Genomic DNA, 144179 nt, shown 5'->3' with positions numbered 1-144179 from the left:
CCTTCACAAATGCTTTCTATGGACATCTCCAAGAATGCATGGATCATGCAATCCCAAACAAATCCAAGTCCCTCTCCACCAAATGTAAGCATCCTGTCTGGTGGACCTCAGCCATAAATAAATCGTATAACAAAAGAAGGAAGCTACTGCACGTCAGAGCAAAATCCCATGAAGGGAAGACATCTCTGATCAACATTAGCAGAAAACTACGTTCTCTCATAAAAACATCCAAGGCAAACTTTGAGAGAAAAATCGCTAAGGACACTAAAGATAACCACAAAGCCTTCTTCAGCTATGTTAGAAACCTGGGCAGAAACCCTCAGATATGCTCAGAGTTGGTTCACAACAACAGAAAATACACTGAACCCACAGATATTGTTAACATTCGGGCTGACAGGTTCAGTGCAAATTTCTCGCCTCCTTCACCCCCAAAAGAAGAAATACTTATCCCAGCTGAATGTAATCTCTCTGTCATCTCAGATGTCCAAGTGAGAACCGCCCTAAACAAAACAAAAAACACAGCATCAATGGGACCTGACGGTATCCCGGGTGCGTGTTACGTGAACTCCAAGAGGAGCTAAACCCACACATAAAAATGCTATTTAACCTTAGCCTTACTTCGGGATATGTACCTGAACACTGGCGCAGCAACAGTGGTCCCACTCCACAAGGGTGCCTCTACAGACCCTGAAACTACTGCCCCATAAGCTTAACTAGCCTGGTCTGCAAAGCTATGGAAAGAATCATTATGGAACTCATAAACAGAGACATAGGGGACCTACAGACACTTGACCCCACCCAGTTCAGCTTTGTAAAGGGCAGATCCTGCCTTTTAAACCTGGTTGACTTTTTCAAAACAGTCACTAGAGCCATTGATGAGGGCAAAGCAGTCCATACAGCATACCTGAACTTGGCTAAGGCCTTCAACACAATACCCCACTCAGGCATCATAGATAAGCTAAACAGCTTAAAAGTAAACCCTTATGTCACTAGATGGGTTGCAAACTGGCTAAAGGACAGAACCCATAAAGTTAAAATCGCTGGAGCAATGTCAGACTCAAAGCCAGTCACAAGTGGTGTCCCACAGGGATCTGTCCTGGGACCCCTCTTGTTCGGCATTTATTTCTCAGATGTTAAAGCAAACATGGGAGGGCTGTGGCTGACAAAGTTCACAGATGACTGCAAACTAGGCGCCATAGTCGATACACCAGCAGACACACACATCCTACAAAAAGGCTTCACTGAAACGGACAACTGGTGCCGTAGTCACGGCCTTAAACTAAATGCCAAAAAATGTATAGTCATCCCTTTTGGAAAAAACAAAGTACCCACAAATTATCACATAGACAGCAACCCACTGAGTACAGAAAAAGTAATCAGAGACCTAGGGACCCAAGTAGACAGCAACCTCTCATTTGACACCCATGTTGCCAAAGTGGTTAGAAAAACATTCTACCTTGCACACCTCATCATGAAGGGATTCACATCCAGATCCAAGGATGTCATTGTACCCCTATATTCCTCCCACATCAGACCCATGATTGAGTACAATGCCCCATTTGGTATGTACCTCACCCGGCAATTGCAACAGCTGGAGAGACCACAAAAGTACCTCACCAAAAGGATCAAGAGTCTCCAACATATGTCTTATTCTGCCAGACTAAAGGAACTTCAGCTGTATTCAGTAGCATACCGCCTGCTTAGAGGTGATCTCTGCCTGACATACAAGGCCATGTCCAATCAGGATCTGATGGACATGCTCCACCTCAAAAAATCCAAATCCATCAGGACCACGAGAGCTAAAGACTTAAACCTCAGCACAAGTATGAATAGGACATGCTGGAGGGATAGATTCATAACCCAGAGGCTTCCCATGCTTTGGAACAGGATCCCAGTTCGTATTAGGCAGAGCCCCTCACTGACTCTCTTCAAGAGAAATCTTGAGTGGATGGGAGATTGTAAGTTTACCCCAGGGGTCACATCTGTGTCACTGCTAGACAGGGGCACAGTAAACTAATTCAATTATATAAGGGGACCTTCATTGTGTCACTACTAGACAGAGGCACAGTATTCTAGATTTATTCTGTACATTTTTGTACCATTTCATGGGGTGGCAAAAGCCACATCACTATGGCTAGGCTTACAAATGCCCCAGGGCAGATAGCCTAGTACTATACTATGAAACTATGAAACTATGCAGTGTCACCGATACAGTGTCCAGTCCCCCATACTTGTATGTGAGCTCTACCACTGACAGAAAGCACAAATACCAGCGTACACATAAGGTACATGATAGAATAATTAGTGTGGATAAGCACCCGTTGGCCTGTGGGAGGAATATAACCTTGTGGGTGGGTGTGTCCTGCAATAGGAATGTAATGGCAACTGGCCTGTGATGGCATCATGTATTGTGTGTATTGGAGTAAGAAAATTAATCTCCAGTATCAGAAACATTCCTCGCAAGTGTACAAATGTGCAGATGTATGCCTCATATGTGTGGTGTGTTCCTCTTACAATCTGTACCTGTCTGCCAAATACCTGAGAACTGACGTCATTAAATAATGATAAACATATGAGTTTAAGACCCCAAATCCCTCAGAAAGGTCATATTAATGCAAAACCTATAATACTGTCAACTATCTACGTTTGTAAGAGCAATATGTAGAATCTTCCCCTATTTGTCCCCCCATCATGTTAGGCTTTTTACAGATGTTTTGCACAAGGAGGTTGATAGGTATGATCAGAAACAGATACATGTCTGAGGAAACAGCATTATCGACCACAAGATAACTCAGAAGGTATGAAAAGCACTGCAGTAGTAAGTTCAGTATTGGCAGCAGGTATGTGCTGACATGTCAAATGACACAGCAGTCTACATGAAGTACCTATAGGGCGTCACTTTTACCAATGATGACAGTGGGACATACCCACAGCCATGCATACACCACAAATAGACATAGCACACAGCAAAGCCTAGGCCATGATACACAAAGCCTCCAGCATGTATGGATTGAGTGAGAGTATAGCAAGGAAAGATGACTGCCAGGCTATTCAGCAAACACCCGTAGGAGCGTGCAAGACCGCCCGTAACACAAACATTGCATGGACAATGTTGGGATTTGCAACATACCCCATTTGTATGTGTAAGCTATGCAAATGATGTAATTATGCGATACATGAAACAGTAAGCTGTCTGTGCATGAGCAGAGTTATGTGTAGAAATGTACCCGGATGTTATGCGACTAACATTTTGCACGTTGCTAAACGGAGGAATGACAGCTGCAAATACAGTATGAATACAATCGAAGAAGCATGCCAATGTCCAAGTCCAAGGCCAGTGGCGGCTTTGTCCATTGGATATCAATAAACCAGTAGTTGTCCTCCCCGATCCCTGGTGTGGAAGCATAGCGCAGCACCACAAGAACACGCTGCGCTTCAAAACAAGACATATGGATAATATACATACAAAATGTAGGTTTAGTTAGATGTTAGTACGCCATGCAGATGAATGGCAAGCTGGAGACAACATGGCTACTGCGTATTGGTTCTTATGTGTGCAAGCGCTCTGTCAGAGATGTAATGAAGCATTTGTAGGCAATGTGAGGCAAGTGAGGCTGAGGATAGTGAATCACAACATGTCATGCCATATGGGCCAAGCCTCTACAGTGTAGTGTAGGTTAAGGGGACTATTAGAGTAGAAGATAGGTGACAACATGAGTGTGTATGTATAAAACACTGTAACCTTACCAGAGCAGTGTCACATGTGTGCTGTCAGTACTCAGTGGAAGAGGCATGTCATGAGCTATCCTAGGGAACGTCAGGAGACTGACGGCGTATGCCATGGATACCATCGATGTGACCTGCAAACCTGCCCACAGTGTGTCTGCGCCCATGCACGCCAGTAAGCCCGAGTAAGCATGTGTGTGCGTGTGTTAGCCCGTGTGCGCATGTGGAGTGTGGAAGAATGAGTAGCTAGTGTACGAATGGTGAAGCCCGTGTAATATCGTGTATGCATTTGTAAGCATGTATACATGTGTACTACACACATCACACACGTACTGCACACACAGACACACATGCTGCCAATACTACACACATCAGTGAAATGGCACATGGATGGGGAATACATCATCAGAAGTAACAGTGCTGTAAACTATGCTACAGTGATGGTTATAGCTGCAATGCATCATGCCTGCTGATATACACCTGGAAGTAACACACTGTGTGTTAACAGCATGCTAACATCAATACAGTGGAATAAAGCCACCATGTGCAGCAACACCAGGTTAGTCAGATCCTGCATCAATGTTACACATCACAGGTGGTGGCACAGGTGACATCATATGCACAGGGTGTGGTGTTAACATTTCCAGAGCTGTCATTGAGCCATCCAATGTACACGTAGGTGTGTGTTGTGTGTGTGTGTGTGTGTGTGTGTGTGTGTGTGTGTGTGTGTGTGTGTGTGTGTGACAACGGTTATTGCATGGCCCAATGGTGGTGCAATGGGTGTGTATGTGATAGCTGTAGCTGTTTGTGGTAAGTGTGTGTGTCTGCATATACACAGGTACAGCATGTGTCAGCCATATACAGGAGGCTGTGGGACAGTCACAGACCGTACCTGCCAGGCTGTAGAGATCCCCATTACTGGCCATGGACACCACTCCATGCATCCAACCCAACCCAGTCCTGCACCTGTCAATGTCTACACATACAGTCCTGGGATCTGTACCACAACCTGTGGATAAACGTGAGTCTGTAATGTTAACCTGAGGTGCATAGAATTGTCTGTTACTACAGACGGATATGAGCCATACTCACACTCCAATGTAATAACCACTGCTGACTGTTGCCGAGATCTGCATACGACCAGTCAAAGGTGCTGTACTAACATTGTTTCCAATGCCCGTGTAATACCCAGCAACACAATAACCAGTCACTACACATGTATAACCCACGATCACTACAGCACACAGTATGTGCACTATCACAGAGCCATAGCAGATGTACATACATCCAAGGTGCTCACATACAGATAATGCAGCACATTCAAGAGTGATAATCCCAACATACATATCTATATACATTATATATATATATATATATATATATATATATATATATATGTAGATAGATACATACACACACACACACACACACACACACACACACACACACACACACACACACACACACACACACACACACATGTGGCAGGGTTGGGTGCAGAACACAAACGATAAGCAGTGTACCACACGACAGCATTGCACAGTTACAAAACGCGCTACTGTGATCAGTGGATCACATGATTCACACAGGCACAAGTCTAGCCTGCAAACAGCAGCATCAAAGGCAAAGACGCCGCACGGATGTTATGGAGAGTGAATACTGTAAAAGCAATGTACTGTTGTCATGCAGCTGGAATCACACACACACACACACACACACACACACACACACACACACACACACACACACACTTGGCAGGGCTGGGAGTCGAACATACACCTAACTACCCTAACACACTACAGCAGGACCCATTTACAGAATGCGCTACCATGATTACTAAGCACAGCAGTCCCAGAGGCAGACATCTAGGTGTGTGTCATCATCCGCAAAGGCAAAGACGTTGGTAGGAAAACTGCTGTGGTGTGTGGCGTCTAAAAGCAAGACTGAGTCCCCAGGTGGAAGGGAGCATGCACGCAAACACACACACACACACACACACACACACACACACACACACACACACACACGCACACTTCATAGGGCTGGGATTCGAACATACACCTAACTACCCTAACACACTACAGCATGAGGCATTTACAGAACGCGCTACCAAGGTTACTAAGCACAGCAGTCCCAGAGGCAGACATCTAGGTGCGTGTCATCATCCGCAAAGGCAAAGATGTCAGTAGGAAACTGCTGTGGTGTGAGGCATCTAAAAGCAAGACTGAATCCCCAGGCAGACGGAAGCATGCGCACAAACACACACACACACACACACACACACACACACACACACACACACACACTTGGCAGGGCTGGGAGTCGAACATACACCTAACTACCCTAACACACTACAGCATGATGCATTTACAGAACGCGCTACTGAGATTACTAAACACACCCATCCCAGAGACTTACTTCTAGGTGTGTGTCATCATCCGCACTCACAAGGATGCCGACAGCGATTGTATAGAGAGTGATCAGTCTGAAAGCATACAGACATATTATTGTCCCACGGTACACGTAGACAAACACACGGCAGTGGTGTGATCATGGCAACGTAAGATGTATGGTGCACCACGACAACATGACATAGTCACGGGACGCCCCACAGACAGTACACCCTTCAAGATAGTCGACCAGTGTGTACTCAGTAGGCATCCATCGTGACATTGAAAATGGACATCTGTTGCCTGGATGACCACCATGGCTATACAGGATGTCAACGGCCATGCACAGAGAGACATCACCGACACAAGGTGTCACTGGGCATGGCCACAAGCTTAGTAATACATGTCCATTCGGACTGTACTGTGTGTTGATCTACACAATGGCGTACTGGGCATGCTCACACATTTAGCAGTTGCAAAGGGCCATCTTGCATGCAGACGGAGTCTCAATTCGCAAGAGCTCAGTTGGGACTGTCATGTGTGTCCATCTACACAACAGTGTACTGGGCATGCTCACACACTTAGCAGTTGCAAAGGGCCGTCTTGCATGCAGACGGAGTCTCAACTCACAAGGGCTCAGTTGGGACTGTCATGTGTGTCCATCTACACAACAGCGTACTGGGCATGCTCACACACTTAGCAGTTGCAAAGGGCCGTCTTGCATGCAGACGGTGTCTCAACTCGCAAGGGCTCAGTTGGGACTGTCATGTGTGTCCAGCTACACAACAGCGTACTGGGCATCCTCACACACTTAGCAGTTGCAAAGGGCCATCTTGCATGCAGACGGAGTCTAGACATGGAAGGGCACAGTAAGGCATAACTGTCCCCACGCACAGAGCGGTCACACACATGCAGTGACCAGTACACACAGGTGCAGATCCCAGACATACACACCGCAGTTCACACTGTAGCCCCCGAGATATCACCATGTCATTGCTGCAGCAGTACACAGCCATACATTACCACAACACCGTCTGACACATGACCAGTGGACTGTACAGAGGTCTACAGCAAGTGTGCAGGGTACACATGTACTGACAAGGTTCCAACAGGTGTTATGCATTGCAAGTATACCACTATACATGGCCAGGTCAACTCAAGACATACCAGGGGCCCCGGGTCTTACACAGCTGTGACACATGAGTGTTGCTGTACACCAACAAACACACATGTTTGGATATGTCAAACATGTGATTGTAGTGGATGTGTGCATGGACCACACACAACACATATGTACATAGCTAAGCCTTTGCTGTCCCCCATGCAGAACAGTGGCCTAAGCAATCATACGCATGCAAATGAAAGGTGGGTCCATGTCTGTTGAATGCTCACAGTACAGGAGGTAGCAATGTTGACGGAGGACACATTCCCCTGTAGTAGTCACCCATGACACCCGTGATATACCACAGTCCATGTGTCATGTATGTCAACACACATGTCCACCAATAGCATTGCATACAAACATGGCTACAGGAGACACATGTAAGACCAACGCACATGTACAATCTGTACTGTGCATGCAGCAACCATGCATGTCCAGTGGCTGATGTCCGTAACACAGCTGTGCCCAACTACAACATGCAGTCGCAATGCAGCCCCATCATTGACACCTGTATATGGTGACATACAGACAGTACAGTTGGTTGTACATCACGTATGGAGGGATCTGTGTATATAAAGTGGCGATCCACCTGTGTAGATGCATGTGTGCCAGGGATGGCTCACAGGTGTGTCACATGCCACCCTACCATGCCATGTGCAAACAGTATGCTATGTCACTGTTACTTGATGGTGATGACTTAACGCATACACAGTGGTTAGGTATAGCCAACTGTATGTCACGTGACACCGGCATCACTGACATCCTCCCATGTGCACATAGTCACACAATTGCCAGACATAGCATTGGTACACATACTGCGGACAGTACCGCTGCATGTTTATCAAACGGATCATCATATGGCAGGTGTATCATTCCTGCCATGTGTGTCCGCTTGTGTGACCACACATGCCACATATGGTGGGGACTACATCTCAGATGTAACACATCCCTGTACATCATTGTAGAGATCTGTACATACTGCAGTGTGTAAAGCATGAGGTCGGCAGGTGTGGTGCATCACACACATCGGCTATCCATGCACACCTATCTGGTGACCACAGTGTCTGTGTGTATGTATGTATGTATGGATGTCTGGTGCTTGGTGTGAGGGTGTATGCTACCATACTGTGGAAACAGGATCACTAACCCCTCATGGTGATGCAGTCTACTACCCTGTTGATGCCATCGGTCCCAGCCATACTGGCTACCTGTGCATGTCCCTTCTCTGTGCCACATTGAGTGGGTGCAAAGTACTGCAAGGGTGATGACCACATAGACAAGGGTCCACACATGAACACTATGGGGTGTGTTATAGTGCTGTAGACCCCATGAATGTGGCCATGTACCTGTACTGTGACAGGGTATTACTGCTACAGAGTGTGGCCTCTTGCAATCAGGTGGCCTCTAACATCATCATTGGCCTGACCGCTGTGTACACCCCCTGCACCATGTCAACATACCTGTAATGTTTCCCTGTATGTATGTCACATCTCTGTCTGCTGTAGCCTGTTCAACTGACCACATGCTTCAGGTGCAGTATATGTGGGGACATCTGTGTCATGTTCGGACATCTGTGTCATGTTCGACTGTCGAACAGTCAGGTTGAGGGTATGTTTAGCATGCTGATATTGCCATATGTGTCTGTGAGTACTCCACAGTTACACATGGGGGACTGCAAACACTGCTACCTGTAGGCACATGCCAGTACACCATAGGAGGGAACCAGGGCATTACCAACATGTTGTTACTGTTGTAACCGAGACACATACTGTGAACATATCACAATGCATGCTGCACCTGGACTACATGGTATGACTGGTGCATGTTGGCAGTACACCACTGATGTCACATACACATCTCTCAGTATTCACACATGTCCAATGCAACATACACATCCCTCAATATGCATACACAAGTAATGTTAGATACACCTCTCACATCTCAGTATTCACACATGACCAATACAACATACACATCCTGCAATATGCATACACAAGTAATGTTAGATACACCTCTCACTATTCTGTTCACCCTGTGCATCAGACCATATGAGCATATCCCTGCACCGATGGTGTGGATGACAGGGATGCGGCACAGGCTTCATCATATGCACAGGGTGATACTGTTTGCCAGAGGCATAGGCTCCACCAATGGATGACATCATGTGTGCGGGTAAGGGCCAGTGATTTGAATGGACATGTCTGTTCCGTATGCATGTGGGTGTTGTGGAGCCCTACAGTTGTGTTTGCTGTGTGCGTGTATGTGTGCACACAGTTCTGTAATTTGTGAGGCCTACACAAGGGTATTATGGACAGCTCCAGATTGTACAGACCAGGTTGTACAGCTCACTGAGACCGGACAAGGTCACGTGTCCTGTGCCTACCAGGGATTGCACGGGCACTACCAGGCAGAGGTACAGAATGGCTACTGTCCAATGACACATGGCCACTGGAACCGTGTCCCTGCCGGGAACGTCCAGGGCCATGTCCACGTGGCCTGCTGTGACCTGGTGTGGACATCGCAGCATCAGCTGCACTGCTACTGCTACCGGCACTATGGGAGCGGCCATGTGAGGTGGCATGCTCACGTTTACCTGCACTAGGTGGTGTAGCTGGCCTACGTCCATGTGTCCTATGCCTCACCCCTACCAGATGTTCTAGCACAGACAGCTCACGCTCACAGATTGCCATGCCGTGGTCGAGGTTTCTGACCATGTCACCCAATCGCCTGTCCAGAACATCAGCAAGCTGCTGTTGAGCACCTGCCAATGCCTGGATGTTGTTGTTTAGGGTACTGATAGCAGCCCTCTGCAACCTCTGCCCTTCTCTGTTCTGCCATTCGGCACGTGCCTGTGCCGCCATTACAGTCTGGAACATGCGTCTGGTGATCCCAGCTGCTGCGCTATGTCCTGCAGGTGCATGTCTGCCAGAGGTCCTCCTACAAGCAGCACCAGCCACATGCCTGTGTGGCACATCTGCAGTCAGTATACTGCCACCATGGTGTGGAGACACACCTTCTGTAGCCACCACATGTTCCTGTTCAGAGCTAACAAATGCTGACTGTCCTTCCTCTATGGCCACTGTAGATGCGGTATGTGTTGGCAGCTGAACTGTGTGCGGGGAAGAGGGGGACATAGCTGGGATGGCAACCGTTGGCACAGATTACACCCCTGACATCCCTGCCTGTACCTCGTGCATATGTTCATCACTGCTAGCATCTGTGGGGACACTATCAGATGGACTGCAGGAGGGTAACACACATACATCACCTGTGAATGCAAAGAAATACTCTACATTACAATAGACACACTGACACACACTGACACACACTGAGACACACTGACACACTGACTCACACTGAGACACACTGACACACATTGACACAAACTGACTGCCACACACTGACACACTGACACACACTGACACACAATGACACACCGACACACACACACACACACACACACTGACACACCATGCATGTGAGATGACAGATGGCATGCAGCATGCTTGTGATGCAGCTGGCAGCATGCAGCTCAGACATCAATAGTGTTTGTAAGCATACTCCCTGGAATGCACACTACAGCAGGCAGGTGTCATATCATTATCCATGCAATTCACATGATCATGGTAGTATGCATGCATCCCCATGATACACCATGTGGACCAGAACAGGATAACAGTACACATGGCTGACGTGACATTGACATGTAATCTGCTGACATGTTCATTAACATGCATGCATGCCTGACACAATGGTGTTGTGACACATGTACAGCATCGCACTGGGTATCACATTGTGGTGTTGTCCATATGCCCTACAGATAGAATGCATGTTGAGCAAATGTGCATGGGCATGGTAGGGGACTGGGCCATCTAGATTGCTGTACAGTGTGATGTACAGACACTGTGCCATTGCATGGCATCATGAGGCATCTATATTGCTAAACAGTGCATGTTATGTACACATTGCATATCCAGAACTGCATGCATACCCATGACATACCTGTGGATTGTGACCTATGATGCTGAGGTGTATACACACTCAACCATGCTGTGTCATGTGACAGGTCACTGGAGGACATACAGATGACACCCCTGCACGATGACTACAGAGTGTTAGCTGCCTGGCAACCATGTCCAGACATAGAGGACCTGTCACGTCACCATTTCACACATGACATTGATGTACCACGCACACATGGTGCACAGCTAACAGTGATGTCCTACGGCAGGAGGGAAAAGTACAGTTTCTTGGGCCTGGTGTCACTGTCAGTGGAATTTGTGAAGGTGACTACCATCATGCTATGACACAGACATCATGTTCAACACATCTTATGAGGTGCATGTCACTGACACCTCCACTAGCTGTGCACAAGCATTTATGATGTGCAGCGTACCACATCACCTGTACAATCGGTCTAGTACAGCTGTACTTGGACCATGTGTGGACAAAGTGGGACAGGGTGTATCCACATCCCATCTTCTGTGTGGCTACATGTCTCTGGCCATCTCCCATGGCCATGTGTGCACATGTGTTGGTCATGTATGTGATGGCCATCTATCACACATGTCTGTGTTGTCCCATATGACATACACCCATAGATGTTGGTGATGCCTCCATCCACAGGGCTATACAGACAACAGGTGTATGTGTGGTATGTGGGGTATGGGTTATGGGGAATTGTGACAATATTGCAACCAAAACGCTACGTGTCTCGGACATGTCGGATGGAACATCACAATGTGTGAAACCATTGCAGGGGCATATAACACAATGGTGATGCCTGTGGTCTGCCCATATCACTGCTCACTGTGCGGTATTGGTTTGTGTACCACACATTTTGTTCCACTGTATAGTACATATGCCTCCATTGTAGAACACCTCCACCATTGTATGCACAGCTGGACACACATGTAGCAATGACAAATACTGTAGTTGCATGTCTGTGTATCATTTCAGTTGTATATATTGCACATGGGTGGCCTGTGTGGATGATGGGTGATGCAACCTGTATATCCATGTATTAACTGGCCACAGGGCAAATAGATCTATGCTTTGACATGCCTGATACCGATGACAGACTCACCTGCAATGGACTCTTGTCTGTGCGGCACGCCAGAGGTACCTGTATAGGGTGACACAGCAGTATGAACATTATCCATGACTGTATGACAGCCACAGGGTGCACAGTGCAGGTTAACACATTTGCCTGTACAATAGCATATAGTCAGCACATGTGTGCATACCATACCTCTCAACCTCTTAGAACAATAAATGTGGACAAAGCCTACTATGATGGGGGACATATAGGGACAACTCTGACATTTGCTCTTACTAACCTGGATATTTGATAGACCAATAGGTTTGCATGCACATGGGTTTGCAACGGAATGTGCAGTTGTAAACACAACTGTATGTCATCATTTAATGACTCCATTCCTCAGCTATTTGCCAGAAAGGGACAGATATTAAGGGGAACACACCGACAATATGAGGCAGACATCTGGACATCCTGCAAATACCCGTACAGTTCAGAGGTATGGTGCATATACAGGGTAGCATAAAGCATGTGTGTCCACATACCTTGCATATGTTGTTACATTACATGATGTACACTGACAAATGCACGTACGTGGGATATACTGGCCATATGTTCAGTACTGACTTACCAGGCAACTCCAGGCTCATTGGTTGGGAGACACCCACCTCCACGATGGCAGATACTGTTTGTGGGGGCTGTTCCGAGGGTGTTCCCAGACTGGCCAGTAGCTCCTCTGTGTGTGTGAGTGGAGGCTGGGTTGGTGGCCCACCACCCGTACCACCTTGTTCTCTGGCGATTGCAGTGGCACGCTGTTTTGCATGATATATGAGGTCCGTGCAGTGTCTGCGCACCTGCTGGTAGGTGTGGTTGTGGCCGATCACTTCATTGACCCTCCTGCAAAGATCCTGCCACAGGTCATCTCGCTGCTGTGCATGCTGTGGCACATGGCTAAATAACACCTCGTAGTTCTCATGGAGGTACGGTATTACGGCATCATCTTCCTGTCTGCTATATGCTGGTTGGCGTGTACGTGGTATTATCTGTAAGACATGATGAAGATGACAGGTCACATTTACAGACATGTACAGTGATACTGCTGCACATACATTCTAGTACATTCGCACAGTTATCTTTGCAAATCAACATGACACTAACACGACTGGCATGTATGTGTCCCACACATGTAACACCCAGTATGCATTGGATATCATCCCCATATATGTGTGTCACCTCATTAGTGTTCCTACTGCATGTGACATCAGTCTCCATGTGGACATGTCTGTTTGCATGCACTGGTGTTCTTACCTATCTACCCATGCCTGATGTATCCACGGTAATGCTGTTGACCTAGATGCTGTAGATATGTCACATATCAACACAGACACAGCCTTACTGGACTTGGGCAGTGACAATGCACCAAGTACACATGGAAACCTGTACATGCATCTGTTTTTCCATAGACATCTACACTGCACAGCTGTTCAACCTCCTGCCATGGATCACCTGTGTTGCACATGTGATAGACATGGGACAATGGCTAGTCGGACGTCATTCACAGGTAAGGTTATCGGCTATAGCATGTACGGGCTGGGTTTCCTAGCTGTATCTGACACCCATTATGCCACCACAAGGGGCATCAGTGATACATTACTGATCCAGATAGATGATACTACATCTGCTATACGGCCATCGCACCATGTATGGCAGGGATGATATGTGCAGCTATGTGGACAGGGCTGCATGGTATGGCGGGAGTATGTCACAGGTATGGCACAGGGATCTGTCCAGCATGTGGCCATCTTAGTCGTAGGACGGTGGTTGTCCATGACGTATGTCTTTCAGATCAGGCTATGGGCATGTAGCATGTCTAACAGCATAGTGTGGCATATGTCTGTATGCAAGGTGGATAGCATGCTGAATACTGGAGGTGAGTATTGTGGAGGCTGGTATCAGCCATCCACACATGGGCCCTACCCCTGGAGGGTGATGTGTATTCCAATATTGGTCACACGGGTGCTGTGCATGCCTGTCCAATGATCTCCATGCTCATGGATACCACCCTGTCATGTCATGGGTACCTCGGATGACTACCTACAGGGCCAGGGAGATGTCTCCAGCTCAGGGAGGTGTACTACACTACACCATCCCTAACACAGTGTCCGTACTGTTGACCACAGCCTAGGTGTTTCCTAATGGGTACGGGGGTATTCCCCTACTGGTGTCATTGCTGATATCATCCACCAGAATGTGCACATATGTCACACACATCACACACACAGCCCATTCTGTATGTTGTTCACAACACTGTGACAGCAATTGCCCATAGGTCATGGCCATTCACATCATCACATACACAGATGGCTGACATTTGTCTGTGTGGTATGGGCAACAATGCGGGTGGGGTACAACACATTAACCCTGGTTTATTGTAGCTGACACCGTGTGATATGCACATGTCACTGTAGCACCTTTGGTAGTTGTGCGTCTGTCAACAGGCCACTAGTAGAACACTCTGTGACATACACAGGCATCTGTAGCCAAACATCCCTACTGTCTTGTACATCTGTACTGCTAACATCTACATTGATAATGGTTAATGGACCTGCGGACCATACCCGGCAGTGTTCTGATGTGGTGCCACCAATCATGACTGTTGTCAACACTTGTGGGTTGATAGTATACAGCACCCTATCTGTAATGTGTGGGCATGCTCAGCACTTATTCAGAGCTTCTTGGCACGTTATGAGCTACTGCTTAGTTTAGCACCCATTTCACACCAGTCCGCACAGGTACACTGTCTGTCCATACATTTCCAGCTTGATAACTGTACAACAGCTGTCGTACACACATCACTCACATACCTCGTGAGTTGGTTTCTACAGCCTGTCCACATGCCATGTACAACTTATGTACAGGCATGTCCAACTGGCATGTACCAGTGCTATTGCCTGTCACTATGATGACTATGTTGTACATGTGGCAATAGAGCTATTCTCATGTCCACAGTCAATGCACACCTCCCAACATACAACAGTACAGCCTGTGGGGGATGCACTTATGCAGCCCTGCTGGAGGTTATACTGTCACCAACCCTTACTGCACCTGACAGTCATGTGGGGTTGTGCAACATTGGCAATGCACCCCACACATCACATGGTCCCACATGATTCCCCACCACAGGCCACACATACGGAGACATCGTGTACAGTACCCCTCCATACTCTGTGTGGGCACCGACGACAGCCCACATCGCCAAACACAACCACACCAACCTATAGCCCACAGACATGTGTGCCATCACATACAGCCAATAGGGTGTCATAACATACACAACACACCTGTCTTAGGTGACTGTCAGCAGTCACACTGCTGTTCCACTCAGCAAGCTACACAAGGCGATAGTCACTTACATCCTGCTGTCCAGTAACTGGTTCTGCAACATAACCTATGCACATATGCCACAAGTCAGCAGGTACGATGTGACTCCCCTTCCATGTTTGTGTGACAGATGTTGTCACTCAGGGCACAGACTATGTGTGCAGGGACATGCAATAGCCCACCAGTGTTGTCGCCCTGATGGTGTGGTCCATGCCCTGGGAAGCATTTTGCAGTCATCTGGACCTGTTACCACTGTACTATGAATGACTGTGTCACTCCCAACAGTTGTCCATGCTTCTGCTGTCATGCCACAGGCATCTAGTATACATCCACTTTGACAGACCCAGCCAAACAACATGATGCTGTGGCACAGTTGACCTGCATCTGTCAGCCCTGGGAGTGCGGATCACATGTTGGGCTCTTGCTGCTTTTATACTGCCTGTCTTGCACAGTGCCCAATAACAGTCACCACCAGAACGGGAACTGGCTAGCGAAGCATGTGGTCATGTCACACAATGCTTGACATCATCCTCTGTGACGCACGCAGGCAAGGCACACCTGATACTGCACTACTGCAATATCTCTGCAGTGACTGGGACCTGCCTCTTGGCTCTGCAGAACACACCTGCAATGACTGGGTATAGACAGACCGTACCTCTCAGGCATGTACCTGGACTGGCACTCCCACAGCTGAGGTGTCCCCATATTCCACTATGTTTTACACACATCCCGGCTGGTTACTTCGCACAATGCATCACAGGTGCTCCACGTGCATATAACTGTGTCTGGAACTACTGCTGCTACTAATGTGAGACTGACAGTAACCCACACCTAACTGTGATAGCCGCACATGTACTGACACATTAGGCGTACACTGTGCGTGAGTCATAACCTCTGCTCAGCTGGTTCGACCCATACACCACCTCCAAGACCAACAGTATCCTTGACACGGACACTACCAACATGTGACTGCTGTTCCACACCTGCGGTTATCCCCTCATTGGTGGAATCCGAACATCTGCTACCCAACCTTGTTAGCCACATACCAGCACCACACACTTCACGGCATACACAGTAGATGAGTACTACAACACCAACAACAGATGTCATATGACAGCGGTAGCTGTTGTCATGACACATATGCAGGTGGACAATGCACATGCAAACACTGAGACATACCCCAGTGCACTTCAATAGCATGTACACGACAATGTGGTTCATGCTATTCCACACAGAGCCATGCTGGTACATACCAGAATACAGACGACACTCTGGGGGTGCAGTCCCATGGACATACTTTACATCAACAGGTGGGGGCTGTTACACAGTGGTATATATTCCCATGGGCGGGATGACTCACTGGTCAGCCTCGGTAGGGTCACAGGATCCCACATCACATACATCATAACTAGCTACGTACCCATTACTGCGACACATTCCGAGATGTACCACAGGGCATTATGGTGGTATGTCAGTAGTCATATGCAATACCCATATCTGCTCACACATACAACTGTCACTCTGGAACATGACAGTAACAGGCGATGTTGGCAACATGCTGTCTGATGGCTTCATTGCTAACATTACACCCTCTCTCTCCCTGCAGGGCCACATTCCTTGCAGGTACATTGCGGTGTACCTGCAGTCACATCTACACAGTACTGACCTGCATTCTATATGTCCTAGGACACAGGCCCCTTGTCACCCTGCAATATCCCAGGCTGTGATGTCCACAGAACTCTGAACAGCATGTCTCCCCACTGGGACACCATATTCAGTAATAGCCTTGTACCAGACATTGTGGCCCCTGACTAGCACACAGCAACAGTAACACTCCTCACAGGTGGCGCCACACTGCACGACTGGGACTATTGCTCTACACACCTCACTGGTCTGTTATGCACGGCTATAGGGCACATCATCATGGACATCATTTGTCGAGTTTTTGTTGTGCTCCAGCCCTTTGATGCCAGCTGGGTTGGTCTTGTTGGGGCCACAGCATGCCTCCTACACCTGTTAAACACCTTTCCTACAGTCGCCAGAGTTGTTGATGATGACACGGGTGCCCACACAGCCTGCATTGTCCTCTCGCTGCCATTCAGCACCGTTCTCCATTCTGGTATTGACTACATACACATCCACCTGCACATCACAACATATGTCTCCGGATGTTATGCAATGTGGCTAATGGATGGGACACACACACTGAGGGTGGCATACCATATCACATACTGCAGTCCAGATACACTTAGCTTACCACAGTCCTCAGTCATGGGGCCCTCATGTTCGGTATATGCTTCCCTGAGGTACAGGCTACCACTGAGGGGACTTCCCTGCCTAGCTTTACAGACCACTGCATACCCAGCACTGTTGTTGCTCCACCAGCTGATACAGATCCCATCCATATGGGTGTCACTGTGACAGATACCGATATGAACATCATGGCCTCTACCTGCATGACACTTGGTGTGAACATCACCTTTACAGTACACCATCCTCCCACTGGTTATCACATAGGTATTAGTCCCTTACATGCATGTTGCATTGTACATGTATGTAAGACACATGTATGTCGCACACACTCCTGTGATTACCACATTGCCACTGTGGCAAGGATATCCTTCTACGTGTTCACACATGTCTGCCTGGGTGTGTAGCTGGTACATAGGCACCCATTGTACCTCTGAACACCGGACGTATACACACATCCATGGGTGCAACACCCTGCGTAGGGTGTACCTTGCACAACAGCTTTACATACCCCAACATTAAAATACCATGATGTTTATTGAGCTACAACTGTTAATTTATGCGGCTTATGAACAGACACCATGTCTGTACACATTTGCAGACTACATACACAGGGGTGACGTCTGCTGCAAAGACAGGGCCCATGTCTGCAAATATGTTTATGGATATACTCTGCATACACGACATACACAATAGCCACTATGACCATGATGCTCATGGATATGTGCACACACGCGACTGTGTGTGGCATGTGCTTGGGATTGCATTCCCAGACTGGACACTCACCATGCTTTGGGACATGTTTCCTATGTACATCACGCATGGACAGTCAGTAGCAGTGTTCATGTGATACCTCGCTTGCTGGATGGTGGACACATGTACGCCAGGGATCACTGCAGTGGCTGTACTGTGCAATGATGCAGGTTACACATGGCTCTTCTGTTCACAGGACACTACCCTGGAGAGGTGCCACTGGTGTGCACACTGTAGTTGTTGTTACACATTGACTTGCCAGACTGCATGGTACCCCACTATGAACCTGTGCAGCTATTACATGTCCTTTGTGCATGGTTACTGGTATAGCCCTTCCAGTTAGATTGGCTGTCATGCTATTACAATGTCCCATGACTACGGGCCATATGTATACTGTTATTGTACACGCCAATCATGTTCATGTTTGTCTGTCACATCTCTTCTGCTAGTCTAGTATGGGAGTAATGTTTGGGTCCTTTGTAAATGCACAGAGTGGAGTACATAGTTATTTTATCATAACTGTTTATACATATCTTAATTACATACTACTCACATCACTATATGATACCTTTGTTATGCATCATATGCCTGTTCTCCTGTGTAACATATCTGACGTAGCAATCTACTGTACTATACATTACACATGTTTTACATGGTATCCCATAATTCAACCATTACTTACACAGAGGGTCCAGCTTAGACATGTCATTGACGTTATATGCCCATACACATGTGTACTGTTACAGTATATCTACATATACTATCCCCTGCTATGGCACGTACTTATTGGACATACCCTGCCACTGGCGGCAGGTCGTATGACATTGTTCTGTTTAATGTCGTCATGTTGCATCCCTTGTGGTGTCTGTGCTGTTTACCATCTGGCCCACTGCTGGATGCACATCTTCTACAAGCATTAGTATGATCAGCGAGACATCACTAAATAAATACCATTCCCCACTTTATGCATGGCGGACACTAATTACTGCAAACCAGGCTATGCATACACTGACATTACATAATTCAGAACATACTATACATATAGTTAGTGTTATACATACCTTGATATTGTTCTGGTGTTTCGTCTCTATCTCGCTCTTCTGTATCACTCTTTCAACTGTTATACGGTATGAGCATACAGTTTGCATATCTGGAAAGTCATCCTTATATACGTCTATACCTGCAACATGTGGTTTACTGCCGCCAATTGGTGGTCCGGTGTGACTAATTACGTGCACTTCAGCTGTGCAGCTACTCCATTCGCCAATTACATGGCAGCAGTGGGGTATAACTGAATTCTCCACCTGGGCATTGGCCATTTGCCCTGCCTTCAGGGAGACAGCCTGTATTGTGTTTTGTTGTGTGCAATTGCAACTGCTTTGTGTAGAGCCAAGTCTATTTTGGGGTCATGTCCCCCGTGGATTGTTTGTGATTCTACCTGTGACTGTACCTGTTATCCCACCCGTCTGATAAAGGACTATTGCAAACACCTATAACATCTCCGTTTGTTCCGTTATATGACGGATACAATTTTGCATGGTGCCTTTAAATGTCTCTCACAAGGTATGTCAATGGTTCAGCAGATGTAATTGACTAACTAGATGTTTGGGCTGTGGTTACAGTCTGTATTGCTATTGTTTACAGTGTGGGGGATGTAGGCAGGTGTACTTAGCATATACGGTTTTGTGGGGCTTGCATTTCTACATAGTCCATATATATGTGTGTAGGCCCCTTCCCTAATTACAGTGCTATCGCTTAATAGACTTCTATTACAGGAATTTACTTTGGGCCATTGTTAATTGGTTTCTATATGGTATGCAGGTGTGGTTGATACTTCCATACCTCCGGATGTATGGCAATATGTGCAGGGATATTTGTAAATGAACGCTATCCCGTGTATGTCTGTCCCAGATATTTGCAGTCATTGCAGTGGTGTTGGTGTCAGACCCTCTGTCACATGGCTTGCCACCTTTTCATATGGCCATAGTTGGACACTTGCGGGTCACACAGTGGTGTTTACAGGCTGACATATGGCCACGGTCAGTACACAGGATAGCACATACTTTTATCCTCATTACATACCTATTGTTCTTGGTCCTTCACTACTTATCGGTTTGCATGTAACATTTCCGTTTCTTACATACAGGCATGAGTATTTCCTGCAACTATTGCATATTATGTGGGACATACTAATGTCCTACACTCATGGACAGTTGCCCTTTCTAATGTTTCATGTCAGGACACACCTGCCCAGGGGAGGCTGTCCCTCCCAATGTGGGACAGGTGTTTACCGCATGCCTACGGATAGCTATACCTGCACCTACCTTAATCATCTACCTCCGAGTTGCCACCTACAGACACACTATGCGGACACACACACACACACACTTGTATAAACACGCAGATGTATAAACAAGTGAGATATCAGGGCACAAGAAAATGTGGGAAGTGTACTATTTGTAGGTACATAGTTCCACAGTTTAAAATTATTAATGGAATTTTGTTTGAAACTAAGGGAACTTTTAATTGTAAGTCACTACAGGTTATTTATGGTATGGAATGTCCTTGTGGTAAGTTTTATATTGGAGAAACAAAGAGAACTTTGGCTTGTAGGATAAAAGAACATGTCAGAGATATAAAAAATCAGAAAGAAAGCAGCCCCTTAGCTATACATTTTTATAAATATCATAATGGTAAACCTGATAATTTAAAAGTTACAGTATTAGATAATGTTTATAATGAATCATATTTTAGTGAACAACATATAAAACACATATTAAGGAGAAAGGAATTATGCCTTATATTAAAATTTAATACATTAATTCCAAATGGTCTTAACCATGACTGTTCATGGAAAAGTTTGTTATAAATTTAATAAGTTTATTTTTAAACAAATGTATAGTATGTTTTTAAATATATATGCATTTTGTAAGTGCAAGGTGATGAATTAATTGTTTAATTGATAGAATGGGAGTGTCTTGTTAAGTGTATTTAAGGCTAGGTGTTAGATAGTGTTGAAGTTTTACTCTGTAAAGGCAAGTTTTGCCGAGGCGCTAGAGAACTGATAATTCATTTGTATTTTGTTCGTTATCTGAAGTGGATTAAATAATTATCCAGACATGCATTGGAGTTATTCTTCTGTGGTTTTGTTACACACACACACTTTAGTCACACGGGAACACACATGGCACCCTCATCACACACATACACAGGCTACATCACTCACAACCACAGTTGTACATAGTACCTACGTGGACCGCACCGCTGACAGCGGTGACTACATGTCCTTACTATCGTCCTATTGCTCACAGTTCTACTGTTCCAGTACTGTGTTCTTTCTGTCTTTCATCCTCCTGGTTACGCGTGTCGGTGTGTGACACGTTCCATAGTTGGTGGTATCCTGTTTATTTGTACCTCAAAGGTGTTTAGAATGTCGTTGACCTATCTATATATTTGCAGATGCCAGTGACCCCTTGTATGACATATATCACACTATCGCCCTTTCTATCTGTATTATATATGTGTAGATATATATATATATATATATATATATATATATATATATATATATATATATATATACATATCTCGGACAGGGATGGTGACAGGCATGCTACGCCTTTCATTGTGTGTTTGTCAGTGTATACTGTGTTTCCTAGACTCCGCACGTTTGTGTCTGTACCTGTCACATTACACGCCTGTCATAGGTAAAGATTACCTCCCATCCCACTTTGCGAGAGACAATCCCTCTTTGTGCAGTTGTGTCCGGCGAAATATTTGTGAACATAGCAAATGTCCTGTGACTTTGGGACAAACATATTCCCTATAGTTTATGTCATAGTTGCATGACACATTTATTCTGTATCTGACCCACCTACATGTTACAGGACACGGAACACGTACCTGCGACCATTACTAGACTATAAGCATTTTATCTATGCAAAACACTGTCATTCTGGTTTTCGTCCTGGCTGGGTGTGTGTCATCCTGCTGACATCTGGCGTATGTCCCACATTGGTCATTTGAACTGTGGCAACCCTACCGTATGTACATCTTGCCTAGCAATAGTGTTGGGTGATTGTGTACATGACTGCCTGTTCCACTCCTGGCAGTGGTCATTTTACCCTTCAAAACAGGCGCTATTTGTTCAGGGGTGACTAATTCTGGTGTCACCTGTTCTGTACATCATTGACCGTGATCTGCACAGTGGTCAGTGACACTTAGCCCTGTTTCGCGCATATCCGTATAGTCGTATTTAAACATCACTTACCAGCTGGGGGCAACACTTATTCCCGCTAACGTGTGCTACACATATTCTGATGACCCATGCCATCGGGATTATGTTACATCCCTTGCGGGATGTGGGACCAGGAACATGCATGACAGTCACTGCATGTACCACTTGGACATCTGGGGGTTGTACACGAATTATGTCAATTTGTATGTGCAGTACACTACAGCAGTTACTCCACACTACACTCACATGGATGACTCCGTTAGTTTACAACTTGATGGGTCCAGTTAATGGCATGTCCATGTGATGTTTACTGGCTGTACTCCAGCACTGGGTATGTATATCACAATTAGGTACACCCGATAATTTGCTACACCTTCATATGACCATGGATGCAGCATGCCGGGGTGACTACTGCCTGTCATGGATACATCCCCTGCCTTGACACTACATCCATGATTACATTTTGTGGAGCCCCTCAGTAACGCGGCGGGTAATCCGTGATGACTGTGTGTAGGACAGTGCTTACACACATGTGCTCCCGCAATTGCCTCTGCTCCAGTATGCGACAGTTGCTTACTCGATGTTGTGGTGATGAATGTCACTGTTTGCCCCGTTTGGTGTTTTGCCTCTGACAATCGGGTGTGTACCTACCGATGTACCTGGGAACCTGTACACACAGCACCGACAGATGCTGATGGGCCCATCTATTGTTCAGGTGTTGACAGTTCCATGTTCCCATGGCTGTTGCATGTACAATGTTTGAGGGATGCCTATGTAGGATTCCACAGTGGGCCACCTATACATCACAATTTACAGGTAGTCATGTTTATGTGCCATCCATGTTACAGTGTGCAGGTGGGGAGGGGTATCAGTCTGTGGGAGCCTACACTGTCAAGGTATGTGCTATATGTTCCCTCTTTGCCAAGGTGTAGGCATATTGGGCATGCCTCCGTCTGCCTACTGGGGCTGGCACAGTGTGTCCATGGTCTGGATCCCTCTGTGCCTGTGTTGGCCTTGGCACTTGCAGTGGGCTGTGAGGCCCTCCCCCATTGTGACCCTGCTGCAGCTGTTTCCGCAGGATCATATTATGTAGCATGGCACATACTATGAAGATGTGGGCACACGTGCCTGGAGAGTACTGCAAGGCTCCACCAGATGTGTCCAAGCACTGGAATCGTGATTTCAGCATCCCAAACACACGCTCTATGATGATTCTGGTTTGTGCGTGTGCCTCATTATGGCATTCTTGCATTGGTGTGTGTGCATTTCTGATGGGGGTCATCATCCATGGCTCCAGTGCATAGCCAGCATCCCCCACAAGGTGACCTTGTGGGATGCCCCCCCTGACAAATACCTGATACAGCTGTGAGGCATGCCAGATATGGGAGTCGTGTTAGCTTCCAGGGCTGCCAGCACACACATCCATGATAATGCCCTGGGCATTGCACACAACCTGGCAGTTGATGGAGTGGAATCCCTTGCGGTTTATGTAGCGCCTACCATACTCACCGGGTGGTGACTTAATTTGTATGTGTATGCAGTCTATCGCACCCAGTACCTCCAGGTAGTTTGCCACACGGTGGAAGTGACGCATGTTGCTGGCCAACTCCTCCTGAGTTCGGGGGAAGTGTATATGCTCATTGGCATGTGGCATGTGGTAACATGGCATCCAGGAACTGGTGTAATACCCTGGATGCCGATGCCTGTGAGATCCCCATTATATCTCCAGTTGGCCTTTGAAAGGTACCTGTGGCTAGTATTCACAAGCTTACACATACCTTCGTGTCCACTGGGATGGGTTCCCCTCTGTTGTTTCTGGTTCTCAGGCATGGCCGGCACAGCTCTACTATTTGCTGTAAGATGTCCCTGTCCACCCTGTAACGCTCTACTATCTCCAGATCATGTAGCCCCTGGTAGGTTACCCTTGGTCTGAACACTCTTCTCCTCCTCCGAGGCCTACTGTGGACATGATATTAAATGTTGTTTTTTAGGTGTTGTGCATCTTTTCTTGTGCCATTGGCTGTGTATTTCTCCATTGGCATATGTTAACTTTGTAATACATGCGTGTGGTCCGCTTCCATAACTCCGATGTTCTGTTTGGGAAAATGTAAACCGTGTTTTTTGGTTTACATTTCCATGGGCTTGCTCTATGCCTGTACCACTGCGTGAATCACTGTATGCCTTCATTAGCATGGTGCGACACTGCGCATGGGGTGATTTGCATACCTATGCTGAGGGCTGCGTAGCTCTGGCGTACGCCGGTAGTGCACGTGGGATTGGTTCGTACCTGAATCGCTCGGTGGACATATTTGGTGTTATGCCGCCTACGCTACATCTGCACCTGGTGCAAGCTTCATGAATCCGGGGGTATGTCTTCTTTATATACTATTCCCTTGGTATCTCCTTCCCCAGTTAAGTCTGATCATAATCTAATGATCTTCACCATCAAAATCTCTAAACCTGCTGAAAGCAATATCTCGGAATTCAAGGATTTCAAACATAAGGTTCCTTGTAGTAACCTTCAGGGGATGAGGTATAACCTCCCAGCAGGGTAACAGAGCTTTTGAAATGTAGTGCACCTGAGAGTATGCTTATTAGATGCAGATTACTGTTTCCAAACAGCAAACTCAGAACCAAACCCACACTACTCAGCTGTAGAACGAACTCGCAGAAGTGCCCACGCCAACCCTTGGTTGGAAAACATGGATTCTGCCTAAAAAAGAAATTGAACACACAAAGACAAAGACAAGAAAGATGCAGTCAGAATCTCATAGGAAGTCCATCACATTTATTCGAGCCATCAAAGCGCAGTTTCAGATATACAAATTACTGTCTTCAGAGATATCTTCAGTACAGCTTAGGAGGAATGTCTGACTATTGTGAATACATGATTGTCTACCTAACTGATAACTATAAGCAATAGGGTAACTATAGAAAATCCAAATTGACAAGCTAAAACAGTGAGTGCAAAGTACACACAGAATAACAACTTGGAAAAAAAGCTAACAAACATAAAAATGTTTGTAAAGCTAGAAAGTAGCACGTAAAAACAGTTGTGACTGATGCACTATGAGGGAGGTTAGGCTATGCTTTTCATCTAAAACTTCATCAAGATGGCTATGGAATCCTAAAGGAAAACTAACAGAAATGACTAGAAGAAACAACCAATAAAATAAAATAACAGAATACAAAAACAAGAATACAGAAACAAAAATGTGCAGATAATAAATGGGAAAATATATTAAAATATATTAAAACATAACATGCTGGCCCGCTAAGCACACCTAAGGCAAAAGATCGTTCCTGTTAGTTTTCCTTTAGGATTCCATAGCCATCCTGATGAAGTTTTGGATGAAAAGCATAGCCTAACCTCCCTCTTTATTATTAGTTGATAACTGTAACACGTATTATCCTTGTGGGGTAATTTTCCATATTTCCCATAGTGCATCAGTCACAACTGTTTTTATGTGCTACTTTCTAGCTTTACAAACATTTTTTATGTTTGTTAGTGTTTTTTCTGTGTGTACTTTGCACTCTCTGTTTTAGCTTGTCAATTGTGATTTTCTATAGTCAACCTTTTGCTTATAGTTATCAGTTAGGTAGACAACCATGTATTCACAACAGTCAGATATTCCTCCTAAGCTATACTGAACATATCTTTGAAAGCAGACTTCCTAGGAGATTCTGACTGCATCTTTCTTGCCTTTGTCTTTGTGTGTTCAATTCGTTTTTTGGGCAGAATCCATGTTTTCTGACCAAGGGTTGGCATGGGCACTTCTGAGAGTTCATTCTACAGCTGAGTAGTGTGGGTTTGGTTCTGAGTTTGCTGTTTGGAAACAGTAATCTGTGTCTAATAAGAACACTCTCGGGTCCACCACATTTCAAAAGTTCTGTTACACTGCAGTACCATGGCAGCACTGCTTCCAAAGGGGTATTACCAGTGGCAGGATTTCAAACATAGAAATCTCTAAAAATTCTATGACAATTTTAAAATGCTCTTATAGCAGCATCTCAGATGTTGTTACAACAAGTAGTTATACAAAGGAGTTGTATGCCCACTTAGATAAATATATAGAACTGGCAGTCCCAACCAATCTAAATTTAATGGGAAATTCAAAAACAAACCAGCCTGGTGGTCCATATAAATAAACTCTAAAATAAAAGAAAAAAAGTATACAGCAGACCAAAGACCATCATATTATGCATTATACCAAAAATGTGAAAATTAATATTAAATCAACTAAAGTAGTGTGTGAACTAATACAGCATCTGAAGCTAAAGACAATTACAATTCCTTCTTTACCTGCATTAGAAAATTAAGACATAAAACACAAAATTGCTCTGCACTTATTCATAATGGTATCACCTACTCTGACTCAGTGGATAATGCCAATGTACTAGCAAAGGCTTTCAGTTTGAATTTTATTCCAGAAACTACTATCCAAAGCTCACGTATGCCTGAATCTCTCAGAACCCCCTTATCATCACCACTAACATATATTTAAGGAGATCTCCAAGACGGAAATACTTCTTCCATGAGACCTGTTAATATAACTATCTGTTTAATAAGTAGTACTAAACAAGCCTTGTCAGAGCCACACCTTTAAGTATTTCATGTGAATTGTACCACGGTTTTGCCTGTGAGATTTGGTGCACAATAATAATAATGCCACCCAGCATGGAGCCCAAGAATTGTAGGCTCTTTAGCCTGTTAAGTCTTTTTGCAAAGCCATGGAACATATTATAAATGACCTGCTAAACTATGATATTAAAAAGCTCATCAGACTAGACCCTCAGCCGTTTGGATTTGTCAAGGGGAAGTCTTGCCTAATGAATTTGGTTAACTTCTTAAAAAGAGTAATACAAGCTATTGACTGTGGTCATGCTGTCTACAGGGAATACTTTGTCCTGGGCAAGGCATTTGGTACCATCCCCCATGCTACTATAGTTAGTAAGGTACCCCTGCCTGGTAAGATGAATTATCAATTAGCTAAAGAGGAGTGCCCATGTGGTGCAAACAGCAGTTGCCTCATCAGAGAATATGAAGATGAGTAGTGGTGTCCCACAAGACTCGAGGCTTTAATCTCCTCTACTCATCTTGTTTTTTTTTTTTTCTGATCTTCAGACTAAGCACTAAGACCTCTGACTAACCAGGGATGCATATGATTGTAAATTGACAGTCACAGTCAAGTCCCCCCGTTCTTCTCCAAGAACTTATAAATACATGATGTACTAAAAAATGGTCTTGAATTAAATGCTAAAAAGTGCAATATTGTCACATTTGGTAGAATCCCTGCACCCCACCAGCACTGATGACACTCTACTCCAAAACTACAATGTTGTTAGAAGCATTAAAACTTTGCTCATCATATAGCAGCAGTAATTAGAAAGTCCTTCAATTTAGTTCAGCTAATTGCCAAAGGAATATCATCCAGATCCAAAGAGGTGATTGTTCCCTTATATTTAGCACTGACTAGGTCAATTATTGAATATAGTGCCCCAAACTCTCGAATTTCCAGATTTTTGCAGAATGTCCAGATTTTTGCCTCATGCTTTTGATCTGCTCCTCATAAAAGTTGTGGAATTCTGACAAATCACTGAGGATGGAAATCAGAAAATAATAATATACATTTGAATTTCAAACTTCTTATCCTTCAGGAAATGTGTGCTAACACAAATCCTGTTATTCTAGCAACTTTCTACATTTAAAAGAGCAATATTTAAAATCTGTCCCTATTTTTGGGCCTTTGTTCCTCCATTATATTAGGCTTTGTCTGGATTTTGTTTGCCCTAAGAGGTTAATATGTATGTAGTGCCCCCTTTGGAGTGCACCTCATTAGACATATCAAACAACTAGAAAGACCCCAGACCTTTTTAACTAGTTCATCATTGGCTTAAAAACCTTATGTTACCATAAAGGACTGAAAACAATATCCCTTTATTCAGTACCTTTTAAACTCCTGTGGGGAGATCTATGCCTTGTCTTCAGTGCTATTAGGGACCCAGTCATCCTGGACCTCTTGTATCTCCACAAATCAGATAGTCCCACAAATACCAGAACCAGGAGTCTAAATCTTCACCAGGAAGTAAATAAAAACTTATTGAGAGATAGGCTTATTACATAGCACCGTTTCCACCTCTGGAATAGACTCCAAGTGTAAGCAGTGTGAAGCATTATCTTCCCTCAAATGGGAATTGGATAATTGGACAGGTATTAAAAAATTCACCCTTGGCTTGACTGGCCTCGCCCTCCACAAAAAAGGAGGCACTCTCCAAAGATGAGTGCTGGAAAGGTGGCAATGGTTCGAGGACTCTTGTCATTTTGTGTTTCCTACAATCCTATGACCCTTAGGATTTATTTAATATAAAGATGTACAATACCCTTGTTGTATGGTATGCATCTACAAATAGCTAGTACATGTTGAAATGTGTAACTGCATAAATGACTTGTTTTGTGATTGAAAATGGTATAAAGACCACCACCATCCCAGTCAACAAAGCTAATAAATAAATAAATAACTATCTGTATTTTTGCAGGGAGTAGAACAGACCAATGTGCTTTTCTGATTGTATCTAACCATGTTTGTTGACAAATATTTCAGCACTTTATTTTAGATGCCTGCATACTAGAATGAGGCAAGAATGAAAGACACAAATGTATTTGTTTTACTGGTACTTTTCAACATAGGCACATAAGTTCATTGTTACTAAAGTTTTCTATTAAGTGATAAGAGAGAGCAGAATCAGTGTGACCACCTTACAAAAAGACTTGGGGAGGGGGAGGGGGTGAAAATGTCAATTTCAGGTAAGTAACCAGAAGGCATTGTAAAACCAAACCCAGAAAGGAAATGCAGCATATCCAGTTTTGTCACTTTCACACCTTAAGTTGCTCATGTAGGGATTTAAATACATCTTTATATGATACTATACAGAAATGCATGTCAGATTGTTGCAGTCAAGTGTTTATTCTCAGAAAACTCAGGCATTTAACTACATGGATTCTTATGTCAAAAAAGGTCAGCCTGCACATGTATTTGAATAATTTCTAATTATAGTTTTAATCTAAATGCGACACATACTTGAAACATTCCACTTTTGTGATTAACAATATATATATATATATATATATATATATTTTTTTTTTTTTTACTTTTAGCTGCAATGCAATGGCTCTGATTGGTATGTGTTTAAAGAAATACTAACTACGTACTCAGATATTTTTTTAAATGACATCTATATAAAAACCATTATGTAAATTGTATACTTACCATTTTTTTTGTTATATGACATCTGAGTGAAAACCATATTTTCTGACCTCTCATCCCCAAAAATCCATTAAATCACCTGTTTCATAAATAGTTATAGGATGCCATACAGATTGTAAAATCTGTGAATTGCTCCTAATGTGTATTTCTTATCAGAAAGAACTCTAGCTTATAATAAAAGTTCTGTTAAAAACTATGTTACTGAATTATTGTTCTTAAACCCATGAACTTATGTTGCTCAACTAATGAAAGGAAATACAACTTTGTGCTAAAAGCATACATCCTGACTCACGGTGGCATTAACAATCATAACTCTGGCCTTTCAAAATCATAGCAGAGAGTGAGAAATTTGTACTCTGTCTTGTAAAGTCTTCAGGCTCTGGACCCTATGTAGTTAGCGATAAGTATGTACAGGTTAGATAAGCTTCTTATTATGCAAGTCTCCTTAAAGAAGTTTAACTTTATAAAGAAAATAAGTAAATGTGCAAGGTTAAATCTGAGGGAAATAATCACAACGCTTTCCTAAAATATATCAGATGAGACATACAGCTGAAACATTACTATGGAGGATCTTTGGAAAAAGTTGGAGTATGGGCTGGACTACATTTATGCTCACATCTATCCAAAGGCCATCCTCATTTACCCACAGATGAGATCACAAAATCAGGCTAAGACAGTTATCATCAGAGTAAGCATTTCTACTATCCCATGTGGTCTGTGCAATGTTTAATCATGCAATTATTTTGGCAAGATTATCAGTCATGGATCACTTCACATTTTAACTTGATGGCATAAACAAAGCATTAAATAATTTAAGACAAATTTCTGTTTTGTACATATGCAGGGTCTATAGTACATTGCCAAAAAACCTTTACAGTAAACACCACATCGTCGACACATATTCAGCAAAATCCACTTCCGTGATTCACTGAATACTTACAGGGCAAAGACGTAGATGGCCAACTACACACTTTTGCCCTTTTCTCCACTGTAGTGTGATCTCAGAGTTGATATATTTAGTTAAGGGGATGGGGGTGTAGCTCCTCACATTGGGGGGGGGGGGTGGTTTAGCTAGATTTAGTTCCACTGGGTTCCGGGGCAATTATTTGTTTGCCCTTTAAGTATTCAGTGAATCGTGGAAGTGAATTTCGCTGAATACGTGTCGACGAAGTGGTGTTCGCTGTAAAGCTTTTTCGGTGATGTAATATAAACCCCATATCAGTCCCATCTGAATTTTAAACTACAGATATTTTGCCTAAGCAGGTTAAAAGTATATTTTTCACTGACAGTGAATATGAATTTACAGAGATAATTGGTCTTTCTGTAATATAATGTGTTAGCCATGGATGTTTTCAGCTAGCCCAGTATGTGATTTCCCACCCCACCTTTTGCAAGCAGGTTGGCCCACTGGACACACTGTCCCTTTTCAAGGAGCAATGTTTGGTTAACTGAATTCCTCAAGTTCATATAGGAAGTAAATGAGGGATGAGGACATCAAACCCTGTACCAGAGGAATTATAGCTCACAACCTTAACCTCTGTACCAATTGCCAGACACCCATATGAATTAGAGAGGAGTAGCTAGGCCATTTTGAGCCCAGGGAAACATGCTCATTTGTAAACTGCATTACATTTACCTATCCTATTACCTATCCTATTTTATGACACTCTTCAGCTGTTTAAACACCAAAGGAAGAAGAAAGGTTTCCAAAGCCATACACAAATCTCTTGCTCAGACATACAGTATCATTGGGAAGCACAATTTGTTATTGTGCAAATCTGCAGTAATCCTGAGTATTCCAAGATACTTTAGTGGACACCTCAAGAAGCCTATTAAGGATACAGAGTACAATGAGGCCTCATTTGTGATTGATTTTTCTCTATAGTTCACCTAGGCAACAAACAGACTTTCAGATTATTAAGTTACATGAGTAAATACTTAACTCTGTTCGCTGACTGTACCTCTCAACTGTCCAGATTTCTGTAGAATGTCCATTTTTTTTTTCTGGCAAATCAGTGAGGACTGATCTCATTAAATAATGATTTACATTTGTGTTTCAGACTTCTTTTCCTTCAGAAAATGCATACTAATACAAATTTCTAAGTTTAAACTTTATAAGAGAAATATTTAAAATCTGTCCTTGTTTGTAGGCCTTTGACACCATTATTTTAGGCTCTGTCCAGATTTCTTGTAATAAGAAGTTGAAAGGTATGCCACCCCTGATACTGCTTTCATGAGAGACAGAGACATATGTTACTTTTTTCAATGACCAAGAAAAGACTAGTAATATAAATATGGATGGTGCAGGTGGCTCGCCCCTTCAATGGGAAAGCAGGGGAGTCTGCCCCCCCCAAAAAAAAAAATTACATTTCAGTCAGCCTGATCATCAGGGATTTAATCTTCGTTGAGCCATACTGGAAGCATTTACTACATCCTTGCTTTCAAATCTAGAAAAATGTACATTAAAATTATGCTTGGCTTTACTGCATTGCTGTCTATCAAGCAGTGTAGCTACACTGTTTGCTTTCTTTCTGTAAATGTCATGGTGATCCCTTCAGTAGTTAGTCCATGTATGCACAAACATTTCACTGACAACAAAAGGAATAACTTTTCCAAATGATCACTTCTGTAGTTTGTCCATGTGAGGACAAGCACTCAAATGGTACCAAAATGAATCATTTCCCCCAGTGACCCTTTCAGTAGTCTGTCTGTATATGCACAAGTGCCAAAATTAAACATTTCCCCCAGTGACCCGTTCAGTATGATTTCCAAGTATGCACAATCACCAAAATGAACCAGTAAGTAACCCTACTTATTTCAGAGACTTGTTTTCCTTTTCTGCTTTAGTCTATTTCCCCACACACACCAAATGCACCCACAGTGAGCAGTTTCAGTTGGGAAAACACTACATCCCTCAGCTTGCTATGAGTGCCAGTGGTACAACCCAATACACTGTCTTTCTTGCACCACAGCACTGCCACTTGTACCTGCATAGCCCACCTCAGGTCTTTTTTGGGGCAGTGCCATTGTGAGATAACTCAAGAAATTGCAGAAGGCACATAGGAACATTTGAACATCTGTTTAGGACATACGTGTTGCCATTTCCCTTAACTTAATCCCTCCAGTACAGCTCTTTTGAGTGTGCACTTTTAAATCCCAGTGGGTGTGGCTTGAGTCTTTAAAAATTAAGTTATCTATCACCTTACAGTTGAAACAAATATTTATATTTCTGGAATCATAAGTATTACTTAAACACTGTAAATAGTAAACTATTCAGGATAAATTAATCTTTACATTAGTGGCATTCATTAAGTTTGGTATTTTAAACTGGATTTTATAAGCCAAAATAAAGGCAGTGAATATTAATTTTGTAATGTTGTATAAACAGCTTGTGATATCTCAGTAACTTTTCAAGCAAGACATACACTGCCAGCAGAATTTTCTCCATACATCTGTGAGCTTTCATATGAGGCTATACAATTCTGTCTGTGTTACTTGAATGTTGAGATATTTAAAGAAATATGAAACTATTACAGTGCAAATCAACAGTATACAAATAATATTCAGTATTTGTTTATCTGCATTAAACAGAGGTCAAATATCAATACAAATGTGTTTGCCTTCATGTATGCTTTAAGATTAAGTCTTCTGATACCTTGTATGTATAATGGTTTTGGAATTATTAATGCAAATATGAACAACCAATATTTGACGCCTAGAGGCATCAGTATTAGATAACTGCAGAAATGCCTAGAGCCGCACTTGCTGTAATGAGTTAAAGGGAAATAAAAAAATTAAAAAAAAGGAATTTAGCTAAAATATATATTTTTTTTATTTTCCATTGGTGAGTTGCACCCTAGACAAGACTGCACCTGGGTGATTGCTCCATTCACCCCACTGTAGCTACACTACAAATAAAGTATATTGCTTATCCTTTATATACACTTTCCAAAATATCTTTATTGAAACAGCAGTCATCAGCATTTTTGACTCTAGTCCTTTTGCTCCAGTTTCAGTTCACCTACTACACAAGTTCAATTTTGTTCATAATATTTGGCACAGTGACACACAATAGTTAGCATTGCTGACTGATAGCTTTTTTCTCTCCATTTTGATTCTCAACAGGGGTATCATCTAAGGGACTCTGCGTGCACTCCCTGAGTCACCACTGGCCACTCTGGTTTGCACTTGCATTCTAAAAATGTGGTCTAAGTAAACTGGTAATCCCACAAACTGCATGTAGGTGTGTGAGCCACAGGTAACTGTATCTCTGTGTATATATACATGTACACATGTCCCACAGTGGACTGGCACCCAATTCAGGATTAGTTTCTCCACCTTGTATCCACTGATTGCCAGGACAGGCTCCTGATTCCTTGCAGCTCTGAAGCAGATTAAGTGGATAGTTGAAGTGTTAATTATCTGCTGAGTTATTACTCATTTCAAATGAGTGCAATTCACTTAATTATCAATACAGTAAAATGTTGATTATCGCAACTAATTGGGAGCATTATCTTCTTTTTCTTCCTCTTTTTCTTTTGGCTGTTCACATTAGGGGTTGCTACAGTGGATCACCTGGTTCCATTTCTTCCTGTCCTCTGCATCTTGCTCTGTCACACCAACCACCTGCATCTCCTCTCTCACCACATCCATAAATCCTATCCTAGGCCTTCCTTTTTTCCTCTTACCTGGCAGCTCCATCCTTAGCATCCATTTCCCAATATACCCAGCATCCCTCCGCAGCACATGTCCAAACCAATGCAATCTTGCCTCTCTGGCTTTGTCTCTAAACTGTCCAACCTGGGCTGACCCTCTAATATACGTATTCCTAATCCTGTCTACTCTCGTCTCACCCAATGCAAATCTTAACATCTGTAACTTTAACTCTGCCATGTCCAACTCTGACTCCTGCCTTTTTGTCAATGCAATTGTCTCCAAACCATATAACATAGCTGGTCTCACTACCCTCTTGTAGACTTTCCCTTTCACTCTAACTGGTACTCGTCTGTCACAAATCACTTCTAACATTCTTCTCCATCCATTCCACCCTGCCTGTACTCTCTTCTTCAGCTCTCTTCCACACTCACCATTACTCTGAACTGTTGATCCCAAGTATTTAAACTCATCCACCTTCACCGACTCTACTCCCTGCATCCTCATCATTCCTCTATCCTCCCTCTTATTCACACACATATATTCTGTCTTAGTCTTGCTGACCTTCATTCCTCTCCTCTCTAGAGCATATCTCCACCTCTCCAGGGTCTCCTCAACCTGTTCCCTAATCTCACTACAGATTACAATGTCATCAATAGCCTAGTACCTACCTATGAACCTATGAACCTATCTGCAAATTGGGAGACATATGTGTTCATAAAACTGATTTGTTGGCATAAGCAGACATTGAACGTTTCTGCATATTGTGACACCTCTGCACTGGCCCAGTAATCAAAGATCCTCAAGCCTCACCACTAGCACCAGTGAGGGATGTGCACATTGGGAGGATCACAAGTACACACACAGTAAAGTACAATTTCCGTTAAGAGCACACAGAGGTCACAGTCAGTCTGGGCTAGTTTCTCCCTTTTTCTCCAGATCCCCAATAAGACTCCCCACTGGCGCAGCTACAGAGTTGAGTCCTTAGCCAGGGTTCCAAGTCAAGTACTCCCACTGTCCAACCAGAGCTTCATGTACCTGCCCAAGTAGTTCACACACACACACACACACACACACACACACACACACACACACACACACACACACACACACACTTTGAGATTTGATTTATACACACACACACACACACTTGGGAAAGGCTGGCACAGGATTACTAGCTATACCCCCTTCTGCACATACCCTATGGTAGTTAGCACTGCCACCAGAACCCCTTATCAGCTACTTTAAGACCCTTCCCAATGGGTGACCGATCTTACTGTGTAATGTTACTATTATCCAAATGGTAAGTGTGGCTAAGATTTAAAGGCTATTTAGGAGTGGCCTGTACAGTGTCAGCAAATACATATGCAAGTACTCTAAGAGCTTAAATATCTCTAACCAAACCAGACACAATTAAAAGGTTCAAATATATTTAATAATAAATAATAAAATAAGACAATATTCAATAACTCAGCACAGTGACACAGAGTTCTGAATCACAGGAAATATTTTAAAACAACATTGCAGGACAGTCTACAATAAATACAGAAAACATCTACGCTAATCTTTACTATATTCCTCTCTATATCTAAGAGAAATCACTGCACCCTAGTTACTTGCTATTAGCAAGGCAAGTGCTGATGAGAGGATGTTGTCAGATTCAAAGACAAATACAAAATGCACAGACTCACTCTCTGAGATAGTTCTTAAATTATTAATACACATTACTGCTGGGTTAGCTGGGATGGCATCACTCTTTGCCACCTGTCTTCAGTTCCCAGGCTAAGAGAAACTTAGAATTTAGCACCTCTGTGTCAGAGGTATATATCTCTCAGAAGTTTGCCTAGAACTGGAAGTCGTAAAACAGTTAAATACTTTTACGTTTGAAACCTAGTAATTATTTCTGTTTCAAGACAATAGGAAAACCTCAATGCTAGACATTGTGCCTGCTCTGAGCTGAAATGGAGATAACAGAATCATAAAACAATTTCACTTATTTTTTGAGGTTTTGCAAGTAAACTCTGTATGTTCCAACTTCTACCACGAAAACACACATTTGCACAGGCACATAGTCCATATACATTTCTGTTCTTTTCCAGTAGGGTACACTGTGGTTGCATTCTTGAAGCTCATTACATAAGATACAGTTCAACACACACTTCTACACCAGTAGTTTAATATACACATAACATACCCACCACTATCACAGCCCCACTATCCTACCAGACTCCCCAAGTGATCATCTCCCCACCTCTGTCTTAAGACACATTACCCAAACACCCAATCACCACCTTTACAAAGACTGCTTTAAACTATCTAACTTTAAAATCCCCCTATTCAACTCCATATTATCTAGTATTGACTGGTTCACCTTTAAGCAAATCCCACTCAGTGATGCAGTCAGTAAGTTCAGTAGCATTTTCCTGAATACCCTCAACTTCCTTGCTCCCTCCAGAAAAAAATAGACTAAAATCAAATTATGCTCCCTGGCTTTCCAAGGACACTAAGTATCTTATGCAAAAAAAGTGGCAATGCTTGGAAAGCCTGGGTTAAAACTAAAGAACAACCCCTGCTGCAACATTACAGAGAATCACAGAACCTTGTTAAGAAACAAGTCAATAAAGACAAAAAGTCCTACTATAGGTTTGCACAAGTCAACAGCAAATCCAGCCCTCATAAGTTTTGGTCTACTCTTAACAAAATTCTTTCTCCAGGCTATCCCCCCAACCCACCCCTTATCCTAATACATCTCCTCAGGAAACTGCAACCCTCCTAAATAAGCACTTTATTGAAACAATCCAAAAACTCACACCAACAAGTTCTAACACAACAACTTCCCCAACTCCTCCCAATCCACTCACCAATAACCTTTTTCCTTTCATTCTGTTCTCACCTCCTACATTAAATCTCATCTTCTGAAGCTTAAATCCTGCTCCCCCTCCACTGATAATCTACCTCCTACCTTCCTCAAACTCCCTGAAGAATTTATAGCGTATCCAGTACCTATTCTTATCAACAGATCAATTAATGAAGCTACCGTCTCTCTCCTATGGAAATCTTTCTTCACTATTCCCCTGCATAAAGGTGGTAACTCAACTGGCCCATCTAACTACCAACTCATCGTCATCTTATCCCCCCTCTCTAAGATACTCCAAAAATGCATTCACTCACAGCTTCTCAACTATCTCCCCCAACATAACCTTCTCACTCCCACTCAACACTGTTTCCAACCTAACCACAGCATAACTACTGCCCTACTATCCTTCACCCATACTATTGACAAGGCCTGAGATAACAATCTACCATATCATGTCTCTTCCTTGACCTTTCAAAAGCTTTCGACACAGTCTCTTACCCCAAACTGCTATCTAAACTTGATAACCTCAACTTATCAGCTACCTCCCTTGCCTGGTTCTCCAGCTATTTCTCCAGTAGGCAGCAATCTGTCAAATGGCTCTCTTCCTACTCTCCCTTCATACCAGTCCTAACTGGAGTACCACAAGGATCCATCTTGGATCCCCTGCTATTCAACATCTTCACTAATGAAATTTATACATCTTGTAACAATCCTTCCTCATCCAATACACAGACGACTCTACTCTCATCTCCATCTCCAGCTATATCTCTGAACTCTACACCCAAATGCAGCACACCTTTCTATCCGCTGAAAAATGGTTGTCTGACAATCTACTCATCCTCATCCCTAAAAAGACCAAACTCTTACTCTTTCTCCCTGTTCTCTTTCTCACCATAAATCCACCTTTACCATTACATCATCCAACAATACAATCATTAATCCTGAAACCCACACAAAGATCCTAGGTGTCATCATTGATGATAAACTCAAATTCAACCTGCACATACCACAATGCATGAAAAAAATACTTCAGAAACTAGGTTTGCTATACCACAACAAAAAAATAACTTCTACTACTAGACTCTCTCTAGCACATGCATTGCTCCTTCCCTCCCCCACTTATACTGCCCCTGTTCTAACCAACCTTCAGGCCACAACCTTGAACAAAGTTCAACAAACATATCATAAAATAGCAAGGTTTATTACAAACTCTCCATACAAGTCACACCACTACCTGGCCCTAAAATCTCTCCAGTGGCTTTAACTCCCCCCAAAACTCCTTCTAACACAATTTCTAATGTTACTCTCTGTTCTATACAAACCTTCTTCCTGCCCAGCCCTCTCATCCATAGTCTCCACCTATACCCCACCTCAGACCCTTCGCACCTCTTACCAGCAACTCCTTGATAGCTACCAACCAAAGAAAAATGTAGGCAAACTTCTATATAAATGCTCTGTAGCCCAAGCTTGGAACAAACTGCCCCTACACATACATTCCATCACACACCCATCACACTTTTAAAAAGAACTCAAAATTCAACTACTTAATACCAAAACTTGCCCCTGCCATGACCCAACTTAACCCACCCTACACCTGTGTCATGTCTAATATAATCTACCTCTAATTCATCTAGTAACTCACAAGGTGTTGACCAGCTATACAAAATCAACAATAATGAAAAAATTAAAATCTTACATAAATCTATATTTATCTTGTAAATAATCCTATGTGTATATCACTATGTACATGCTTTCTACTTTGTATATTAGACTTGTTGTATTTTCTGATTTCTATAATCCTTGATTGTAAAATTTTAATTTTAATTTTTTTATTTTTTTTACTCACTGTAAATTGTCGGCAACTGGAGCTTTTCTCCTTGGGTCTCCACTGAAAATGGACCACAAGCCCAGTTGGACCAACCCGGTTAACAAATGTCAATAAATAAATAAATAAAATAAATAGCATATAGTTCTCTTACAATTGTACTATATGTTATTTATTTTATTTATTTATATAGTTCTCTTACAATTGTAGAGCCACAGTGGTGCAGCGGTTAGCATTGTCACTTCACAGCAAGAGGTTCACCTGTTCGATTCTCGGCTGGAGTGCTTCTGTGTAGAGTCTGCATGTCCTCTCTGCAGTCGAGTGACATTTAAAGACATGCAGGTAGGTGTGTGCATGAATGGGTGTACCTTCTTTAAAGGTTGGGTATTGGGCTGGCAACCCAGCACCATAAAATTCCACTGACAATCATTAGCAGACTGGAGTTCCACTGTGGTGACCCCTAACTGGGAAAAGCCAAAAGAAGAAGAAGTTCTCTTACAATTGTAAGACAAGCCTATGGATCATATTAATATTCACAAATGACATAGTATTATTCACAAAATTCCAGATAGCTGAGTTGGCAATGTCACATTTTTATAAAAATCATATTACTACTTTCAAGTGACATATAATTATTTACAAAATTCCAGCTGGCTGGGCTGGCAGCATTTCGGTTTGTCACACACATCTACATGAAATAAAAAACTAATAAAAGACAAAGACTCATTTGTTTGATGATGGGTATACATATTTTATTAAAGTTGTGTAAGTACATACTAAAATGCTTACTATATATGTATGTATTCTACTAAAGTTTAAAGAAATCATCAAGTTTTTTTTTTTTTTTTTTTGCTTTAAGGCACCTACTCATTTATGTGCCACAAAATCATGGATTTTCTTTAGAAAGTTTAATTGAATTGCATCACTTTCAGCCTGACTTCAAACCATAGCAGAGCTTTGTCTAAATGGGTGAATGCTTCACAATGAGTTGGAATATCATCGTCTGCAGAATCATCACCTATGTCAGATGTGCTGGTTCCTGTAATCATGGATGATACAATTTCATCATCTTCCATTGTTTGAAATCTAGTATCAACTTCATCACAGCTAAGCCATTCAATAATTTATTTTTTTGCAGGCCAAAAACCCTGATATTGCTTCCACCATATACATGATTTTTTCAACAGTTGTTTCATCGGTGAGTGTTGATTGTTTGTCTGATTGTTCTTTTCGTGGGGTAGAGTGTAAACCAGGCTTGTTCTAGAGTGACATTTTTTAATTCACTCCACAAAGAAGATACCATATAACATGTATCTTTTAGGTCTATATTTTTGTACATTTTAATAACACTTTTCATTGTCACTAGTTAAAAGCAGCTTGCATAGCAATTACAGTATAACCACTTCAATGTCTCTATTATTCCTTTGTCGATTGGCTGGCAACATGCAGTAACATTCAGTGGCAAATATAACACCTGTATAAACTCTTCGATTTCATTTAAAATATTGGAAGATGGATGTGAGGGTGCATTGTCAAGCAGCGATAAAACTTTTTTTCTCTTTTGTTATTTTTTTGCAAGTTGGTTTTCTTTTATGGTTGGCACAGACACATTATAAAACCAGTTGATAAAAAGTGCACAGCCCATCCATACATTTCTTGTGACATGTATTTAACAGAAATTGAGTTCATGTTGACATATTTAAAACATTGCGGATTTTTACTTTTTTCCGATTGCAAGAACGGGAAGGCGGTGATTTCCTGAAGTGTTGGCACAAACAAAGTTATTCTGTCTTTACTAACCTTGTAGCCTGGTGCACCAGATGCTCATCATGAGGCAAGTGTTTTTCTAGGCAATGCCTTCTAATTGATCCCAGTCTCATCAACATTGTAAATATTGTCCAAACTGTATCCTTCTTCTTCAACGAAGACTCTAACCGTCTTTTTAAAGATCTCAGCTGCAGTTTTGTCTGATGAGAGTTTTTCTCCTTCCATATGTAATTTACAAATTCCATGACATGATTTGAAGCAGTTCAACCACCCAGTACTTGTTTGAAAAATTGTTGAGGGTCCACTGATTTTTTCACTGAATTGTAATGCTTTTTCACAAAGCAAAGGACCAGAGATTGGTTCACCTGCTGACTGTTTTTGAAGAAACTACTTGTAAACAGCCTTTTGTAAATTTCTGATGTTCTCATGTAAAGCACATTATTGTATTACTTGCATACAACTTCATTGTTAGATGTTTTTCTTTATGCCACTTTGTAATAACTGTCTGGAGCTTTTCTTCTAGGGTCTCACTGAAAACGGGCCACTGGCTCAGTTGGACTAACCCGTTTAACAAATGACAAATAAATAAATAAAATAAATAAGCAGCATCACCTAACTTTGTATTTTACGATAACTTCATGGTCTTTCCCATTGATGAAACATCAGCCGAATCAAGGTTCATCATGAAAGATTCAATGGTGACTTTTTTGCTTTTTTAAGCCATTGATTGTAGATTTTCCAACATCATATTCTTGTGCTAATTTGTAGCCTTTCAGTGATTGTAAATTTGTCTTTCAGGGTTAATACTGTTCACTTCTGCTTTAGTATTCTATATGCACACACACTACTGTGCAAATCTAACCAGCTACCAACACTGTACGCCTACATGTCTCTTCCTGAATGGTGCATACCACTGTTTGGATAACTGGTGTTTCAGTTAACCAACATTCTGATAATCATTGTTCTCCCATACTACACATTACAGTAGAAAATGCAAAGCATAAATAAAATCTGTCCTTGAGATGTTAATCAAGGTTCAGCCTGCCTCGTTGTTTTGGTAGCTCTGGATGAATGTTGATAATCCCATGGCATGCATGAAAAAGAATAACAGAACTTCTTCTTGTCTCCTTGTTGAATTATCCCCAGTCTGAATAAACACCACCATAAATTTCAACTAAAAACAAGCCATAAGCCTAGCTGGAGCAACAACATGAAAAAAACAATGAAACAAACAAAATCACAGCAAATCCAATTATACTAAAAACCCTAAAGTCTGTATATATGCATGTAGAAAACTAGATAGGAATGAACAATATTTATATATTGCTGCTCTGGAAGTGTACTGACTGAAGAAACAAACAAAGGGGCTTGAATCATCACACCCTGCAGTTTATTACTTAATATGCAGCCATCAGTTTATTGAGGCAGGAGGCTGATAATACAGCACCTGGATCTGAAAGGAAAAAGAGGCATAATCCACTTATGAAAGCCCCCAAAATATAAAAAGTACAAGAACGATTCTTAAATAGCAGCTTATCGTGGTATTGAATTATTAGTTAAAATACAGAAATTTGCATATTTTCATAAATATCCTTCCAGTGAAAACTACATGAAACATTTGAAGTATCACTGACATTACTGTCCAGAATAATGTGCATTTTAGTAAAATGATATATATTTTAAGTCCTTACTTATTGAAATACTGAGAAAACGTATGGCATTTTACATATTTCATCAAAAGCCTTAAATATACTGAATAGCTTGAAAACCATACATGGTATTAAATATTAGTAGTATGGATTCTGTGAAATATTCTGTGGGTCTTTTCTTAGAATTTCTTGTAAACTGTTACGCTATTTTAGCAATAATTCATGACTGAATATGGGCAATTCAGAATTAAAAAAACACAAAAACAAGGTTTGTCAACAATTTTCACTTGAATTTTATTAATACAACAGATTTGTGCTTTCATCCATATAAAAAGACTTAATCAGAAGTGGACTACTGCTGTTATGCAATGACATTGTTTAAAAAAAAGTCTTAGCTTAATGTCATTGTATAAATGCACTTTAGTGTTCTTCTGTCATTTTCTGATAAGCTGAGGCATATAACATATGTATGCATGCTCTAAGTTGTCTATATTTTTCAGGACATTCAGATATGTATCTCATATTGTTGGCCTGTCCTTCGTAAAAGCTGTGATTTGCTGGCAAATTGTTGAGGCTGAAGTCACTAAATAATGATAGACATGTCAGCTGTTAAAAGAGGTTGATAAGTATGCAGTGCAACTGCTTGTACCAGAACTCCGGGCATTGAAAGAAGTGAGTTTCTTTTTTTAACACATTGCATTACTGGTGGGAAAGTTTTTACTAGTTTTAATTTGCCAATAGAAACATGAAGGAAGTGTCTTTAGTGAATTTGCTCAATTTACCCTGAGCATGCTGACTGCACTGTCCAATCAGTGTGCATGTTTTTGAATATTAAATTAGTTCTAAAAAAATATATAGTGAGAAAGGTCAGAAGCAAGGAGAGTTTTTAAATATTAGTCTAATTCCTTTAAAAGTTAATACAAGAAGATATTTTATATTTGCACACATTTCTGTACAAGAGGCTTGTCTGGCATTATTGAGTATCAGTAATGCCTGGTGTTTAACCTGAAAATAAGACGTTGTATATGGGCTACAGCAAAACTAAGAGGAAAAAGAGATATTCTGCAACAGTCTGGGAGGTATGCACTATCAATCTGGCCACTCTTCAATACTGTAGTGGACAGACTTGTTTCTATTAGGGTATTTTGGATTTATTGTCATAATGATCGGATTGTCCAATCAGTGTGCATATTTTTGAATAATAATGACCTTTTATTGTATAATTTCATTTTTGAAATACTGACAAAGATCCTTGAACTTTTCATGTTTTCATAAATATGTCTGCAAACCTCAATGAATATGTTTAAGTTTGCACATGATAGAAATAAAACATCAGAGGCAGTTTTATTCACAAAGATGTACACACAATTTCTAAGCTTCTTAAAATGATATAGGGGTGCAAGTTTATTTAACTATTAACCTATATAACTCAGATGTGCTTAATAATAATGAGAGAAATATATAGGTATGTAAATTAAAATTAAAATATAAATGATAAAAAATGAGCACAGGAAGCACAGAAGGCAAATTAAAATTATAATTTAATGATAATATAATAAGCACTTTCACGATATTAAATTTGCTTCATCAGACCAAGCCAAGATACAAACATCTGCATTATATAAAAGGTTTCAACCAATCACAAAGCATCACACCAAACACACCCACCTAACACAATTAAAATTAATTTTTAAGAGCAAATCAAGCATACCTCAGGGCAGGATAAGATACTTCCTAGCAAAAACAGAAGATGTCTCATAAAAAATACTTTTTCCTCAGCCCCTGAGATTTTAAAATGGATTTCAAAGAACCCCTGTTAGACCTCATCCTCAAAATCCATTCTAACTCAATTGTCTCAGTTTTATTCCTTAGATCACCTAACCTAGGACTCATATAGATCCTATCTATTGAGTCCTACTACAATACGTATGTTCCTGTATACTCTCTTTCAAACTTCAGTTGGTCTTCCTAATATAAAAGCATGAACAAACAACACAGTGGGCTAAATATATTATGTCCCTAGTCTCACAGTCAACCTTAACCTTAAAGTCAAATCTAACACCAGTGGCAGGATTCATAAAACAATTATGACTATCAATATAGACACAAAAATGACACCTGTTACATGAAAATGTACCAAGGGTCTCATCAACCAATCTAGGTTTCTTAAATCTATCAGCATAGCATAATATCCTTTTCAAATGTGTCTTATTCTTAAAGACAAAGGCTGGGCACTTCCCCACAACCCCTCTGATTTTATCGCCCGCAAGAAGTATGGACCAATGCTTCTTAATAATGTCAGTAATGATGCTAACATCACTACTATAATGTAAGAAAAAGGGAGGCCTCTCGGTCCCCTACCACCAGCCACACCAGCATCCAACATATTAGTTCCAGTTGAAAAACATGGTTTAGCACATGAGGTCCTCATCTGAACACTTTGCACTTTAAAAGTACATGTACAGCTCATTGCAGGCTACAGGGTATCTGCATTTTTTCCATATTTAGACAACTTGCTTACATTTGCAGAGTTTTTTCAAAGTGTCAGGAATCTCATTTTAGAGTGACAGATCTCCTGCATAAGCTGGGATTCCAAGAGAACATTCAAAAGTCTTTCTTGACTCATTCACACAGGATTGTGGTCCTGGGATGTCAACTAGATACCTCAGTTCAAATAGATTTTATTCCACAGGAAAAAATAGATCTTTATTTAGACGTACTTCTAAGGTTTCCCGTAAGGCATCAGTCACTGCAAGAGAATACCTCAGGATTTTGGATTTCATGGCATCTATGAATTTCATGACACCTCTGGCAGGACTCCACATGAGAAAGGTACAGTGGTGTCTGAAATCTCTTAGGTCTTAGCATCAACACCCTTAATCTTTTCAGATCTCAGTAGTGCATTTTTTCAGAAAAGAAATCTTTTGGTGGAGACTACAGATTTCTTTAAATCTAGGTCTCATAGGTTCATAGGATCATAGGTGTGTACTAGGCTAATGGCCCTGGGGCCTTTACAAGCCTAGCCCATAGAAGTGCCCGGCATTGTGCTGCCCATCATCAGTTCCCAGTGCCTCTAGCAAGTAGAGCAACTGGAGTGATCCCCGGGGTGAACTTTCTATTTCCCATCCACTCATCAAGATTTCTCTTGAAGAGGGCTAATGAGGTGCTCTGCTTGACATGTATGGGAAGTCTATTACAGAGCAAGGGCAGTCTCTGGGTATGAACCTGTCCCTCCAGCATGTTGTGTTGATTGTGGTAATGAGATTGAGGTTTCTGGAGCGTGTGGTGTGGAGGGATTGGGATTTCTTTAGATGTAGCATTTCTACCAGAGCTGAGTCAGTAAGTCAAGAAGAGATAGCCTCTTAGTAGATGATATGAGACAGAGAATAGCTGGAGTTTTTTGAGTCTGTCCATGTAGGGCATGTGTTTAAGGCCTGGGATCCTCTTCATGAGGTACTTTTGTGGCCTTTCCAGCTGTTGCAGGTGTCTAGTGAGGTACATGCCAAATGGGGCATTATACTCTATGATTGGTGCAATGAAGGGAAGAGTACATAGAGATGATGACCTCCTTCTTCCTGGATGCAAAACCCTTGGTAATGAGATGTGCCACAGAGAAGGATTTTCTGACCATAGTGGCAATGTTGTGGTCAAAGGAAAGGTTGCTGTAAACCTGTGTCCCCAGATCTCTAATAATGCCTTCAGTGGACTCCTATCAATGTGGTAATTAGTGGGTCCTGAGTTTTTCCCAAAGGGGATGATGACATATTTTTTGGAATTAAGCTTAAGGCCATGGTTTTGACGCCAGTCGTTGGTCTCAGTGAGGGCTTTCTGCAGGATGTCTACAACTCTTGGGAAGTTAATAATGGCTCCCAGCTTGCAGTCGTCTGCAAATTTGCTCAGCCAGTGTCCCTTTGTGTTGGCCTGGACTTCTGAGAACTAGATGCCAAACAGGAGAGGACCCAGGACCAATCCCTGTGAGACTCCACTCATGACTGGTTGGTAGTCTGACTTAGAGTCTGCTACTTTCACACTGTGTGTTCTATCTATGAGCCAGTTTGCAACCCACCTAACAAAATAAGGGTTGATGCCTAGTTTGATGAGTTTATCAATAATTCCTGAGTGAGGAATGGTATCAAAAGCCTTGGCCAGATCGAGGTAGGCTGTATGAACTGCCTTACCTTCATCCACCACTCTAGTAACTGACTCAAAGATGTCAAACCAGTTGAACAGACATGATCTACCTTTCTCAAAACCAAATTGCGTGGGATCTAGAGTTTGGAGATTTCCTATGTCCTTGTTAATTAGGTCCATGATGATGCACTCCATAGCCTTACATATCAGACTCATTAGGCTAATGGGGTGATAATTTCCGGGGTCTGTAGTCGCTCATCCTTTATAGAGAAAGATGACTGTAGCAGTGTGCCATTCGGTAGGGACAAAGCCAGAGGTGAGGCTGTAAGTGAAGAGCGCACACAGATGTGGTGCATGCTCAATTTGTAATTCATGTAGAACACAGCCAGGGATATTGTTGGGTTCCATGGAAGCTGTATTCTTGGCCTTAGACAATGCAGCTTTAACCTGTGCTGTAGTCATGCAGGGTGACTGGCATTCTTCCAGTATTGAGATTGGTCCTTTGGGGGGGAGAAAGGGGTAAAGTTGGCACTGAATCTGTCAGCCAGTATGTTGGCAATATCTGTTGGCTCAGTCTAGGAGGTACCATTGTGCAGTTACTCAGATCAAATCTGGGTATTGCCATGGAGATTCTTGATATAAATAAAGAAGGCTTTGTGGTCATTTTTTCATGTCTGCCACAATTCTGCCTTCATAGCTGGCTTTGGAGGTTTTGATGAGGGATCTCAACTTTTTTATTGAGGCTAATAAGGGAATTTTCCAAGTCTTGGGACTTCACCTTTTTCTGCAACAATTTCTTCCTTCTATTATAGAAGTTATTAATGGCAAGGTACCACCAGACTGGCTTTCTTTTTTTGGAGGAAAGTGTCTTGGTTCTGTTGGCTATGGCTAGTTCCATGCATTTATGTAGGTGTTCATACAGTGCATTGGTGTATGTTTCGACAGTCATGCATCTATTTTCCATTAACATGGGTGCCGTGAAGTTAGCCACCTCTGTTTTTAGGAGTCCAAAGTCAGCTTTGGAGAAGTTTTTCATGGTAGATACCTTTGTTGGGGGTGTGGGTAAGATGTGGATTTCCATGGCGATTAGTTTGTGGTCGGCTCTAACCAGGGATGAATTGACTATTGGTGTAGAGCAACAGTTGCCTGTGTTAGAAATAACCAGGTCAAGGATGTTGCTTCCTCTAGTGGGGGTAAGAATGAGCTGGTACAGGGCATTGGAAATGATGAATTCCAGGAAGCGTTGGGCCAGTGCATTGGTGCTTGAGTTGTTTTCCCAGTTGATGGAGGGGTAGTTGAAGTCTTCTTGTATGAGAGTGTTGGGTTGGACCTTGATAGATTCCAGGGTGCTTAGGAACATGGAGTAAGAGTCTAGGGACATGGTTGGGGACCTATAGCAGGCTATGACCTGGATCTCAGTCTTACCCAGTGTTAGTTGTACCTGAAGTATCTCAGCTGCATTAGGCTGGCCTACTAGTCTGGAGGTGTGCATATCTTTATGAATATGGAGACGCCACTGCCTTTAGAGCTTCAGTCTATGTTTCAGGGCTGAAAGGTGTGAAATGAGTTACAGCCTGGTAGCACAGGGGTGCTTTCTGCTACTTTAAACCGGGTCTCCATTACAGCACAAATGTCAATGTTCTCCATTTTGAGGAGTGCTTCGAATGAGTGTATCTTAAGATTTAGACTTCTAGCACTGAGCAGCATGACCCTCAGATTGCATTTATTTATAGCTGTTATGGTGGCAATTTGGACTTTGGAACACTGCATAAAAAAGGCACTATAGGGGTGGCAAGAGCCTTAGCCAGTACCTGGAAACCCAGGGGTGACAGATGCAGGCCATCTCTGGCAAAGCATCGAGGTCTGTCAATCATATCATCCCAAGCAGACAGATAGTGGATCCCCTTAGAATGACACCAGGAACTTAGACAATTGTTGAAGTCAATCATTTTTGTTTGTACTGCGGTTTAATTCTGGGTGATGGTAGGATACTGCTCACGACTAGTGTCATACCTACCTGGGCCACATAATCTGAGAGCTCCACCATATCTCTTTTCATGTAGTCCAGAGATGTGCATCTCAGGACATTCACACCCACATGGACAATGACAGAGTCATACTCGTACTTGTGAATTGACCTGAGTGAGTGTGTTATGTGTCAGATTCTGGCACCTGATAGACAGCTGACTGTTACCATCTCCTTATTCAACCTAGTGAATGGGACATCTGTGTGCCTCACTATTGAGTCACCTATGATTAGTGTACTGGGCAAGGTGTTTAACCTTAGGGGCTTAGGTTGAGGGGCACACTGTTGAAGTGAGCTATGTGTCCTGTGGTTTGTGCGGTGTTGTGGTGATCGAGTGTGTTTCTGTCTTGGAGGTCTCTGCTGTTTGGGTACATTTCTATTGAGTGCCTCCATGAAGGTGGGTGTGTGGTTTGTGTTTTTATGTCAGAGCTGTCATAGTGGGTGCTCTGGATGACTATGTGTTCCATGTGGTGTGGTGCAGGTGTTGACCTTCTCCTCTTGACCAGCTAGTCCGGTCTTAGCTGGAGAGTGCACAGCTTCCAATTTGGTGATATAAATGCATCTCTCACAAGTCTGAGTGCTGGGAGGTAAGGGGAGAGGGTTGTCTGTGTACATGAAGCAGTTGCTACACTGCCTCAGAATGCCCAAGTGCACCAGGTTAATAGGAGAAAGCACAGGGAACTGCCCTTTAATCATGCCAGGAGAGGTGGTCATAACTAGTAAGTACTGCAGCTATTTGCATGAAGAACGACTAGTGCTGATGGCTCTTAGGTGTACTATAATAATTACTGAAAAAAACTGTTGAAGTGCAAAGTGATTAGGCTATTTGAAGTGCAAGAGAGAAAGAACTAACAAGATCTATTGGAAAAACTGAAGAGCAGACTTTCTGGCACCTGTAAAATTTATGTCACTACACTAAAGGAAGTCTGTACCATTACTCAATAAAGACAATTGAGCTGGTTCAATCCGATATGAACATTCCTTTACTGCATACGAAGTAACATCTAGTATAACAATGAAAGATACACATGTAACAAAACTGTACTTCAGCTTACAGCCACAACTGTAAGAATCAATGTCTCTCATACAAAAGAAGATGTCCAAACTTTATAGTCTCTTTCTAGCTTGCATCAGCAGTTTAGAGAATTTACCAGAATAATAAGTATTTCCCTTGAAGCTGGTCTGCTGACAGTTTTCTGACAGTTTGTTTCCCATATTCCAAACATTCCATTCCTGAAGAATAACTCCTCGTCCTTGCTCTTATCTTGCATGTCCTGTTGACGATACATAGCTGCATACAAGAGTTCATCTTGACCTGCTTGTAGATAATACATTTCACAAACTGCATAGTTTATAAACATAAAATATTTTACTTCTGATTTCTAATAATAATGAATGCCAAGCTATATGTCTTTTGCCATGCCAAGAGTATAAACTATGTGCACTTGTACTAACTGAAAGGCAGAGTATTTATTTTACATTTCCAGACAAATCCACTGAAAGCCATTTTTAACTTGTTCACTGCTGAAAGCAGAATATGTCACATCTCACAATTCCCTCTTTTCAATTAAAAGGCGGAAAATGACTGTTCATTTTTTACTTTAGTTGCACACATTGAAACCTTTTCCAATTTATCCAGGTTAAACATCATGATTTGTTGGATTCTGTAAGTTTTTCACAAATGACAACTTAGATAGCAATTCCAGATAGGTAATATGACTATAATGCCTGAAACTACTACTACAGGATGTATTAACCAATTCATCAAATTCTTTCCTGATGTAGACCAACCCGTAAAGATATCCCACCAATTGTGAGCAGTGTCTTTATTTGTCTTTTCAGCCAAATTAAGTAATTTATCTTTTGCAATGATGCTCAATGCTTCATAATACAGAATACTTTTATTTATTTTTTCCAAATACTCTCTGAGAATCTTAGTGGTGTTCATTATTTTCCTTAACTTATCCAAAGAGATGGATATATTGGAAAGCTGTATTAAATCATAACTCCAATTTATGGAAATATTCACTTCTATGGTTTTAGTAAACACATAGCTTTGATTATTCCATTTAAGGAAATCGCTATGTGATAAACATCCTACAAAAGGTAATTGTAAATTATGACCTACATCCTGATCTGTAACCAAGCAAATATACTGGGGAGCTACTTCTATAAGCATTTGAAAAGAAGAAGGCATAATGTTCCACTCGCACAGATTAACAGAGTGCTGCAGTAAGCATGGTTCATAGACAGGCGAATGCTGCCCACAAATTAACCCATTTTGAGTCTGGGTACAATACTCAATTTTATGTGTTTTTCCTCTCATATCTATATAATTACCTTCAAATTGTGGCAACCAATACTCATATCCTTCTGTAATTAGAAATATCATAGGTAATACTGTAAATTGACACATAACAGTGGTATTAGAAACATTATAATGTGAAAACTGTCCTGTGCAGTATTGTGGAGTACAATATGTTACTTCGGTATATAATTTAATCCAATCTGTATCAGGTACCCATTTATGAAACAGTTGTCGCCAAACATTTTTATTCTGTAACATCAATTCAGTTTGTATTTTACTTGTTTGAATATCCACATACAAAGACTGCAAAGTGCATTTTGTCCAATTTACAAAAGTAGTCATGTTACCATCAAATGTTAACATTATGCAACTGCATAGCATCGTAATTGTCTAAATATTGCTGCTGATAATTTATATTATGCAGATGTGCCTTCCATATGTCTGGATTCCAGAAAGCTTGCAAATATACAATCTGAGAGACATCTTCCTCCACTGTTTTTAATTGATTAGCTAAAATTCAATATCAGCTGTATTAAGAGCCCCCATTTTGGTACCCAACCTCCCAGCAAAGTGTCATACCATGCTCTTTTGTATCGGCACCTGCCTGTGTCTGGGAATGTGATGTTAAAATGTACCATTACTTTTTGATACTGTCTACCTACCTTTTTATAGGTAGAAGGAATTCTAACCAAATGATCTGTATGAACAGAGGTAGGTTTACTTGTCAATATGAATATTACATATACCCAATATCTACCGCCTGTGATGGCTATGCCATTAGTACATATTACAGAAATTCCAGTAGTAAAATTCAGTCTTATTCTTGCACTATTGGGAGAGACACTCATCCCCTGTGTAGTATCATTACCACATGTTTTTATATAAGCGAGAACTAACATTTGTACTGCCTTTGGATATTCCTGTGAATTTTTTCCTTTTCCAAAATAAGGGATATGAAATTGACAACATTTAAGAGAAATTTTGGAAGTAAATTCAAGGGTTACCTTCGGACTATTTGGTCGGATATAATCATGACCCATAACTGCGGACCAAAATGTAATATTACTGGGAAATTTTGCATGCCCAAACGTACAACCGGCATTAGATGGACAATTGAAGATGTCTTGCTGTCTTTGCCTGAAAAAACAATTTATCTTTGAATACCCATGCCAGCCTAGTGTAACAATGTTATTGTAATGGTTTACTTTCCAAACTTGCATTTTTCCTGTTTGACATCTTACCCCAAGGGCTCCAATGAGTACAATCAGTACAATAACAGATTCTTCATTATGTACAATAGTACAACCTCTCCATTTGAGAGGAAACAATTTGAAAAGTAGTTTTATTAGATGCTTTTTCAGCTGTTAAAATTTATGTCACTACACTAAAAGGTAGTCTGTACCATTAATCAATAAAGATAATTGAGCCAGTTCAATCTGATATGAACATTCCTTTACTGCATATGAAGTAACATCTAGTATAACAATGAAAGATACATATGTAACAAAACTGTACTTCAGCTTACAGCCTCAACTGTAAGAATCAATGACTCTCATACAAAAGAAGAAGTCCAAACTTTATAGTCTCTTTCTAGCTTGCATCAGCAGTTTAGAGAATTTACCAGAATAATAAGTCTTTCCCTTGAAGCTGGTCTGCTGACAATTTTCTGACAGTTTGTTTCCCATATTCCAAACATTCTGTTCCTGAAGAATAACACCTTGGCCTTGCTCTTATCTTGCATGTCCTGTTGACAAGACACAGCTGCATACAAGAGCTCATCTTGACCTGCTTGTAGATAATAAATTTCACAAACTGCATAGTTTATAAAGATAAAATATTTTACTTCTGATTTCTAATAACAATGAATGCCAAGCTATATGCCTTTTGCCAAGAGTATAAACTATGTGCACTTGTACTACACTGAAAAGCAGAGTATTTATTTTACATTTTCAGACAAATCCACTGAAAGCCATATTTACCTTGTTCACTGCTTAAAGCAGAATCTGTAAAATCTCACAGCACCAGTAATAGTTTACCTCTGCTCAGCGCAGCTGAGTAGAGCTTAAACAAGCACAAACCCATGCAAATGTGGCCTTTAAACCAGAAAATTGAAAGGGATGGAAATACTGCCCAAACATTCAATAAACTACAATTTCTGAGTCAGAAACCATTCCTCTTGTGGTAGATAGGCTATCTAGTGCTTACCACTCCCACTGATAAGCTAGAAAGTTTCCCAACACAGAAAGGCTTTTCTCCTTCCCTGCACCAAAGCAGTCAGTCACCACAGACACTTCAGACTTTGCTTGGGGAGCGGTTTCAGGAGGAGTAGAAGTGCAGGTGGTGTGAGACACCAAAGACAGATGGAAGCAAATAAATATCAAGGAGATGCTTGCCCTAATAAAGGTGCTCAACTCTCTGAAGCATATTTGGTCCTTGTGACCTCTTCATGTGGCTCCACATTCCATTCCATTAGAGCAAAATTTTGTATTAGACAAGCTGAGCGGGATTGGGCAAACCCTAACAAATGGAAACTAGACCAGGGCATAGCTCTAAATTGTCCATTTTTTTATTGCAGAATGTCCAGATTTTTGTCTTGCATATCTGGTCTGCTCCTCATAAAATGTATGGTTTTCTAGCAAATCACTGAGGATTGAAGTCACTAAATAATGCCATACATTGGAGTTTTAGACTGTTATATCCTTCAGAAAATGCATGTTAACACAAATCCTGTTACTCTAGCAACTTTCTAGTTTACAAAAGGAATATTTAAAATCTGTCCCTATTTTTGGGCCTTTATCCCCCCATTATTTTACACTTTGTTCAGATTTCTTGTGCTAAGAGGTTAAGAGGTATGGATCAGGGGATCTTCCAAGATTTGATCCATCTGTGGGGGACTTCCTCAAGTAGACATATTTGCCTTAGCTCTAAATAATCAACTGGCAAATTCTATTCCAGGATTTCACACAAGAAGGCGTGGAAGACAGATGTGTTTTCTTTTCTTTGGACAGGAATGCTTCTGTATGTCTTTCTATCCATTCCACTAATATCCAGGGAACTTTTGAAGAATCCCCCAAGATTATTGGGGTTATTATTGATAGGGTCTTAATTTCTTTTAGTCACCTGTTTACTGAGGATGTACAGCAGGCAATAATGCAGGTAAGCAAACCTGCTACTAGAAAATCATATATTAGCAACTGGAAAAGGTTTTCTAGTTGGTGCTAATAATATAACCAGCACTCATTCTGGGCTACATGTTCACTGTCTTTTACAATATATGTGTATTCTACTATCCTTTGGCCTTTCTTATTCCTCTGTAGAGGTTCACTTATCAGCCATTTCAGTATGTCTGCCCATGGATCCTCCTCTTTCAAGGCAGTCTCATGTCAAAATGTTCTTGAAAGGGGTTTTTAGTAAGAGGCCTCCAAGTAAATGTGTGACTCCTCCTTGGAATCTTAATTTTGTGTTAGAGAAGCTAACACTGGATCAATTTGAAACAGCTTATCTGGCTGATTGAGGTTTTTAATATGGAAACAGTTTTACTGTTTGCTCTGATCTCTGCAAAAAGGTCATATGAGTTGTAAGCTATTATGGTGAGTCATCCCTACTCGATTTTCTATAGGCACAGGAGGGTATCTTTGAAAACCAATCTTTTCTATGCCTAAAGTGGTATCTGAGTTTACTTTAAGCCACACTATCCATCTCCTCATTTTCTTTCATGCAGCTAAAAATTAGTGAGAAAGGATACTCTATACCCTGGAAGTCCACAGGAAACTCAGATACCATCTTGACAGAACTAAATCTTTTAGAGCTTTAGAACAAATGTTCATCTCTTGTAAACGTAAGAAGAAGGGACAACATGTGTCAAAACAGACCATGTCCAAATGGTTGTCTACAGCTATTACCTTTTGTTATACTCACAATGATAAATCTATTCCAGGCAGGGACAATGCCTTCTTTACCAGAGCCCTGTCTTCATCTATGGCTTTTTAGAAAGGGTTGGATTCTAGAAGTATTCTAGACATTACTTTGTTCTATGTTGTGCATACTTTTACAGAGATTTCTTCTCTAGGTCTGGATAAAGCTTTGCTAGAGCCATTCTCCAGTGGCACATGGACCCTTCTCTTTCCACTTCCCAAATATAGTTAGATATGGTACTGTACTTTTTGTTTTATTTCTCCAAGCCTTTGGGCTTCTAGTACCATGACAGGAATGGACTCCATTCCTAAGTCAAAGTATGATTAAAGTTCATGAAAGTAGTATTGTTTCAATCTTTGATGTCAGCCAGAAGTGCTCTTTTGAGCACCCACAATGTGCCTAGTAATGACTTCTTCTGCAATTCATATGGAGTTACATGTATAGGTAACATATCTAAGTACGATTGTAAATTTATGTTTATAAGACCCATTGCTCCTACTACTATTGGAACTATCTAGGTATCCTTCTTCCACACTGCTCTCATTTTTGCCTGCAAATCCTGATATTTTATGGCTTTGTGTCTCTCTGTACGTAAGACACTATAGTCATTGAGTATAACAATTTCAATGATCAATGCTACTTTTGTCTTTGTTCCATGGACTACTATATCTGGTTTTCTTGCATCGATTTTTTGAACTGTTGGTAATGGATGATCCCATGTGATATAAACTTCATAATTTTTAATAATGCTTTGTGGCTCAAAATTTCCAGTGTTTTTCAGCTACTTTAATATTATAATGTTTGCACAATCTGCAATGCAACACTCTTGACACATTATTATGTCTTGCAGTATACAGTCCTTTTGCAATTAGTATATGACAATCAGCAACAAGATGTGTGACTGTTCCTAATTCTGTTTTACAAAACCTACATTTGCCTGTTTCTCCCACATGTGTAATGGACTTCTAGACCAATATGTACATAATCCACTGTCTTGTGCCATCAATATTAACCTTTCATATTTTGGTTTAAATTCACCTCTCCTTAACCATTCCTGCATTCAGTCCTGATCAACATGCAGTCGTTCCAAGAGTTTTCTATACTTGCAACTATATTTATGCATTTTCTACATTTCTTGTCTTCTCACCTGATCCTTCACCTTATATTATTTATTTTGTTTTTGGCACATTCAGTTGATGCTTGATTTTATCTACTTCTGGTTTGGTTTTCATTCCCACTTGACACTGATATGCTTCTGCTAAACTAAACAGGGAAGTCATCTTGGACTTATTCTCCTCATGTTGCAAAACTTTCACTATGTTTGGGTTTTGTGAGGTAAGCAGATATGTATACAGTCCCACAATTGCAGATCTATACATGCAATCAGTTTTGAGGAAGTCCATACCTCTTTCATAATGGGGAATATATAATCTTGGTATGCACTGATTTTTATAAATCATTTAATGAGCATGAAGCATCCTTCGTGGTTTCCTATCCAACCGATCCAACATCTTTTGGGGCCAGTCAATTACTCTGAAACTGTACGTTAGGACAGGAAGGACAAATTAGTTTATAGCATGGACTTTGTTCCTAGATGGCAATGCCATTTTCAGTATTAATTTAAGTCTTCTAAAATATTCCTATGTTTTATTCACATTTTTTCATGTTTTATTGTTGATCCTTTATCAATTCCCAAATATTTATACACTGTCTCTTTCTTAAGTTCATTTATATCACGTTGCTCTCCAAAACTGATGTGATCCTGGTGCTACAGCTTTCCTGCTTTAAAGCTTGCTTTTGCACATTTATCAAGACCAAATGACATTCCCCCGGATTCAGCAAGCAGCTGTGCAGGAATAAGTTATTTCTGCATGGCAAGGACTGTTCCTGTTCAGCACAGCAGCGCACCATGCATATGTATGAAGGCATGCTGCCGTGCTGTAAAACGGACATGGTTCCATGTAAGAACACATGGGGTGTGTCTGAGAGCAGAGCTCTCATAATACATATGCCCCCTGCACTCCAGAATTGCCATTCAACAATTTAAAATGAGTGAAAACGCTTGTAACACCCCCAACCCATCAGGGTAAGAAATCTGGACAAAGCCATAAGGGATAATTGTCCCTACCAAGCCAAAAGTTGATAGAATAACAGATTTAGCATAAGCACATAGCACACACCTCCCAACCTGTCAGAGTAAGGAATGTGGATAAAGCCATAAGGGACAATCGTCCCACAAAGCAGAAAGTTGATAGAATAACAGGTTCAGCATTAGCATGGACATTCTGAAGGGTACAAATAAAAACACAACAAATACATTTTTTTTAATATATGCAATAAAGTTTAAGTGTAGCTGCATGGGTGTGCCCATTGCTTAGCTACGCTTAGCCCAGCTGAAATGGCATGATAAGTTAAAAAGGAATATACATCCAGTGTACATATAAGTACAATAGTATACTGGTTAGAGTGTATGCCCTGCATGTAGTTATTCACATTTTGAGCTTCAGCAAAGCTATTTTTATTTTGTATGTGTGTGGTAAACATTACATTTTTAATTTTTTGCATATTTATGTAAGAAGTAACTGATTTTTCTCAACCAGAGTAGTGTATTAGGCCCAGATATGAGGTGTCACTGTAAAAAATAATGAAACCCCCCCATAAAAATATAAGTGCCCCATACACTATACTCATACAAGAATAAATTAATCACAGAACATTGGGGGATGTCAAGGAATGTAAATAAATCTATATTATGTAATGAATCATGAATCAATCCCATACAGGTGGTAGACCAATATAATAAAAGATAAGCAATGCTAAGCATTGCACAGCTATGTTAACCAGGTGTAAGCATTGTGTACATATGAATACAAAGCAATGGATAGCCCAGCTAAGTGGATTTGCGCATTGGTAAGCAATGCTGAACCTGCCCCTTTAAGCACTGCCAACTTTAGCTAAGCAGGTTTGCCCATAGCTTAGCTTACCTCAGCATTTCCAAAACTGTCCAATCATGGAAAAGGGCAGGAAATCAGCCATATTTAAACCCCGCAGGTGGGAATACAGCTCATAACTGGTTGTAGCTCTCCAATGTAGGCAGCATGGCAGGTGTTGGAGAGGGCATGCGCTTCCAGGCGCAGCTCTGGTGCATACAGGAGTCCAAGGTCATGGTAGGACTCCTGGTAAAAACATGACATGAGACTGCTGCAGGGCCAGTACCAGGTCTCCCAATATAAAGCGGAAGCCTGGGAAAGTCTTAGCCATGATGTCACCAGTGTCACTGGTATCCCTCAGAGTGGTGAGCAGGTCCAGCACCACTATGCCAACTAGAAATGGAGGTAGAGGGAGCTCTTGGAACACTGGGTCCAAGAAGCAAGAGACAGGGGAGATGTCCCAGTAGTGTGTAGGTATTCATAGCAGTAATTGTTTACCAAAGTCCATCCTGTGTATGTGATGGATAGGTAAACATAAATGTTTCTCTATTTTCATTACAGCTGCAGCTGAGCAGGCTGTGAACCAGGAAGCTCATGCCAGCAGGTTGCAAAGGCTACATCATGAGGCTGGTGAGTAACAATCCTGCTTTTAGTAGTCATTCCAAATAAATATAAAGGAGTAAAATGTTACCTGGCATCATAAAAATGTGTATGGTTTGTACTGAATAAACCAGACAATATGACAGTAATAGCCCCATTTAGGTGATATTTAAATAAAAGTATAACTGCCTGGCAATAAAGTTCTAAATCCTGGACTGGTTGTATTTACTCTGGTATTGTATGGTCTCACATGTTGCATTCACCAAGATCTGGTATGTGAATAGTTTTGTTGTGTCAACTGTTTCTCACACTATGCTACATAAAAAAATATGTCTAGGAATATCTGTATAAGAATGTTGTAATTACAAGGTCAGATTGTACAACCAAGAGACTTAGAAAACACTGCCAGAAAAAACAGCACTTTCTAAAAAACTCACTCTGATGAAACACAAATTGCTGTTTTTTTAGCGCACACAGCCATGGTTTGAATCCCGGGAGTGGTAGTAAGCTGTATGCATAATCATACTTCTCAACTGTACAGATTTGTGCAGAATGTCCAGATTTTTGCCTCATATGTTTGGCCTGTTCCTCTATTTTCCTGGCAAATCACTGAGATGATCTCAGGATTGTAGTCACCAAATAATGACATATATTTGAGTTTCAGACTTCAGATCCTTCAGAAAATGTGTATTAAAACAAATCCTGTTACTCTAGCAACTTTCTAAAAGTTTAAAAGAGCAATATTTAAAATATGTCCCTATTTGTACCCCCCATTTGTCAAGCTTTGTACAGATTTTTTTGTATTAAGAAGTTGAGAGGTATGTGCAGAATTATAACTAGGAATCTGGGAATATGTGTAGAAACAGTCAGGTAGTATTAACAAACATTCCCTCCACAGGTCTACCAGGTAAGATAAGTAGAATGTAGCTATAAGCTAGTTGAAGTACACACTTTGCACAAACATACCAATGCCCAAACCTAGGCCATAGGGTATTGTAATAATACCTGTAGAGTAATGATTAGAGCAATCATTAAAGTTGTGAGAACTGCAAGGATATACAAGTTGTTAACTGATATCCCCCCCTCGCCATATCTGCAACAATACTCTAAACACACAAATCAATGGATATGTTTTACACCAAATCTACTGATGGGACATATGTTCTATTGTTCAACAAATAGTGAAATGTGTTTCTATTAATGTTCCATGTTGAAATACTACCACTGGTGGGCTGTTGCTATCAATGTAACCTGCATGCCATTGTAATGGCCACTGTGGTTCCATATATGCATGTGTTTTGTTTGCTATGCAACTGTCCCAAATCTGTTGTTTTGGGTTAATGGGAATATCTATGCATGCTGTTATAACTAATCCTGGACTGTGTTGACTATTACTAACCCATATATGTTCAAAAACTGTAACACCATAGCACATTTGGAAAGGCCAGTCCCAACGGACCCACCTTTCCCACCTCATCTGGCCATGGCACTGGGCCCCAGCATGTCTGGGACCCACCCCGGGACCTCCTCGTCTGCTGGTCCTGCACCACCTTCAGATGGAACTGCCTCAGGGGATGGGGCTCATCCCCCCCCGGGAGTGGGCCGCAGACAGGATACTGTCACCTGAAACCAGGTCTGGGGTGTGGTGCGTAGCGAGCTCAGAAAGGAGTTTGGAGATCTGCTATGCCAGCTTGAGAGCCGCATTGTGCAATTAGTGGGTCAGCCTACCCCTCCTGTTTAGCCCCGAGCACAGCCACCTTCAGGGCTGTGAAGGTGCAGTGGTGACTGCCCATGGGTGGGGACCTCAGTCCCACTGTTTCCATTTGAGAGCTCATGGGCTTCTGATTTCCAAACACCCCTCCCAGTCCAAGCTGTTTACCCCCCACATGTGTCATATACCACCCCTGTATGCTGTCCTGCCTGTATTTTCTGTCTTCCTACCCAACCTACCTCCCCAAATATACCTGCTATCCTTCCCCAACACCCCACTCTCACCTTAAAAATAAAGGGCAACCTGTTCCCCCCCAAAAATGTTGCCCCATACATAGCTGACCATTTCATACACATTACCTGGTCTAACTGGCTTCACAACACATTATCATTGTCCTCACCTCTCTCTCAGGGGTTTGAGTGTGCAAATATACATCCAAATTCAGTATATATGCACAGCTGTTGCTCTAGAAGAAATGGACAGCTATGGACCTTCCCTCCACCCATCCTGCACATCCCCAGCAACATTCCCTATTATCTTTCCCTCTGCGTCCCCCCATTTTCACCACTTTCCTATCACCCTTTTTTCTTTTCTTTTAAAGAAATTAGCACATGGGGTAAGTGGGATTAAGCACTTTTAAGCAGTAGTAAGTGATATTAAGCCTGTTTGCGCAGCACTAAATAATGCCTGCACAGATTAAGCGCTTTTAAGGCTGCCTGTAAGCATATTTTACTGGAAATTAGCATTGCTTACCGCTGCGCAAACCCGCTTACAACTGCTTAAAAGTGCCTTAATCACTCTGCATCCAACAGCCCTTGTTCTGCCCAGTAACAAAATAATCAGCCCTTGAAAGTCTTAAACCCAGGACCCTGCACATCATAGCCACAGCAAGTTACGACTAAGCTATCGGAGCTGTAGATGTGTGGGATGTTTTCTCAAACATATCATGCGGCACAGTCATTCAACAGTAGGGAAATGTATTTATATATGTACACAGACACACACACACACACACACACACACACACACACACACACATATATATATATATATATATATATATATATATATATATATATATATATATAGACTCTGAACCTCTCACTGCAAAACATTTGACCAAAGGCACTGTAAATGGGGGTGAAGGGGCCCAAAATAAGGATTTCTTGTAATTATTGTCATTATCCCTTTTTCCACAGCTGAACTGTTCTGCCTTGCAACAAAATAACTGGCCCTTGCAAGTCTTGAACCTAGGAGCCTGCACAACATAGCCACAACAAGTTATAACTAAGCTATCTGAGCTATAAAACATTGGGATGATTTCTGTAACATATCATGCTGAACAGTCAGTCTACCATAGGAAATGTACAATGTGGAAGCACTAAACATTATAATGATACACATACACACACACACACACACACACACACACACACACACACACACACACACACACACACACACACACACACACACACACACACACACACACACACATGCACACACACACACACACACACACACACACACATATATATATATATATATATATATATATATATATATATATATATATATATACATATGTACATGCATATATAAATGTATAAATACGTGTAGATTTATATAAAGACAGTATATGTAGAGGGTGCACAGAATATCAAACAGCCATTATTGCTACAGTTGCCACCTTTTCAAATGGCCAGTGTCTGATTCTTTCCTACAAATGAGAATTATTGCATGAAACATATACACACACACAATGCAAAGGACATGACACCACACAGTTTGCATACATATAAATGTTTATTTGTGTACTATTTCAGTTGTTTATGCCATTTCTTATAGCATTTAGATGTTTGACATACATAACTGACTAATGCAACTCTCAAAGAAAATGTATGATACAGTAATCTGTAAAGCATAACATACTTTGCTGTCTAGGCTAAAGCCTTCAAGTAGTGCAACAGTAATAAACATACTTGCCTTGAAGACAAGAATCAATAAACACTTAATTACAGATGTAGTTCAACAGCCTCCAATTACACTCTGTAGTCAACTCCCAAGGGGGAAAGTATCAACTGTCACAATATAAATATATCCGTTACATAACAGTGCTTTATTTAAAACATCACTATCACACTGACAAACAGAACTGTGTGCAAGACAGTAAGCTCTAGCCCACCACTGTTCCCATGGTGAAATGTATGAAAATGTACAGCCATATACCTTTATGTTTCTTATTACTGATATTCCTCACATTTTGTAACAGCCTAGGTTAAAAACATTTAATACCCCACCCCCATAAAATGTCTTATAAGGGCATATAACACTGTTCTCTATACACTGACCTCTAGACTGTACAAGGTCACACATGTTTTGTCCAGCTGTAGCCCTCATATATATGGACCCTACCCCACAACTTGTCTGGGAGTCCACAACATCACTGGAATGATAGCAGGAATGTCAGCACTAAATAATGATAAAATATACCTATCAACTTCTTACTGCATGACATCTGGACAAAGCCTGATATAAAAGTGGAGGACAGAGGCTGAAACACAGGGCCATATTTGAAATATCGCTGTTATACACCGTGAAAGTTGCCAGTGTTACAGGATTGGTTGCAACATACCCTTACTCAGGAATATTAAGTGAGAAACACAAATGGATGTTGCCATGTGCTGATACCAATCAATGGAGAGAATGCCACTGATATGTCAGGGACAAGACCTGTAACAGGAACAGACAAAACATAACAGCCAATCCTCTGGCTATCATGTGGATAGGCCCACAGTTGAGAGCTATGCAGACAGATTGCATTCCATGCAAAACTAGCATGTACACACAAATCTGTAAAACTGGCAGTATTCAATGCATATAACAGCAATACTCATACACTGTCCCTATGTCTGGAACCTTATACAAACATGTAGTGTGCCTGTGTCCACAAGTCCTGTTGTAAGAGGTATGCCTACCTGCTGTCTGTAACACAGTTGCTCCCACACATGAAGGATGTCTTCCATACAGGAAAGGTAAAGGACAATGGCCACATGATGTAGTTATTTATAGTAGTGCATTGCTATGACATTGACTATTGGAAGAACTACACAGCTGCCTGTAAGCAATTAGCAAGTGAGGAACAGCAATTGGTGTAGAGGCCATCACCTGCAAAAAACATGCTTCAACCTATTCAAACAAGCTCGATCCCAGTAGTGGTGAGAGAGAGACAGTGACACACCAAAAAAAAAAAACATAAACAAAACCTCAAAATAAGAAACAAGAAGACAACCTGTACACAGAAGGAACCTGAAGATAAACCAGGTATGTGAAACATGTAAGCATGTAATTGAATGTACTACTTGGTCTGTAATAATGGGATAGATGATTATGAAAGATGTATATGCGTCAGCAATACTTGCTGTAATGATGTCCTGCTGAACAAATGCTATGAACACAGCATCTGGCTCTGTCTGCAGTGGGCCATACCTGTCAACTGTGTAGATCTTCACAGAATGTCAAGATTTAGCCATCATAGTTTTTGTTCTGTTCCTCCAAACATCTATAGTAGTCTGGCAAATAGCTGGGGATGGAAGTAATAAAGTCATGACAGACACATGAATTTCAGACCCCACCACCTTCAGAACAGTCATAATAATGTGAAATGTATCATGCTACAAACTTCATAGTGTTTGTAATAGGCATATCTACGATCTGTCCCTATATATCCCCCCTAATGTTAGGCTTTGTCCACATGTGATGCTCTAAGAGGTGGATAAGTTGGGTCATAGCTGAGGAACCTGACACACCCTGGGAAAGGAGAGCTCACATATGGCAACCATTAGAGTGTCTGTCAAACAGTCGTGTCTGTGCCACTGCTAGGCCAGTTAATGGGATATTGTCCATATCCATATGTTACCTGTGAATATGAGTATTATGCATGTTTGTATTGTAAATCTAGGATACCTATATAGGGCATGAGCATAGTAAAGCACTGTTGCAGATGTGTGTGTTAAATTGCATGTGATATATTGAATTAATAACATTTGACTGTACAGTGTTCTTCTGGACAATGTTCACAGTTGTGACACATATCTGTAGTCACTTACACATATACTTGTGTTATGGCAGCTATATTAATACTTTATCAAAACTGACTTCCCTGTTTTGTCACCCAGTGATGTGGACCAGTGACCAAAAGTCCTGGTATAACAGGTTGAGACGTATAATTGAGCTGCAAGACTGTAAATACAGTGTGCAATAATGACATAGAACACAAATGTATACCAGGTATCCCCTGAGCATGTGTATGTATGCGTATGTTCAGCTGAAAGGCACAGAAGTAATAACATGGATCACAAGCAGTCTGGAAAATAGGATGTGCATGTTGCACATGTGTGTAATATCACTGTCACTGCATACAACAAAATAAAATGTGTACTGCTACTGATTGTTGTATTGCCATGACACTGATATGGGTACAACAGTTGGCATGCTTATTACGTAGTAATCAGAAAAGTGTAGAACTGTGTTATGACCCACTGCCAATGCCATACCACTAACAGCTTTATCAACACCCATATACACTGGATATCAAAGTGTATACACCCATTTGGAATGCCAGGTCTGTGTGCTGTATGCCAATGAGACCACAGAAAGTCATGTCAAAATGTTGCTCACCTCAAATGTGACCCATAACCTTTACAATTCTATTAAAAAAGAAACAAAGCTGTCTCATGGAAGGTGAGCAACCATTTTCCAAGTGAAGATGTGACAATGACGTTAGAGTACAAACCAAGATAAATGGATGTTGTAATCATCTCAGGAGGTGTTTACACAACATAGTGTAAGGGTGTGCACACACATTCACCTGGCTTACTGTACTGATTATTAATTCCCATATGTTTCTGCAGGACAGGTTGTCATGCTCCCTATTGAACTGAGCAGGCTATAGGACACATCACAGGTGGTGATTGTGTTGACATGTGCTTTTGTGGCGTCATATTCTAATTGCACAAGTACCATGTATTGTAACAGGGGTGTGTACACTTCATATCTACTGTAGCTATATGGAATCAGCAGTACCTTACCTGTACAACCATCCTCCACCAACGATAGAGTAATCCCTCTTGGTGGACAGCACCAAGACACAAAACACATAATAGGTTGCTATAGTGGCTGTACATGGACACATAGGTGCAGACCACAACTTGGAAGCAAGTGCAACTCTATCTGAGCAAGCATGTAGGTTCACAGGTGACTTCCTGTAAGGCTATCTATGACTAGAAATCACACATATCCAAACCACCAAGGCCAATTGCAACTATGTCTCCACATATGTATGCAGTCTCAGAGCCAGTAACACAAGTCAACCTGTACTGGGGTAAAGCACACCTCATACACACATGCCATGGATACAGGCAACCTGCATCAGACAGAATAGGTGGGAACAGTGTTACCCTGTCCACAACATTAGTACAGGGGGATATGCACATCAACCACACTCCTGCCCACATCAGTGGTGAGCATGGACATAATGCCGACTGATGGCAACAACAGCAAGTCTCCATGAGGCATGAGAACATCACAATTTGCATCCTTCATGAACACAGGCATGTGCTCACAATTCCATTACACACTGCAGTCAAACACACACATGCCACCATCCACACACCATCCACATGGAAGATGGGCACTCTCATCCCTTTACACAGAAATGAATGGTGAACAGTGGATTATGCCATTAAGTGTCCAACATTGCGGGAACTGAGCAGGTCAGGGCCAGGAGTGTAATGTAAGATGTCAAAGTCATGATAGCTTACAGTGTTATGGTATAGTCTGGATTATTTGCAAGTAATATCCACTGTTGATGTGCACATGGACAACCATATGAGGTCCTGTGACCATTTTTTCCTGTTTATGTCTTCCAGGTACAATGTCCCAGGAATGTCAGCCTGCATTCACAAACCTGGAAAATGATGCAATTATCCAATACCTCATCATGCATCATACCATACTATTTGGCCACAGGGCCCAGGATCTGCAGGAGAGGACCACCTTGTGGAATGAGCTCATCCACAGGGTAAACTATGTAGGCCTGCACAACCAAAATTATGAGCAGGTGCAGCATCACTGCACATATCTGATCCGCCATGCCCGTCAGTGTGCTGCTGCAGTTTGGATGGACCAAATAGCCACAGGTGGGGGTCATGCCATCCAGCCCCCACTGACACATGCTGAGGAGCTCTTCACCAGCCTTGGGGCACCTGCCTATCAGCAAAGCCAACAGGCTGAAGACAGCATTGTGGAGGTGTGTGCCACCCACACAATGGACGAGGAGCATGCAGGTAAGGCCCCAGGGCACATTACTAGATCACTGTTGCTTATCCATTTTCATCTGTAAAGTATCAACATGCATATGTCAGATAAGGTAGTCTGCTGCTGTAGTGTAGTAATGAACAGATGTGCATAATCTCTAGTATTGTGGGTTTGTACTGTCGATGTGCTGAAATGCTGCTCCCACCCTGTAACAATGTCACAGGTGTGGCTACTAACATTACTTCTCTCACACAACTATTTAGGTTCCTCTGGTATACAACTGGTGCAGCTGCCTGTAGCTGGTGAGTATGGAGATGTTTTGTTCAGGTTTGCCAATACACTGGACAAGTTATGGCCATGCTATTTGCCATGCACACATTTAGCAAACCTACCTATAATGCATGCTGTCCATGTTCACTTATTATTGCTGTTAACTGCACTGCATCACAGTGGTCACCATGGTGGCATATCTGAAGGGTATGTAAGAGTCCTGCAGTATACCTAACAACCTGTCAGTGCAAGATGTGTGGACAGAGATGAACATAATGGTGGGATAAATGGCCTACAATAGGGACATGTATGAAACATTACCCTTATACAGTGGCTACAACAGTGTATACACCATGGTTTTCTTGCTTTTGTGGAGTGTATACACCACTATTACAATGGCAACTGTTCCTGATATAAGCAACGGCAAACCACAATACCACATTTCACATTGTTTACAACCTGTAATGTGATCCTAACATGAGCAATGAATGTGTAATATGGAATCCTATGTTAGGACAACAAACATAGGGAATACATACCTTAACAAACACTGGAAGCATGTGTGTGCACACACTCCAAATAACGTATTGTGGAAGCAGCTTGTGATGTACTGACAGCATTCACTCTTCTTGAGTACACACCTTCCATCAACTACCGGGCCTCAATGTCACACTAAGTAATGGTCTGCTGTCCAAGAAGTATGTCCATGACATTTGCCCATGCACCTGCAACAGAGGCAGCTGTGGCTTGCACACATCTTACAAACCATGAAATTGATCCCTTATCCAAAAGGTATCACTCAGGAGTGGGAAAAGTAGCCTTACCTCACCATTGCACATACCATGGCAAACAGTGCAGACAGTCATGCATGTGTGTATGAAGTATGGGACAGCATTCATGTAGAAAATAAACAGATACCCATCCAAAACAGATGACAGCACATGTTGTAAACTGGTCATGGAGGCTGCCCAGAAACATGCAGCAACACTGAGGGACTTGCAGGAATGTCTAGCAAGTACTGCCTGTGCAGTACCTGTGTGAACAATTGCCTGGAGTCTGCATAAGTTTGGCCTATGGGTTAGGGTAATCAAATGGAAGAGTTGTCCCACATGATACATCATCCAAGGCTCACTACAGGTAGCATAAGCATAACATCAAGTCTCCCAAAAGCATGTGTTGCAATGTGTAATGGTGTCATGAGACCAAGGCTCAAACCTACAGACAGTATTCATAAATATACGTGTGGTGCACAAGAAACACCTCACTCCACCTCAGTGCCACCATCCCCAATATTTAGCTTGCTGGTGCCAGTGTACACCTTAGGTTTCCTGTTCATTAGCTGGAACTAGGCCGGTAGACATGGTGTTTGGAATTTGGGACACTGTAAAACAACACTCATGGGTGGCCCATAGTTGTCAAGCATCTGCAATAAGACTGAGGATGGGGAGGGGTGTCAGCTTGAAACACAACAGTGAACTGAAGCATACACCCAAAGCTTGTTAAGAATGGCTGTATGTGAACACAGTGAAGGTTATGAATTGTGCCAGACATAAACCTGACTCTACAGCAATAGTGAAGCCACTGTGTGACTTCCAAGGGCTGTGGACATGAGCTGACCTTGCAATCTGGCAGAGTTGGGGGTCATTTGTAGGGTACAATGACCAAATAATGGCAAGTGAAGATGGGCCATGCTAGTATATCCTTTCCAGGAGTAGTGCCTGCTGTAGTTCACATAACAGGTGCTTCAACAAACCATCGTGTTAAGGGTGTGCACACTTATGCAAACCACATATTGTATGCATCTCATTCAGCATCTGCACAATTAACACATTTGTTTGATACTGCATTGGATTGCACATTTCATATGTCACATATCAGGTGTGTGTAATGTTAACAAATGCAGTATTGTGGCCCCACTGCATATCATAGAAGAGGCTGGCATGTCAACAAGGGCGTGTACACTCCTCATATCCACATTAAGCTTTGAAGGTTGTCAGTGCAACCGGATGTTATTGCACATCATGCACTGCTGATGATGAGATCTGCAAATCAAAGGACAGGCATTAATTACTGACATCAGTCCTCATAGCATCCCTGGTATGTGTCAGACAAACACATAGGGGCTGTGAGCAACAGAGCAAACATAACTGCCACACATATACTCATTCAGCAATGGTGTGTACACTTGTGAGGTATGGTGCACAGTACATGCCAGTGTGCTGTACAGGTGCACAGCAATACTGTGTACATGGGTGTAATGTGTTCCAGGGGAAGGGGCATCACCTACTAACACAACTCATGCATCACAGAGATGTATAATGTTGGTAACAAGGACTGAGTATAGCTGCAGTGCATGCTGTTGAGTGCCATATGTCATGCATGTTGACTGTTGGGTAATGAGAGGTCTGTGCAATATCTTTGTGCCACCTAGCCTGTAAGTGTGTATGTGTGTGTGTGTGTGTGTGTGTGTGTGTGTGTGTGCGTGTGTGTGTGTGTGTATGTTTATAGAAGTAAACCATAATGTACAGGTCTTAATTTACATTTCTTGTCTGGCCCTTACAGGTGGCGAGGTGGGTCAGGGTCTCTTCTGCAGGCAAACTGATGTTAGTGTCCATACAGACTCTGACAGTGATGATAGGCATAGTGAGGCACAGGCAGGGCTGTCAGGAGCTGAATCTGCACCATTGGTTGACATCCCACTGTTATCCACCCCATCCTCACACACAGCCACAATGCCCATACATACCCCATCACCAGTGGCCATAGATGAGGGACAGTTGGCGGGTGGTGGCATGGGACAGGAAAGTGTGGTGACTATGGTAAGTGTGTCTGTACACAGCAGCCATATCTGGATGACTGGAGAGGTACCACACAGGCAGATGTACGGGGTGCTCATAGGAGGGCTGTTGGCTATCATGCCCCTGGCAGAAGTGTCACAGCAAGGGTCACCAGGTGCATGTTTTGGACCATCATGGAGGCACAGGCAGGTATAGAACGTTACACCAGAGATAGTCTGAGGCTCCAGAGGTCTACTCTTCCTGCTGTATGTGACAACATCTCTGATCTTGCAGGTGTACACCGTTATTTTACATTGGTCATGGATAGATGGTTGGGTGAGATGGTGGGAATCCCTGACTGTGTGGTATCTGTGGTAGAGCATGTGGGGGGAGTAGGGCATTGGCCACATGGATGTAGGTCAGCAAGATGAACAGATGGAAGTCTACATGGACGTGCAACAACTCATGACCACTCCCATAGTGGCAGTACCAGCACCAGCACTGCAGGGGGGGTGCTGCCCACACCACAATGCAGCAGGCCACATGTACATGGTCCTGGCCGGTCCCAAGAGGGACATGGATCCAGTGCACAATTGTCATCATCAGGAAAAAGTACCATATCTGGGCTTCTGCCTGGTAATGCCTGGGCAACCCCTGGCAGGCACAGTGGTGAACTGTATGTCCTGCCATGTATGGTCTGAAGCTGTCCAACAAACTCCTGTATAGGGCAGCCACATGGCAGAAATGTGTGCATACATACACACACACATCACCAACACAGCTAGGACACCTCCATACCTACACACACCATGTCTGCACAGCCCATTTAATAAATAACCCCCAAACCCACACACAATTGATGCCAACCAAATGGCTCAGCCTAAGCCTTTAGCAAACCCAAAACACACCCTGTACGTATGATGATACCTGTGCCACATCCATGGCATCAACACCATCGATGCAGGGACATGCAAATATGGTTATGATGCACAGGGTGAATGTACTAAGGTTTAGCAATGTAATGCAGTTTAACATGTTTTCAGCTGGAATAATTAATGCTTACACATCAGGGTGTGTAGCTGTCCAGCCATGATGCATTATAGCAGTTATTAACACTGACTGATTGTGGTTTCCATAATGTATTCTGCTTGTGTTCTATGTGTCTATGTGTCAGCAGGATGTTGGTCTGCTGTCCTTTCCTACAAGGGGTGTGGCACTGTGGTGACATATTGACTGTGTCATATCCTGGGTACAGCTGAACACAAGTAACAGTTACTACATGTGCCACATGGCTGATAGGTCTGAGGGGTGTATACAGGTGAGTGCATGGTGGCTGATGTAACCAGCTCTTCTACAGTGGACAATGGTAAGTGTAGTCGGTGGCACACACAGAGGCTTTGGTGTTGATGCAACAAACAGAGAATACTGTTCACATGGATGTACTTCATTTTGCAGTGAACTCATTTTGGCCTATGTAATTCCACCAAGACCAAATTGCCAAAACATCAGATCAGTAAATAATCAGTCTGCCAGTTTAATGTCATTGACAATGGAACTGGCAGGGTATATGTCCTCTTCCCCAATGTAGTGCAATCCTGGAGTTGGTAAACATAGGTGTGCTGGTGTGGGTGGCACAGCCCTCCACTTTGGAGGGTGTGAGGTGGTGTAGAACCACACATAGTATGATTATCAACTATTTAACCTGTTAACATAAACTGTATAGTATAAAAGCACACTAAGAAGGGGGATATCCACAATAACCACAGTGTGGGTGGCTGTGCCCACAACAACCAAACCCAACTATATATACCAACTCCAGTATCGCTGTACAGCTGTATAGTGGGGAAGAGGGCATTTACACATCCAGTACTAGTTTTGATGGAATGAATTTCCACAAGATGATTGCTTTGAAATTTTTCCTTTTGCCAGTTAGTTCTCGGACAAATGAGCTCCTGGGACATATATTTTCTGCAAACTGAAGTAGATCCTTTCACATATACACACACTTACTTGGCAACACTGAGAGTAGAACCCCTACCTAGGTGCTTATTGCTACTAATGTGTTTGGCCTTAATTGCACACACCACAGAGCTTTTAGGGTGAGGTGTGTCCTGAGTTTCCTGTTAAGTGAAGAACATCACCAGGCCTTATACAGTATGGTAATGGGGGATGTACTGGGTGTTAATGAACAATACATAGAATGACATACTCTCATATATACATTGACAAACACATACAGTCATAAACACATTTGACAGACCTGGGTTTAGCAGTGCTAACTACCTTGTCAGTGAGCCCATACTGTTACAGAGTTTTTACACATAGAACATGCATCATTGGACTGGAAAGTGTAATCATTTACCTGTATGGTTGATGGTGACAGGAATCCTCATACAGTGGATCTTGGGACATATACTGGGGGTACCATGGTGTAAAGGCAGTATACCCAGAACCCACACCCCATATTGGATATTGTACTCACTGAAACCCATGATAATGCTCTGACATATCCACAATCACACATTGACCAGGATTGCAATACAAACACTTGTCTATCTAATCAGTACTACTACAGGAATATTCATTTTTTGCACATGCCACAGGGATAGTAGGGTGAGGGTTGGTCATGGCTCTCCTAATGTCAGCAACGTAACCATCCCTTATAATGTATGTCAAGGTTTAGTGCATTTGAAAATGTGGCCTCAGAATGCTGTCTCCTACAAATATGCATACTCATAATTGCACACACACACACACACACACACACACACACACACACACACACACACACACACACACACACACACACACACACACTCACACACAAACACTCACATTTGCCAGGACTCAGAGGGTAACCCACACCTATCTACCCATTTGTAGAACAGTGTTATGCTGGTGCTGCAAGATACAGGCAGCCCAAAGGGTGAAGAGTGTAGCAAGGTACATTTAATGTGAATTACAACAGCAGCCAGTTCTAAGTATAGTAATGAGGGTGTAGTCAGTGAGAAGGCCCTAAGGGTATTTTCAACAACAAGTTTACAAACAAACAGACACTTTTATTCTAAGTAATGCACACTGACACATTTGTTGGTACTGAGATCAAAAGGTGCAGGTGTTCCTAGGTGTGTACCAAGCTAATGTCCATGTAGAGATGAGAAGAGTAGGGCATGTGGGTACACTGGTATCATGCCACCTGACATTTGTCAGCAGGCCATCTATCAACCGATGTCACTTGAATGATCCCCAGGGTGACAGTTAAATTCAACATCCAGTCATATGGTTTTCTCTTGCAGAGGTCCAATGAGGTGCTCGACTTGACATGTATGCAACATATATTGCATAACATGGCCAGTGTCTGGGTTAGCGACCTGTACCCAAGCATCTTCTGTTGATTGTGGTAGTCTGGTTGAGGTATCCATGGCATGTGGTGCATACAGGGTGGGGTTTCCTTGCTGGGGCATTCATAACACAGCTGGGCAGACATGTCATTGTCAGTCAATCAGAGATTGCCTGTAACCAGCCAAGATGGATACCTGACATCTGCACATCTGTACAGAGGAAAGACAGAAATTAGCTAGCCAACATGTTATGCATTAGGATAAATGTTTGACAGACGTCTGACACTGATAGATATGTCATTACTACATGACAGCAGTCCTCAATGACATGTCCTAAACACATAGTAGTCTACAGTTAATATCAAAATATCAGATCAATAGCCAATAAGAGATACTTAAAAACATGCAGCTCAAGCACCAAGAACACGATAGTCAGTACTTAGAGTCCAGCTTTGCATGCAGGGGTATATGGTTCCAATACTACAATCTGCAAGCTACTCTTACTTGTAGAAGCACTGTTAAAAGTAGTAAAGTAATGATACAATAGATACAATTTTGACTGCATATAACCTGGGATACTACCCATGTATGAAACGCATACAAAGAGAAAAGATTGTGTTACTAGCCATGTATACTCAGGTGTCCCTTAGAGTATACTCACACCCCTTGCTACTGTAGTGACAGCACATAGAAGCATGTTATGTACATGGAATTAAATACACTTATTACAGATGTCATTACCTTGCTATTTTATCAAACTGGAATGTGAACACTGGCTACCAGGGATGAGCTATGCTTATCAGGTGTAAGCATTGCTTAAATGTAAATGCTAAGCAGATTTGTGCACTGGTAAGTGAAGCCTACATGGCGTAAGTGCATTTTCATTTAACCGCACGTTAGCACCACTTACCATCACACAAACTCATGCAACCACACTTAAAGCTGTTCCAAACTGCCTTAACCACTCTGTATCCAACAGTCCTTGTCTGCCTAGCAACAAAATAAACAGCCCTTGTAGGTCTTGAACCCATGACTCTCTAGACTATAGTCACAGCACTTAATCACTAAGCCACCCAAGCTATAAAAAAAGTTTGTTGCTTTTTCAAATATATCATTTAGTACATGTACTGAATAGTAGTGAACAACTGCTTTGACTACTACAATTGTTTACTACTTGTTTGTGAAAGTAGTGTTGAATCAGTCATATTTTTATATCTAAATATACACATATCAGATAAATATAGTGGGATACATCTGAGAAGGTATATACAACACTCATGTTTACACATAAGGATATGGATATATATATATATATATATATATATATATATATATATATATATATATATATATACACACACATATATATATATATATATATATATATATATATATATATATATATATATGTGTGTGTGTGTGTGTGCATGTGTGTGTGTGTGTGTGTGTGTGTGTGTGTGTGTGTGTGTGTGTGTGTGTATAACATACGGCCATAACATGTAGTGGAGTCATACCTCAGCACTATAACTCTCAACGTCTTAGTGTAAGGAAACATAATGCAAGTATTGGAGTTATAAATATAGAATGTTGCTACAGTAACGGGTTCTGTCAACAGACATGTAAAGGAAGCCTCATCTGAAACTGACATGCACACCATCAGTTACTGACAGACATCATAAAATCATCATAGTGAAGTACGACACAAATCACAGTAATGATCCTGTGGAATACAGCAGAAATATTACCAATAAACATTTACAGTCTGAAACAATCTGGTCAATCCAGAGGTATACACAGAAGTCCTTAGTACAAGACGTGTGGACCACACCTGACAAAGGGGATGTTTACATCCATGAAAATGGGGATATATCACAAATACTGGAGTAGATAAGCTCACACAGTTGATGCATCCACACACTCCTATCTGTCCTAACACATATTAACTGCAGGAGCAGAGGTCCCAAGCCCACATACTTCCGACTAGTTAGTGACATACATCTTCACAGCATCCCACTGCTTTTTCAGAAATACACAACATGTATGGTGGCCAGGCAACAGTACATCTGACAAATATCTGGACATAACATCACACTATCTGAATACACTGAGCTGCTAGGCATGTCACCAAGCACTGTCTAAACTAAAGGCAAACTGCCACAACACTAACCTAAGTTTCCTATGGGGGAATACACATGTAATTGCAAATATAGCAGGCACTACAGGCATGTAACAGCATGGAGTAACAGACACTAGTGTGAAAGTGCATGCCCACAACCAGTCTCAACACAGTCACAGTCACATTGTGGTAAGCCTAATTAATAGTACACTATATGCACTGTTTGAACAAAACCATCCTCATATTTGCCACTCACACACTAACTCTACATATACTGGCCCAATTCACAGTGTAGTCTGATGCCTGACTGTGGTATGGGACATGTCTCAGTCTGGCCTTACAAACATATATGCTGATAGGGTACCAGAAACTGGAGCAGCATGCAACGTCAGATAGAACAGGACCAAGAACACTGATATCTACCCCAGTCTGTATACAGGTCAAATAACATATTCACAATACACTGCTACACAATACTGACACTCTGTCAAGAATCACCATAAGTACACAGACCTCAGTACTGTACAGACTACAACAGAATGTCCAGGTTTTGTCCTCAAATATAACACTTCCTATACATAACATGTCTGGCAGTCTGATATATCACTGGCTTGATATCAGGAATGATGTTAGCAAATAATGATATACTGTACATATGCACCTCTTACTGCATGGTATATGGACAAAGGGTGACAGACTTGGGGGACAGAGGCACAAACACAGGGCCAATATTGACATATTGTTGTGATAAACTGAGAAAATTGCTAGTGTAACAGGTTTTGTTGTGACATATCTCTTCTGAGGGATATGAAGTCAGTAACACACATGGATAGCACCATTCACTGACTGCAATCATCAGAGTATGCTACTGCATTTCTAAAGACAGAAAATGTGTTAGTAACACACCACATCTAAGACTCCAAACTCTGGCCAGTCTGCAGATAGCTCTACAGGTGAGAGTTTCTTCAATGACATAACACTGTCATGCCAGACTTTAAATCATGTAGAACAGCCATATCCACACAAACCGTATTAAAGCAACATTACTTCAAATGTAGAACAGCAATACTTACATTCTGTCCCCATGTCTGGAACATCACCCTCCAGTTTGTTGGCCTGTTTCCACAGTGTTTGTTGTAAGAGGTATTTCCAACTACCCTCTGTGATGCTGTTTGTCAGACACCAACATGAAGTCCTGCTCACAGTGAAGGAAAAGGGGCCAACACCCACATGAAGTTCTTAGTTATAGGAGTGTCTTTCCATGCAATTGGCTATAGGAATTATACGACAGCTGTTCTGCATGCATTTATCATGTGAGGGACTCCAATTCATGCACAGGCCATCAGTCGATCATGAGCATTACCTACAAAAGTCAAGCTGCTGCCTTTGCAAGACAGATGTATTTTCCACATCTACCAGAGAGAGAGAGAGAGAGACAGACAGAGAAAAAGTAAGAAAGGAAGAAAGAAAGAGCCAAGCATGTTTGTGTATGATGCATGGGTGGAGAGAGGTCGCTGGGTATTATAATGGTTGCCTATATTGTTTACTAATCCATACTGTCACATAGTAATTGCACATGGCAGTAGACAATTATGGCTGTTGATTGTCTACAACAACCTCTACAGTGTTAGACAACTGTTGGCCTTGTAATGTGGACATTGGGACATATAGGTCCTCAATATAATAATGTATCAAAACCCAAACTGCAATGGATCTTCTCATTACACAATCACTCCAACAGGATACACTGATGACACACACAGAAACACTTACCAGTACTGAGTTTCAATCTCCTTCTTGGCTATGTATTGCTATTACAGTATTACACAGTCATCACGTGCACCAAAGTGCTTACATGTTGTAAAGTTGTTCAAAGGTATCATTGAAGGGCTGTGACATCAGCAGCAGTGCTAAAGGAGGGGTAAGGGAAATGTAGTAAGTGTGAATGTCCACAAAATCAGGTGTCCACAAAGACACACCCACAGTCTCTGACACAAACACATACATTATCACAGTTCCCAAGACCAGGATTAGAATTCCTAGCTAACTAGTTTGTTACACTACAGTATTACACAGTTATTGCAAGTGCCACTGAGGTTATAGGGCTGAAATCTGGCCAAAGTATTATTTTAAGGTGACTGACATCAGCAGGCATGCTAAAGTAGGGCAATGGGAGGTGTAGTGAGTGGCCTCAAAATCATTCATCTCCACACACACAGACGCACATAAACACACACACACACACACACACACACACACACACACACACACACACACACACACACACAGTTTCACAGTCTGGGATTAGAACTCCTACCTAACTAGTTTTCAGCACTACAGTATTGCACATGTATTGCAAGCACCATGTAGCTTATAGGGCTAAGACTTGGTCAGAGGGCTATTTCAAGGCGACTGACATCAGCAGCAGTGCTAACATGGGCAATGGGAAGTTCCGTGTGTGTGAATGGGCCATAAATCATTCCTCTGGAAACACACACACACACACACACACACACACACACACACACACACACACACACACACTCAGTCGCACATAACTTTACATTTGACAGGACTGGGTATACAAATGGTGGATGAATACTGATTAGTACTATTGTGTTATACAGTTATCACAAGCAGCACAGACACTATAGGGCTGAGGGCTACCAAAAGGAATGTCTACAGTGATTGACATCAGCACATCATGTGATATCGGCCAATTGGATGTGTGGTGGGTGGGACAGACCTCATAATGGAATTCTGTCTGTCTCTCTCTTCCCCACATCTCTGCATGTGTATGTTTGACATATTATAGTGTGTTGGCCTTGGATATGTGTGAGTATTCCTAGCCAATGTGTGTGCAAAGCATGAATGGTGTACAATTTGGTGTGTGTGCATGGACATCTGCGAATGACAAATATGTATAGTCCACTGTGTTGTCAGACATGTGCTTCATTTCTCTAAGTGCAGGAGCATGCCTAGTATGACCTTCTGTATTGAGTGTGTGAATCCATTCCAGATAAAGTTGCACTCCAATCCAGGGTTTGGTGTTCTACAACTACAGCTAGCAACCTGTTTCCGCAGGATATATGTAGATAGGTTGACAATATGAAGTCACAATGGGCAACAGATAGTATGATATTGTAACTATTGCTGTCTGTGCTGCTTGTGTTACATGGTTGGTGTTAGCAGAGATATTCAGACATATGTAGTGTTTTACGCTGTGATGTATTATGTCAACTACTGACAGATATACTTATTTGCTCACAGTTATTTCCTGGGAAATACAAGATGAATGAAGCTGCATCCAGTATTGTGGTCTGCAGCCTACAAATTCTTGCACACTCATGCCATTCTGGAGGGGCAGCTGCAGACACTTGCTGATGGGTCTGTGTAAATGGTCCAGCACCTTGGTACTATAGTGGCTGAGGATCACCTTCTTGTACATATATCGACTTAACAGAATGGCCATATCCTGCTGTGGCCATACCTCTCGGCTGCACAGATTCACCCAGGTCCATATAGCTGGTCAACTCCCCTTCATATTGCAGTTTACAAGCAGGTTTGTACCCACCCATTGCTGGGTTTGCAGGCAGGTGTAGTATGGGCACACATCAGAGTTTCAGACTTCACACACTCCATGATGGCCATGCTTCTACACCCCTCACTCTGTTATTCTATTCTCTTCCTAGCATTATGTGAGCAATATCTGAGAAGTATCCCTATAGTTGGCCCTTCATCCCAGCAGTATTTATGGGTTGGCCACAGTTCATGCAGTAGGACATGGTGGGGTTGCTACTGGGATTTTTCAACATGGCCTTACATTTGTGTTCTGTTGACTGTGTTATGTTGTTATTTGGGATCCCATTAGATACCATACATTGCCACTACGTGTGAGGCACAGGTTTTTAACAGAGGGCTGTAAACCATTTGGTAGTGCTGTAGGCCATCTGTAGCAGGCCAGTCCATTCTGTCACTCCTACATTCCCAGGCTGTGAGCCAATGGATACCCCTGGAGTGACAAGGAAAGTGTGCAAGGTGTTAATGGCAATAGTTCCTGTCTATATTAATCCATTGGTCTGGATGCAGGCAGGGTGCTGTTTACAGCTAGAGACATACCTGCATGGGACACCTCTTCGGTATGCTGCATTCTGTGGGTATTCCCATACAGAAGTGGGGTCATACTGTACTCATTCCCAACAGCAAGGATATGACCTGTGATAAACCTGTGGTTGATGGTGGGGTGAGTTGAGTGCATGTGTGATATGGAAGCTACTTGCAACTTACTCACAGATATACATGGGACATTCCCCTTATGTTGCCTTGTGCGGGGGCATAGGCAGTCTCTCATTACTTCATAACTGTGCCTTTTGTTGCCTGCCAGTGATTGGCCAGACTACATCAGTATTCCATACTACACAGACAACTAATGTGCTGCTAACCTGTATGTACAATTTCAAAGTTGTGTGCAGTTGACAGTTACATTTTATGTACTCTGTCTAGGGTACTTCCACCTATGTACTGTGTGTATGTATTGCCCCACATTCATAGCATGTCCATCTTTCAGACGGTGACAGATAGTGACATCTGGACAGTGAGTATGGATGACTGCTGACATGGCTATTGCTGAAAACATTGTGGTTGGCACTGTATTTGTCAGAACATGGCCCTGTCATCCACAGTACTGCCCAGATGCCACCGAGACACAACCCTCCATGCCTCCATGCTGACCACTTCCAGACAATATTGAAGTCACAACAACCTAACACCCGGACCCCTGCATATTGTACACATGCAACAACCTATCCTGTAGATTGGGCCAGCTTGAGTAATCTGTGCTCCACTGTTATTACACCTGATACTTGCATGTTACTACATTTCTACATAGAATTGTGGGTGGGGGCACACCTGATGACTTTAAACATTTGCTATGACTGTACTGGTATTTCAGGTACTCTGTTAACTTCCATTTCATTTTGTATTCTGACCTATCATGCAGACTGGAGGCATATCAATAGAGTACAGATCTTAGGTTTTATTGACCTACATTTCAGTTTCAGACCTCTTACCATTCAGAACTAGCATTAAACTGCTAGACTTGTTCTAGTCTGTCTGCATAGGTCTGGAGGGGGGCTGTTAACCATTGCCATCAACTGGAAGCCTTAGCCCAGCCTTTCTTTATGGTCACAAATTCGGAAGAACAGTGCTAAACAAAAACTAGTAAACAATCCACAAAGCACTGAGTAGAGGAGAAGCCAGTTTACTGTATAAATCGAACACAAAGCGTGAAATGCTGAACAACCACAACGCGTTTTTCGTCAATATAGCAGACTTCATCAGACAAAGACACAACCTTAAAAACACACATATATATATATATATATATATATATATATATATATATATATAGATAGTGTGCCAAAATTCAATTCAAATAAGCCAATAGATAGGCATCTCATGAATATACAATAAATAATAGGCGTGCTTTCATGAAATACAAAAATAAATACATTCAGATTAGAATAAAATAATATAATGTAATGTCAGCACTGGGGTTCAAGGATTTGTAAATCAAAAACGATAATGAATTGGTAAAAGGTAAATTAATAAACATTAAAAACAGAGAAAAACAGAAGGAATAAATGATGCAACCTACTTTACTGTAAAAATTCTTGCAAATACCCCCATCTAGTGACTAAAATAAAAATAGCAGAAATCATAAAATTGTCATTCCATACGAAACTAAAAAAACAATATTTTCATAAAATTATGTTGTATGATATTAAAATATACTACCTAAAATTGTTCTAAAAAGGTTCTAAAAAGTATATATAAAATATAAGATAAAATGTACAAAAAATGTGGAGACGGAAGATCCAATAAATAAAACCAATATAATCAAATAAGTGAATATTAGTAACAACAAGTAAAATTGCTTGCTAATCTATTTGAATCAATAAAATCTATGAAATGTATAATATCAATAATTTGATGTATAATAAATACTCAATATATATAATACATATTGTGCTAAAATGTGAAAAAATATGTAAATGAAAAAAAAAAAAAAATATATATATATATATATATATATATATATATATATGGGTCCCCTACTATTTACCGAAACGCCGATTCGCCGACACGCGGAAGAGGAACGCGAAAGGACCGACAACGCAGTTGACCGACACGCTGGAATCCCGACAGCCGGAAGACCAACAAGGGGAATGTGTAAGCGCGACCTGGTAAGTATGCGATAGTGAGGGATTTAGGAGTAGGGAGCGGACAGGTAAGTGTGCAATAGTGAGGGATGTAGGGTTAGGGTGTGTGATAGGTGAGTGCGGTAGTGTCGAGCTTGGGGTTAGGGGTGGGTAAGTGAGCTAGGGTTAGGGTGCAGGTAGGGAGAGTGTGCGGTAGTGTCGGAGCTTGGGGTAGGGGTGGGTAAGTGAGTTAGGGTTAGGGTGCAGGTAGGGGGAGTGTGCGGTAGTGTCGGAGCTTGGGGTTAGGGGTGGGTAAGTGAGTTAGGGTTAGGGTGCAGGTAGGGAGAGTGTGCGGTAGTGTCGGACCTTAGGGTTAGGGTTTGGGTTAGGGCTAGTGGATATGTCCTGTAGTGTACTGTGTTGTTTACGTGTAGTGTGTCGGTGTTATGGTGTTCGGTGTTTTGCGTTGTCGGTACTTTTTGTTGTCGGTCGTTTGGTGTCGGTGATTTATGTGTCGGCGAATCGGCGTTTCGGTAAATAGTAGGGGACCCATATATATATATATATATATATAGCTGTAAAATATGTACATGTACATAACTTTAAAAATTAATATCAACATAAAATTTTAATAGGTGGTAAACCATTATAATCTGGCAGCCCTCATCTTTAGAACTGGGGCAAGGGAAACATTGTCATTTAAGCATGGGAACCTATTGGCTTCAAGGATAATTTGCCAATATAGTTCCTGATATTCTATCTTTGTTTCCCATAAACCACCTCTCTCATCTTTCTGGATTTCTTCTATAATGAAAAAGTGTATTTAGCTAGGGGGCAGATGTGTGTATGTTTGTATAACGCATTAGTAATTTTCTTATTTTTTATATCATTAACATGTTCATATATTCTTCTTCTAATCTTTCATTCAGTTTTACCAATGTAGAAACAGGAACAAACTTTACATATAGCAATATATACCACTCATGCGGAATCACAAGTACTATGGGTCTTGGCTTTTATTTCCTTTCCCCTAGCTTCAATAAAAACACATGTAGTGTCGGCCATCCAAGGGCATTGCGCACACATTTTACATGAAAAAGTGCCGTTAGGCTTCACTGTCTTCTTTTTCACATTATATATTGGTAACAACCAATCTTTTATGTTACGTCCCCTTCTAAAAATAATCTTAAGGGGTGTGCTCTCTTGTAACCCAAGATCACTTATTCTAATAAATTTGTCCCATTCCTTTACAAAAGTTTTTTGGATAATACCACAATCTCCACTAAAATCTGTTATAAAAGCACTGTTATAATTCTTATCAATATTTTGGGGGGGGACTATAGCATCTGTGGTAGTTTTATTGTCACAATGATGTAAATTTAGAACTCCATTACCCAAAATGGGTTGGAATCTATTTCCCCTACCTCTAATCACTTCATCTTTTATTTTTGTAATAAATTCTAAGGGGTATCCCATTTCCAGAAACATTTGAACCACAAATTCACTCTCTTTGTTAAAATCTAAATCATCAGAGGTCATTCTTGAGACTCTAACAAATTGACCTTTCACAATGCTTCTTTTTTGGTGGATAGGATGTCCACTAGTAAAATGTAAATAACAATTGGAAAAAAAATTCTTCCTAAATATTCTTAATTTAAAATGGTTCTCATCTTTAATTAAAGTCACATCTAAATAATTAATTTCTCGAAGGCCAATTTCATAGGTAAATTTTAAAAATTCAGTAGTATCACTTATGTACTGTATAAACTCATTTAACTTATCTTTGGTGTCTATCCATAAAATAACTATATCATCTAAATAACGTTTGTATAAACACCAACAATCCTTATATATACTATTAAAAATAAAATTAGTTTCCCAGGTGTTAAGCACCATATTGGCATATATGGGAGCACATCTTGCTCCCATCGCTACACCACTCCTTTGTTGAAAATATTCTCCTTGAAAGAATATACAGTTATGTTTAAGCACCATTTCCATCAATACAGTACAATAATAAATTTCATTATCTGATATATCGCCAGAAGATCTAATGGCTTCCTCAAACCATTCCAGACCTATATCATGTGGAATAGAGCCAAAAAGATCCACTACATCTAATGTGACAAAAATAAGATCTTGTTTAAACAAATCATTATTAACCTTTTGTAAAAGGTCCCAAGAATCTTTTAAGAACGAACCATGTTTCATCATAGATTTTTTCAATTTAACATCAATAAATCTAGCTGAAGGGGAAATAGCTGAACCTTCAGCCGCTACCCGGTCAGCGTCCTATAGTAATCTAATGATTTGTTTAAACAATATCTTATTTTTGTCACAATAGATGTAGTGGATCTTTTTGGCTCTATTCCACATGATATAGGTCTGGAATGGTTTGAGGAAGCCATTAGATCTTCTGGCGATATATCAGATAATGAAATTTATTCTTGTACTGTATTGATGGAAATGGTGCTTAAACATAACTATATATTTTTTCAAGGAGAATATTTTCAACAAAGGAGTGGTGTAGCGATGGGAGCAAGATGTGCTCCCATCTACACCAATATGGTGCTTAACACCTGGGAAACTAATTTTATTTTTAATAGTATATATAAGGATTGTTGGTGTTTATACAAATGTTATTTAGATTATATAGTTATTTAATGGATAGACACCAAAGATAAGTTAGATGAGTTTATACAGTACATAAGTGATACTACTGAATTTTTAACATTTACCTATGAAATTGGCCTTCAAGAAATTAATTATTTAGATGTGACTTTAATTAAAGATAAGAACCATTTTAAATCAAGAATATTTAGGAAGAAAACTTTTTCCAATTGTTATTTACATTTTACTAGTGGACATCCTACCCACCATAAAAGAAGCATTGTGAAAGGTCAGTTTGTTAGAGTCTCAAGAATTACCTCTGATGATTTAGATTTTGATGAAGAGAGTGAATTTGTGGCTCAATTGTTTCTGGAAAGGGGATACCCCTTAGAATTTATTACAAAAATAAAAGATGAAGTGATTAGAGGTAGGGAAAATAGATTCCAACCCATTTTGGGTAATGGAGTTCTAAATTTACATCATTGTGACAATAAAACTACCACAGAGGCTATAGTTACTCCCAAAAATATTGATAAGAATTATAACAGGGCTTTTATAACATATTTTAGTGGAGATGGTGGCATTATCCAAAAAACTATTGTAAAGGAATGAGACAAATTTATTAGAATAAGTGATCTTGGGTTACAAGAGAGCACACCCCTTAACATTATTTTTAGAAGGGGACGTAATATAAAAGATTGGTTGTTACCAATATATAATGCGAAAAAGAAGACAGTGAAGCCTAACGGCACTTTTTCATGTAAAATGTGTGCGCAATGCCCTTGGATGGCCGACACTACATGTGTTTTTATTGAAGCTAGGGGAAAGGAAAGAAAAATCCAAGACCCATAGTACTTGTGATTCTGCATGAGTGGTATATATTGCTATATGTAAAGTTTGTTCCAGTTTCTACATTGGTAAAACTGAAAGAAAGATTAGAAGAATATATGAACATGTTAATGATATAAAAAATAAGAAAATTACTAATGCGTTATACAAACATACACACACCTGCCCCCTAGCTAAATACACTTTTTTCATTATAGAAGAAGTCCAGAAAGATGAGAGAGGTGGTTTATGGGAAACAAAGATAGAATATCGGGAACTATATTGGCAAGTTATCCTTGAAGCCAATAGGTCCCCAGGCTTAAATGACAATGTTTCCCTTGCCCCAGTTCTAAAGATGAGGGCTGCTAGATTCTAATGGTTTACCACCTATTAAAATTTTATGTTGATATTAATTTTTAAAGTTATATACATGTACATATTTTACAGCTATATATATATATATATATATATATATATATATACACATATATATATATATATATATATATATATATATATATATATATTTTTTTTTTTTTTTTCATTTACATATTTTTTCACATTTTAGCACAATATGTATTATATATATTGGGTATTTATTATGCATCAAATTATTGATATTATACATTTCATAGATTTTATTGATTTAAATAGATTAGCAAGCAATTTTACTTGATGTTACTAATATTCACTTATTTGATTATATTGGTTTTATTTATTGGATCTTCCGTCTCCACATTTTTTGTACATTTTATCTTATATTTTATATATAGTTTTTAGAACCTTTTTAGAACAATTTTAGGTTGTATATTTTAATATCATACAACATAATTTTATGAAAATATTGTTTTTTTAGTTTCGTATGGAATGACAATTTTATTATTCCTGCTATTTTTATTTTGGTCACTAGATGGGAGTATTTGCAAGAATTTTTACAGTAAAATAGGTTGCATCATTTATTCCTTCTGTTTTTCTCTGCTTTTAATGTTTATTAATTTACCTTTTACCAATTCATTATCGTTTTTGATTTACAAATCCTTGAACCCTAGTGATGACATTACATTATATTATTTTATTCTAATTTGAATGTATTTATTTTTGTATTTCAAGAAAGCATGCCTATTATGTATTGTATATTCATGAGATGCCTATCTATTGGCTTAGTTGAATTTTGGCACACTATATATATATATATATATATATATATATATATATATATATATATATATATATATGTGTGTGTGTGTGTGTTTTTAAGGTTGTGTCTTTGTCTGCTGAAGTCTGAACAAGAACTCCACAATGAGGCACATGCACAAACCAGAATCATAATAGAGCATGTATTTGGGATGCTCAAGTCATGGTTCCGCTGCCTGGACATATCCGGTGGAGCCTTGCAGTACTCTCTAGCTACATGTACACAAATGTTCATAGTATGTGCCATGCTACACAATATGATCCTGTGGAAACAGCAGCAGCAGGAACAGCACACATACCTTGGTATCCACTGGGACAATTTGCTGTAGAATGTCTCTGTCCACCCTATAGCACTCTACTATCTCCAGCTCATGTACCTGGTAGGTTACCCTGCATCTGCACGCTCTTCTCCTTCTCCTCACTGTGGGTTGGTCATCAGCATTCACATCCTCACCACCCTCAGCCTCTTGCACATATTGATGTATGAGAGCGACAGCAGCCCCTATCATATTGTTGGATTTATTAGGTAAAATTTCCCCATCTGTGTACACCGGTAGTGTAGAGTTTGTTGGAAAAACCAGAGCGGAAGGTGTTTGCATAGTTTATAGTACTGTGCTAGGCTGTTCCATGTGTAATTGGCTGATTCTGATACATTTCACCTGCCAGCTATGCTAGTTCTCCTTGATGGCCTTCCTACTGCTGTTTTCCCTTCCTATTGCCTTCCGATTTAAGCTCGAGGCATGGCGCGCATACCCAGTGCTCAGATGTGAACAGAGCTGCTATTTCCTATTTTTTTGTTTGTTTAAAACCCACTGTGCAGCACCCACACCCATTTAGGCAATGTAAAGACTGCTAGGCAGCTTCAGACACACACCCTTCCTTAACTGTGCTTAGCTAAGGGCAAACACAAGCCACAGAGCTCCAATAAGCTTACAGCATGCATGACACTCCCCCTTATGAGGTCTTATACAATGGTGTTGCTGCACCTACATGGTTGGGTGCAAGCTAACACTGAGAAGGAAATCTGTGATTCAGTATCAATACCCTCATTTCCATAAAACAGAATGGTAATTCATAGTTACCACACTCACACCCAGCCTTCCCCCTTAGCAACCACTATTCCCTGGTATTGTTGTCTTATGCATGCCATTGACTATTATGGAAAAATACTGATTTGGTTTTAAAAGCTTATTTTCAACTTTTTTCTTATTTTTGGGCCAATCCCATTCGTGCATCGCTGCCCTACGCTTAAACAGCTGAGATTGGCCAAAAAAGTTGTTTTTTTATAATTTTGCAACTATTTCTCATGCCAATGGCCATATGTTTGGCCATTGGCATGCCTACTACATTGAATACATGCTTTCTTTAGAGTTGTCATGCCTCCATTTTGTAATTTGCAGAAATGTATTCGGTTAGTAACCGAATACATTTCTGCAGGTTACACTATTCCTGCACAGATGCCTGCCTGCTTCCTGGATTGCTAATTCACCTTATTTTCATGATTTTCACCAGCAAATGAGGTAATTAGCATATAGCAGTGGTGTCCATGCGGGAATAGTGTAGCCACGCCCATGCACGTCTCAGGGACTCATTCCTGGATCGCTCAGCAGCCATATTGCATGCAGCAGCTCTTGCACTATTCAGGCACTCTGTGCAGGGCTTGCTGAATCCGGCCGATTCTTATATTATCCAAAAATGTTTTGACCAATTGCAGTTGTGCTTTCAGATCCTCATCTGATGAATAATGCAGTTTTAAATCATTTACAAAAAAAAGATGAGTTGTTTTTACACTTTGTTGTTTTCTGGGAGCCAAATTGTAGCCATTACCTAATATTTTAAATAGACAGCTTAATGGGTTAAGGACAAGACAAAAGAGCAGCAGTGACAGAGAGTCACCTGGAATATCCCCCTTTGAATTTGTATCCCTGGAATAATAATTTGTCCTTTATCATGGCGTAACTGCAAAGTGGTTTGCCACTGTTTCATGGTTGCTGTAATGAGATCGATCAGTGTAGGTTGTATTTGATACAATTTTAAGCACTGTTTTATCCATGAATGTGAGATACTGTCAAATGCTTTGTTGTAGTCTATCCATGCCATACTTAGATTCTTCCCCTTTTTTACAATTCTCCATGACTTTATTTAACAGCAAATTATCATTTGTTCTATAAGACTTTCTTTTATTACCCTTTTATTCTATTACCATTATTGAGTAGAAGTATAAACTCTGCCAGCATCATTTGCAGTGTATAGTTTATACATAGTTGGAAGGCAAGTTACTGGTATATAGTTTTTAGGATAGCTTGCAGGTTCAGTCTTAAGTAGGAGAATTGTTTTTCCTGTTGTTAACCAGGCTAGTGTATGTTCGGGGTGTGCATACAAATAGCTTTTACTCATGGCTAAATCTTCATGTAAATATGTTAATATTTTTAGCCAGAAGTTAGGTACTGCACCTGGGCCTGGGCATTTTCAATTAGGACTTGGGAGCTTTTCTTAACTTTGTTTCAATCTCTCTGACAGTTACTTCATTACATTTCATATCCTGTACATTTGAGCTTCTTAGGCTTCCTTTTACTTCTTCTATCCATTTAGCATCTTTGTTATGTTCCACAAGATGTTCATAGATATTTCTCTAAAATGTATCTATTTTTCTTTCTCTGGTGGTGTTTCAATTCCTTTTGCCTTGTTTCCCAATTCTCTATAAAACATTTTGGGGTCATCAATAAATTACTTATTTTGTACTTTTCCTTTTTATTTATCTGCATATCTTCTCGGTTTTTCTGCCTGTGCTGAAAATTTTAGTTTATTATTTGCAATAGTGCACAATAGATCCTTATCTGTCCTGATACTGTGCATTGCTTTTATCACACATATATTTCTGAGAACTTTTGTTTATCATGTATATCTTCCTGAAAATTTTTGTTGATCCATTCCCTCTCTTACACTCTTCTAACAGTGAAACTTCTTGTAGTAATTGCTTTTTTGCTGAAAACAGTCTTGTGAACTCATCTTCCTTGCATTTCCTATGATCCCATGTGCCAATATGTGCCAACTAATTATTGCTACTATACTGACTTCAGATGTCTGACAGTTATTAAATTAAAGGATAAATATATAAATAATACCCACAGTAACACATTTCATCTCATTCCTTTCAGATACATACAGTTCAACTCATTGGAACCCCCCCCACACACATACACACACACGCACACACATTCCCCCGGATTCACTATTCTTCCATGCAGGACTAGCTTAGTTCTCCATGGAAGCAGCCATTTAGGAGCAGGACGGCAGTGCACCATGCATATTAATGATAATGCACTGCCTGAGCTCCTAAACTTACACGGAGTGTGTAAGAGTGCAGGGGATGTGTCTGAGAGCAGAGCTCTCAGAATATACATGCTCCTGCAATGAAGAACAGCAGAGTAGTAATAAAAGAATGAGCAAGACTGCTCATAGGTGTTCACATATCCCCAACAACACCACAAGTGTACAACAGCAATAGTTAAAACAACAAATTTAAAATGTTTTTCTTTTTGTTTTTTTTTTTTTTTTTTAATGAAACAGTAAATTTAACTGTAGGTGTATGGGTTTGCCCATCGCTTAGCTATGGTTAATGCAGCTAAATGGCACAAGACGATAAAAAGCAAGATATATGCAAATGAAGCAGTACAACAACAGTGTAGTGGGCAGAGCATTCACCTTACGAGCAGTCATTCCCGGTTTGAGTTCCCCTCCAGTACATTACATTTTCCATGTCAAATCACTTTATGACCAATATTTTTAGTTGCATAACCTACTAAATAACATATATTTGTGAAATGGAGTACTGCATTAAATGCAGATGTGAGGTGTCATTGTCATAATGTTGCAAAGTCCACAGATAATCACTAGTGCCCCATATAGTATATGTACACAAGAATCAGGGATACAAATGAAAGGTAAAATGTGTAATGAATGATAACTCCATACAGTTTCCAAATCCACCACCTTCCCAAGAACCATTAGACATTACTGTTTAAATTAGTGCGGTGGAAAGCAGGAGTAAGCACTAGTAAGCAAGTGTAAGCACTATTAAGCAGTAGTAAGCAGGAGTAAGCATATGTAAGCAGTAGTACGTGAGTTTAAGCCTGTTTGCATGGGGGAAAACAATGCGCACACAGGATAAGCAATAGTGAAGCTAACACTCTGTAAGCATATTTAACTGGAGGTTAGCATTGCTTACCCTCGTGCAAACCCGCTTACAATTTCTTAAAAGTGCCTTAATCACTCTGTATGCAACAACCACTGTCCTGTTCAGAAACAAAATAAATAAACTTCACAGGTCTTGAACCCAGGTCCCTGTACACTATAGTCACAGTAGTTAACCACTTAGCCATCACAGCAGTACATAGGATTCAGGTATCACCAAACAGATCCTCACTATAGGGAATTCAAACTGAACATGTGAAAGGAATCTATATACAACTTTATGTTGTTTAACCTACTACATAACATAAATATGTGAACTGGAGTACTGCATTAAGCCCGAATGTGAGGTGTCATTGTAATAAAGTGTTGAGATCCTCTAATAAACACAAGGACCCCATACAGTGTATGTACACATGAATCATGGATACCAAACACATATATAACATGCAATGAATAGGAAATCAATGCCAAAAAGCAAATATAATGCAACTTAAATATTAAGCAATGCTAAGCATTGCACAGCCCAGCTTAGTAGGTGTAAGCAATATGTAGACAAGCTAACTCAGTCTGCCCATTGGTATACCCCTTTAAGCAATGCCAACCTTAGGTAAGCAGGTTTGCTCATAGCTTAGCCTTTTCAAAACTGTCCAATCATGGCAAAGTGTGGGAAATTGGTCCTATTTAAACCCAACAGGTGGGAATAAATCTCATAACTGGTTGTAGCTTCCCCTTGTGGGCAATATGTCTGGAATGGGAGAGAGTGCTCACTTTTAGATGCAGCACTGGGGCATCCAGGAGTCCAGAGACATGGCAGGACTCTTTGTGAAAGATCATGACCAGAGATTGCTGCAGGGCCACTACCAAGGTTCCCAATATAAAGCGGAAGCCTGGGAGCATGTCGCACGTGACCTCACCAGTGCCACTGACATACCCTGAACTGGTGAGCAGGTCAGGCATTATAGATAGGTATGGCTACATATTCCTCTTATGTCCTTCACAGCGGCAAGTGAGTGGGCTACAAACAAGGAGGCCCATGGATGTTGCTTGGAGTGGTTGCGACACGAGGCAGGTCAGTAATACTATTGCATGTACTGTCTTAGTAAATAAATCTAAAAGTAGTAGTAAGTTGATTGCCCATATAAAACCTGTATTGTTTAAGGCATGTACTGCATACACCAGAGAATATGGCAGGAAGAGTCTCATATAAGTTGTATGTAAATAAAAGCATAATAGCCTGACAATAAAGGTCTAACTGCTGGACTGCATGTGTTTACTCTGATATCATATGGTAATGTAGGTTTGCAATCACTTAATAGTGCTGTTGCATTAAGCACTGTTACCCACACTGTGCAACATAAATAAAATGTGAATGAATGTAGGCATATGACTGGTGTAATCCTAAGAGGTCATATAGTACAACTGAGAAAGACATAGACAGAAAACAGTGAAAAGACAGACAATAAAATCCAACTGAGATGTGAACTGTTGTATTTTTAGCACACACAGCCATGATTCAAACCCTGGGAGTGGTAGTAGGCTGCATACAGAATTATACCCCACAACTGTACAGATATGCCTAGAATGTCCAGTAAATTGGCCCGTATCTGCTGCCTGTCGCCCTGTCCCCCTGGGTAATCAGTGGGATGATCCCAGACATTTAGGCAGCAATCAAGAAATACAACTGATTGTCACATAGCTATAAGAACAAACCTGTCACTCTAGCAACTCCCCAAAATGTTATGAGAGTAATAAGCCAAGTTTGTCCCATCTACACCCCCATGTTGTCAAGATGTGACCAGAGTGTGTACAGTAACAGAGTGAGATGTATATGCATAATACTAATGTGGAATCTGGTAATTTGTGTGGCAACATTCAGGTAGTGCTAACAAACATTGCTCCCACAGGTCCGTCAGATATGAACACTGTGCTTAGAAATAAAAGATCGATACCCTGTACTGGTACTGTTTACTCTGGTATTGTATGGCATTGTTATTGTTGCAGTTGCTCTGAATAATAAGGTATGACTAATCACTCTCACCCAAACTGTGTTGCATAATAAAACTGTCTAGGAAATTCTGTATAAGAGTGTTGTAATTCACTAAAGGTTTAAGAAGGCAATAGTTGAAATATGTCCCTGTTCACCTGCATGTGGTCAGGCCATGCCCAGAGTCTGTGCAAAAAGAGATGGACAGGTATGTGCATAACATCCACCTGGAATCTGGGAGTATGTGTAGAAATAGTTAGTGTTAAAAAACAATAATTCCACAGGTATACCAGGTAAGAGGTGTATACTGCAGGTAAAACCAGTTCATGTATATGGTTGTCAACAGCCACACCACTGTCCAAAGTAAGGCAATAGGATAGTATACTAATAATTGTAAGGTACAGATAACAGCACTGACTAGGAAAGTAATGCAAACCACAGGAATATACTAGTTGTTAATTGACATCTTTCTCTCCCTCCACCATATCTGCAATAATAAACTAAATACCCAACTCAATTGGTATGTGCTGACTTAACTATAATGTTGGGACATAAGTCCTATTGTTCAATAATTATTTAAATCTGTTTCTATGCATGTGCTATGTTGAAATACTCCCACATTGGTGGCATGGTGCCATCAATGTACCTGCATGCTGTTGTAATTACCACTGTGGTCCCATATATGCATGTGTTCTGTTTGCTATGCAACTGCCCCATATCTGGTGTCTGGGTGAATGGGAATAGCTATGCATGCTGTTATACCTAATCCTGGAATATGTTAACTATTATTAACCACATATGTTGATAAAACATAAACACTATAGTACATATGGGAATGTGGGTCCCAGCGGATCCACCTGTCTTACCTCAGCTAGCCGTGGCACTGGGCACCAGCACTTCTTGGGGCCCAACCTGGGACCTCGTTGTCCCTTGGTCCGGCACCACTTTCAGGTGGAACCACCTCAGGGGATGGAGCCTGCCCCCCCAGGAGCGGGCAAGGACAGGAATCTGTCACCCGTTGCCAGGTCCAGGTCATGGTGCGTAGCAAGCTGAACCGGGAGTTTGAAGATCAGCTATGCCAGCTCAAGGGCCACATGTTGTGACTAGATGGTCAGCCTGGCTCTCTGACTCAGCCCCCAGCACAGCCATCTTTGTGGCTGTGAAGGTGCAGTGGTGACTGCCCATGGGTGGGGACCTCAGTCCCACTGTTTCCACTAGGGGGCTCATGGACTTCTGATTTCCCAACACCCCTCCCCATCAAGGTGTTTACCCCCCACATGTGTCATATACCGCCCCTGTATGTGTCTTGGTTGTCTTGTCTGTTAACCTACCCAACCTACCTCCCCAAGTATACCTACTATCTCTCCCCAACATTCCACTCCCACCTGAAAAAAAAAGCGGGACAATCTGTTTCCCAAAAAATCTCAGCCCATACATAGCTGTCCATTTCGCACACATGTCCACTGGACACATGTAATCTGGTCTAAATGGCTTCACAATATATTATTGTTGTCCTCACCCCATCTCTCAGGGGTTTGAGTGTCCAAATCTATCCCCAAATTCTGTGCATATACACAGCTGTTGCTGTAGAAGAACTGGGCAGCTATGGACCTTCCCTAAACCCTTCCTGCACATCCCTAGCTATTTTTCCTACTGTCTTTCCCTCTTTGTGCCCCTTTTCACCACTTTCCTATCAACCCTTTTTTCTTTTCTTTTAAAGAAATTAGCATGGGGTAAGTGGGAGTAAGCACTTTTAAGCATCAGTAAGTGGGTTTAAGCCTGTTTGCACTGGAGTCAACAATGCCTACACAGTTTAACCAATTTAGAAGCTGAGTATAAGAAACTGTAACCAGAAATTAGCAGTGCTTACCTCCTCGCAAACCTGCTTACAACTGCTTAAAAGTGCCTTAATCACTCTGTATCCAATGGCCCTTGTTTTGCCCAGCAACAAAATAAACAGCCTCTCAAAGGCTCAAACCCAGGACCCTATACATCACAGCCAATGTGATTTACCACTAAGCCATGTCAGATATACATGACCCTGATGTTTTCACAAACATATCATCTGACAGTCATTCAACAGTACAGGAAATGTATTTCTACATGTAGATGTATGTGTGTGTACATATATTTATATCTGCATAGATATATACATATCTATATATCATCATCTTCTTTCGGCTGTTCCCGTTAGGGGTCGCCACAGCGAATCACCTGTTTCCATTTCTTCCTGTCCTCTGCATCTTGCTCTGTCACACCAACCACCTGCATGTCCTCTTTCATCACATCCATAAACCTTATCTTAGGCCTTCCTCTTTTCCTATTACCTGGTAGCTTCATCCTTAGCATCTTTTTCCCAATATACTCAGCATCCCTCCTCAGCACATGTCCAAACCAATGTAATATTGCCTCTCTGGCTTTGTCTCCAAACCTTCCAACCTGGGCTGACCCTCTAATATACTTATTCCTAATCCTGTCCACCCTCATCACACCCAGGTCAAATCTTAACATCGTTAATTCTGCCACATCCAGCTCAAACTCCTGCCTTTTTGTCAATGTCACTGTCTCCAACCCATATAACATAGCTGGTCTCACTACCCTCTTGTAGACCTTCCCTTTCACTCTTACAGGTACTCATCTGTCATAAATCACTCCTGACACTTTTCTCCACCCACTCCATCCTGCCTAGACTCTCTTCTTCACCTCTCTTCCACACTCACCGTTACTCTGAACTATTGACCCCAAGTATTTAAACTCATCCACCCTCGCCACCTCTACTCCTTGCATACTCACCATTCCTCTATCCTCCCTCTCATTCACACACATATATTCTGTCTTAGTCCTGCTGATCTTCATTCCTCTTCTCTCTAGAGCATATCTCCATCTCTCCAGGGTGTCCTTCACCTGTTTCCTACGCTCACTACAGATCACAATGTCATCTGCAAACATCATAGTCCATGGGGACTCCTGTCTGATCTTGTCTGTCAACCTGTCCATCACCATTGCAAATAAGAAAGGGCTCAGAGCTGATCCTTGATGTAACCCCACCTCCACCTTAAACGTATCCTTCACTCCCACCGCAGACCTCACCGCTGTCTCACTACCCTCGTACAGATCCTGTACCACTCTTACATACTTCTCTGACACTCCTGACTTCCTCATACAATACCACAACTCCTCTCTAGGCACCCTGTCATATGCTTTCTCTAAGTCTACAAAAACACAATGCAACTCCTTCTGACATTCTCTGTACTTCTCCATCAACACTCTCAGAGCAAACATCACATCTGTAGTGCTCTTTCCTGGTATGAAACCATGCTGCTGTTCACTAATCATCACGTCCCTTCTTAGCCTAGCTTCCACTACTCTTTCCTATAACTTCATGCTGCGACTGATCAATTTAATCTCTCTGTAGTTACTACAGCTCTGCACATCACCCTTATTCTTAAAAATCATTACCAAAACACTTTTTCTCCATTCCTCAGGCATCCTCTCACTTTCTAAGATTTCATTAAACAATCTGGTTAAAAACTCCACTGCCATTTCACCTAAACACCTCCATGCTTCCACGGGTATGTCATCTGGGCCAACAGCCTTTCCATTCTTCATTCTCTTCATAGCTAACCTTACTTCCTCCTTGCTAATCCATTGCACTTCATGATTCACTATCCCTACATCATCCAACCTTCTCTCCCTCTCATTCTCTTCATTCATCAACCCCCTCAAAGTACTCTTTCCATCTCCTCAACACACTCTCCTCGCTTGTGAGTATGTTTCCCTTATTATCCTTTATCACCTTTACCTACTGCATATCTTTCCTAGCTCGGTCACTCTGTCTAGCCAATCGGTACAGGTCCTTTTCTCCCTCCATAGTGTCGAACCTTTCATACAACTCTTCATATGCCTTATCCTTAGCCTTCACCACCTCTCTCTTTGCCATGCACCTCATCTCCTTATACTCCTGTCTACTTTCTTCATCTCTCTGACAATCCCACTTCTTCTTTGCCAACCTCTTTGCCTGTATACTCTTCTGTATTTCCTCATTCTACCACCATGTTTCCTTGTTGTCCTTCCTCTGTCCCAATGTGATACCAAGCACCTTTCAAGCCGTCTCCCTTACTAGCTCTGCTGTACTTACCCAGCTATTTGGTAACTATTCACTGCCACCCAGTGCTTGTCTTAACTCATCCCTGAACTCCATCTCACAATTACCCTTTTTCAATTTCCACCATTTGATCCTTGGTGCTGCCCTCACACTCCTCTTCCTCCTCTTGTTGATCACCAACGTCATCCTACAAACCACCATCCTTTGCTGCCGAACTACACTTTCTCCGGTCACCACTTTACAGTCTCCAATCTCCTTCAAACTGGCCCTCCTACATAAGATATAATCCACCTGTGTGCATCTTCACCACTCTTGTATGTCACCATATGCTCCTCCCTCTTGTTAAAATACATATTTACCACAGCCATGTCCATTCTTTTAGCAAAATCCACTACCATCTGACCTTCTGCATTCCTTTGTTTAACACCATACCTACCCATCACTTCCTCATCCCCTCTGTTCCCTTCACCAACATGCCAATTGAAATCTGCTCCAATCACCACTCTCTCACCCTTAGGTACAGGCATCATCACTTCATCCAATTCACTCCAAAATTTTTCTTTCTCATCCATTGCACACCCAACTTGTGGAGCATATGCACTAACAACATTCATCATTACACCATCAATTTCCAGCTTCATAACCATCACTCTATCTGACACTCTTTTCACCTCCAAAACACTCTTCGCATACTGTTCCTTCAGAATAACTCCTATGCCATTTCTCCTCCCATCCACACCATGATAAAACAATTTGAACCCACCTCCGATAAACCTAGCCTTACTCCCCTTCCATCTGGTCTCTTGCACACACAATATATCCACCTTCCTTCTGTCCATCATATCAGCTAGCTCTCTCCCTATACCAGTCATACTGCCAACATTCAAAGTTCTGACCCTCACTACCACAGCCCTAGCCTTTCTCTTCTCTTCTCTTCTCTTCTCTTCTCTTCTCTTCTCTTCTCTTCCTGCCTTCGGCCATGCCTTCCACCTCTTCTCCTCCTTCTGCCAACAGTAGCCCAATTTCCACCAGCACCCTGTTGGGTAACAGTACTGGTGGCAGTCGTTGTTAACCCGGGCCTCGACCGATCAGGTATGGAAATATTTACTGGTGATTGCATGAAATGATTTGGTGAAGTTTTATGCCGGATGCCCTTCCTGACGCAACCCTCCCCATTTATCCGGGCTTGGGACCAGCACAAAGAAATGCACTGGCTTGTATATATATATATATATATATATATATATATATATATATATATATATATATATATATATATAGATATATATACATATGCATACATCCATAGATATATATGTCTACATATATATGTTTATAGGTCCCCTTCTAATGGTCGACATTTCAAAATGTCGACAATTATATGGCCGAGACCATATGATCGACATCTGAAATGTCGACCATGTGGAACCGGCATCACACTACAGTGTGGAATGGAAAGATTTCCACTTCCGCACTGTAGTGCGATCTCGGAGTTGGTATATTTAAGATATGGGGAGTGTGGGGGGCAGAGCTAGCAGAATTAAGGTAAGTTTGTGTTTTGTGTTTTACTTGTATGGTCGAGATTTCAAATGTCGATCATATGATCTCAGCCATATGAAAGTCGACATTTTGAAATTTCGGCCATATCAAATCGACCCATGTCTATAGATATATATATATATATATATATATATATATATATATATATATATATATATATATATATATATATATATATATATATATATATACAGATATATATATATATATATATATATATATATATATATATATATATATATATACATGTACATATATTATGTATGTATATACAGATATATATCTATAGATATAAAAGAGAACATAACAAATACATATATGACCACATGCACCATTAATGGGGGTGAGGGGGCCCAAGCAACATACGTCTTGCCACCCACAGCCAAACAGGTCTGTCCTGCAATACAATACTAACTGTTGCAAACCCCATAACCAGGACCTGACGCAACATGGGCACAAGATGTTAACAGTAATCCATTCCACCTGTATGATGTCAAGCTGGTATCAATAACATATCATGCAGTACAGTCTGGCTACCACAGGGAATGTACAATGTGGAAACAATAAACATTCCTAAGATACATATACACAGACACATATATGCAGATGCATATATATATATATATATATATATATATATATATATATATATATATATATATATATATATGTAACTACACATACACACACAGAGATATGTATAGGAAGATACATATGTAGAGGGTGCACACCATACAGAACAGCCAGTATGCCTACAGTTGCCACCTTACCAACTGGACACTGTATGAATCACCCATACAAAAAACAATTGTTGCCTGCAACATATACCCACAGAGAGGTCAAAGGATATAACACCACACACAGGTTTGCATACATGAGAAAGCTTTATTTGTGTACTATTACAGTTGTATATGCCATGTCATATAGCTGTTTAGACTCTGAAATACATATGAACAGACTTATGCAACTGTCAAACAGATAAATTAATACAGTATTCCGGAAAGCATTACATATGTTACTGTTCCGGCCAAGGCCTTCAAGTAGTACAACAGTAAAGACAGACTGGGCCACAGGATAACACTCAATCAACAGTAAGTAATGCAGATGTGTAGTCCAGCACCCTCTATCTACACTCTGTACACAATCTCTAGGGGGTAAAGACCTCAGTTTACACAATGGAATTTATCTGTTACATAACAAGGCATAACTGAAACCATCACAATCACACTGACAATCAGAACAGTCTGTATGGCAGGAAGCAGTAGTCCTGCATTTACCCAAGGTGAATTGTATGGCAATATACATCCAGATACCTTAGGGCAGCTTACCCCTGATACCCCCACATGTTGCAACAGCCTAGGTTAGTTATGGTGCATCCCCCCCCATAGACTGACATACAGGGCCTATACCCCTGTTACATACACTGGCCTCTGGATTGCATAAGGACGCACATGTATTGTGCAGATGAAGGCCACACATATATGGACTCAACCCCACAATATGTGTGGGAGGCACAACAGCAGGGGAATGATGGCAGGAATGGCAGCATGACATACTCACAGGCCACTACATAACCCCTGACAGCATGTCATATGGACAAAGCCTGATATGTAGGCAGAAGACAGAGGCTGAAACACAGGCCCATATGTAAAACAGTGTTTTCATACACTAAGCAAGTCACTGGGATTACAGAATAGTCTGCAACATACCCTTAGTCAGGAATATGAAGTCAGAAACACAAACGGATAGCCGTATACTGATAGCACTCAACACACACACACACACAGCCAGTGATATATCTGACACAAGTCCTGTGTGGTGGACAGGCAAAGCATAACATGCACACCTATGGCCATCAAGTGGATAGGCACACAGTTGAGAGCTATACAGTCAGATTGCAGTTCGTGTTAGACTAGTATGTACGCACAAACTCTGTAACACTGGTGCTATACAATGCATACAACAGCACTCACACTCTCTGCTTGTAGTTCTGTAACCTCATACAAATATGTAGCTGGCCTGAGTGTGCAAGTCCTCTCATAAGAGGTATTGCTACCCGCTGTCTGTAACACTGCTGCTCACATGCAAGAAGGATGTCCATCATAAAGGAAAGGTAAAGGGACCACGTCCACATGATGTAGGGATTTATAGTAGTGGGTTGCCATGACAGTGGTAATTGGAAGTACTACACAGCTGGCTGCATGCAGGTAGCAAGTGGAGGACACTGATTGGTGCAGAGGCCATCACTTGATCATGTGCATCACCCACAAAAGCCATGCTGCAATTTATTCCAGGCAGCTCAATCCATTTACTGAAGAGAGAGAGAGAGATGCAGAGAAATAAAGTGAAAGAGAAAACAAACAGAAAACATACAACAGATCCTGAATGACAACAACACAAAAAAGACAACAAAAGAAGCAGGCTAAGGAGTGAAAAAAAAGTACCTCCTACTATCTGCTATGGACATTAGAGTCTGTCCCTACTATCCACAACAGACCTCATCCTGACAACAGGTATGTGAAAAATATATGCATGTAATTGACTGCAGTACTTTGTCCATAATACTGGGGTAGATGATGTGGAATGATATACATGTGCCATCAGGTGTTGCTGTTGTAATGATCTTCAGCTGAACAACTGCTATGGACATTAGAATCTGTCTCTGTGGGTAGTGGGCCATACCCGTCAACTGTGTAGAGCAACACTGACTGACAAGATGTATGCCAATATAGTGCGTGGTGTGTAATGGAAGGGATGTATATTACTGTGGCCAATAGCTGGTGGTGGAAGTAATGCCATAATGATGGACACATGGGTTCCAGAGCGCACCACTTGCAGGACATTCAGGTTAACATATACTGTAGCATGCTGAAATGCCATAGGTGTGTAATAGCGTTACCTGCAATCTGGCCCTATATATACCCCCTAATGTTAGGCTGTGTCCATATGTGGCACCTGTCTGTGTTGTAGCAAGGCAGAACAGTGCAGCTGTGCAGGAAGGAGTTTTGAGATTGTGGACCTCATGTGTGAATGTACCCCATATATAGGTATGTATATGTGTACATATATATATATATATATATATATATATATATATATATATATATATATATATATATATATATATATATATATATATATATTATAGGTTCATAGGTTCATAGGTTTATACTAGGCTATCTGCCCAAGGGCATTTACAAGCCTAGCCCAGAGTTTTGTGGCTTTCGCCACCCCTTTAGTTTGGAGGATACTATGCCCATTATTTTGCTGTGCCTCTGTCAAGCAGTGACACTGAGATAATCCCTGGGGTATATTTGCGATCTCCCATCCATTGGTCAAGATTTCTCTTGAACAAAGCCAGCAAGGTGCTCTGCCTCACGTGTACCGGGATTTTGTTCCACAGCATAGGGAGTCTCTGGGTGATGAATCTGTCCCTCCAGCACATCCTATTAATAACCGTGTCAAGGTTTAAGTCTCCCGCACTTGTAGTTCTGAGGGTTCTAGATTTTTTGAGGTGAAGCATGTTCATCAATTCTGGGTTGGACATGGCCTTGTATGTCAGGCACAGGTCACCTCTGAGCAGACGGTAAGCGACTGAATAGAGCTGAAGTTCCTTCAGTCGGGCAGCATAGGACATATTTTTGAGACCCTTTATACTTTTGGTGAGGAACTTTTGGGGCCTTTACAGTTGCTGCAGGTGTCGTGTCAGATACATTCCGAATGGGGCATTGTACTCAATCATTGGTCTGATGAGTGATCAGTACAGGGGGACGATGACTTCCCTTGATCTAGATGTGAATCCCTTCATGATCAGGTGGGCAATGTAGAAGGTCTTCCTAACTACTTTGGCAACGTGAGTGTCAAATGAAAGGTTACTGTCAACCTGGGTCCCCAGATCCCTGATAACCTCTTCTGTGCTTAGTGGGTTGCCGCCTATATGGTAGCTAGGGGTAACCTTGTTTTTCCCGAAGGGTATGACTATGCATTTTTTGGCGTTTCACTTTAGGCCATGGCTCTGGCACCAGTTATCCGTTTCTATAAGACCCTTCTGAAGGATATCTGTGTCAGATGTGTTCTCAACTATGGCCCAGTTTGCAGTCATCTGCAAATTTTGTCAGCCATAATCCTCCTGTGTTTGCTTGTACTTCTGAAAAGTAGATGCCGAACAGGAGAGGGCCCAGGACTGAGCCCTGTGGGACATCACTTGTGACAGGCTTTGAGTCTGACATGGCGCCAGCAACTCTGACCCTGTGGGTTCTGTCACTTAGCCAGTTTGCAACCCATCTTGTGACGTATGGGTTTACATTTAAGCTGATGAGTTTTTCAATGATACCTGAGTGGGGTATTGTGTCGAAAGCCTTTGCCAGGTTGAGGTAGGCTGTGTGGACTGCCTTTCCTTCATCAATGGCCTTGGTGACTGTTTCAAAAAAGTCAACCAAGTTTAAAAGGCATGATCTGCCTTTGACAAAGCCAAACTGGATCGGATCCAAAGTCTGCAAGTCTCCTATGTCTTTATTTATGAGTTCCATTATGATCCTCTCCATAGCTTTGCAGATCAAGCTTGTCAAGCTGATGGGATGGTAATTTCCAGGGTTGGTGGTGGCACTGCCTTTGTGAAGTGGGACCACAGTTGCCGTACGCCACTCCATAGGCACGTATCCTGGGGTGAGGCTAAGATTAAACAGCTGCCCTAACTGTGGGTTTAATTCCTCATTGAGTTCGTGGAGCACACATCCGGGGACACCATCTGGTCCCATGGATGCTGTGTTTTTTGCCTTGGAGAGAGCAGTTCTCACCTGAGCGTTAGAGATGTTTGGGGGGCTATAATTCTCTGGTATAGATATTTCACCTTTTGGGGGGGAGGGGGGGGAGAAGGTTGCACTGAACCTGTCAGCCAGTATGTTGGCAATGTCTGTAGGTTCAGTAATTTTTACATCATTTTGCACTAATTCTGAGCATATCTGGGAGTTTCCTCCCAGGTTTCTAACATAGCTAAAGAAGGCCTTATGATTGTCCTTTGAGTCCTTAGCGACTTTTCTGTCAAAATCTGCCTTGGATAATTTTATGAAAGATCTTAGTTTTTTACTTATAATGATCAAGGGTGTTTTCCCTTTTAAGGATTTTGCTCTATCTTGTAGTAGCTTCCTCCTTTTGTTGTAGAGCTTATTTATGGCTGGGGTCCACCAGACTGGACGCTAGACTTTGGTACAAAGAGTCTTTATTTTGTTTGGGATTGCCTGATCCATGCAGTCCTGTAGGTGCTGGTAGAAGGCATTTGTAAGTGATTCAGCGGCTTGAGTAATGGTTTCCACAGGCTCGGGGGCCTTGAAGGAGACCACACTAGTCTTTAGAAGTGTGAAGTCAGCTTTTGAGAAGTTCTTCACTGTGGTCTTTTTTATCTCAGGTGGGGGCGGGATGTGGACTTCCAGTGAGATTAGTTTATGGTCTGATCTCACCAGTGAGGGGTATACTTCCGGTGTTGAACATTGTGACCCCATGTTCATGATGATGAGATCTAGTATGTTATCTCCTCTTGTGGGGATGGTGACTAGTTGTTCCATGGCATTTGAGTTTATGAACTCCAGGAACCTTTGGGCTAGAGTGTTGGGGCTTGAGTAGTGATCCCAGTCTATATTCGGGTAGTTGAAATCACCTAGTATGATGGTGTTTGCAGATACATTTATCCCCTCCAGTGTTTTCAGAAAAGCTATGTGAGGTTCCTGAGATTGAGAGGGTGGCCTGTAACATGCTACAAATTGCAGAGCAGTCTTGCCTATGGTTAATTGCACCTGGATGGTCTCTGATGCATCGTGCATTGCCACCAACCTTGAGGTGTGGGTGTCCTTGATGAATATAGACACCCCCCTCCTTTCTTGGTGTTGTCCGGATTTTGGGGCCGGAACGCATGATATGAGGTAAAACCTGATAGTGCCGGGGTGCTCTAGGGAGCCTTGAACCAGGTTTCAGTGACAACACAGACATCGATGTTCTCCATACTGAGAAGGGCCTTGAGTGCGTGCATCTTGACGTTGAGACTTTTGGCATTGAGCAGCATTACCCTTAGTTTTTTTACTTTTTTGTGTTCTAGGATGGTAGGTTTAGAATTTGAGCCTTGCCTAAAAAAGGCACTATGGGGGTGGCAAGAGCCTTTGCCAATATCCAGAAGCCCAGGGGTGACAGGTGCAAGCCGTCCCTTGCGAAGCAGCGTGGCTTGTCCAGCATGTCATCCCAGGCAGACAGACATTGGATCCCCTTTGAATGACACCAGAGTTTAAGCCAATTATTAAAGCTGATCATCTTATCTCTGTATTGTGGCATCATTCTTGGTGAAGGTAGGATACTGCTCAAGGTCAGGGTCATACCTGCCTGGGCTACATAATCAGAGAGCTCCTCTATGTCTCTTTTCATGCAGTCCAAGGAGGTACGTCTCAGGTCGTTCACACCAGCGTGGACAATGACAGAGTCGTACTTGTACCTGCTGTTGAGAGACCTGAGTGCTTGCGTTATGTGGCGGATTCTAGCGCCCGACAGGCAGCTTACTGTGACCTTTTCCTTGCTCAATCTGGTGAGCGGGATGTCAGTGTGTGTCTGACTATGGAGTCACCAATGACGAGTGTGTCTGGCATTGTGTTTGGCCTTAAGGGCTGTGACTGTTTGGCACACTGACTATGTGGTCTATGTGTTGCATGTGTTGTGTCCTGAGGTGGCAGTTGTTTGGGTGTCTGCTTTGGTGGCCTCTGCTGTTTTGGTAGATTTTTGATCAGAGCCTCCGAATATGTCTTTGTGTATTTATGTGTATGATTTGAAGTTTTGATAGTACTATGTGAGACTGGGTTTGTAGTGTGTGTGGTTATCTTCTCCTCCTGTCTGGTCTTACCAGTCCTATGTTGAGAGAGCTCGGCCTCCAGTTTGGCTATATAGTTGCATCTCTCGCATGTATTTGTGTTTTGTGGGAGAAGGAGAGGGTTGTCCATGTACATGGGACAATTGTAACATTGCCTCAATATTCCCAAATTCACCAGCTGAGCAGGAGAGGACACTAGCAACTGATCCCTCGACATGCTAGAAGGAATAGACAAGGACTTTAAAAGACTCCGGGGGAAGTGGGTAATCAAAAGGGGTTTTTGGCTGGTGGGGTACTATGTATAATAAAAGTGCTATATCAAGTAAAAAAAATACTTTAGGAGCAAGTGCTAGGCTTTACAGATAGAGAATAGTCTACTTAGGAATCAAGTAGAGATGAGCTTTTTAGAAATAGAATACGCTGGTTAGATCAGCAGTACAGTTCAAGGAAGGCTGTTTTAAGGGAAAATTTGAAGAGTGGACTTTAGGTAGCCCGAATAGTTTAACCTTGATTAACCGCCGCTGCTCTTGTGTGCTCCTGTAGCAACTCCGCGCTAAATCACGCTAAAGCACGCCAAAGCGTGCTTTATAGCAGGGGGCTGGAAAATACAGGAAATGACCCAAAATGGCCAATGAATTACCAGTTACTGTCTCTAACCACTCCTCTGAGGACAAACAGGCAGCTCAGTACGCCCACTCTCACTGGTGAGTAAAGAAACCTCCCTCTGGCAACACAAGAAAATGGAGGAAAACAGGAACCAAATACAAAGCCCAGGGATCAGCAAAATCTGATCACTGGAACAACTAGCTAGGAAAGTTAGGAAAGCAGAAGTATTTTTTTGGTTTTTTTCAAGTTTTTTTTACACACACAGACAGAAAATACAGTAAATGCTTGGTTTTTCGACTAAATGCTATCAAAGGCTAGTACACTTGAGTGTATTAGCCTGTAGGTTAACTTATAAGCAAAACTTAAGCTAAGAAGTGCAGTCAACAAATTAAGCTCAGAAAAACAGAGAAAACAGGTAATATCACAATAATATATGCAGAAACAGTGGTCGAAATGCTCAAAAGGCATATATATATATATATCTATATATATATATATATATATATATATATATATATATACACACACACATGTATGTCCACAGATATACAGATACCCATATGTAGACATATATCTATATATATATATATATATATATATATATATATATATATATATATATATATAAACACAGATATACAACATAATATATATCTACACATATATAGATATATATCTATATGCGCATGTCTACATATATACAAAGACACACACACACATATATGTATGTAAATACATGTCCCCTATATTACCACCACAGTGCTGCATGCTATATGCAAGGAAAAAGTACACATAGCAATACACACAGATAGATACAGCTGTAAGTGTGTGCAACATGGACGGGTATGTCACATGTGAACCCCTTGTTGGGACCACATTGCCCTCATCTGTGAAGTAGGGAATGGGAATATGGGGAAGTATGGCAGGTATGTTTGTGGAGGTGGTCCGGGTTGGATGATATAGAGGACAGCCTACAGGGGTGGTATATGACACATGTGGTGGGTAAACACCCTGGATGGTATGTGTGATCTGCAATGTGGAAGCCCCATGAGCCCCCATATGGAAACAATGGGAACAAGCCTCCCACCCATTGCTAATCACAACAGCAGTCCACGGCCCTGAAGGTGCCTGGCCTGGAGGCTAAGCAGGAGGAGCATGTGGACCCTGTGTATGTGCACTGGGTGCCTCAAGGTGATGTAGCACATCTCACATGTGTCTGTGGCACCCGCTATGAAACAGACCCTGGACCTGACTTTGGGTGACAGGATCATGTTTGTGTGTGCCCCTGGGGGGGACAACATCCCCTGAGGTGGTTCCACATGAGGTAGTGCTGAACCAGTACATGACAAGGCCCCAGGTTGGGTCCCACATGTGATTTGGCCTGGTAATATGGCCAGATGAGGTTGGAGAGGTGGTTCTGCTGGCAAATATTTCCTAAACATGCTATTGTGTCACTGTTATAAAACATATGTGGGTAGTAATAGTCTACACAATCCCAGAACATGTCCAACATACATAGATATCCCCAATAGCACAGCATGTCAGATGTGCAGCAATCACATAGCAAGCATACCACATGCATATATGGGACCATAGTGGCCCTGACAATGGCTTGCAGGTGAATAGTCCATAACAGGCCAGTAATGATAGTGTCCACACAGGGAACATGACTACAAACACATAGCACAAAGTGTGGTACAATACAATATATGTCCCACTGGTAAGTAAGCTGTAACCATACATATTGATTTGTGTGAACAGTTTGTTGTCACTGATATGGTGGGGGGGGGTGACAGAGATGTGTATTAAGAACTATGGTAACCTTGCTGTATGATTTGCTCAGACCTGTTTCCATCTTTATGTCTCAGACAAGATTTCACATGGATGCTTACCTGCTTATTCAGCAGCTGAAAATGACATGGTTCAGAACTATCCCATCCAGCACTACCCTGTCCTGTTTGGCTGGGCTGGCCATGAGTAGCAGAAGTGAACCGTCCTGTGGAATGACCTAGTCTCAGGGTCAATGATGTCGGACTGCATAACTGCAGCTATGAGCAGGTCTGGCATCATTGTTCTGACCTGCTTTGCAATGCCCGAGGATGTGCTGCTGCAGTCCGGGGGGATCACCTCGCAACAAGGGTGGTCATGCCATCCATCCACCAGACACTGTTGAGGAGCTCCTTGCAAGCCTCATGGCACCTGCCTGTCCGCACAGCCAAGAACTGCCAGACACCATTGTGGAGGTGGGTGCTACCCACACACCGGCTGAGAACCATGCAGGTAAGGCCACAGGGCATATCAGTAGACCAGTGTTGCATATGTATCTGCATCTGTACAGGTAGATCATGCATATCTGACATGTCATATATATAGTTTGTTGCTGCATAGTAGTAATAAACCGATGTGCATAAATGGTAGTATTGTGGACTGGTACTGTTGATGTACTGTAATGCTACCCACCCTGTAGCAATGCCACAGCTGTGGTCACTGACATCACATCTCTCACACTCTTATGTAGGTCCCTCTGGTATACCACAAGGCAGCAGCCTGTAACTGGTGAGTATGGTTTATGTTAATGCTTGCCAATACAACAGGCATGTAATGGCTATGGTATATTCAATGCACACATCTAACTAATGCATGCTGTACATGTTCACATATTGTTGCTGTTAAATGCACTGCATCACAGTGGTGACCATGATGGGGTATTGAAAAGGTATGTCAGACACCTGCAAGATAACCAACATCCTGTCACTGCGAAATGTGTCCACAGGGATTAACATAATAGTGGGACACATGGCCTACAGTAGGAAATGGGTGAAACATCACCCTTATACAGTGCAACAACGGTGTATATACCAGTATTATAATGGCAACTGTTACAGATGTACACTATGGCATAACGTATTACTGTGGTCCACATTATTAGCTGGGTCTAGGCTGTAACAAGTGGTGTTCAGTGTATGGGACACTGCAAACTGACACACATGTGTAGCCCATACTTGTCAAGCATCTGCAAAAAGGCTGAAGGTGGTGAGAGAGTGTCAGCATGACACACCAGTGCACTGCAGCAGGGATCTTAAGGATGCTAAGAATGGCTGTATTTGCACACAGTCAGGTTCAGGAACGTTGGCAGATGTAACCCTACCCCCACAGCAATAGTGAAGGCAGTGTGTGAACACCAGGGGATGTGCACATGAGTAGACCTTGCAATCATGCAGATTTGGGGGACATGTGTAGAGCAGACTGACCATACACTGGTAAATGCAGATGGCCCATGTTAGTATACCCCTGCCAGGAATAGCGCCTGCTGTAGTACACATAAAAATAGGTCCAACAAGTCGTCATGATAAGGGTGTGCACACATATGCACAAACAGAGTGTATGCATCACCATCAGCATCCACACACCTAACACATTTCGTAGACACTGCATGTAAATGTACAGGACATATGTCACATATCAGGCTCATGTACTGTGAATATATGTGGTGATGTGGTCCCATGGTAGATCAAAGAAGAGTGCGTCATATCAATAAGGGAGGTGTACACTCCCATTAGCCAAGGTATGGTCTGACAATTGTCAGTGTAATAGTATTGGATTGGTCATACATGGTCTGCTGATGTTGAGATCTGTAAACCAGACATCAGGCATTCACAAATGACATCTGTCCACATATCATTCCAGGTATGTGTAGTTGAAAAACATAGGGGCTGAGAGCATTGCAGCTGGCATAACTGACACAGTACGACAGATTCAGTAATGGGTTGTACACTTGTGAGGTTTGGTGCACAGTACATGGCATGGTGCAGAACAGGTGCACAGCAATACTGTTTACATGGGTGCAGTGGTATCCAGAGGAAGAGGCATCACCTACTAACACAGCCCATGCATCACACACATGTCTACTGTTGCTAGCATGGATTGACTATAGCTGCACTGCATACTGTTGTGTACCATATGTTATGCATGTTGACAGATGGGTAATGGGAGGACTGTGTGTACTATCTTTGTGCAACCTCACCTGTGTGTGTGTGTGTGTGTGTGTGTGTGTGTGTGTGTGTGTGTGTGTGTGTGGGGGTGAGTGGTTATTTTGTCTGTAGGTTCACTCTGGTGAAATGGAGGGAGGTTGATGCATGTAGGATGTGTGTGCATGTGTGTGTGTGTGTGCGTGCGTGTTTTTGTGGGTGTCCATGTATGCACATGTGTGATTGTGGGTTTGTTCATATGGCATTACTTCCCTTTGGGATAGTGCAGTACATGGACATGGACTGACACATGACACACCAGGAATACTTGTCTGATATGTAATCACAGGACAGCTGATAGTGTAATAAGGTCTGTAGCATGGAACATGCATTGGAAGGGAAAGTAGACACCAGGTATACCCTTAATATCGCATTCAGCAGAGAGGTGACCGACAACCCACATATGCAGCACTACAGATACACTGGGGAATTACTAGACAACACCAGGGAGTGTATCCGCATATTACAGTTGTCACATGATAGGTTGATTGAGCAGCATATCTGGCATGTACTGAGCAATAGTTACACACAACACTCCAGTGCGTGACATTATGGAGTGAACATTGCAGCCCCTCACATATAGGGGCCATGTTAATGATGTCCGGACATACACAGGGTAAACACTGAATGACAGCAGTGGGGCCCTGTAAAACCACTCCATTCAGGTCCAGGAGGTAATGGAATAACAGGTCTTGTGTGTGATCACTTGTCTAGGCATTTAGAGGAATGATGCATTAATGAGTGGTATTAATTAGTGTATGTTACCAAGTGTGATGCAGGATGGGGAACTTATGAGAATACACGTGGGACTCTCCATAAATTCAAGGACAGGTAGGTATTAAGTTGGAATGTGTGTGTGTGTGTGTGTGTGTGTGTGTGTGTGTGTGTGTGTGTGTGTGTGTGTGTGTGTGTGTGTGTGTGTGTGTGTGTGTGTGTGTATACTGTTATGCAATGCTGTACAGGTCTTAAAGTGCATTTCTTGTTTCCCTCACAGGTGGCGAGGTGGGTCACGGTCCCTCCTGCATGCAATCTGATGCCGGCGCCCATACAGACACCAAAGATGATGATAGTACTGTTGAGGCACAGGTGGGGTTGTCAGGGGCTGAAACAGTGCCATCATTTGACATCCCCCTCTTAGCCACACCAAACCTGCACACAGTTTCAGTGCCTATACATACCCCATCACCAGTGGCCATAGTGGAGAGACAGTTGGCAGTTGCTGGCAGTACACAGAAGAGAGTGATATGCATGCCTACTGCATCTGGTCAGAGCAGGCATAGCCAAATGTTTGGCAGGGCACCACATAGGCAGATGTCCCAGGGTGCTTGTGATAGGGCCGCTGGTCATCATGCCCCTGGCAGACGTGCCACAACTGGTACCACCAAGCACATGTTTCAGGCTGTCATGGGGGTGCAGGCATGTAAGGAACTGTACACCAGACAGGGCCGGAGACTGCAGAGGGCTGCTCTCACATCTTCAAGCGACAACTTCCATGAACTGTCTGGTGCCCTCCGTGCTCATACCAAGGTCATGGATAGATGGTCTGGTGAGATGATGGGCCTCATCAATCGTGGTTTGTCTGTGCTTGAACATGTGGTGGGAGTGCAGTGACAGCTGCATGGATGTAGGCCAGCAACACCAACAGCTGGCAGTCATCATGGACATGCTAGGACACCAAGGTGCTCCTGTAGTGGCAGTGCCAGCCCCAGCACTACATGGGGAGCACTGTCTAGATCACACCACAGCAGGCCACAAGCACATGGTCCTGGCCAGTCCCAGGAGGGACCTGGTTCCAGCGGACATCTGTCATCATCAGGGGAGAGTAGCACATTGAGGCTTGTACCTGGATGTGCCCATGGAACTCCTAGCTGGCACAGTCCATGTGTCCATGGCCGGAGGTGGTGAACTGCACACCCTGCCAGGTATGGTCTGCAGCTGTCCATAAATACCGGTATAGGGCAGCCACATGGCAGAACTGTATGCAAGCATACCCACACACTATATGAAAACACTTAGGGCAAACCCATACCTATACACACCACATCACCATGCCTAGTTCAACTCATTACACCCCTCACCCACACACATGCTGTCAAATGTATGGCCCACACTCGGCCTCTGGCAACCCAACAACACACCCTGTGCATATGATGATACCTGTGCCACATCCCTGTCATCCATAACATCGATGCAGGGACAGGCTAATATGGTTCTGATGCATATGGTGACTGTACTACAGTACACCAATGTACTGCAGTGTAACATGTTGTCAGGAGTAATGTTTAATTCATACCTTTAGTACGCTTTTAAATGATTTGGAATTTTATTTAATAAAATTTAAAACGCTTGAAATTGACAATGATTATCTCAAGCATTGTATTACTTTAAATATTGTTCCTAAGGGCCTTAGGGTTTGCAAATACCCTAATAATGTTACTGAAGGCTCTGATTTTCATGGGGAACTTATTTCTATCTTTGACAATTGTGGTTTAAATGTTATGAGAGCTATTATCAACAACAATGAAATGTTAATGCAAAAGCTGCAAGGAGATATAGAGAACATTAATAAAGCTATTACAAATGACTTGTTATATACAGTAGATGCTAATAAGAAAAATATGAGAATGTTTTTGAAAAGTTGACACTAAGTGTAAGGAGGTTCAGAACAGGAAGATAGGGAAAATTAAAAGGGACCAAGGGGAATATAAAAACAAAACCCACTATCCCAGACCTAGAACCACCCACAGGAATGACTATGGGAAATGGAGGAAAGAAGATAATTTTGATGGAGAATGGGGGGAAACTGTTATGGAAGAACAACATGAAGAAATACTAGACACAGACGAGTATCCCCCCCTAAGGAGATCAGAGAGGCTCATGCAGCAGGGTAGGGTCTACTACAACTCAAAAAACTACAGGGGGGGGGGAGATTTTATTAGATGACACAAGGATTGAACAGGAAGTTGACATTATCAACAGTTTGAATACCTGGAGTTTTAACAGGTTCAATATATATAACTATTCCAGTGTTAGTATTGACAAGAGCTGGTTTAACCTTTTTTCCAAAGGCTTCACTTTTGTGCCTACACAAAAAACTGATATTTTCAAACTACTGGTAGACATTAAATTGTTTATTCGAAAGAACTTGGAACTTTTTTCAAGGACAAAAGTCAGATTATCAGGGACAAAGTTTGAAGCGAAAAGTACATTCAACTGACTCACCCCCAACTTAGGAATTTTGAATTGAAAGTTGAGCATGAGATAAGGAATCACCTGACAACAAGAACTTTTCATTGAACTTAACCCAGGAAGAGAAAAACACTTTGAGAACTATTTGTGAAAATCACAACCTGAGAGTAATGAAACCAGACAAGGGGAGGTGGTAGTCATGGACACAATACAGTACGAAGGAAAATGTTGGACTTACTTAATGATTCTGAAAAATACACCAGGGTATCCATTACAAGTGAACATGGCCTATAGAAAGATTCATCTTTTATTATATGACATGTTAATGCAGGGTTCAATAGATCAAGACACTTACAAATTTTTGTTTGTAGATAAACCAAAGATTCCTGCATCTTGGATTCCCAAAGTCCACAAAATGCCTGTGACCCACCCTCAGACCTATTGTGTCGGCTGAAGGATCAATAACAGCTCCTTTAGCAAAATTCGTGATTACAAAATTAAACAAGTACTGAGGAAGTGAAAATGTTCTAAAGACTCCTGGGACTTGTTGAGAAGGATCAAACCTTCATTGTATAGTGAACGCCTTGGGTTTGGAACTATGGACGTGATTGATTTGTTTGGTTGCATCCCACACAATTGGGGCTTTCTTGGTTTGAAGAAAAATTAATTGAAAGTAAAAACTAACACACATTGATTTTGTCAATACTTTAACATTCATGGAAATAGTGTTAAAAATAATTTCATCTACTTTCAAGGGAGTACTTTAAACAAGAAAGGGTGTTGCAATGGGGCACATTGTGCACCCACATATGCCAATATTATCATGGCTTATTGGGAAGAAACTTTTCTTCTCAATTCTCCTCTGATGAAGGAATGCTCCCTATACACTAGGTTCCTAGATGATTTATGTTTTTTCTGGATGGGTAGTGAGGAAAACTTTAACAACCTTTTGGCCTTTGTTAATAACACCTCCACATTTCTGAAATTTACCAGCAATTTTGATGAACAAAAGTTAAAATACCTCGATGTTCACATTGAGAAACAAGAAGGGAAACTGTCATCAAGAATTTTCAGGAAAGAAACTTTTTCTAATTCCTATCTGCACTTTACCAGTTGCCATCCCCCCCATCAGAAGAAGGGTGTGGTGAAAGGGCAACTGGTTAGGTGCAGTAGAATGACCTCGGACAACAAAGCTTTCCTGGAGGAAACAGAATTTTAAAGAATCTCTTTATTCAGAGAGGATACCCTTTAGAGATGTTTAACAAGGTGTTGGAGGAGGTTAGTACAAAAGATCAGACACCTTTGCCCCAATCTTAGGGATAGAAGAAACTACCACTCATACTTCAGGGTTGGGAGGTCATCTTGCTGAAAAGGGGACAGGGTTAATCACTACCTTCAGTGAACAATCTGCCTTTGTTAGGAACATATTCTCTAGAGAATGGGACAACTTTTCAAAATTTTCAGATCTTGAATGTATTTTTGACAATGAATTAACCCATGTATATCGTAGAGGAAAACTATCAAGAATTATCTTGAAATGGGGAAGAAAAACAATGTGTGTAACAATTATGACAAATCCAAGAAGGGCTTACAAAAGTGTGGGAAATGTAAATATTGCTCTTATTTGATTTGTGGGGATAGTATGGTATTAGAAGCAAGGAATAAGACCCTCCGTTTAAATACATTCGCCAATTGTGACACTAAAGGCATCATATATTTAGGTTTAAAAATGTCCCTCTTTCTATGTCGGAAAGAGTGAAAGAAAGCTCAGACAGAGAATATCGAGCACTTATATGATGTCAGGGTGATGAAAGAAAAATGCATTGAGTAGGCATTCAACAAAATGTAACACCACAGGCTACTCATTTTTTGTATTGGAAGTTGTTCCCACTAACCCAAGAGGGGGGATGTGGGAGACACTTATTGACTACAAAGAGTTGTACTGGCAGCTCTTCTTAGATGCGAATCGTAATTTTGGGCTCAATGACATGGTATCATTGGCCCCAGTTTTAAAGATGAGGGCTGCCAAGCTTTGATTTAATGAAGTTCTTCCTTGGTCTATTTTATGATCTTCACTGTTTTGAAATTTTATATACATTCTCAAAAGACAAGTCTTGTATTTTCAGCTTAAAAAAAGTTTAGTGTGTGGCTGTAATTAACTTAATGACCACAAGATGGTGTCTGGTTATAATATTAAACCTACAAGTCTGAATGACATGTTATATAGTAACATTTTCAAAGAGATTCATTTAAAAGTATAGAAAGTTTTAAAGCATTGGAAAACTTACATTAAATGTATACTAAATATGTAACAATTTGAGTATAAATGGTTTTAGTGAATTGTATTCATTTTTGCAAGTGTTTTTAACATGGCTTTCATGAATTAATTACTCAATTAAGTGATTTTAATTTATTGTGCTGCTTGATTGGACAAGAGATCTGTGATTAAATTCAAACAGTATATAAAACCACCTCATTTTAAAATTGATGTATAACTGATGAAGTTGTTGACGAAAACGTCTATGTGGATACGTTATTGTTCTTTTACTGATCCAGTCTCTACTGTGGAGTTTTTAAGTGCTTATTAAAGCAATTTTCCTTGGAGCTTCGATTCATTTGTGCCTGGTGGAGTATTTTTAGTTAACTTTTTTAATTCATACCTGTCAGGTAGTGTAGCCATCCAGCAATGATGCATTACAGCTGTTAGTAAAACTGGTTGATTGCGGTCTCCATAATGTTATCGATTTGTGCTGTAGGCATACATGTGTCATCAGGAGGATGGTCTGCAGTCATATTCCATAAGTGGTATGGCACTGTGGTGACACCATGGCTGTGACATATACGGGGTACAGTTGAACACGTCACAGGTTTGTATAACAGTTATTGCCTGTGCCACATGGATGGACAGGTGAACCGCTGGGACGTGTATAATCAGCAACCTAATTGAGATCCATCCACATACACGCACACTCTTAGGTTCATAGGTTCATAGGTTCATACTAGGCTATCTCCCCTAGGCATTTATAAGCCTAGCCAGAGTGTGTTTGGCTTTTGCCACCCATTTTAAATTAATTTTGCTATGCCCTTTTTTGAGGTTAGTATACTGTGCCTCTGTCTAACAGTGACACAGAAGTGATCTCCCATCCACTCATCAAGATTCCTCTTGAAGAGAGTCAATGAGGGACTCTGCCTAACTTGGACTGGGATTTTATTCCAGAGTGAAGGGAGCCTCTGGGTTACGAATCTGTCCCTCCAGCATGTCCTATTTATTTCACTGCTGAGGTTCAAGTCTCTCGAGCGTGTAGCTCGATGGGATTTGGATTTTCTGAGGTGCAGCATGTCCATTAATTCTGGGTTGGACATGGCTTTATATGTCAGGCACAGATCGCCTCTGAGCAGGCGGTATGCCACTGAGTAGAGCTGGAGTTTCTTTAACTGGGCAGCATATGGCATCTGTTTGAGCCCTTTGATCCTCTTGGTGAAGTACTTTTGGAGTCATTCCAGTTGCTGCAGGTGTCTGGTAAGGTACATCACAAAAGGGGCATTGTACTCAATTATTGGCCTGATGAGGGATGAGTAAAGAGGCACGATGACCTCCACTGATCTAGATGTGAATCCCTTCATGATTAGGTGGGCTATATAAAATGTTTTTCTAACCACTTTGGCCACGTGGTTGTCAAATGAGAGATTGCTATCAACTTGGGTCCCCAGGTCCCTAATTTCTTCTTCTGTACTTAATGGATGACCACCTATGTGGTAATTTGTGGGCACTTTGTTTTTTCCAAAGGGGATGACTATACACTTTTTGGTGTTTAGCTTGAGGCCATGGCTCTGGCACCAGTTGTCTGTTTCTATGAGGCCCTTTTGGAGGATGCTTGTGTCAGCTGGAGAGTCGATTATGGCACCCAGTTTGCAGTCATCTGCGAACTTGGTCAGCCACAGTCCTTCCATGTTGGCCTGTACCTCCGAGAAATATATACCAAACAAGAGAGGTCCCAGGACTGAGCCTTGTGGGACGCCACTTGTAACTGGTTTGGAGTCTGACATGGCTCCAGCAATTCTAACCATGTGGGTTCTGTCCTTGAGCCAGTTTGCAACCCATCCAGTGACATAGGGGTTTATATTTAAGCTGGTGAGCTTATCTATAATGCCCGAGTGGGGTATTGTATCGAAGGCTATTGCGAGGTCCAGGTAGGCTGTGTGGACCACCTTCCCCTAGTCAATGGCCTTGGTGACTGTTTCAAAGAAATCGACCAGGTTTAAGAGGCAGGATCTGCCCTTAACAAAGCCGAACTGGGTAGGATCCAGTGTCTGTAGGTCCCCAATATCTTTATTTATGAGGTCCATGATGATCCTTTCCATAGCTTTGTAGACCAAGTTAGTCAGGCTTATGGGGCGATAGTTTCCAGGATCTGTTGAGGCACCACCTTTGTGGAGAGGGACCACTGTTGCTGTACGCCACTCTTTGGGTACATATCCTGTAGTAAGGCTGAGATTGAACAGTAGTTTTATGTTTGGGTTTAGCTCTTCTTGGAGTTCATGTAGGATGCAGCCGGGGACACCGTCTGGTCCCATTGATGCTGTGTTTTTTGCTTTGGAGAGGGCGGCTCTTACCTGAGCATCTGAGATGTCAGGGGGACAGCACTCTGCTGGGATAGATATTTGCCCTTTTGGTGGGGAGGGGGGGAGAAATTTGCGCTGAACCTGTCAGCTAGGATGTTGGCAATGTCTGTGGGTTCGGTGTATTTTTTGTCATTTTGGACTAATTCTGAGCATATCTGGGAATTCCCACCCAGGTTCCTAACATAACTAAAGAAAGCCTTGTGATTATCCTTAGTGTCCTGTGCAATTTTTCTCTCGAAGCTAGCCTTAGACGATTTTATGAGTGCCTGTAGGTTTTTGCTGATACTGATCAGAGATGTCTTCCCTTTTTGTGATTTTGCTCTGTCATGTAGTAGCTTCCTCCTTCTATTGTATAGTTTGTTTATGGCTGGGGTCCACCAGACAGGACGTCTGCATTTGGAGGATTGGGTCTTGGTTTTATTTGGGATTGCATAATCCATGCATTCATGAAGGTGTTCATAGAATGCGTTTATAAAGGATTCTGCGGTCTGGGTTGTATTTTCCACAGGCCCGGGGGCTTTGAAGGATTCCACCTCGGTTTTGAGGAGTGTGAAATTTGCTTTAGAGAAGCTTCTCACTGTGGTTTTCTGGGCAGGGATGGGGTTGGGATGTGAATATCCAGTGAGATTAGTTTATGGTCTGATCTTACCAGTGAGGGATACACTTCTGGTCTGGAGCATAGAGTCCCCATGATGGTGATGATCAGGTCCAGTATGTTTTCCCCTCTTGTGGGAGTGGTAACAAGTTGTTCCATAGCATTTGAGTTTATAAATTCTAAGAACCTTTGGGCTAGGGTGTTGGAGCTAGAGTAATGCTCCCAGTCTATGTTGAAGTTGCCCAATATAATGGTGTTTGGAGAGACCTTCATATTTTCCAGTGTTCTCAGGAAGGCTGAGTGGGGTTCCTGGGTTTGGGAGGGTGGTCTGTAGCAGGCTATAAACTGGAAGGCAGTTTTACCCACTGTTAGTTGCACATGGATAGTCTCTGATGCTTCGTGCTGTGCCACCAACCTGGATGTGTGGGTATCTTTGACGAATATAGATACTCACCCTCCTTTTGTGGTTCGGTCCAAGTTTTGGGACCAAAAAGTATGGTATAAGGTATAACCTGGTAATGCTGGGGTGCTCTCAGGAGCCTTGAACCAGGTTTCTGTTACTGCACAGATATCGATGTTCTCCATGCTAAGGAGAGTTTCGAGAGCATCCATCTTGAGGTTTAGACTTCTGGCGTTGAGTAGCATTACTCTTAGTTTCTTATCCCTTGTGATACCTATGGAGGTGGGTTTGTCTTTTGAGCCTTGCCTAAAAAAGGCACTATGGGGGTAGCAAGAGCCTTTGCCAATATCCGAAAGCCCAGGGGTGACAGGTGCAAGCTGTCCCTAGCGAAGCATTGTGGCTTGCCGAGCATGTCATCCCAGGCTGACAGGCATTGGATCCCCTTTGAATAACACCAATACTTAAGCCAATTGTTGAAATTGATCATCTTGTCTTCATATTGTGGCATCATTCTTGGTGAGGGTAAGATGCTACTCAAGGTCAGGGTCATACTGGCCTGGGCTACATGCTCAGAGAGCTCCTCTATGTCTTTTTTCATGTAGTCCAGGGAGATACATCTCAGGTCATTCACACCAGCATGGACAATGACTGAGTCATATTTGTACTTGCCTTGGAGTGACCTGAGTGCTTGTGTTATGTGGCGGATCCTAGCACCTGACAGGCAGCTCACTGTGACCTTCTCCTTGTTCAGCCTGGTGAGCGGGACTTCAGTGTGCCTGACGATAGAGTCACCTATTACAAGTGTATCAGGTGTGTTGTTTAGCCTTAAGGGCTGTGACTGTTCGGCACACTGGCTTTGTGAGCTATGTGTTGCACGTGTTTTGTTTTGGGGTAGCGGTTGCTTGGGTGTCTGCCATGGGGGTCTCTGCTGCTTAGGCAGATTTTTATTTAGAGCCTCCGAATATGTTTTTGTGTGTTTATGTGTTTGGTTTGCTGTCGTGGTAGGTCTATGTGAGACTGGAATTGTAGTGAGTGTGGTTTCCCTCTCCTCCTGACTGGTTACGCCAGTACTGAGTTGAGAGAGCTTAGCCTCCAGTTTGGCTATATGGTTGCATCTCTCACATGTGTTGGAATTTGTTGGGAGGAGGAGAGGGTTGTCTGTGTACATGAGGCAGTTGTAATATTGCCTCAAGATTCCCAGATTCACCAGCTGGACTGGAGAGGAGATTGACAACTGACCTTTGGATATGCTAGAATAGTATTGGGAATTCCTTTATAATTGAAAAAAAAGGCCAATGGGGAACACGGTACTCAAGGGGAGTTTGTGAGGGTGTAGTGCTTTTAATTTTTAGTGCTGACTTATATAATTGCTTTAGTGAGCAAGTGCCAGATAACTTAAATGCAATGTGTTACATGTAACTTAAATACAAAAATGACAAACAGTAACTTTCTTTCAAGTGAAACAAGGAAATAAGTACAGTAAGCAATGCAGATATCACTAGGGATCCACAGAAGCGCTGAAAAGCTGCGTTTTAGGTGGAATTAGCATTTCAGGGAAACAACAAGCATACAAACAAAGCTAGATTCAGCAGGCCTGGATCTAGTCTATGCTACAGCAAACAAGGTGTACCAATTTCAGTAAGAAATAGTTCAAATATGCAGGCATTATAAGCCTTTAACCAGAAATACCCAGCTCAGAAGGGCAGAGTCCAGCCTCTCCTCCCACAAGAGTGCAGACCACGAACCTTCTTAATGTAAAATAACTGGCCTGAAGCCCAAGTGCTTAAACCAGAACTAATACACTTTTAGAATAACAGACACTGAGCCCTCAATCAGCAGTTCCCAACTTAGAAGGATGTAAGTTACCTGTTCTGCCACCACAGTGCAGGCCACAAACCTTCCAAATGTAAAACAACTGGTCTGATGCCCAAGTGCTTAAACTAAAAGGCTTTGAATGAGTTACAACAAGCAGTAATAAATACAATTGAGTACTTTTAAGATGACGCAAAAGCAAAATAAAGTAGGAAGAAACACAAATACAGTAAAAGCAGATAAAATTGGCAACACTGGGACAAGACCATACCTAGGTATACAGTGCTAATGAACTGCGTGGCTTTCATTGCACTCACCACACAGCATTTAAGGTGAGGTGTGTTCCAGGTTACATGTTAGATGCAGAACATCCCCAGACATGTACAGTATGGTAATGGGGATGTAATGGTTGTATATGAATAATACATAATGTGAAATACCATCATATACACATTAACAGACACATAACAGGCAGACACACATCTGAGAGACCTGGGCCTATCAATGCTAACTAACTTGTCCGTGTATCCAATGTGGTACAGGTAGGCTGCACACAACACATGCATAACTGGGCTGGATTGTGGTATTAGTTACCTGTATGGTTGATGGTGACAGTGGTCACCATAAAGAGGTACATGGGACATATACTGGGTGCACCATTGTGTAATGGTAGTGTACACAGCACCCGCATCCCCCAGTAGATATTGTACTCCCTGGAACCCATGATGACACTTTGACATACCCGCCATCACACATTGCCCACGACTGTGATACAACCCATTGTATATTACAACAGTGATACTACAGGGATATGCATCTAATGCACATGCCACAGGCATAGTATGGTGTTGCATTGTCATGCCTCACCTATGGGCAGCAACAACACTACCTGTACTACTGTGTGGCAATGCATATTGTAATAGGAGTATGTGGCCTCGAAATGCTGTACCCTACGGATATACAGACATGCACACATACACACACTTGCCAGAACTCAGTGGGTAGCCCATGCCTATTGACCCATTTGTACAACACTGTTTTGCTGGTACTGCAAAGCTCATGTATTCAGTAGGGAGAGGAGCATAACAGGGTTCATGTAACGTCCAATACAGCAGCTGCCACAACTGACTATGGCAATGGGTGTTGCGGTGGTTGTGAAGGCCCTCATGGAATTCCCAAGTACAGGTGTACTAACAGACAGACACTGCTATCCTCAGTAATGCACACATACACGTGTCAGTACTGGGGTGCATCGTTGCAGGTGGTCATAACTGTGTACCTGGCTATTGTCCATGGAGAGATGGGTTGTGTAGGGGATTGTGTACAGTGGTATCATGCCACCTGCAATGTGCCAGCAGGCAATCTATTGACAGACACCACTGTGGTGACTCTCAGGGTGAGAGTGACATGCATCAGCCAATCCTCTGGGTGCCTCCTACACATGGCCACTGAGGTGATCCAGTTGACATGTATGCAGCATATATTACAACACATGGTTAGTGTCTGTGATGGAGACCTGTACCCAAGCATGTTCTGTTGACTGTGGTAGTGTACTGGAGGTACCCATGGCATGTGGTGCGTACAGGGTGTTGTCTCCTATATGTACCAGTTATTACACAGCTGGGCAGACATGTCAGTATCAATCAAGCAAAGGTTGCTTGTATGTATCCCAGCTGGATACCTGCCATCTGCACATCTGTACAGGGACTGACTCTCATCAGCTTGGCAAGTAGCTAGGCAGTAGGAAGAATGTGTTGACAGATAGACATTTGACAACAATATGTATGGCATTACTACATGTTGGAAGCCCTCACTAACATGTGCTGTACAGACAGTAGTCTACAGTTACATTCCACATGTCGGATCATTATCCAGTAGGGGATATATATTGTGCTTGTTGTCAGTACTACATTTAGCACTCTACTCTTGCCTGGGAAAGCACTCTCAACAGTAGTACCACCATGATACACAACATGCCAGTGTGACAGCACATACCCTGGGTTACATCCCCTGTATGTAACACATTCACATGGATAACAGTGCTGTACAGGTCTCATATACCTGTGTGTCCCAGACATGACACTCACAACCCTTGCTACTGTAATGACAGCACATAGACACATGTATTGTACATGCCATTACATACACTTATTACAGATGTCATTACCCTGCTATGTTATCAGACTGGGTAGTAAGAACTGGTTACCAGGGCTAAGCCATGCTTAGCAGGTGTCAGCATTGCTGCAATATAACAGCTAAGCAGATTTGCACACTGCTAGGCGAAGTCTACACAGTGTAAGTGCCCATACGTTTAACTGTACCTTAACACTTCTTAGATTCATGCAAACAAGTGCAAACCCACTTAAAGCTGCTCAAAACTGCCTTAACCACTCTGTATCCAAGAGCCCTTGTTCTGCCCAACAACAAAATAAACAGCCCTTGCAGGTCTTGAACTCAGGACCCCACACACTATAGTCACAGCAGTTGACCACTACACCAGCACCACTGTTAAGACAGTTGTTGTTTTTTCCAATATATCAGTCAATGCACATATTGATGACTATTGAACAATTGCTTTTACTTCAACAATTGTGTAGTACTTGTTATCGATATTACTGTTGCATCACATATGTTGTTATATCATAATGTACACGTCAGATACATATGGTGAGATACATCTGGGAAGGTATACACAAGCATGATGTTAACACAGGACAGGAATATGGATATATACATATACATATGTTGATATATGTCTACATGTACATACACATGTATATTCATACATATGTCTGTCTACACATCAGTAGAGTGCATCATATATATGGCCATGTGTAGATCTCTTTGTATGCACACACACACACACACACACACACACACACACACACACACACACAAACACACATATATATATATATGTGTGTGTGTGTGTGTGTGTGTGTGTGTGTGTGTGTGTGTGTGTGTATAGATATATATGTATGCACATCCTATGTGTACAGCTATACCAATGTACGTTGATATATATGTAGATATCTATAACTATGTGTGCATACATATCTATTCAGATATACCTATTAATGTTGATATATATGTAGCTATCCATAAGTATATGTGCATATGTATCTATATCTGTGTATGTGTAGACATATATTGCTGAATATATGTATATATCTTTGAGTGTTTATATGTATATATCTGTACATATATATTTATCCATATATGTATGTCGATATGTATATGTGTATATATCTATATAGATATATGTATGTATGTGTATATATATATATATATATATATATATATATATATATATATATATATATATATATATATATATATATATATATATATATATATATATATATGTTTATCATATGTCCAGAACATGGAGTGGAGTCCTACCTCAGCACCAGTATTCCCAACCTCTTAGTGCAAGGGGATGTCATGTATGTATTGCAGGTATATATGTAGACTGTTGCTACTGTCATAGGGGTTGTCTTAACAGACATATTGTATGTGGGAGGTCACTTCTGCTTTTGACATGTGTGCCATTGGCTACTGACAGATATTCTAAGAACATCATAATACAGCACCACTGCTAGCACAGTAATGATCCTGTGGACTGCAGCAGAGATATGACCAATATAATTGGACAGTTTGGCACTCTGTGGTCAGTCCAGATGTGTACACATATTCTCTTCATGCGAGCCATGTGGACCACGCCTCCCAATGTGGATGTTAATAGCCATGTAAATGGGTATATCATGTAAATACTGGTCTACATATGTCCACCCAGTTTATGCATGCACACACGCCAGTCTGTCCTGACACATAATACCTTGTGGTGCAGGGGCCACATGGCCACATATTACCCAGTAGTTAGTGACATACATCTGTACAGCATCCCACTGCTTTGTCAGAAATACATAACAATTATGGCGGCTTGGCAGCAGCATGTCTTGCAATTAACTGGACATAACAGCATACTGGGTAATTGCACTAGGCTACTAGGATGTCACAAAGCACTGTGCAAACTACAGGCAGACTGCCACAACACTGGACTACATTTTGTATGGGGGAATACACATGTACCTGCAATTATAGTGGGCTCTACATGCATGTCACAGCACAGAGTAACTGACACCTGTGAGAAAGTGCATACCCACAACCAATGTAAACACAGCCACAGACACATATGGTACACAAGCTTCATATTACACTATATGGACTGTCTGATAAACACCATCCTCATATGTAAAAATAAACCAAACCAATTATGGACTGTGCCAAGTGTCGTTTAATGAAAAGCTAAACAACAAGCTCCAATACTAAATGCTTTCACCATCAGTACAATGGCTTCTTCAGAGTAAAAGGAGCATCAAATCACAAGCTTTAAATACTCACTGAGCTTTAGAAATCACCTATCAAAATTCTTTTCTACTTAAGCACATACTCAGCATGATGAATAAAAAAGACATGTAAAATCACACCCTAACAAAAATTTGTAAAGCACATATACATAAAATTGAAATTAAAATCCCCAAAAATGAATAATAATAAGTGCTAATAATCATAAATAACATTCATCAAATGTTTCACAACAATATAAACTAAAAATGAAAAAAACTCATGTTGAATACTTAAACTAACACAAACATCAAACAACCAATGCCCTCTGCTTCAGTATGGGCATGATAGAAATGTGATCATTGAGCCCAGGGAATAATGCAGCATTCAATAAAACCTGACACTTGTATTCCAAGGACTCAACTCTAACATTATTGTCACCCCCTCTTTCACTTGTCAATACACAGTCAATAACAAAAAATGTGAACCTCTTAAAATTACCACACACAATAGAGTGTGAATATAAGGCATTGTGAATGTCCTTATTTTTAATAGCCCTAAGGTGTTCTGCTATCCTTTCTCTTAACCTCCGGGTGGTTTTTCCTACATAATAGCTTGAACATGTTGTGCATGTTGCCAAATAAATAACCATCCTAGAATTGCAACAACATTTACCTGGGCATGGAATTGTTCTGTTATACCCCCAAACAGTCACGTAAGGTCCATCATTGATATATTTACAGGATCTACAAGCCTCGCATTTATACATACGTGAGCATATGTATTTTTCTTTAGGTCTTGCTAGTAAATTTTTGATATTCCTACCTCTGGAAAATGTTACTCATGGTGTCTGTCCTAACTCATTTTTAGCATCTGCATCAAATGCTGAATCCCATGCTTTTCTAATAATTCAATAATCTGAGGTGTCTGATAATTATATTTCAAAAGAAGAGCTCTAGAATCAAAGGCACTAAAATCAAGGGATTCAGATCTTCCAATTACACCAACTGTCCCACCCAAATCTTTCAAAATGGGTGAAAATGATGTTTCCCTTCTTCCCATCACCTCATTTCTAACCGATACCAACAATTTCAATGGATATCCTCTGTCTCGAAACATCCCTATCAGATTATACATCATCTCTTCCTGGTATGTTTTATTGTTGCTCACGAGTTGAGACAGATGAACTATCTGTCCTTTCACCACACTTTTACACTGTTGTAAAGGATGACAACTTGAAAAATGTAATAATGATTTACTATATGACTCCTTTCTGTAAATGTTACTTTCCAACCCTTCGGGCGTTTTAATAAGCTTTATGTCCAAAAAGTCTATCATTTGGTTGTCCCACTTGAACGTGAATGAAAAAAATGGAGTGGTGGAATTAAGATACTCAACAAAATTCTTAGCTTCTGCTTCACCTCCCCTCCAAAGAACCAATATGTCATCCAAGAACCTATTGTAAAGTACAATCCGTTCAGAGAAAGGGGAAGGGAAGAGAAATGTCTCCTTCCAGTGAAGAAGTACCAAATTTTCAAAAATGGGGGCACATTTGGCCCCCATTGCTACTCCAGAAATATGATGGTAAAATTCACCTTCAAATGTCATATAATTGTTCTTGAGTATCATTTCCATGAATGTTACTACATTATTTAACTTTACTCCATTTAAACACTTGCTTTTACATAAACGTTCACTAAAGTATTCCAATCCTTCCTCATGAGGTATGGTTGAAAAAAGATTCACTACATCTATTGTGAGGAATGTCCAATTCATATCTTTTTTGTCCACACTCTTTAGGCATTGTAAACAATACCAAGAATCTTTCAATATGTGGCAAAACCCAGTCAACAACCACTGTGTATTCATATCAACATATGCCACCAGTGGTTCAGTTTTAGAGCCCTTTGCTGCCACTATTGGTCTAAATGGGGGATCATTCAGACTTTTATGGATCTTGGGAATACCAAACACAGCAGGTGTCACCAGGTGTTCTACCATCAAAAATCTATACTCATTTTCCTGGATTCCCCCCTCTAACAGAGTGATCATCAAGAACAAATCAATCTTATGATATGCTATGTTCATTTCACTCTTAGAAGCCCTCTGGTAGGTGGTGTCGTCATCTAAAATGCCATGCATCTTAGCTGCATAATCAATCTGAGACATGATAACTACACCACCTCCTTTATTGGGCTTCATAATTCTAACTTCCTTGTTAGTAATCAATTATTTTAATGCTGACCTTTCAACCACAGTTAGATTATCTGTTCCATCCACATTGTGTTTGTTTTCCAAATATCCTCGCATGCTGTTTAAAGATAACCTTTCAAACATAGCTACATTATTATGAGTAGGTGGTACATCCTTATGAGTAGGTGGTACAAAAGTGCCTTTCCTAGTTAAAACTGGGGGTATCACATTTTTTTGATTGTTTTGCCCTCTAAAATGCAGAGACAAGTTTAATTGCCTTATATATAATTGTTGTTTACTTGTTGTCGATTGTGGTATACTCCACTTTGCTGGTTTATTGGAGTCCCTCCACTTTTGTTTCTCAAGTGCTCCGATCTCCTCGGTCCCGGAGATCCTTCTAAAAAACATGGCTGTTCATCCTGAAAATCCCCAGTATCTAAATCATTGTTGTCAACCTCAAAATTGTCAATGTTATTACTCGTTTGTTTGACACGTGAATCATATTTGTTACTATTGTTCAACCTAAAAGTATATGCTGTATTGTTTTTGTAGTCCAACATGTCCCTAGATAACTTTTTCACTTTAATTTTAACATTTTTGTCAACAAACTTGTCGATTTTACTAAGCACTACATTATACTGATTTGCATATTGAAAAAACAGTAAATCGTTAATAATGCTTTCATTTAAAGTTACATTTTCTTTTTCAAGCAAATCTAACTCACTCTGGTTACTTTTAATAATTATGTCTAACATCTCCAGGCTGGTCTTGTCTAATAATTCAACTAGTTGTTTGTAAGCCGTGGACACCTTTTCTATCCCATTCAGTAACTTGTCGATCCTGAGGCCCTTTGGTACTTGCTTTAGCATATTAGATTTCAAAAGAAATGCATTGTCTAGTTGTAAGCCCCAAAATGTTCGAAAAATGTTTTCAAAATGCTCAAGCTGTTTTTTTAAGGATGACATCGGAAAAATCCTTCCCTCCAATAAACCAGCAAAGTGGAGTATACCACAATCGGCAACAAGTGAACAACAATTACAATATGAAAGGGCGGTAGTACAACAAAAGGAGGTAGAGACAAGTTATGGACTTAATGCTTGTATTGGCAGTGAAATTGTTAATACCAATAGTACTGTCAGTGATATGTTAAGTTATTGGGTTAAGGGTTTTATGTTTGTTCCTGCTTTCTGTTACAACATGGTTGATTTATTTACCAGTTTGAAATTATATACAAGGCAATTAAATTTGTCTCTGCATTTTAGAGGGCAAAACAATCAAAGAAATGTGATACCCTCGGATTTAACTAGGATAAGCACTTTTGTACCACCTACTCATAATGGTGTAGCTATGTTTGAAAGGTTATCTTTAAACAGCATGCAAGGATATATGGAAAACAAACACAACGTGGTTGGATCAGATAATCAAACTGTGGTTGAAAGGACAGCATTAAAAGAATTGATTACTAACAACGAAGTTAGAATTATGAAGCCCGATAAAGGAGGTGGTGTAGTTATCATGTCTCAGATTGATTATGCAGCTAAGATGCATGACATTTCAGATGATGACACCACCTACCAGAGGGCTTCGAAGAGTGAAATGAACATAGCATATCATAAGATTGATTTGTTCTTGATGGACACTCTGTTAGAGGGGGGGAATCCAGGAAAACGAATACAGATTTTTGATGGGAGAACACCCTGTGACACCCGCTGTGTTTGGTGTTCCCAAGATCCATAAAAGTCTGAATGATCCCCCATTTAGACCAATAATGGCAGCAAAGGGCTCTAAAACTGAGCCACTGGCTGCATATGTTGATAGGAATACACAGGGGTTGTTGACCGGGTTTTGCCACATATTGAAAGAATCTTGGCATTGTTTACAACACCTAAAGAGTGTGGACAAAAAAGATATGAATTGGGCATTCCTCACAATTGATGTAGTGAATCTTTTTTCAACTATACCTCATGAGGAAGGATTGGAATACTTTAGAGAAAGTTTATGTAAAAGCAAGTGTTTAAGTGGTGTAAAGTTAAATAATGTAGTAACATTCATGGAATTGATACTCAAGAACAATTATATGACATTTGAAGGTGAATTTTACCATCATATTTCTGGAGTAGCAATGGGGGCCAAATGTGGCCCCATTTTTGCAAATCTGGTACTTCTTCACTGGGAGGAGACATTTCTCTTCCCTTCCCCTTTCTCTGAACAGATAGTACTTTACAGTAGGTTCTTGGATGACATATTGGTTCTTTGGAGGGGAGGTGAAGTAGAAGCTAAGAATTTTGTTGAGTATCTTAATTCCACTACTCCATTTTTTTCATTCACGTTCAAGTGGGACAACCAAATGATAGACTTTTTGGACATAAAGCTTATTAAAACACCAGAAGGGTTGGAAAGTAACATTTACAGAAAAGAGACATATAGTAATTCATTATTACATTTTTCAAGCTGTCATCCTTTACACCAGCGTATAAGTGTGGTGAAAGGACAGATGGTTTGTCCGTCTCGAATCGTGAGCAACATTACGACATACCAGGAAGAGATGTATAATCTGGTAGGGATGTTTCAAGACAGAGGATATCCATTGAAATTGTTATCAGTTAGAAATGAGATGATGGGAAGAAGGGAAACATCATTTTCACCCATTTTGAAAGATTTGGGTGGGACAGTTGGTATAATTGGAAGATCTGAATCTCTTGATTTTAGCGCCTTTGATTCTAGAGCTCTTTTGTTGAAATATAATTATCAGACACCTCAGATTATTGAATTATTAGAAAAGCATGGGATTCAGCATTTGATGCAGATGTTAAAAATGAGTTAGGACAGACACCATGAGTAACATTTTCCAGAGGTAGGAATATCAAAAATTTACTAGAAAGACCTAAAGAAAAATACATATGCTCACGTATGTATAAATGCGAGGCTTGTAGATACTGTAACTATATCAGTGATGGACCTTACATGACTGTCTGGGGGTATAACAGAACAATTCCATGCCTGGGTAAATGTTGTTGCAATTCTAGGATAGTTGTCTATTTGGCAACATGCACAACATGTTCAAGCTATTATGTAGGAAAAAACACCTGGAGGTTAAGGAAAGGATAGCAGAACACCTTAGGGTTATTAAAAATTAGGACATTCACAATGCCTTACATTCACACTTTATTGTGTGTGGTAATTTTAAGAGGTTCATATTTTTTGTTATTGACCGTGTATTGACAAGTGAAAGAGAGGGTGATGATAATGTTAGAGTTGAGTACTTGGAATACAAGTGGCAGGTTTTAGTGAATGCTACATTATTCCCTTGGCTCATCGATCACATTTCTATCATGCCCATACTGAAGCAGAGGGCAATGGCTGTTTGATGTTTGTGTCAGTTTATAAGTATTCAACATGAGTTTTTTCATTTTTTGTTTATATCATTGTGAAACATTTGATGAATGTTATTTATGATTATTAGCACTTATTATTATTCATTTTTTGGGATTTTAATTTTAATTTTATGTATATGCTTTACAAATGTTTGTTAGGGAGTGATTTTACATGTCTTTTTTATTCATCATGCTGTGAAAATAATTTTGATAGGTGATTTCAAAAGCTCAGTGAGTATTTAAAGCTTGTGATTTGATGCTCCTTTTACTCTGAAGAAGCCATTGTATTGATGGTGAAAGCGCTTAGTATTGGAGCTTGTTGTTTAGCTTTTCATTAAACGACACTTTGCACAGTCCGTAATTGGTTTGTTTTATTTGTACTCAGTGTTTGCACTGTTGGGTTTTTGTTTTACTTTTAAGTCTTTTTACGGCTGTTTACCGACATGCTGTTTGTGGGAGCAATCTTTGAAATTTGTACGTATGGAATCTGTTATACGCGAAATTACTGCTTCTGTTAAGAAGCTAACAGCACTAGTAACACAGACTCAGATTGAGGCTGGTAGGTCTACCCAGGCGATGCTTACTGAGTCTCAGGCTCAATTGTTCACTCTACATTCCATACCTGACCTGGATTTTGTCGAAGAAGGAGGTGGTGTAGTGAATGAAGGAGCTCAAACCAGTGAGGGGACACAACATAAATGGAGAGATATCCAACAGTGGCTCTGAATTCCAGATGTTGACTTCTCGGTCTCGAATGAGGAGGGAAGGGTTTTTCCGACGCCATCCTTAAAGAAACAACTTGAGCATTTTGAAAACATTTGTCGAAAATTTCGGGGCTTACAACTAGACAATGTGTTTCTTTTGAAATCTAATATGCTAAAGCAAGTACCGAAGGGCCTCAGGATCAATAAGTTACTGAATGGGATAGAAAAGGGGTCCACGGCTTACAAACAATGAGTCGAATTATTCGACAAGACCAGCCTGGAGATGTTGGACATAATTATTAAAAGTAACTAGAGTAAGTTAAATTTGCTTGAAAAAGAAATTGTATCTTTAAATGAAAGCATTATTAACAATTTACTGTTTTTCAGTATGCAAATCAGTATAATGTAGTGCTTAGTAAAATCGACAAGTTTGTTGACAAAAATGTTAAAATTAAAGTGAGAAAGATATCTAGGGACATCTTGGACTACAAAAACAATATGGCATATACTTTTGGGTTGAACAATAGTAACAAATATGATTCACGTGTCAAACAAATGAATAATAACATTGACAATTTTGAGGATGACAACAATGATTTAGACTCTGGGGACTTTCAGGATGAACAGCCATGTTTTTTAGAAATATCTCCAGGACCGAGGAGATCAGAGTGCTTGAGAAACAAAATGGGAGGGACTCCAATAAACCAACAAAGTGGAGTATACCACAATCGGCAACAAGTGAACAACAATTAAAATATGAAAGGGCGGTGGTACAACGAAAGGAGGTAGAGACAAGTTATGGACTTAATGCTTGTATTGGCAGTGAAACTGTTAATACCAACAGTACTGTCAGTGATATGTTATTAAGTGCATTGCACCTTAACAATGAAGTTGCTGCATTGAAATGTGATGTTAGTACTAAAGCTAGTTTTACCATTTACAATTTCAGTGCTCTTGAAATAAAAGAAATGCATCATGATTTATTGGTTAAGGGTTTTATGTTTGTTCCTGCTTTCTGTTACAACATAGTTGATTTATTTACCAGTTTGAAATTATATACAAGGCAATTAAATTTGTCTCTGAATTTTAGAGGGCAAAACAATCAAAGAAATGTGATACCCCCGGTTTTAACTAGGACTTTTGTATCACCTACTCATAAGGATGTAGCTATGTTTGAAAGGTTATCTTTAAACAGCATGCGAGGATATATGGAAAACAAACAAAATGTGGTTGGATCAGATAATCTAACTGTGGTTGAAAGGTCAGCATTAAAAGAATTGATTACTAACAAGGAAGTTACAATTATGAAGCCCGATAAAGGAGGTGGTGTAGTTATCATGTCTCAAATCGATTATGCAGCTAAGATGCATGGCATTTTAGATGACGACACCACCTACCAGAGGGCTTCTAAGAGTGAAATGAACATAGCATATCATAAGATTGATTTGTTCTTGATGGACACTCTGTTAGAGGGGGGAATCCAAGAAAATGAGTATAGATTGTTGATGGTAGAACACTTGGTGACACCCGCTGTGTTTGGTATTCCCAAGATCCATAAAAGTCTGAATGATCCCCCATTTAGACCAATAGTGGCAGCAAAGGGCTCTAAAACTGAACCACTGGTGGCATATGTTGATATGAATACACAGTGGTTGTTGACCAGGTTTTGCCACATATTGAAAGATTATTGGCATTGATTACAATGCGTAAAGATTATGGACAAAAAAGATATGAATTGGACATTCCTCACAATAGATGTAGTGAATCTTTTTTCAACCATACTTCATGAGGAAGGATTGGAATACTTTAGAGAAAGTTTATGTAAAAGCAAGTGTTTAAATGGAGTAAAGTTAAATAATGTAGTAACATCCATGGAATTTATACTCAAGAACAATTATATGATATTTGAATGTGAATTTTACCATCCGATTTCTGGAGAAGCAAAGGGGGCCAAATGTGGCCCTATTTTTGCAAATCTGGTACTTCTTCACTGGGAGGAGACATTTCTCTTCCCTTCCCCTTTCTCTGAATGGATTGTACTTTACAATAGGTTCTTGGATGACATATTGGTTCTTTGGAGGGGAGGTGAAGCAGAACCTAAGAATTTTGTTGAGTATCTTAATTCCACCACTCCATTTTTTCATTCACGTTCAAGTGGGACAAACAAATGATAGACTTTTTGGACATGAAGCTTATTAAAACACCCAAAGGGTTGGAAAGTAACATTTACAGAAAAGAGACATATAGTAATTCATTATTACATTTTTCAAGCTGTCATCCTTTACACCAGAGTAGAAGTGTGGTGAAATGGTTCATCTGTCTCGACTCGTGAGCAACAATACGACATACCAGGAAGAGATGTATAATCTGGTAGTGATGTTTCGAGACAGAGGATATCCATTGAAATTATTGATATCAGTTAGAAATGAGGTGATGGGAAGAAGTGAAGCATCATTTTCACCCATTTTGAAAGATTTGGGTGGGACAGTTGGTATAACTGGAAGATCTGAATCACTTGATTTTAGTGCCTTTGATTCTAGAGCTCTTGTTTTGAAATATAATTATCAGACACCTCAGATTATTGACTTATTAGAAAAGCATGGGATTCAGAATTTGATGCAGATGCTAAAAATGAGTTAGGACAGACACCATGAGTAACATTTTCCAGAGGTAGGAATATCAAAAATTTACTAGAAAGACCTAAAGAAAAATACATATGCTCACGTATGTATAAATGCGAGGCTTGTAGATCATGTAGATATATCAATGATGGACCTTACATGACTGTTTGGGGGTATAACAGAACAATTCCATGCCCGGGTAAATGTTGTTGCAATTCTAGGATGGTTGTCTATTTGGCAACATGCACAACATGTTCAAGCTATTATGTAGGAAAAAACACCCGGAGGTTAAGAGAAAGGATAGCAGAGCACCTTAGGGCTATTAAAAATAAGGACATTCACAATGCCTTATATTCATGCTCTATTGTGTGTGGTAATTTTAAGAGGTTCATATTTTTGTTATTGACTGTGTATTGACAAGTGAAAGAGATGGTGATGATAATGTTAGAGCTGAGTACTTGGAATACAAGTGTCAGGTTTTAGTGAATGCTACATTATTCCCTTGGCTCAATGATCACATTTCTATCATGCCCATACTGAAGCAGAGGGCATTGGTTGTGTGATGTTTGTGTCAGTTTATAAGTATTCAACATGAGTTTTTTTCATTTTTAGTTTATATTGTGAAACATTTTATGAATGTTATTTATGATTATTAGCACTTATTATTATTCATTTTTTTTTGTTTTAATTTTAATTTTATATATTTGTGCTTTACAAATGTCTGTTAGGGTGCGATTTTACATGTCTTTTTTATTCATCATGCTGTTTATGTACTTAAGTAGAAAATAATTTTGATAGGTGATTTCAAAAGCTCAGTGAGTATTTAAACCTTGTGATTTGATGCTCCTTTTACTCTGAAGAAGCCATTGTATTGATGGTGAAAGCACTTAGTATTGGAGCTTGTTGTTTAGCTTTTCATTAAACGACACTCATCACAGTCCGTAACTGGTTTGGTTTATTTTTACTCAGTGTTTATCCTGTTGGGTTTTTGTTTTACTTTTACCATCCTCATATGTGCCACTCACACATTAACCCTTCCTACACTGGGTTATGGCACTGTGTGGACCGATGGCTGTCTGTGGTATGGGACACATGTGTGTCCGGCCCTACAGACATGTGAGCCAATAGGGTACCATACACTAGAGCAGCATATAACATCAGATAGAACAGGACCAAGAACAATGGCATCTACCATGGTCTATGCACAGACCAAGGTACATATGCGCAATACACATACTGTCGACAATCACTCTAAGTACACAGACCCCAGTACTGTACACACTACTGCAGAATGGCCAAGTTATGTCCTCAGAAACAGCCCCTACTACACATAACATGTCTAGCAGTCTGATATCTGACTGGCTTGTTATCAGGTATGAAGTCAATAAATAATGGTGTACAGAACATATGCACCTCTTACTGCATGACATATGTACAAAGGTTGACAGACTTGTGGCTGTAGCTATAAACACTGCCCCAGTACTGGCATATTGCTGTGATAACCTCATACATTTACTGTTGTGCCAGGGTTTGTTTTGACATATGTCCTATAAGAGATATGAAGTCATTAACTCTCATGGCTGTCACCATGTACTGACTGCAATCCTCACACTATGCTTCTGCAGTTCTCAGATAGGTGTTCTGTGAGTAACACAACAAACAAAAGGCTCCACATGCTGCCCAGTCTGCAGATGACCATACAGATGGGAGTTACCTTAAAATCATAGCACTGTCATGACAGGTATTAAACATGTAGACCAACCATATCCACACACACCCTGTTAAACCAACATTACTCCAAATGCAGAATAGTAACACTTACATTCTGTAGCCACATCAGGCACATCCCCTCCTGTCTGTTGGCTTGTTTCCACAGTGTATGTTGTTAGAGGTAAATCCCAAAAAACATCTGTGATGCTGTTTGCCAAACACCAGATCTAGTTCCTGCTCACAGTGAATGAAAAGGCCGAACACCAACATGATATTCCTAGATATTGGAGTGTGTTCCCATGCAATTGGCTATGGGAATGTTACCACAGCTGTTCCACATGCAATCAGCTAAAGGAGGACTGCAATTTGTGCAGAGGCCATCAGCTGATCATGAGCATCACTTACAAAACACAAGCTGCTGCCTAAGCAAAGCAGATGTACTTCTCCACATCCACCAGAGAGGGAGTGAGAGAGACAGACAGAGACAAAGTAAGTCAGGGAGGGTGTGGGAGAGTAAAATCTAAGCATGCTTGTGTCACACACCTACCAGTATGGGGTTTCAAACCCCTGATTATGTATTGCTATCACATGTCTATGCAGTTATTGCATGCGCCACATAGCTTACATGTTAAGGAGCTGTCCAAACATATATGTGATGGTGAGTGACATCTGCAACAGTGATACAGTAGCGATACGGTAGGTGTAGTACATGTGCTTGTCCACATGAACAGGTGTCAGTGTCAACACAGCCACACTCTCTCAGGGACTCACACACATTGACACACTTGGCAGGGTCAGGAATGCACCTGCTGACTGGTTTGTTTGTCATAATACAGTAATGCACAGGTATTGCATGCACTACAGGGGTTATCAGGAGGTTATATAGGCAAAGGGTATGTGAACATGTCTGACATCAGACATCATGCTTCAGTATGCCAATGGGAGTTGTAGTGAGTGTGAATGTGGTTGAAAGCATCATACACCACACACACAGACACAGCATGCCAGTACTGGCATGCATGGGTGCATTGTTTCATGAGTGTGTAGTTGTTGACTGTGCCAGAAGGCTATACAAGGCTAGGTGAAGGGTATACCTTGGCATCAGGCCACATGACAATGGTCTGTAATATGGCTCAGGGGTGTAGTGTCTGGATTTACCCACACAGGTGGGTACTGTAGTCACCATCCAGTCACCTGGGTTACTATTTAGTGTGGCCAGTGCTGTGCAATGCTTGCCATGTATGTGTTCTTTAGTCCATAACATGGATAGTGTCTGGGATGTGCACATGTCCCACATGCATGTACAGTGACATGTGGAACTGTATGTGGGGTGTCTGGCCCATGTTGTGTACACAGATTGTTATCATCAGATGTGTCAGTCCTGGCCTCATGTGGCGGAAACTGGTAATGAATAGCAGGTTGACCCTGCACCTACATTAATAGCATGAATCAAGTATTCCCTGGTGTCAGTGGCATCTGTCCATACAGGGCATGTGTTTAAGGCATGGTATGTCCTTTGTGGGTGGCACCACAGGTGTTGCATGTGTCCAGTGGGGAACATAGTGAAGGCACACTGTCTGCAAGTATGTGCCTATTGTACTTACAGACAGGGTGACATGTCCTCTTTAGTCCACTGCAATCACACCATGGTTACTATCTGTGGACAATATGCAGGGTGCTACCAACATAGCAGCTGTTGCCTAGGCAAGTGTGTTTGTGTATGAGACATGGGTTGAGAGTGTTCTCTGGGTAATACAAGGGTTGCTTACGTTGTTCGCCAGGCCTTGCTGTCATGTGTAGGGGTATGGATTGACACCCCAGCCTGGCTATTTGACATCTGTTATCCTTGTAAGGTGGACATTGTGACATATAATAGCCACCATATAAGACATTTGCAAAACCCATTCCACAATGAGTCCAGTTGTTAAACACTCACAGCCACCTCCACACAGGATAGAATGACAAACACAGACACACACACTTGCCATGTCTGGGATTAGAACTCCTACCTGACTAGTTTATCACACTAATAAAACCAAAAAGGCGACACGGTGTCACTGTAGGAACTTGTTTATTCGTACTCTGATGATGCCCTGGGATTAATGGGTGAAAGCGCTTAGTACTTTTTTATGTGAACAGCTTTTATTATTTATTATTTATTATTCAATTTGTTTATTCAATTCATTTGTTTTATCGAATAAACAAGTTCCTACAGTGACACTGTGTTACCTTTTTGGTTTTATTAGTTTTTTCAGTTCGTGGAGTGAATTAGTTTATCACACTACAGCATTACACGGTTATAGGACATGCCATGGAGATTACAGGAATACTCCTTCCCCAAATGTGTATTTCACTGGGAATGACATCAGCAGGCTTTCCAAAGAACGTCAATGGAGATTGTAGTGACTGTGAATGGCCTCAAAAGTATTGCACTCTACACAGACAAAGAAACATATGCACAAACATCCACACTTGCCATGTCTGGGAATAGAGTCCCTACCAACCTACTATATCACACTACAGCATTACGCTGCTATAGGACATGCCACAGAGATTACTGGAGTACTCCTTCCCCAAAGGTGTATTTCATTGGGAATGACATCAGCAGCCTTGGCAAAGAAGGGCATTTGACTTGTAGTGAGTGTGACTAGCATAAAATACATTGTGCACTACACAGACAGAGATACACACACACACACACACACACACACACACACACACACATATATATGCACACACACACACACACACACACACACACACACACACACACACACACACACACACACACACACACACACACACACAGTTGCCATGTCCAGGATTAGAATTCCTACCTAACTAGCTTATTACACTACAGCATTATGCAGTTATAAGACTCACTACAGAGATTACTGTGCCACACCTTTCCCAAAGCTGTATTTCAAGGTGAATGACATCAGCAGGCTTGCCAAATTAGGGCATTTGAATTGTAATGAGTGTGACTAGTCTAAAAAGCATTGCTCCCTACACAGACAGGCACACACACGCACACACACACACACACACACACACACACACACACACACACACACACACACACACACACACACACAGTTGCCATATCTTGGATTATAACTCATACCTAACTAGTTTATCACACTACAGCATTATGCAGTTATAGGATGCACCATGGAAATTACTGGGCTACTCCTTTCCCAAAGGTGTATTTCAAACTGAATGACATCAGCAAGCTTGCAAATGTAGGGCATTTGAATTGTAGTGAGTGTGACTAGCCTAAAAAGCATTGTTCCCTACCTAGAGACACAGACACACTTGCTATGTCAGGGATTAGAACTCCTACCTAACTAGTTTACCACACTACAGCATTAAACTGTTATAGGACGTGCCACAGATATTACTGGGCTACTCTTTTCCCAAAGATGTATTTCAAAGTGAATGACATCAGCAAGCTTGCCAAAGCAGGACATTTGAATTGTAGTGAGTGTGACTAGCTTAAAAAGCATTGCTCCCTACACAGACAAAGGCACAAACACACACAAACACACAGTTGCCATGTCTGGGATTAGAACTCCTACCTAACTAGTTTATCATACTACAGCATTGTGCAGTTATAGGACATGGCACAGAGATTATTGGGCTACTTTTTTCCCAAAGGTGTATTTCAAAGTGAATGACATCAGCAAGCTTGCCAAAGCAGGGCATTTGAATTGTAGTGAGTGGGACTAGCCTAAAAACATTGCTCCATACACAGACAGAGACACACACACACACTCACACACAGTTGCCATGTTTGGTATTAGCACTCCTACCTAACTAGTTTATCTCACTACAGCATTACACAGTTATAGGATGTGCCACGGAGATTATTGGACTACTCCTTTCCCAAATGTGTATTTCAAAGTGAATGACATCAGTAGGCTTGCCATAGTAGGGCTATGGGGAGAGCAGTGTGTGTGCATGGGCCATAACCCATTCATCCAGAGGTAGACACCACACTCAGGCACACGCAGGTTTATATTCTGGAGGTATGTGTATACAACTGCTAGATGACTACTGCCTTGTACAATCATGTTGCACAGCTAGCACTAGCACCACAGAGTCTTTAATGCTGGGGGATACCAGTGGCTAATTTCTACAGTGAGTGAAATTTACACATCATGTGGTTGTAGCCATTTGGCTGTGTGCTGGGTGGGACAGGCCTCATGATGGAAGCCTCTTTGTCACTGTCATTCTCTTCCACACATCTATGTATGTGCACTTCTGGCGTATTATAGTGTGTTGTCCTTGGATATATGTGTGTATTCCTATCCAATCTATGTGCAAAGCATGACTGGTGCATACTGAGGAGTGTATGCACTAACATCTGCAACTGTCAGATATGTATGGTCCACTGTTGTTGGCAGACATAGGCTTCATTTGTTTAAGTGCGTGAGCATGCCCAGTATGACCTTTCAGTATGTTATTGTCTGACATTGCCTTCATTTCTCTAAGTGTGTCAGCTTGCCTAGTACACCCTTCTGTATTGAATGTGTGGATCCATTACAGGTAGTTTGTACTCCAGTGCAGACCTTTGTGTTCTACACTTACAGCTAGCAAACTGTTTCTGCAGGATATCTGTAGATCAGTTGGCAATGTGGGGTCAAACTGTGTAAGGGATAGTGTGTACTGTAGGTGATTGTGTCTATGCTGCTTCTGCTACATGGTACTGGTGTTAGCAGAGATATTCAGACATATGTACTGTTATACACTGTGATGTTTTATGTCCTCAAGTACTGTCAGGTGGGCATATTTGCTCGCAGTGATGTCCTGGGGAAAACAGGGTGAATGCAGCTGTGTCCACTATTGTGGTCAAACGCCTACATATTCATGGATAGTTATGCCATTCTGGAGGGGGAGCTGCAGACACTTGCTGCTGGGTCTGTGTATCCAGTTCAGCACCTTGGTACAGTGATGGCAGAGGATCCCATACTTGTACATTCATTGATGTGACAGAATGGCCTTATCTTGCTGTGGCAATACCTCACAGCTGTACAGGATATTACCCCTACTGTGGTGTATGGGCAGGTTTGTAGCCACCCATTTATGCATCTGCAGCCAGGGATAGTGTGTGCATATGGCTGTGTGTCAGACTTTGCACATTCCATGCTGCCCATGCTCCCACACCCCCCTCTATTATTCTATCCTCTTCCATATATTATGCATACATTCTCTGATACTTTCCCTATAGTTATCACCTCATCACAGCTGTGTTTTGGTGTTGGTCCACAGTTCATGCAGTGGGACATGGTGGACATGTTACTGTAGTTTGTCTACATGGCCTTGCATATGGCTTATGTGGAGTGTGTTATGTTGTTATTTGGGTGTTCATGACATAACATACATTGGCAGTACGGGTGAGACGCAGGCCTTTGGCAGAGACCTGTAGGCCATTTGATGGTGATGCAGGCCAGCTGTAGCAGACTGCTGCATTCTGTCAGTCCTACAGTCCCAGACTGCCATACAGTATATTCCCCTGGGGTGACAGGGTAGGTGTGCTAGGTGTTCATGCCAATACTTTCTATCAGTTTTGATCAGGTTGTGTGGATGCTGGCAGGGTGCTGCTTACAGCTAGAGACACACCTGCATGGGACACCTGCACTGCATGCTGCATTCTTTTGCTATTGCCATACACAGATGGTGGTCATATTGCAACCATTCCCAACAGCAGGGATAAGACTGGAGAGGTACCTGTGGGTAGTGTTTGGGTGAGCTGGGTGCATGTGTGCTATGGACACTACTTGTATCTGACTCACAGATGTGCATTGGGCATTCCAGTTATGCTGGCTTGTGCAGGGACATCAGCTGTTTCCCAATACATCAGTCCTATCACCTTTGTGATCTGTAAATGTTTGGCCAGACGACATCGGTATTCCCTACTACAAGTCCAGATAATGTGATGCATACCTGTATGTACAATTCCAAGAGTGTGCCCATTTCATGGTTACACATTATATACTGTATGTCTGGGGTACGTTTCCCTGTGTACTGCTTGTATATCTAGCCCAACACTCATGCCATGTCCATCTTTCAGATGGTGACACATATTACCGCCATACATTTACAGTGGCTTACTGCTAGCATGTGTTATACTGGGGAGCATTGTCTTTGGCACTGCATTTGTGAGGACTTGGCCCAGTCATCGGCAGTAGTGGGCAATGGCCACCAGGCCAAACCTCAACATGCATACATACTGACCACTCTAACACAATATGAAACACACACCAATCTAACACACGCATACCTGCATACTGTACAAATGCTACTGTCTATCCTGTTACATTCACCACCTAAGGTCATCTGTGCTCCACTGGTATTATACCTACACATACATGTTACTTCATGACTACATCAGATTGGAGTGGGGGGCACACTTAACTGTTACTACATTTCTACATAGGATTGGGGGGCACACCTGACTATTACCACATTTCTACATAGTACTGGGGGGTACACTTGACTGTTACTACATTTCTACATAGGATTGGGGGGCACACCTGACTGTTTCTACATTTCTACATAGGATTGGGAGGGCACACTTGACTGTTTCTACATTTCTACATAGAATTCGGGGGGGCACACCTGACACTTGTACACATTTGTTATGACTGTACTAGTATGTCAGGTACTCCATTTCATTCTGTATTCTAACCTATCATGCTGACTAGAGGCATATCAGTGTACTACAGGTCTTAGGTGTAATTGACCTGCATATCAGTTTCTGACTTCTTACCCATCAGAACTATCATCCCACTGCCTGACCTGATGGAGTCTGTTTGTGTAGGCCTGGGGGGGTTACCCATAGCCATCATTCAGAGGCCTTAGCAAAGCCTTTGTTTGTGTTTGTCTACACCTGTCCTGCTGACTGAGACTGTTGTTGAGTATGTGTGACCCTCCCTGCTGGTGTGTGTGTATCATATGGACACATGTGGCCCAGCATATTTCCTGCAGTGGGTTTTGTTACCATGTGTTGTACTGGCTAGTATGGTGACACCAGTATTTCTTACAGATCTCATGCTGCCATTGTAGGTTTCTGCTATCTGCTGGCATCCCATTCAGCCACCCAATTCCCTTGCATGCTCACATCCATACCATAGATTCAAGTAACAACACATACTACTCCATTCAGCAGTTGGTAAGGAGAGTGACTTACCTTGTGGGTGTGTCAGTATTGAAGATGGTGCTGGATGGCTGCCTATTTCGGATGCATATAGTACACTCCATATACATGGTTGAGCACAGGTAGTGTAATGTTTGGCATCCCTTTTACTGTATGTGCGAGTCAGAGAGAGGTGCCATTCCCTGGATTCCTCCTGTGTCAGTGTATGTGTTATGCATTGCCTCTTTGCCAAGGCAAGTGAATACTGGGCATGCCTCCTACTGCCTACTGGGGCAGGCTGAGGTTGTTCCTCCTCCGAGTCACTCTGTGCCTGTGCAGGCCTTGGCAATGATGGGGGGCTGTGTGGCCCTGCACAAGTGCTGTTCTTGCTACAACTGTTTCCACAGGAACATATTGTGTAACATGGCACATACAATGACAATTTGAGTACATGTAGCTGGGGAGTACTGCAAGGCTTCACTGGATGTGTTCGGGCACCAGAACCGTGACTTGAGCATCCCAAACACACGTTCTATTACAATTCTGGTCTGTGCATGTACCTCATTATAGAGTTCTTGTTCGGGTGTGTGTGCATTTCTGATGGGTGTCATCAGCCACAGCTCCAGTGAGTAACCAGCATCCCTCACTAGGTGACCATAAGGGATGCCCCCACTGGCAAATCTCTGGTACAGCTGCGTCAGATGCCAGATGTGGGAATCGTGATAGCTTCCAGGGCAGCCAGCACACACATTCATTATTATGCCCTGGGCATCGCACACGACCTGGCAATTGATGGAGGGGAAACCCTTGCAGCTGATGTATACAATACCCTGCTCACTGGGTGGTGCTTTGATGCATATGTGCTTGCAGCCTATAACACCCACTACCTTAGGGTATTCTGCTATTTGGTGGAACAGATGCATATTGCTTGCCAGCGCCTCACGAGTGTTGGGGAAATATACGTGCTCACTGGCATGTGCTGACATAGCATCCAGGAACTGTTGGAGTACCCTGGGTGCTGATGCCTGTGAGACCCCCATCATATCCCCAGCTGACCTTTGGAAGGTACCTGTAGCTAGTATTCTTAGGCCTACACATACCTTGTGGGATGGGTTCCCCTCTGTTAGTTCTGTGTGTCAGACGTGGCCGGCACAGCTCAACAATTTGCTGCAGGAGGTCCCTGTCCACCCTATAGCTCTCCACTATCTCCAGCACATGTCGCCCCTGGTAGGTTACCCTGGGTCTGTACACTCTTCTCCGTCCCCTCACTGTGGGTTGGTCGACAGCATTCACATCCTCACCACCCTCACCCTCTTCCACATGCTGTTGTATGATAGCTATTGCAGCCCCTATCATTTTGTTGTTTTGTTTGTTAAAAGGTCCCCGCTTGTATACACCTTTGGTGTAGAGTATGGGAAAAACCAGAGGGAAAGGTGTTTGCATAGTTTATAGTAGTGTTCTGGGCTGGTCTAGTCTACTGCCTGTGAAATTGTCCGATTCTGATACATTTCGCCTGACAGCTGTGCTAGTTCTCCTTGCTTACCTTCCTACTGCTGTTTTCCCTTCCCATTGCCTTCCTGTTTAAGCGTGCTGCACAAACACAGTGCTCAAATGTGTGCAGAGCTGCTATTTCCTGGTTTACTTTTTATCTTTTCCTTTAAAACCTGGTGCATGGTGCACACACCCACTTAGGCAATGTACAGAGTGCTAGACAGCCTCAGACACACCCCTTGCTTAGCTCTGCTAAGCTAATAGCAACCCCAAGCCACAGGGCTCCAATCCACTTACAGTATGCCTGACACATCCCCTTATGATGTCAGCTAACTCCTAGCCTAGCACCAAGCTATTCCTGCTCTTACACTGCTGGGTGCTGACTAGCATGCAGGGGAAATCCCCTCATTTGCATAGAATTACCTGCTAATGC

This window comes from Protopterus annectens, chromosome 8.part0, assembly GCF_019279795.1.
Source record: "Protopterus annectens isolate FY-2018-M chromosome 8.part0, PAN1.0, whole genome shotgun sequence".
Taxonomy (NCBI): Eukaryota; Metazoa; Chordata; order Ceratodontiformes; family Protopteridae; genus Protopterus; species Protopterus annectens.
The sequence above is the reverse complement of the archived record's forward strand: the minus strand, read 5'-3'. Positions refer to the sequence as shown.